The sequence below is a fragment of the Nerophis ophidion genome, linkage group LG12 (assembly GCF_033978795.1).
Source record: "Nerophis ophidion isolate RoL-2023_Sa linkage group LG12, RoL_Noph_v1.0, whole genome shotgun sequence".
Lineage (NCBI taxonomy): Eukaryota > Metazoa > Chordata > Actinopteri > Syngnathiformes > Syngnathidae > Nerophis > Nerophis ophidion.
The window spans coordinates 24,752,286-24,896,464 of NC_084622.1; the positions used below are offsets into that span (position 1 = coordinate 24,752,286).

The 144,179-nt window shown below is 42.1% G+C and overlaps 1 protein-coding gene and 1 non-coding gene across 2 annotated transcripts in view; one reads left to right on the plus strand and one right to left on the minus strand.

The window, feature by feature from the left end:
• snapc5 (small nuclear RNA activating complex, polypeptide 5) overlaps positions 1–2,947 on the minus strand; it is an 11,008-nt gene extending 8,061 nt beyond the window's left edge. The window contains exons 1-3 of the mRNA XM_061917143.1: positions 2,803–2,947; positions 2,439–2,551; positions 2,256–2,336 (exon numbers count right to left, since the gene is read on the minus strand). Coding sequence (XP_061773127.1) covers positions 2,256–2,336; positions 2,439–2,528 — 171 coding nt within the window. The 5' untranslated portion in view covers positions 2,529–2,551; positions 2,803–2,947. The remainder of the gene's footprint in view (positions 1–2,255; positions 2,337–2,438; positions 2,552–2,802) is intronic.
• Positions 1,652–1,722, plus strand: trnag-ccc (transfer RNA glycine (anticodon CCC)). Its single transcript has one exon. It is a non-coding gene; the product is annotated as a tRNA-Gly (tRNA).
• Positions 2,948–144,179: the final 141,232 nt, after the last annotated feature.

Below are 144,179 nucleotides of genomic sequence, written 5' to 3' on the forward strand. Positions count from 1 at the left end.
TTTCAATTTAGCGCGCCTTTAAATCTGGTGCGCATTATGGTCTGGAAAGTACGCTATATATGTAATGTAGTAACAGGCACATTTATAATAAGATGTAATATTGAAGTATTTTGCTTATATTAATCATTCACGGCACATTCATTTAAAAACATATCACCACTTTTGCTTTTTTCTTCAACAACATTGCCGATTACTACTCACTCTAGACTTTATGAGAGCCAACAAACACAACAAAACATCACTTACTGTGTAAGGTCTGCTGTTATTAGGATGCCGACTGCTACAATGTTAATCTATTCCAGTTTAGATGAAGATGAAGAATGACTCATCCTCGCAAAAAAAGGGGGCTGGGGGCACTAAACTTTGTTTCGTGTCTTTCTTCCCATTTCCGGTTCTAAACTGGCTGTCAAAGTGTACCAACTTGTCTGAATATGTCCTCATCTTTCTGCTATCAAGGTGTGAGGCATGATTTTTGATCTGCAATAAACTTTTGCCCTACTTCAAGGTACTCAAAGCGCTTTGACACTATTTCCACATTCACCCATTCACACACACATTCACACACTGATGGCGGGAGCTGCTATGCAAGGCGCTAACCACGACCCATCAGGAGCAACGGTGATGTGTCTTGCTCAAGGACACAACAGACGTGAGAAGGTTCGTAGAAGGTGTGGATTGAACCAGGAACCCTCAGGTTGCTGGCACGGCCACTCTCCCAACCGCGCCACGCTGCTTTCTGACCATTTTTTCATTGTCTTATTTACGTATGCCTCCACTTCGACAGCGTCTTCTCCCTGTCTTTGTTTTTGGCGCTTCCATAGTGAGTATATTAACAGATTTAAGTTAGAACTATACATCAATTTGTATTAGAAATAGCAACAGTGGAGGATGCAGTGTGAGGAGAGTAAAAAGAAGGAGTTTATTGACTACAGTGGCGGACTGTCACAAAGCTTTTCGGGTAAAACTGAACTCGCTGACGTCGCCAATGGGAAAAACGTCACTAATGGGGAAAATTCCAAACAAATTGTTTTGTGGAAGCATGAAGGAATGCAAGATTGTTTTAATAATATCTCAGCAATGCCTCCACAGTTTGATTTAAAATTTTCGGGACTTATGCAAATTCCATGCAAACAACAGCAGGTACCAATAGGTAAGAAAAGTTAGTTTTGCATAATATCAAAGTTTATCAATCCAAGTTTATTTATATAGCCCTAAATCACAAGTGTCCCAAAGGGCTGAATAAGCCACAGCAGCATCCGCAGCTCAGGTTCCACATCAGGGCAGAAAAAAAACTCAACCCAATGGGATGACAATGAGAAACCTTGGAGGGGACCCTAGATGTGGGGACCCCCCTGGGCGACCAGTGAAGTGGATGTCGGGTGGATCTAGCATAATATTGTGAGAGTCTAGTCCATAATGTAATAGTGGCCCCTTTAAAGAAAAAAATAGTAACCTTATAATACTGTAAAATATGAAGTCCTTGAAAAGATATTTCTCAGGTCTGGCGCCCCTGTAAGCCTAACAAAAACTTTCTGGGAGCCTAACTAACCTCCGTTTGGTTCTGTAAACTTGCAATATTTCTCTTCATGCACCAGTTTTGGGGCTTTTGTGTTTTGGGCATATTTTTGTTGATATATTTGCTGTGTAACAGGCATTGGTGGTTCAGTGGTAGAATTCTCGCCTCCCACGCGGGAGACCAGGGTCCGATTCCCGGCTAATGCAATCTGTTGGGCTTCACGGTGGCAGAGGGGTTAGTGCGTCTGCCTCACAATATGAAGGTCCTGAGTAGTCCTGGGTTCAATCCAGGGCTCGGGATCTTTCTGTGTGGAGTTTGCATGTTCTCCCCGTGAATGCGTGGGTTCCCTCCGGGTACTCCGGCTTCCTCTCACTTCCAAAGACATGCACCTGGGGATAGGTTGATTGGCAACACTAAATGGTCCCTAGTGTGTGAATGTTGTCTGTCTATATCTGTGTTGGCCCTGTGATGAGGTGGCGACTTGTCCAGGGTGTACGGCGCCTTCCGCCAGATTGTAGCTGAGATAGGCACCAGCGACCCCAAAGGGAATAAGCGGTTGAAAAAGGATGGATAATTGCTGTGTATTTAATTTGCAGAGTCTCCTGTTGCATGTGTTTAACAGTTATTGCGTGTTTTTTGGTCATTTTTGTGCTCGGAGGTTGCTGCACATTTGTCCATGCATGCCAACGTAATGTCAGCCATATTTTAAACTCTTGATGCACACTTTCTGGTACGGTACCTCAATTTCTGGAGACGGGCATTCAGATACTCCTTCCTCAGTCTGAGCTTTAATTATTGATTTCAAGGCCCCTTCTTCAAACTGAAACCCAAATGACATAAATATTACTGAACATACATCATTTGAGATGGATGTAACACACTGTCTATACATAGACAGATTATTAACAAATGTAATGCTCACCTTTAACCTGTTCAGCTGGTCTTGTAACATGACTTTGATTTTGAGGAGGGTCTCCTCTTCCTTCTTCAACTCCTGCAAGCGGCTGTGCATCTTTACCGGTTATACACCAGCAGCTAAATGGAATACATAAAGTATTCATTTGTTTCATTCACACCACGCCAACGTTTTGATATACATAATATGGAATTATACCACGTTTGGTTTGTTTAGCAAATCGTCATTCAAGAAAGACATGTGGATGTTACATGGATTAATATTACACTTAAGGCTAAACAAACAGTTAACGGTTCAACATTCAGTATAAACGCATTGTCAAAACTACAGGTTATTTCCCAAAACGTTCAGTTGACAATATTAACATTACCTCAGTGCAACACAGAGTTTACAGCTGCATATTATGATCGATATCCTTCCGAGTACACATTAACAACCTGTGGCAGCGCGCTTTAACTGGCAGACAACGAAAACCTAATATCAAACGTACACACTCTTAGCTTCCGGCTTACTTCCTGCTGCCGTACGTCATTTCCGGCCCCCCAAAAAATGCTTTTTATTATTTTGTTATTTGTTTATTGGGGTGTTTTAGTTTTAGCATGTATGGAAACATCACTTTATGAGACAAAAAGTCACATCCATTGTATTTATTAAAAAGTTTGGTTATTTTAGTGACGTAATTCCAAAAGCTCTTTGGCAGTTCAATGTACGACACAGGCTTTGCACTTTAACTCTCTCTCTCTCTCTCTCTCTCTCTCTCTCTCTCTCTCTCTCTCTCCTCTCTCTCTCTCTCTCTGTCTCTCTATCCATCCATTTTATCCCGCTAATTCCCTTTTGGGGTCGCTGGCGCCTATCTCACAATACAAAGGTCCTGCAGTCCTGGGTTCAATCCCAGGCTAGGGGTCTTTCTGTGTGGAGTTTGCATGTTCTCCCCGTGATTGCGTGGGTTCCCTCCGGGTACTCCGGCTTCCTCCCACCTCCAAAGACATGCACCTGGGGATAGGTTGATTGGCAACACTAAATTGGCCTTATTGTGTGAATGTGAGTGTGAATGTTGTCTGTCTATCTGTGTTGGCCCTGTGATGAGGTGGCGACTTGTCCAGTGTGTACACCGCCTTCCGCCCGATTGTAGCTGAGATATATATATGTATATATATATTGCATTCTAATTTAGTTAATTTATTGAGTTTACAACCCCCTAGTACTGTTTTTGTACTTATTTCTTTACCATGAATTGATTAACGTGGACCCCGACTTAAACAAGTTGAAAAACTTATCCGGATGTTACCATTTAGTGGTCAATTGTACGGAATATGTACTGTACTGTGCAATCTACTAATAAAAGTATCAATCAATCAAAATGTAGATTATTATTGTTTCTTAATTGTTTGTAAATGTTGCAATTTATAAATAAAGGTTTATAAAAAAAAAAAAAGTACCCATAGCTCCATCCATTCATTTTCTACCGCTTGTACCTTTTGGGGTCGCAGGGGGTGCTGGAGCCTATCTTAGCTGCATTGATTGATTGATTGATTGATTGAAACTTTTATTAGTAGATTGCACAGTACAGTAGATACACCGAACAATTGACCAGTAAATGGTAACACCCGAATAAGTTTTTCAACTTGTTTAAGTCGGGGTCCATGTAAATCAATTCGTGGTATTTGCATTCTGGCGGAAGGCGGAGTACACCTACTCAGTGGCCTCGTGGTTAGAGTGTCCGCCCTGAGATCGGTAGGTTGTGAGTTCAAACCCTGGCTGAGTCATACCAAAGACTATAAAGGGTTTGGATTTGGGGTTAAATCACCAAAAATTATTCCCGGGCGCGGCCGCTGCTGCTGCCCACTGCTCCCCTCACCTCCCATGGGGTGAACAAGGGGATGGGTCACATGCAGAGGAAACATTTCACCACACCTAGTGTGTGTGTGACAATCATTGGTACTTTAAATGACTACTGAAAGCCACTACTACCCACCACGCAGTCTGATAGTTTATATATCAATGAAGAAATCTTAACATTGCAACACATGCCAATTCCGCCAGTTTAGTTTTCTAAATTGCGATTTTGAATTTCCCGCAAAGTGTCCTGTTGAAAACGTCGTGGAATGATGACGCTTATGTTGACGCGTGCTTGTGACGTTATTGGTTGGAGCGGACATTTTATCCCAGCACCACTCACGGCTAAAAGTCGTCTGCTTTAATCGCATAATTACACAGTATTTTGGACATCTGTGTTGCTGAATCTTTTGCAATTTGTTCAATTAATAATGGAGACTATAAAGAAGAATGCTGTTGGTGGAAAGCGGTGGATTGCAGCTTTATTTAGCATCCAAAACACAGCCGGTGTTTCTTTGTTTGTTGTGAAGCTTTAATATGGAACAGAGCGGTCAAGCGAACATGTTTCTCTATAACATGTCAACCGGCAGGTTTCGGTGAGAAAATTGTGGTAATAAGTCGGCGCTTACCGGAGACATGAGCGGAGCTTGCATCCTCCTGCAGCTGTCAAAGAGGCAGCGGCTTTTTTGGCTCCTCCATGGCTTCCATCAGAGACACTGGCGGTCACCACACCCCTCTGACTTTCCGGTATGACTTTATAATCTCACTAAAATACTAGTAACACAATAAGCAGATAAAGGATTTTCCAGAATTATCCTAGTAAATGTTTCTAACAACCTCTGAATCGCTCCCACTGCCGTCGCCTTTTTAAAATTTTTTTATTTTATCGAATTTTTTTCTAGTACTTCACTCTAACTTTCCTCATCCACGAGTCTTTCATCCTCGCTCAAATTAATGGGGAAATTGTCGCTTTCTCGGTCCGAACCGCTCTTGCTGCTGGTGGCTATGATTATAAACAATGTGAGGAAGTGAGGAGCCCTACAACACGTGACGTCACACGCACATCGTCTGCTACTTCCGGTACAGGCAAGACTTTTTTATTAGCGAGCAAAAGTTGCGAACTTTATCGTCGATGTTCTCTACTAAATCCTCTCAGCAAAAATATGGCAATATCGCGAAATGATCAAGTATGACACATAGAATGGACCTGCTATCCCCGTTTAAATAAGAAAATCATTTCAGTAGGCCTTTAACTTTAACCCTGGACAAGTCGCTACCTCATCGCAAGGCCAACACAGATAGACAGACAACATTCACACTCACATTCACACACTAGGGCCAATTTAGTGTTGCCAATCAACCTATCCCCAGGTGCATGTCTTTGGAGGTGGGAGGAAGCCAGATAAAGCTAAAATCTGGTACAACTCCAAGGTTCGAATTAAAACATGGGATACGGCAAAGATGTCCCATCTCTCCATATTTATTTTTGTTAGCCACCCAATTGTTATCGGTTCAAATAAAAACTAGTCGTTTAAAGGGGATCTCTATATTAGACAGAGAAATAATGATCAGCCAACTGGCTGACGACACAACACTCTGTTTGCAGGACTCTTGTCAAATTCTTCTTGCCTTGGATGTAATTCATGTATTCTCTTTGGCTTCTGGCCTACTTGCCAACCCTCCCGGAATTTCTGGGAGACTCCCGAAATTCAGCGCCTCTCCCGAAAACCTCCCGGAAGAAATTTTCTCCCGGATATCTCCCGAAATTCACGCCCCCTCCAGCTCCATGCGGACAGGAGTGGAGACAGCCTGTTTTCACGTCCTCTTTCCTGTTATATAAACAGCTTGCCTGCCCAATCACGTTACAACATCTACGGATTTTTAATAAAAAACTGCGCACACAAGGAGACGAAGCAGAAGAACGAGGAAGTTACAGCCATGGCGACGCCGTCTGTAATAGAGTGATTCTATGTTGTCTGTTGCCATCTCCTGGTGAATGTTGGCTATAGCGTTATGGGGTTGCTTTTTGATTGGCCAACGATTTACGTGGTGTTGTGCACCTGACGGCAAGTGACTCTTGCCAGTACGCAAATGGCAGAACAAAGGTTGCTCAAATAGTGAAAGGTAAGTGTTGTTGTTTTATTAATAACCAGCAAGCACAGTACAGATAGTAGAACAACTGTGTTTGTATTACTGTGTATTTGATAAGTGCTGTGTGAAATTCAACTATTTATTTTATTTATATATATATATATATATATATATATATATATATAATAAAATAAATATATATAGCGAGAATTCATTGAAAGTCAAGTATTTCATACATACATATACATATATATATATATATATATATATATATATATATATATATATATATGAAATACTCGAGTTGGTGAATTATACTCGTCTCCCCTAAACCCCGCCCCCGCCCAGACCACGCCTCCTCCCCACCCCCGACCACGGCCCCCTGAAATCGGAGGTCTCAAGGTTGGCAAGTATGGCTTCTGGTCTCCGTTTAAATGTGAACAAGTGTGAACTAATGAATGTGAAGAGATGTGAAATTCCAAATAAGGAGAGTATTATTAATTACCCAGAAATACTAATTACTAAAAATCAGAGTTCTTGATCGGTCTTGAACTTTACTCCAATTGTAGAAAAAAGTAAGAAAAAATGGCCACAGAGAGATTTATCCTGACAAGGCAGAACCTTGCTTTCAAAGCAGAGGGTATCTCAAGGCTTACGTATGCGGCAATTTTATTAGATGTTAACCAAAAAATATGTAAGACTATTGGCAAAATACTTGTTGACTCTATTTGGAAAAACAAAATTAATTATATTAAGAAATCTGTTATAATGAACAATTACAATCAGGTTGGTCTAAACTTTCTGGATTTCAGTACACTAAACAGGGCAACACGGTGGAATTAAGGTTAGTGCATGTGCCTCACAATACGAAGGTCCTCAGTCCAATCCCAGGCTCGGGATCTTTCTTTGTGGAGTTTGCATGTTCTCCCCGTGACTGCGTGGGTTGTCTCCGGGTACTCCAGCTTCCTCCCACCTCTAAAGACATGCACCTGGGGATAGATTGATTGGTAACACTAAATTGGCCCTAGTGTTTGAATGTGAATGTTCTCTAGCTATGTTGGCCCTGTGATGAGGTGGCGACTTGTCCAGGGTGTATGCCGCCTTCCGCCCGATTGCAGCTGAGATAGGCCCCAGCACCCCCCGCGACCCCGATGGGGACAAGCAGTAGAAAATGGATGGATTGAATAGGACACTATTTGAAAGACCCTACCTCAATTTGGAACTTCATTTCTCATCATGCATTTTCTAACCTTGGAGGCCTAAAATTTTTGTTAGGATTCCTGTTGCTCTTTCAAACTTCCACAAACAAGCCCTTCTAGCATGGTCTCTTATATACAAGCAACATTTCTCACCTACGAAATACTCCTCAACATTTGGTTCAAGAATGATATTTTAGTGAGTCAGCTTTTCAATAAGGAAGGTAAACTTTTTAATTACCAAGAATTTCTCAACCATTTGAAGGTCCCTGTGACTCCCAAACAATTTGCCTTTGGTTTTGATGCCTTTCCAACAGGTGTTATTATATTGTACAGGGCTTACTCATCTCCTTTTTATACTGTAAAAATTGTGAATGATCCACTTGACACTCCTGTGGGAAAGTTTGTTTTGATCAGAAAAATAACAGAAAAATTTGCAGCTTATTCCAAAATGATTGTGTGTCTGCCTCCTATGTAATTGCGCTCTGGAATATTGTTGTGAATGACATATGCTGGGTCAGACCGTGGTTTCTTCCGAACAGGTTTTTACTACCAACAAAGTCAAAGAGATTTCTTTCAAAATCTTTCATCGTTATTACCCTGTAAAGACTGTGATGGTTAGATACAAGAAGTACATTGATGTTACCTGCACCAATGTATTATGTAACATGCATCCAGAGACTGTTTACCAGTTGTTTTGGACTCGATTACTATGGCAGGGCCTCTGTGCTTTCATCCTGGACAATGTTCATGACAAATGTGTACTTTGTTTTGAATTGGTACTATTTGGATATACACAACATGAGAAACATTTTGAAAATGTATTTTACCTCTGCAACCTCATTATACCATTGGCTAAGTTTTATATTCATAAATGTAAGTTTCCCAATACCCTACCTGTTTTTTTTGCCTTTAAAAAAGATTTAGAACTCTATGTTAAAACACTCTTTACCTCTAACAACCAAAAAGCTGTGAAAACGGGGATGTTGTGTTCCAAATTGAAATTATTTATGGAACTTGTGTGGCTTTACACTTTATTCCACATATATATAGCGTTCCATTTTAGTTACTTTGAGTTTACAACCCCCTGGTGCTGTTTTCTCCTGTCTTTGTACGTATTTGATTATTATTATTTCTCAATTGTTTGTAAATGTTGCAATTTACAAAAAAAAGAAAAGAAACAAATTAAAAAAAATAAAAAAATAAATAAAAATAAATATATATACATATATCCATCCATCCCATCCATTTTCTACCGCTTATTCCCTTTTTTTGGGGGGTCGCGGGGGGCGCTGGTGCCTATCTCAGCTACAATCGGGCGGAAGGCGGGGTACACCCTGGACAAGTCGCCACCTCATCGCAGGGCCAACACAGATAGACAGACAACATTCACATTCACACACTAGGGCCAATTTAGTGTTGCCGATCAACCTATCCCCAGGTGCATGTCTTTGGAAGTGGGAGGAAGCCGGAGTACCCGGAGGGAACCCACGCATTCACGGGGAGGACATGCAAACTCCACACAGAAAGATCCCGAGCCTGGATTTGAACCCAGGACTGCAGGACCTTCGTATTGTGAGGCAGACGCACTAACCCCTCTTCCACCGTGAAGCCCTGTATATATATATATATATATATATATATATATATATATATATATATATATATATATATATATATATATATATATATATATTGTGGCACCATGACTCTCATCAAGACACAGGATTGGTTTTGCAGCAAGCCAAAAAAAGGTTATTTATTAGAGAAGTCTTTTTAGGAAGGGTGGGGTGTGGAAGAGTCAAACTTAAAGTGACCAAACATAAATATCTCCCATCCGGGGTTCTCAGTCCTTCACACAGCACACGTCTTTAAAGGTCATAGGTAATTGCCTATAAACAATAGAAACACAACATAAGTAAACATTTCACCAGTAATGTCTTTAGTGGGGAAATAGTGGTTGTCTCACTTACCGCCTGATGCACCTGCCTTGACACTGAGGAGAGCCAGACCTGAATGAGGCAGAGTTAAGAAAGGTTTGTAGCTGTGTCCCACCTGGCCGCATAGCTGGTGGCACTTCAGGCTGATTGAACAGGTAGAGGGGAATGTACCACTTCTCGATGATGTGGCCAAGGGTGGGGCGTTGTCTTTCATGTTTCACTCTGCCTCCATGCCCTGGCTCTTCCCCTGTGAGGTGCTTACCTGTCAGGTGGTGCCGGAGTGAGACACCACTATATATATATATATATATATATATATATATATATATATATATATATATATATATATATATATATATATATATATATATATATAATTTCATTATTCACACACTCTTTGTTGTTCATTGTTCATCCTCAACATGTTCATTATTTTGTTATGCGGGGTGATTCAAACAATTGTTTTCATTCAGGCTGTAGTTTTGAAATATATGCAACATCTTTGAAAAAACAAAAAACAAACAAACAAAACGTGTGTGAGCCTATGGCTTTACATCCTGTTACACACACACACACACACACACACACACACACACACACACACACACACACACACACACACACACACACACACACACACACACACACACACACACACACACACACACACACACACACACACACACACACATATATATATATATATATATATAGCATTATACTTAAGCTGCTTTATTGAGTTTACATCCCTTTGTCGTTGTATTGTACTGTTTTTGTACTTGTTTTGATTATTTTTATTGTTTCTTTCCCTGTTTGTAAATGTTGAACATTACAAATAAAGGTTTATTTAAAAAAACAAGAAAAAAAAGAATGTACGACACTCAAAGGAACCCTTAAATGCAACATTAGCATGGTTTGCTAGTATTTGGCGACATCTCTTGGTAACAAACAGCAACTTGCACCACATTGTCCCATTTATTTTTTAAGGCTTTTTGTCATTTCACACGGTAAGAAACGCCCCAACATTGATATATTATACATGCAACTTTAAACGAAATAAAAAACAGCGTGTTTGACTAAATAAAATCCCCACTCGCTAGCCTAAATCACACTTTAAAACAAACTGTAGTGAGAGTTACAATTGTAACCCCCAAATGTTTTTTTTTTACGGTTGTCACTCAGTGTTCATACTTGTTTTCAAAAAGGTTTAGCGTGTTGTGTGTTAACATGATTTACAACAAGGGCGACTTGTCCAGGGTGTACGCCACATTTCGCGCGAATGCAGCTGGGATAGGCTCCAGCACCCCCGTAACCCCGTAAGGGACAAGCGGTTGAAAATGGACGGATGGGTCATATACGTTGGGGCCTCTTATAAAACATAATGGTGCCAGCAGCCCTCCGATGAGATGCCGATTTGTCCAGGGTGTACCCCGTCTTCCGCCAGAATGCAGCGGGGATAGGCTCCAGTCACCCCCGCCACCCCAAGAGGGACAAGTGGTAGAACATGGATAGGTGAATGGTTGCACTACTGGATGCTACTTAAACCTCAGGAGCGAAAATAGGTATCATTGTCAATTGTAATATAAATACAGTATGATTCTTATTAGAAATCAAACTATCGTAATTTTAAGTTAAAAAGTCAATGATTGTCACACACACACTAGGTGTGGCAAAATTATTCTCTGCATTTGACCCATCACCCTTAAACACCCCCTGGGAAGTGAGGGGAGCAGTGGGCAGCAGCGGTGGCCGCGCCCGGGAATTATTTTTGGTAATTTAAACCCCAACTCCAACCCTTGATGCTGAGTGCCAAGCAGGGAGGTAATGTAAATACAGCAAACCTTTTATTATATCTTTCTGTCTGTCTATCATGTACAGTTGAAAACAGCTAATGCCAATAGTAACATTGAAACCATCCTTCCATCCATCCATCCATCCATCCATCCATCCATCCATCCATCCATCCATCCATCCATCCATCCATCCATTTCCTACCGCTTGTCCCTTCCGGGGGCGCAGGGGGTGCCTATCTCAGCTGCTCTCGGGCGGAAGGTGGGGTACACCCTGGACAAGTCGCCACCTCATCACAGGGCCAACACAGATAGACAGACAACATTCACACACTAGGGCCAAGTTAGTGTTGCCAATCAACCTATCCCCAGGTACATGTCTTTGGAAGTGGGAGGAAGCCGGAGTACCCAGAGGGAACCCACGCAAACCATGGTCAAAATTTTACATACACTTGAAAAGAACATGATGTCATGGCTGTCTTGAGTTTCTAATAATTTCTACAACTCTTGTTTTTTTGTGATAGAGTGATTGGAGCACATACCAGTTGGTCACAAAAACATTCATGGAGTTTGGTTCTTTTATGAATTTATTATGGGTCTACTGAAAATGTGACCAAATGTGCTGGGTCAAAAGTATACCTACAGCAATGTTAATATTTGCTTACATGTCCCTTGGCGAGTTTCATTGCTTTCGGTAGCCATCCACAAGCTTCTGGCGAGCTTCTGGTTGAATTTCTGACCACTCCTATTGACAAAACTGGTGCAGTTCAGCCAAATTTGTTGGTTTTTGACATAGACTTGTTTCTTCAGCATTGTTCACACGTTTAAGTCAGGACTTTGGGAAGGCCATTCTAAAACCTTAATTCTAGCCTGATTTAGCCATTCCTTTACCACTTTTGATGTGTTTTTGGGGGTCATTGTCCTTTTGGAACACCCAAATCCCGCCCAAGACCCAACCTCCGGGCTGATGATTTTAGGTTGTCCTTAAGAATTTGGAGGTAATCCTCCTTTTTCATTGTCCCATTTACTCTCTGTAAAGCACCAGTTCCATTGGCAACAAAACAGGCCCAGAGCATAATACTACCACCACCATGCTTGACGTTAGGAGTGGTGTTCCTGGAATTAAAGGCCTCACCTTTCCTCCTCCAAACATACAGTATTGCTGGGTATTGTGGCCAAACAGCAAATTTTTTGTTTCATCTGACATCACATGGACAAAGATAAGACCTTCTGGAGGAAAGTTCTGTGGTCAGATGAAACAAAAATTTAGCTAAAATTGTTGGTTTTCTGACATGGACTTGTTTCTTAACTATAGAAGCTGCCCATATACAATCCATGACTTTTGTACAAAACTTTGAAAGCATGCAAGTCTCTCTAAACCCCCCACTTCATTACACCAAAGGAGAACAAGTGAAAACATAATAAATCACAGATGGTGCTCATTGATGTGAACAAGAGAAACGGCTCTTTATCAGTCACCGAAAAATGTTAGAAGACCCCATTAGGTTCTTTATAGGATTCCTTGACTAAGTCCATCCAGATGTGAGCATTAATAATCACAGCACACTGGCTCAACTGGAGACTGGCTACAGGACAGTAGAATTGTCTCTGTTCTAACACATGTCACCAGATGTGCTATAGTAGCTTCACTAAACCTTCCAATTATCCAGGCCTATGTACTGTAAGAGGGGACGTCTTGGTAGGAATCATTCTCCTTTTTTTATGTGTCAAGTTTGTAGCTTGGTATAACATTGTCTGCGTTGTACAGCAGTTGGAGCGGTATAGCTCGGTTGGTAGAGTGGCCGTGCCAGCAACTTGAAGGTTCCAGGTTCGATCCCCGCTTCCGCCATCCTAGTCACTGCAGTTGTGTCCCTGTGCAGGACACTTTACCCACCTGCTCCCAGTGCCACCCACACTGGTTTAAATGTAACTTTGATATTGGGTTTCACTATATAAAGCTCTTTGAGTCACTAGAGAAAAAGTGCTATATATATATATATAATTCACTTCACTACAGTGGACATTGTTGTTGGGGGTCAGAAAGTTTAGAATTCAAACAAAATGTTCAGGAAAAACATGCAAAGAATTTGCAAAACCCACACGAACAAGGGCTTTCAAGAAGAAGAATGTTAGAAAATAAACAAAAATATATTGACAAGAAGTCACTCTAATCATGATTTTGCTGGATTTTTTTGGTGATTGTTGCAGTTTTTTCAAAACTTTTCGTAAAAGCTGAGATGGTATAAAGCTTTTTTATTTAAAAAAAATACACAATCTTGAGTTTTCATAAATCTGTGTAGACTTACAAGATTTCAACTAATGTAACACCATATATTTGCACACAAATAAATGGTTTACAAAGGAAGGATTGATGTTTAACTAATTTGTTGTTTTATTTCTTAAGTACCTACTTAAAAACAAACAGAAAGGCTTCCTTTTTGTTCAATGACTGCTTTGTTGTCCCCAAGTTGCAGACTGGCCGAGTCATACCAAAGACTATAAAAATGGGACCCATTACCTCCCTGCTTGACGTTCAGCATTAAGGGTTGGAATTGGGGGTTAAATCACCTCAGTGCTCAGTGCTTCCCTCACCTCCCATGGGGTGATGGGTCAAATGCAGAGAATAATTTCACCACACCTGGTGTGTGTGTGAAAATCATTGGTACTTTAACTTTAATTTAAACTTTCTTTGTGTGTTTATGGTTTAAAAAGTGTTTGTGCATTTTAAGCGTTTCATTTTATTTATATAACACTGCACAAGTTTACTCCCATTTTTGTTGAGAGTATTGGGGAACTGTGTAGCGCAATCTGTACAGTGATTTTTGTTGGTGAAAAAGAGACAAGAGCTTATCATCACACATCCAAATCATTGTCAGTGTGAACAAGAAAGTAAGGACCTGGATATATTGCTAAATGTGTATGAACTACTTTACCCAGAATGCTTAGCACTGTTGACAGTAAGTGGAATGAGGTCAAGCTGTAAGTGTGCATGTAAGTTGTATCTTTAGAGCACTTCAAATTTGAGATTTTGTGACGCGTTGGTAATATTGGTTTGTTTATATTGTATAAGAAACAAACTGTTACAAACAGCGGAGGGAAAGAGACAACCCCACGGTAGAAAGGCGTTCAACAGGTTTATTTAAACCTTTGATGAGTGTGTAGGGTGTGTATGCTACTTATAGTGAATAGTGTAGGACAATGTGCAGAATTAAACAATGTGAATGTTACCAGGCGTTGTTGTCTGTGCGTGTTGGATGAATCTTTTTTCGAACCAAGGGGGCAAGGCGAAAAGGCAGTCCGTGGGAAGGCAAGCAGTCGAGGGCAGGAGAGAAGCAACGATATCCGTGTCCAAGCAGGGGTCGAGGATCGAGAGAGGCAGTCCAAAGTCCAGAGAGGTGTCGAGGCACACAGTTCGATCACAGGGAAGAGGAATGACACTGCGGAGAACACAAAGGACATGAGACACGGAAACAAGGAAGTAACCAGGAGAGCAAGTACGCGGGAGGGAAGCCAGAGACAGGATGCTTTTAACTGAGAGTAAAACTACGTTCCAGCGAAGGGTCATCGGGTCCGCTGGTCTTTATGCAGTCCTCTCTCATTAGAACCAGGTGCGCTGATTAGAGATTTTCTCCAGCTTTGCCGGCCAGTGCGAGCAGGGGCGTGTCCTGGCGCACTACCATTGGAGGTTTACCATGAATTTATTAACGTGGACCCCGACTTAAACAAGTTGAAAAACTTATTCGGATGTTACCATTTAGCGGTCAATCGTACGAAATATGTACTGTACTGTGCAATCTACTAATACAAGTTTCAATCAATCAATCAAAGGTGCTGGCAGACTGAGCTGCCTAAGAAAAGTGGATTGGAGCCCGCACTGTGACAAAAACATACATTTTGATTAAACAGTTGACGTGCACATTTGAGTGCTGCCAAGGAACAAACTTGAATGACAATAAATTGTCTAAAATGTGCGGGAAAATTGCACGGATTAGACAAAGCTGCAAGGCCGCACATAAATCACAGGTGAATGCGTGAATTGGTGCGATAACATTACAAATTCTTGGAGGGTATGGAAAGTATCATCATGCTCATCCTTGGTTGATAAAGTAACAACGTATTTTCACCTTTTACCATTAAAAAGTTTAACTTCTTTTTACACTTGTGTGCGGTATTAGGAAAAATACTTTGAAAAAAGTAATTATGACTCATTACCTTCCCAAAAAAGTAATTAACTTAAGAAACATATTTTTTCTTTAAGAGATGTAAATAATTACTACAGAAGGTAATTTATGAATTACTTAAAAAAAAAAAATCATATATCTGGTTTATGCAATAGAGAGATGTTTCATGAAAGAAGAGCGTGTGAGAGTGTGCCTTTAAAAGGCCGTGCCTGCTTCCAAGTGAAGTGTGATGTCAGCAACGGCACTCTCATTGGCTGTTTTAGCTCAGCATTGGTTGTCTGCGGACTGGAAGGAGATTGTTGATGGCAGCGCCTGTGGAATGTTTTCACTGATAGTTAAGAAAGTTATTGAATGTCCTCAGTGACTGTGTCTCCCCTCCACCACAAACAGGATATAGTACAATTTTTATTGTTGATCATTTTCTCTCTCCTCATTGAATGTTAATTATTCCCCTGTTGTAGATGTAGTAGTAGTAGCGTGTGTGTGTTTGTGTGTGTGCATGTGTGTGTCTGGTGGCGTTAGTAACGTCGTATTATGTCACGCCATGTTTCCGAACACTACTTATGTGACAGTTGATGTTAAAATGGAAAATGAGTGAAGTATATCTGCAACCTACGACTTCTATGTCATTCAACATAGAAGTTGAAACAGAGTATTCTTTTTTTCTGTCTTGTCTTGTTTACTGTACAGTTAATATGTTATGATTGTTTGACCCTGCCGTTGACCTCACAGTCAACACAAACCGATCATTTTTTCCCATTAATTTCTATGGGAACACATTCAAGATTGACCACTGTCAGTCACAGAATGGTTTGAATGGCAAGTAATAGATTCAATGGTCAATGTGTTCTGTGTGGGACTACTATGTACGACTTCACTTGGCCTTGCGAGGTACCCTGAAACTGGAGCAGTGTGTTTGTATGGTAGTGACTTCAAGGATTTTAAGAGGTCAGACGACAAGGTGCTTTGAGAATCGAGTGCTGCCACACCTTTTAGGACCCAAACGAGAGGCCATTCTGTGGTACCCATGTTCGACATGACACTGGGTTGAGCTGCTTGGAAGTTATCATCCCCAGATGCATTTAGCTTTTCCTTGTCATCACATATACTCTGACCATGCTCTTACAGCTCTTTCCCAATCAAAGTTTTGGAGCTGAGACTTAAAGGCCTACTGAAATGAATTTTTCTTATTTAAACGGGGATAGCAGGTCCATTCTATGTGTCATACTTGATCATTTCGCGGTATTGCCATATTTTTGCTGAAAGGATTTAGTAGAGAACATCCTCAATAAAGTTCGCAACTTTCGGTCGCTAACAGAAAAGCCCTGCCTGTACCGGAAGTCGCAGACGATGACGTCACATGTTGATGGATCCTCACATATTCACATTGTTTTTAATGGGAGCCTCCAACAAAAAGAGTTATTCGGACCAAGAAAACGACAATTTCCCCATTAATTTGAGCGAGGATGAAAGATTCGTGTTTGAGGATATTGATAGTGACGGACTAGAAAAAAAAAAAAAAACAAGTTAAAGAAAAAAACGCGATTGCATTGGGACGGATTCAGATGTTTTTAGACACATTTACTAGGATAATTATGGGAAATCCCTTATCTTTCTATTGTGTTGCTAGTGTTTTAGTGAGTTTAACAGTACCTGATAGTCGGAGGTGTGTGTCCACGGGTGTCTTGACACCAATGTCTCAGGGAAGTCGACGGCAGCTTTGTGGACGGGGCAAGCTCAGCAACTTTTTACCACAATTTTCTCACCGAAACCTGCTAGTTGACATTCAGTCGGGATCCATGTTCGCTTGACCGCGCTCTGATCCATGGTAAAGTTTCCCCTCCGTGAATTTTAAACAAAGAATGACCATGTGTTTGTGTGGCTAAAGGCTAAAGCTTCCCAACTCCATCTTCCCACTTTGACTTCTCCAATATTAATTGAACAAATTGCAAACGATTCAGCAACACAGATTTCCAAAATACTGTGTAATTATGCTGTTAAAGCAGACGACTTTTAGCTGTGTGTGTGTGCAGCGCTCATATTTCCTAACAGCCCGTGCCGTCACGCGTACACGTCATCATTTCGCGACGTTTTCAAGAAGAAACTCCCGGGAAATTTAAAATTGCAATTTAGTAAATTAAAAAGGCCGTATTGGCATGTGTTGCAATGTTTATATTTCATCATTGATATATAAACTATCAGACTGTGTGGTGGGTAGTAGTGGGTTTCAGTAGGCCTTTAATAGCAGCTGAGGACGCAGCACATTCGTTTTGCATGTGGTTGCGAGTGGTTGTCTGCTGTGCTTATGGAACTTTTGAAGGTGCTCCCACAGTCTGTGGAATGCCGGCCATGCTGGGCGTATTGGAAGAGGGGCCTCCCAAAAGGGAGAGGAGGAAAAGAGGCTGGGAACATAAAAGAGGAGGGGGTGACCTTTGAACAGTGCAGTCAGGCCCGTAAAACAGAGAGCAAAAGCATTGAAAAAGTGGTAGGATGAAGAGATAATTATCCAGGGTGAAAGATGATCTTTTCAGTATGCATGTATGAGAATAGTAAACGGTTAAATAAGTCAAAAAGTGGTCTCTTTTTGTTGTGTACTGCACAACAAAATAGTTTAACAACCAAAACACCAGCTGTGACTGTATTGTTTTAATAGTTGCTCTTGTTTTGCTAATGTGAACGTGTTATTGATTGCTGTGATGTGCTGTAGGTCAGGTGAAGGGAAACGAGGGGGTGGAAGCTCCAGGATGTTCTCTCTTAAGCGTTCCAGTGATGTGGACGGGCGCCTTGGGTGCCTGTGAAAGGAAAGACTCAAGTGACTCTGGAGCCTTTGTTTCCAAGGAACTACCTCAGCCTTTACATATCCGTTTCCGAACTCCCACACACATACAGTCATGCATATCGGCACGCACACGCTCCTGATGATTGTGTTCACTTTAATCAACATGAACTGAGGCACATAAATATGGATACATACTTTGTGGGTGACTAACTAGATGTGTGAAGGTGCATAATATTTACTACTGTCAATGTCTGATGACTGTCTATATCAATTTAGTGCCTCTGACACATGGCTTTGGTACTACCTTCAAAATCAGAAAATATTCAGTGTTGGGTTTTAAACTTTTCCAGATTAGCGTTGTCAATACAGCGATAATAAAAAGACAGAGGAAATGCTGTCTTCCACAGGCGCTGTGAGAGGGGCTTTTGTTTATAAATCCCTGTTCTCACTGTCATGCAATATACCCGATTGCCCACTCGAAGCTGGTCATAATATCTGTGGTCAGATTTCACTTTAGAAGATGATTTGATAAGTTCTGATAAGATTTGGCGGAGATTATGATGCGATGCATGACACCTTCAAATGCGATCAGATGCGATTTGCGTACTGATTTTTTTAGTACATTAATTTGTGATTGGACGTGATAGGATTGCCGTTTTTGTGCACTCTTGTTTGTTATCATACTTCAATTACCTTCTATTGTGATTAAAAAATATTTTGGGTGCCAATTTGAGACTTTGGACCATAGGCGCAGATCTACATTTCACGTTCAGCGAAGTTAATATCCCATATGACTTGTGGCTTTATTATTTTGTAAAACGGCCAAACCTAGCCACAAAATTAACCACAACAAGATAGATTTTTCCAAAATAATTTTAAAGATTAAAAGTTGCCATCAATCCCACGTGAGTGCTCGGCATTGTTCGTGGGTGGTCGGGCCCCAAAGCACCCACGGGATCGGCGCCTATGCCTGGGACAGCAGGGCTGGGGTGGTAGAGCGGCTGTGCCAGCAACTTGAGGGTTCCAGGTTCGATCGTAGCTTCTGCCATCCTAGTCACGTCTGTTGTGTCCTTGGGCAAGACACTTTAACCTTGCTCTTGATGGGTCGTGGTCATGCCAGTTCCCGCCGTCAGTGTGTGAATGTGTGTGTGAATGTGGAAATAGTGTCAAAGCTCTTTCAGTACCTTGAAGGTAGAAAACTGCTATACAAGTATAATCCACCTGATATATAAAAGAGGCAGATGTATGACTATTTCTCTTCACCTGAGGACTTTAACCATGGCACGAACTCCTGAATAAAGACATAATCACATTTAGCATGATATTGTCGGCTTAAATTGTGGTCCTAATTGTGATTGGATGAACGGGGCATTAGCAGACAGGATATGCAACAAAACACTTGGTTGCTTTTTTTTTTTGTTTACTTTTCTTGTCCAGCCATATGGGCAAATTATATTGTTGATCTAGATGCCTGTATCTGCTGAACATATTTACTTTACAAAAGAGGAGTGTGGAATACTTATGTTGTTGCATTATTTGTGTTTACATTTATTAAAGGTTTGGATATATTTGGTGTTTGGTGCAACCGGACCGGATCAGGAGGGGATAGAAAGAAGAAATAAACCCAGAGAAGCCCGCACCAGACAGCATCATGACAAGGATGCGAAGGTCAGTGGGGTGGAGCGCGGTGGACAGACGACATGGGGCACCCTACAACACACAGCCCCCCGCCAAGGCTCGCACAAAACCCGCGAGTGATGAACCCCCCACATAAGGCCCCGGCGCCATCGCCAGTACCCCCCACGACTTTCACAAATACACACATGCCGCCCAGGCACAGACGCCATCCACCTCAAAACGGAGCCACCCCAACCCGCCCGAAGGGACCAACAACACGCAGGAGTCCAAGGACGGTGCCGCAAGCCCTGCCACCAGCACCAATTACATGCACACTCTAATGTCCCGGCCATTGGACGGTAGGCCAACAATCCGCGACCCAACAACCCACAGCCCATGGAGCCTCCACAGGTTCAGGAACCTCAGCCGATCAGGTAATAGTCACCAGTTTGTCACAGTTATTTGATGTCGAACCCCAAGATGCAGAGATGGAGGCAGGCATGGAGTGAGCAAACATGATTTAATAAAGATACTAAGACAAAATCAAACAAAAGGGTACTAACACAAAGCGCGCACGAGGCGGATAACAAAAAAGGACTAGCGTGGAAGCTAGCGGGGAGCAAACAGGAAAAACTGGAAACAGCTAATTGCTAACAAAAACAGCTTACCGCTACAACGACCAGGACAAAATGTAGCACGACATGTAGTAGCTGTAACAAAACGACACGACACGATAGCAACAACAAAAGCGACATGTGGCAACGACAATACAATACAATGATCCAGCCCTGACCGGAGGAACAAAGCAGGTAAAATAGGAGCTGGCTGATTGACATCAGGTGTGGCCAGATGCCAATCAGCCGCAGCTGAGTGAAAACAGCACACAGGGAGACAAACAGGAAGCTGAACCAAAATAAGAACACTTGACAGAAACTAAAGACAGGAGATACTAAACACAGACGAAACAAAGACAAATGCAGAGGAAAAAACTAAAACATAGACAAACTGTCAGGGGAAAGCCTGACACAATTGTACCTGAATTTGCCAATGAAAATGTGTAAAAATGGCCATTAATTTCACAGTGAAGTGACTTTGATTAATGCATTGATCTTATCGACAGTATAGTTGTGTTCAATTTGTTGTTGACCCACGTTAGGCTTGTTTGGCTTTCACACAGATTTGCACTCCCAAGAGTGTTGTTCTGAGCACCACATTTATAGTCGGATGCATGACCTGCACATTGAAACACATCGCATCCCAGTTTGAATGTTGTCACTCGATCATAAAGAACGATTGATAGTAGAGTTAATCGCAGATGTGTGCGTGTGTTTGTGTGTGTATAATATTTAACTCTATTGCCCTATGGAAGACGAGAATGTTCATGCTTCAGCGGTTTTATTATCTGAAAAGCACAAGCTCTACTAGACACTTCTGTGTACAAGTTGGGAAAATATATGTATCCCATGATCAGATGTAACTTATTTATGTGTGAATTATTAGAGGTATCTATTGACAGATGTGTATTATGCAAAGTTGAAAAGCTTGTTTTGATCCCAAGGAAGTCAGAATGGTGACATTTGGTGTGGTTTGAGAAAAAAACAAATTCCTGCAAAATTGAACAGAGGCTGAAAGGGTTGGCAGGTTCATGATGTAAGGGGATCCAAAGTAACCGCAATAAAAAGATTGAGGCTGGGCTGAAATAGAATAAGCTGCTTTTTTTATGCTTCAGGCAGGGGAATGCCACGGGTCACGGCATAGAACTAGAGCTGCAATGAAATCCTCTATCAAAAGTGAAATTTGTAAACTAATTGACCATTTTGTACAGAGCGTTCTTGTTCCATTGGCCCATCTCCGTGAAGCAGGCAGGAATACCTCCACTGTTGCAGACCCAAAGATGAATACTTTCTCCTCTCTCTCCCTGTACTCACCTACTCTCTCGCTTATTACTGCTGGTTCTTTGACAGGTCCTTCACCTCCCTTGACATAACATTTTGACTTGTGAGGAGCCACAAAGATGCCTGTTTTTGGTGTGTTCTTATACATTGGTCAACCAGAAAAGCAATACATTACTTAGTGGCCTAGTGGTTAGAGCAGGGGTCACCAACCTTTTTGAAACCAAGAGCTACTTCTTGGGTACTGATTAATGCGAAAGGCTACCAGTTTGATACACACTTAAATAAATTGCCAGAAATAGCCAATTTGCTCAATTTACCTTTACCTCTATATAATTATTAATATTTAATGATATTTATCTTTGTGGAAACACTGATCATCTTAATGATTTCTCACAATAAATATATATAGAAAAAGATACATATACAAAAAAAAAAAAAGGGTATTTCTGTCTGTCATTCCGTCGTACATTTTTTTTCCTTCTGCGGAAGGTTTTTTGTAGAGGATAAATAATGAAAAAAACACGAAAAAAATGAAAATTAAATTTTGAAACATAGTTTATCTTCAAATTCGACTTTAAAATTCAAAATTCAACGGAAAAAAGGAGAGAAAAACTAGCTAATTCGAATCTTTTTGAAAAAATTAAAAAAATAATATATGGAACATCATTAGCAATTTTTCCTGATTAAGATTAATTTTAGAATTTTGATGACAAGTTTTAAATGGATTAAAATCCAATCTGCACTTTGTTAGAATATATAACAAATTGGACCAAGCTATATTTCTAACAAAGACTAATCATTATTTCTAATAGATTTTCTGGAACAAAAATTTTAAAAGAAATTCAAAAGACTTTGAAATAAGATTTAAATTTGATTCTACAGATTTTCTAGATTGGCCAGAATATTTTTTCATTTATTTGAATCATAATAAGTTTGAAGAAATATTTCACAAATATTCTTTGTCGAAAAAACAGAAGCTAAAATTAAGAATTTAATTAAAATGGATTTATTGTTCTTTACAATAAGATATAAAAAGATACTTGAACATTGATTTGTATTGTCAGGAAAGAAGAGGAAGGAATTTAAAATGTAAAAAGGTATATGTGTTTAAAAATCCTAAAATCATTTTTAAGATTGTATTTTTTCTCTAAAATTGTCTTTCTGAATCTTATAAGAAGCAAAGTACATAAATTAATGATTTCATTTAAAAAAAAGTGAAGACCAAGTCTTTAAAATATTTTCTTGGATTTTCCAACTCTATTTGAGTTTTGTCTCTCCTAGAATTAAAAATGTCGAGCAAAGCGAAACGAGCTTGCTTGTAAATAAATAGAATTTAAAAAATAAAGGCAGCTCACTGGTAAGTGCTGCTATTTGAGCTATTTTTAGAACAGGCCAGCGGGCGACTGATGTGGTCCTTACGGGTGACCCCTGGGTTAGAGTGTCCGCCCTGAGATCGTTAGGTTGTGAGTTCAAACCCCGGCCGAGTCATACCAAAGACTATAAAAATGGGACCCATTACCTCCCTGCTTGGCACTCAGCATCAAGGGTTGGAATTGGGGCTTAAATCACCAAAAAAGATTCCCGGGCGTGGCACTGCTGCTGCCCACTGCTCCCCTCATCTCCCAGGGGGTGATCAAGGGGATGGGTCAAATGCAGAGGACACACTTTACCACACTTAGTGTGTGTGTGACAATCATTGGTACTTTAACTTTAACTTAACTTAATTAATCTACGCTAGAGTAGAAGATTATAATTATGGCGACTTTCCAATCCTTTTGCAACTTTTTTGGGGGAAAAAGCTACTGGCTAAAATTCGAGTAAATTTTGCCCGTGTTATTGTAGACTTTTTTTTTTTTTTATGTTTTGGTGACTCTGAGGTCAAACCACATAGCAATTACTTTTTTCAAAAATCAGTGACGGGTGTTGCCATAAACCCTCCCCCGTTCCAAAGCACTCACAGGCAGTCAGCTGGTGGTGCTGCTGCGTGAGCAGAGTGGACACCCCCACTGGGTCGCGCAAATCATTTACAGTCTCGACTTTTACGCTGCGTTCCTTTTGTACTGGGCTGGGAAGTCAGAATTTCCGAGTTTTGGAAATTTTGACTGGAACTTTAAATGTAAATGTTTCTTTAGTCACTTAAATAAATCATTGAATTTGACTTGTGAACTGTGTGCAGTCTGTTACTGTACCTACGCACCTTGTTTCTGTGTGTGTCCATCTGTGACAAAAGTTGAACATCTAGCTCCATAGCTTATCATGTCAGTGCAGAGAGGAGATCCACACGCCTCCAGAGTGATAATTAAATGTGCGTGCGTAAAACTGCCACTTTTTACGCCTTGGTTTTCTGTGGAAGATGTATGAATGTTCCTTCACTCTCATGTCAAGCTAATATAAATCATTGCACCATTGCTATTCTATTATTCATGTTAACGAACCAGTTATTAGATTTGGTTCGTTAGTGATTGATTTAAACTTTTATTAGTAGATTGCAGAGCAAAGTACATATTCTATACAATTGACCACTAAATGGTATCACCCGAATACGTTTTTGAACTTGTTTACGTCGGGGTCCACGTTAATCAATACATGGTAATGAATAGTGAATATGGGCAGCACGGTGGAAGAGGGGTTAGTGCGTCTGCCGCGCAATACGAAGGTCCTGAGTAGTCTTGGGTTCAATCCCGTGGGTTCCCTCCGGGTACTCCGGCTTCCTCCCACTTCCAAAGACATGCACCTGGGGATAGGTTGATTGGCAACACTAAATGGTCTCTAGTGTGTGAATGTGAGTGTGAATGTTGTCTGTCTATCTGTGTTGGCCCTGTGATGAGGTGGCGACTTATTCAGGGTGTACCCAGCCTTCCGCCCGATTGCAGCTAAGATAGGCTCCAGCGCCCCCTGCGACCCCGAAGGGAATAAGCGGTAGAAAATGGATAGATGGAATAGTGAATATCACAAACCTCAATTACAATGAAACCACACTGGTTTAATTGTAATTTAGATATTGGGTTTCACTATGGAAATAAAGCACTTTGAGTCACTTGAGGAAAAAGCGCTATATAAGTATAATTCACTTCACTTCACTTTTTTTTTTTTGTTCAAATTTGATACTCTAAAATTTACCAAAGTAGAACAAAATTGCAACTGCAACAGTCTAATTTCCCCATTGTGGATAGATTGTAACGACTGGAAGGCATGGCGCTGCCGGGTTTGTCCCTCCGTGGATGCGTCGAGCAAGAACACAGCGAAAGGTAAGCTATAAGGATTTATTTAACAAAAAAAGGAGCTGTGAACAAAAACACTGGAGGTAAGAAAAAAGGCAAGCAAAGGAAGCTAGCATGTGAGCTAGGAATAATACACGGAAAAACACTAAACTTGGCACAAAGGCACAAAAGAGGGAAAACAAAACATTTAGCATGAGAGCTAAGGAAAACACAAATGCGTAGCGTGTAAGCTCGCGAGAAATAGAGTGCATAGCGTGTAAGCTAGCATGAATAAATATATAAAGAGTAGCAGTCGTGACTTGATCCGTGTAAGCAAATTTACGAACCCAGAAAGAATAATGAAAAGGGACAGGCTTATGTATGGCAGTAATCAAGTAGAAACAGGTGTGTGTAGAAAACGAGGGGCAGGTGAACTAATCGCTACCATGGTGACAAAGCAAACAGGAAATAAGGAGTCATACGGAGAGATATACAAAACAAGAGAACAAAACAACAACCTGTGAAGATCCGAGTAGCGGATCGCAACATAGATAGAAGTCTATCCTATCTTGATTTATTTGTCATCCAGTGACTTCTAGTGACTTTTAGTAAAGCCGACAGCTACTTTCCTTACTGAGGAGTTGGCAACACTGCATAGGCGCTGCCCACTGTACAATAGGCACATGGCGCATGACCAATAGTTGCATTAGAGAGAGTACTTGGACACTGAGACTTAAAATTGGGCGATTATATGATCGTGATCGTTGATCGCGATTAATTTGAGTTCGATCACGATGAACAGCTGTTAACATATTTCCTTGATCAAACATGGCGGAAATGTCTGTTACAATATACTGCAGTGGTAAACAGTAGACATGCAGTACACGGTATAATCCTGCACAAGACCATCTGCTTTAATACAAAAAGAATTGTGATATCAATCGAGATCGGATGATATGGAAAAATTAATCGTGTTCATTTTTTTTGCCATATTGCCCAGCCAGCCCAAGTGTTACATCACATGTAGGTGTGAAAATACCAAAAACCAAACTACTTCAGAAAGCAGACTAATTTAGTGCATGGAAACATAGTCATTGTAAGTCTTATTAAATTTAATGGATGTGCACATCATTTGAACGTGTTCCATTCTTTTGTATTTCTTGCGACTTTGATACATTCTGGTGTCTTATCATTTCATCTACAGCAAATACTGGCTACAGAGGCATAAAGCATTTCTCACATTCCTTTCTGAGACACTTATCTTGCCCCTGTCAACTAAGCTCCTCGGCTTTAAAAGTATATTTAAATGCCTAAAAACAGTCTTGAAAAGAAGATCGATAAACCCAATACAAGAAAATCACCTGCTTCTTTTATTGACCAGTTTGCTCCAGACTTACTTTTTTCAAACCCATCCATCCATCCATTTTCTACCGCTTGTCCCTCTTGGGGTTGCGGGGGGCGCCGGAGCCCATCCCAGCCGGACTCGGGCGGAAGGCGCCTTACACCCTGGACAAGCGGCATGGTTGGAAAAACTAAGTTTTGTATTTTCTAGTGTCAAGCTATTAGCTAATTCTAGCCACTGAGACACTGGATGTTGTACAGATGTTACGCGATTCACTGTGGCATTCGCGACGGCAACTATAGGTAGGGTGGTATCTGAAGCTGGCTCGCAACTTAAAGCCAAGAAATGGCTCATATTGCAGACAAAATCATTCTAGTAAACTGAGGCAAATTTGTTTTAATTTTTTGAGCGCCTTTCAGGGAAACTACTGTGTTTTATTGTACTTGTAAATGTGGATATGCTATTATTTGTATGATACAGGGGACATATTGTACAAAAACAACTTTTCTTACCTATTGGTGACTTTTTTGTGTATTTGTGATCTGCATGAGTTCCAAAATCTTGAAATCAAACCATGGAGACATTGGGGAGAGATTTATAAAACAATTTAGCTTTCTTTCGTACTTCCTCCAAACAAGCCATTGGGAATCTGTGACATTCTTCCAATAGGTGACGTCAGTGGATATCTCTATCTGTGGCAAAGTTTTACCCAAACAGCTTTGCACGAGTCCGCTATTGTCTATAAGTTCCTTCGTTTTCTTTATCCTCTTGTTGTGGGGCAGACAAACTCGTACCTGCAGATGTCGCCATTCCTAACACAAAGTAGAGTGTAGATCTAACTTCTATCTTTCAGTAGACTCCCTAAAGAAGTGCTAAAAACTACAATAGAGCTGGGGTGGAGAAGACGCAGTCGTAGTGGAGTCACGTAAAAAAGGCCGCCCATAAAAAGATGCATCCTGAAGAAAAGGTCAAAAATAAATGATTATGGCCTGTAAAACATAATATATGCAACATTTTGACCATTATACCACCATTACATGTTATGTAGACCACAAGGAAGTGTTTTATATGTAGAAAAAAATCATAATATAATTATTTTATGATAACTATTTTGGTTACCGTCAGCATTGTAGTTCGTGTTTCGAGATCCAAGTGTCGGCCTCATCGAGTGTAAAGTATCTCATTTTGCACTACAATTTGTCAAGACAGGGGGTCGCAGCTTGCGCGCGGTTTGTTCTCCCGAAATGCAGACGGACCTCTCTGGACATAGTATGCAGGTTGGAATATTATTTATTCCATGAAATATCAAAGTAGTACAAAAAACAGAAAACAAGTCGCACTGGAAGCTAATGCTACTATTAGCATGGACTATGGAAAAGAAATAAACACATAACTTTGGCATGAAACAAACAACTTACATAGCAGGGTTGCATGAAGCAAATAAACCTCACGTGGACACGGCATGAAGCGAACAATTAGCATAAACTATGGCATTGCATGAAACAAAGTGAGCGGCCGAACACTAATCAGAGACAGGTGAACATAATTAGCAACCATGGCAACCAAAGTAAACTCAGGGTGCACAAACACTAACTAAAGGAGTCCAAAACTAAAGGAACATAACTAAACAAAACATGATCTCGACCACAGATCATGACACAATAGTACACAGACTCTTTGAAATGTGCTGCTGCAACACGTGACCAATCTAAAAGGCCAAAAAAAAGCTATTGTAGTGGATTTAAACAAAAAGCAGAAACAGTATTGCATATTATGGGTCATGTTGTGGGTCATTTCATTTCTACCATCGGGGAGCAAATTTTGTTGTTTATGTGTTTGAACATGGTGTTTTTACAAAACATACAAAACTATTCCTACTACAAGATAGGAAAAAAGAGTCAGGTTGGTGTTGGCAGATATACAACATTGCAGTATCGGAAAAAGTGGTAATGGGCCACCTATAGTTTGTGGTTTCTGTGTTTCTATGCAAAGCCGTAGTGCCAACTACCGCCATGAATGTTACAACATTTTTAGCAGAATTTTGTTTGACAATCTTATAAACCTACTCCAGACATTTGAACTTTTTGTAAAAACAAATATCTATTACAAAACGTGGCTTTGCAAATCATATAGCATATATTGACCTCATCCAAACAACAGTATTTTCTGGACCATAAGGCGCACTTAAAATCCTTTTGTTTTCTCAAAACTCAACAGAGCGCCTTATAACCCAGTGCACCTCATGTACGGAATAATTCACGTTTTGCTTACTGACCTCAAAGCAATTTTATGTGGTACATGATGTAATGATAAGTGTGACCAGTAGATGGCAGTTAAACATAAGAGATACTTATAGCCTGCAATATAATGGCAATATGACTCAAGTAAACAACACCAACACTTTATATGTTCCATTGAAAATATAGAACATTACACGGGGCGCTCAAAAATCTATCAAAATGTTTTAGTAGGACTTTGGTAAATAAACCGCTTGATGGATTGTACTGTGCGTGTATAAGGTAAGACATTATCTGGCGATTTGTTTTGCAATATTATGCGAAAGCAACTTTTCTTACCTTCTGATAACTGTTGATGTGTATTTGGGATCTGCATAAGTCCTGAAAATGTGCACCTTTGTAGTCTTTACAGACGTCGTAGTCGATAAGCTTCTTCTTTAGCTTCTTTAAGCTATGAAGCCGCAACACTTGATAGATTGTCGGCGCATTAAACATACGAGTATTATTATGGTGTGTGTGTGTAAGGTAAGATATTATCTGGCGTTTTGTTTCGCAATATTATGCAAAACCAACACCTTCTGGTACCTGCTGATCTGTATCTGTGATCTGCATAAATCCTGAAAAATTGTGCGCGTTTGCCTTCCATCCATCCATCCATCATCTTCCGCTTATCCGAGGTCGGGTCGCGGGGGCAACAGCCTAAGCAGGGAAACCCAGACTTCCCTCTCCCCAGCCACTTCGTCTAGCTCTTCCCGGGGGATCCCAAGGCATTCCCAGGCCAGCCGGGAGACATAGTCTTCCCAACGTGTCCTGGGTCTTTGTAGTCCGTATCTATTTTCTTGTTTTGGGGACATTCATCCTCCGCTGTTGCCATTTCCAATATAAAGTCGTGTAAAGTTCTTACTTATATCAGTAAAATCACCATACTTATGTCAGTAAAATCGCCATAAAAGCCCTTGGGTGTTAAATTCACCCAAGGAACTTTACTTATTAGAGAGTTCCGGTCGGATGGGTTTCACGGGACACATTTCCGGCCTTGTTGTTGTTTCTGGATGAGGAAATGCTGCTCTGTCATTAATTGAAGTAAAGTCTGAATGTCATTAAAACAGTTAGCTCCATCTTTCGACACTTCTTCCACTCCCGTCCTTGCACGCTACACCACTACAACAAAGATGACGGGGAGAAGACGCTGCCGAAGGTGAGGCACGTAAATAAGACCATCCACAAATTGCCGCATCCGGAAGCGACTGTCAGAAAGTGACTTGAAGATGATCTGTAAAACATAATCAACTTTTTGACCAAAGAACCACCATTACGTGTTATGTAGACCACAAGGAAGGAAGGAAGAAAAAAATAATCCGGTGCGCCTCATATATGAAAAAAGATCGAAAATAAACCATTCATCGGCAGTGCGCCTTATAATCCGGTGCGCAATATGGTCAGGAAAATACGGTATTGGCTTTTAGTATGTCTGTGAATTCCAGTAGCGTAAATAGTTTGATTTCAACAGACAACTGTGAGGATGCCATCCTAGTCTAAGGCGGTGCAAGGCTGAGAGGGCTCATTCCTTATAGGAATGTGGGAACACGGTGACAAAACCATTTATTTACAGGCACTTCCACTGTGCGGTTTCGCACCATCTGCCCAAGTGCAAACCCAGAAGACACACAGCTGTGTGTGAACACAGAAGTGCTAGTGCTGCTGACTTTGATCGTCCCAACGTCGAGAGTGGTCCTGATCTCCTCGAACACCACCCGACTTGTCCGATATTCTGAGTATACAAAGTGAGACATTCCAGACATGCAAGATGGCCGTGACGAATGACAACCCATTGAAGTTTTGACTTTCCACTGCCGTGAGCCTCTTGGTATGATGAATTGAGTTTGACTCTTGTAGTACACCTTCAATAGCCAGGTCAGTACAACGGAACGTAAACAAGTCCTGGTTTGGATTATTATCCTAGTAGCGGCGATGATTTAGTTCATCTTGCGCACGAAGCATCGACATGACTGTTGGGTATATGTCTCATCAGTTTATTGCTGATTGGATTAAATTATTTTAATTACATAGATACAGCGAACCAACATAATAAAACATTGGTATTGTTTCAAAAAATAATCTCATAGTATAAATATAATAAATTGCTGCCAGATTAGTGAGGGATATTGGATGATTATCTTGCTTTTGATGGTAATCCAGTTTGTCGTATTTTATGGGGTTGGATAAACTATGAACCCCTCGTATCAGATTGTTTTGTTGTAACATTAGATCAGATCTGGGCAAATTAAGGCTCGGGGGCCACATGCAGCCCTTTAAGCTTTTCAATATGGCCCGCCGGACATTCCAAAATAATTTATTTATATCTTTAAGATGGAAACTGTAGCTGCCATTATGATATGCAGGGATGTTTTTAAATGACCGTAAGTCTTGAACTATACAAAGTATTTCAATGGTTGGAATCTGCGCTTTTTTTTGCATGATATACTAGTTACTATAGTAATCTAATTAGGTTCTATAGTAATCTAAGCTACAGCAGCTCAGGCGAGGCACCAAGCAGTGTGGGTGTGGAGTGTTTCCACTGAGTGTTTCTAGAGCGGCCAGCCTGAAATGCAGGTGTCAGGGACAGACGTGGAAGGAGATTTTTAAAACAAAGTTCTAAAGCTTAGTGATATATCAGATTGAAGGTGGGTTTATTTTTTACCCTTCGCGTCCGTATTTCACCGTGTTCCTTGCATTTTTGTTGCGTTTTGCTTGATTGTAAAATATGTCGATCGAGAGGGGGTGTGACCTTCATATGTTGTCAATATTCAGAGTTTTATCGTTCATAGTTAATATTGTAAATCCCACATTCTTTATTTTCTTGTAGATTCTGGGTGTCTCACTCAGTAAAACAATTTAAAATTCCATTCCGTTTTTTTTTAAAGCGGTCTGTTATACAATTTTCAGCATTCAATCAGACATTATTGTGAGGTTTTGTATTATTGTCCCTAAAAATAGATATACCAGCCCCTAGACAAATTTATTTCTAGAAATTTGGGGCCCTGAGTCAAAATATTTGCCCAGGCCTGCATTAGAACATAGTTTTGTGCAAAGTAAAAACAAAAGTGGTGCCAAATTATACATTTGAAAACAAATTATGATTCTTTAATCAGAGTAATCACACATTTACATTTTGATTAATCATGATTAATCATAGGCAAATACTCACTTGCATAAATTAAATTAACTAGAAAAAGACACAAAATATATTTTTTTGTCAGAATTTCATGCAGGAATGTTTTTTCCATTGTTTTACTCTAATGCATTTAATTTATTTGCTGAAAACTTGCTTACAGTTTTATCTGAAGTCCAGTCTAATATTATCTCTGCACTGACATGAGCATTGACCTGATCACTGATCATATAACAACCATGCTACCCTTCAAGTAACCATCCATGGTAAAGGTAAAGGAAGATGCACGGTTAAAATAAATTGGGTTATTAAACTGCATGTGTACATGATTAATGCAATATTTACTTTGTGGTTAATCACATGAGTTCCATCCATTCATTTTCTACCGCTTGTCCCTTTTGGGGTTGCGGGGGGCGCTGGTGCCTATCTCAGCTACAATCGGGCGGAAGGCGTTGTACACCCTGGACAAGTCGCTAGTAATCACATGAGTTAACCCGCAATTTTTGACAGCCCTAAAAATCTATTATTAATAAATTAATATTATTTTCATTTGAAAAATGTAAACAATCATTCAATGTTATGCTATGATGTGTGTGTCTAAAACCTATACATTATGGATTTTATTCAAAATAATGCAGAATTATAAATCCAATAGCATTTTTTCACCTAATCATTCTATAATAAATTAGTCCGCCTTGCATCTTGTTGTCTTAACTAAGGGACACATAACAGAAACCCCAAAATCAGTGAAGTTGGCACGTTCTGTAAATGGTAAATAAAAACAGAATACAATGATTTTCAAATCCTTTTCAGCCTATTTTCAATTGGATGGACTGCAAAGGCAAGATGTTTAATATTTGAACCAGAAAACTTTGTTATTTTTTGCAAATGTTAGCTCATTTGGAATTTGATGACTGCAACACGTTTCAAAAAAGCTGGCACAAGTGGCAAAAAAGACTGACAAAGTTGAGCAATTCTCATCAAACACTTATTTGGAAAATCACATAGGTGAACAGGCTAATTGGGAACAGGGGGGTGCCATGATTGGGTATAAAAGCAGCTTCCATGAATTGCTCAGTTATTCACAAACAAGGATGGGGCGAGGGTCACCACTTTGTGAACAAATGTGTGAGCAAGTTGTCCAACAGTTTAAGAACAACATTTCTCAACGAGCTATTGCAAGGAATTTAGGGATTTCAACATTTACGGTCCGTAATATCATCCAAAAGTTCAGAGAATTTGGAGAAATCCCTGCATGTAAGTAATGATATTACAGACCTTCGATCCCTCAGGGGGTACTGCATCAAAAAGCAACATCAGTGTGTAAAAGATATCACTACATGTGCTCAGGAACACTTCAGAAAACCACTGTCAGTAACTACAAGTTAAAACTCTACTATGCAAAGCAGAAGCCATTTATCAACAACACCCAAAAATGGCGCCGGCTTTGCCAGGCCCAAGCTCATCTGAGATGGACTGATGCAAAGTGGAAAAGTTTTCTAAAGTCTGACAAGTCCACATTTCAAATATTTTTGGGAAACTGTGGTTGTTGTGTCCTCTGGAACAAAGAGAAGAAGAACCATCCAAATTGTTCTAGATGCAAAGTTCAAAAGCCAGCATCTATGATGGTATGGGGGTGTATTAGTGCCCAAGGCATGGGTAACTTACACATCTGTGAAGGAACCAGTAATGCTGAAAGGTACATACGGGTTTTGGTGCAACATATGTTGCCATCCAAGCAATGTTATGATGGACGCCCCTGCTTATTTAGACTTAGATTTCCTTTTTATTGTCATTCAAATTTGAACTTTACAGTACAAATAAGAAAATGTTTTTGTTGCATTAGCTCTTGGTTGCGCAGGATAAAAAAAAGCAATAAGGTGCAGATATAAATAAATAGATTACTGTACAGATAAATACATTGAATTTTTTCACATAAGTCCATGGTTATGGATGTATGTTGTATTGTCTTTTTTATTCCAGCGAGTTAATCCTTTTTTTGTGGGGGAATGGGGGGTTGAGGAGATAATTTAATTATGATGCGTTCAAGAGTCTTATGGCCTCAGGGAAGAAGCTTTTACAGAACCTGGAGAGTCCAGCAGTGAAAACAGTCCTTGGTGGGGGTGGAAGGAGTCTTTGCAGATTTTCTGAGCCCTGGTCAGGCAGCGGCTTTTTGCGATTTCCTGGATAGGAGCAAGAGGAGTCCAGATAATCTTTTCCGCCGTCCTCACCACTCTGGAGAGACTTCCAGTCTGAGGCATTGCAGGCTCCAGTCCAGACAGAGATGCAGTTGGTCAGTAGGCTCTCTATAGTGCCTCTGTAGAATGTGGTCAGAATGGGGGGAGGGAGCTGTGCTCTTTTCATCTGAGGCAAAAAGTGCATGCGCTGTTGAGGTCTTTTTACAAGAGCTCCGGTGTGTACGGACCAGATTATATGGTCAGTGATCTGCACCCCCAGGAACTTGGTGCTGCTTACCATCTCCACTGCGTGCCGTTGATGAAGAGTGGAGCGTGGCTGGACTGGTGCTTCCTGAAGTCAACAATGATCTCTTTGGTCTTGTCGACGTTCAGGACCAGATTGTTGGTTCTGCACCAGTCAACCAGATGTTTCACCTCCTCCGTGTAGTCCATGTCGTTATTGTCACGGATGAGGCCACTACTGTATTGTTAAAAGGAAAGGCCATGTAACACAGTGGTAAAAATGCCCCTGTGCAAACTTTTTTGCAATTTGTTGCCGACATTAATTTCTAAGTTATAAATGATAAATGATAAATGGGTTGTACTTGTATAGCGCTTTTTTACCTTCAAGGTACTCAAAGCGCTTTGACACTACTTCCACATTTACCCATTCACACACACATTCACACACTGATGGAGGGAGCAGCCATGCAAGGCGCCAACCAGCAACCATCAGGAGCAAGGGTGAAGTGTCTTGCTCAGGACACAACGGACGTGACGAGGTTGGTTCTAGGTGGGATTTGAACCAGTGACCCTCGGGTTGCGCACGGCCACTCTCCCCACTGCGCCACGCCGTCCCTAATTAATGACTATTTGCAAAAAAAACCCCCAAAAAAACATTAATTATCTTGTGTTTGTAGTTTATTCATATGAATATAAGTTGAAAAGGATTTGCAAATCATTATATCCTGTTTTAATTTACGATTTACACAATGTGCCAATAGGTTTTGGGTTTTGTACCTCATTTTAATGTACAACTTGCTGTGTTGGAACAGGTATTGACAGAAGTGTCAAACTCTCCTATCTCCCATTACTAGACAAAGTTGACTATGTCTCTGACGACCGAGGCTTACATTGTTGGCCCCGGCAGGAAGTGTTATGGAAGGGGTGAGGGGGCGTTGCTAAGCAACACGGCAGGCAACTTGGCGTAATGAGCGCAGGGCTCAGGAACTGTCTGCTCAGTGTTCCAGACCCTGACATGAACAGACAGGCCGGCTTGGGACGGCCTGCATGGAGCTGCCACCACGGCCACCTGCTCACAGCAATCATCACCAGCGCTCCGGCCAGCTCGCGATACAGCATACAGCCCCAATTAAGAGCTCTGTATGTCCTCCTGCAGCCAGCCATCACAAACACTACAGCCAGGCTGACAAGGCTGCCTTTTCCCCCTGAACAAATCTCTAATTAACAACATTGGTAGTGGCGAAGAAGGGCTGCACAGAGCTGCCACAGAGGCCAGGCCTGCGCTCGGGTAATCAGCTTAAATACAAGTTTATTTCCTGCCCCCTGTGCCTCGCTGCTTCCAACAGCGACTGCATTTTTTCCCCCCTCCCCTGTTTATATCCAATTTCCTCTTGCTGCTAATGTGTCTTGCAGACACACTGTCACTTCCACTCGAGGCCGGGTCGGCTGATCTTGTGATCGGATGTCTTCAGTGCGGTGACGAAAGTTTGGGGTGGTGGACACGTCTCCCAATGATCTCCTTTCTGCAGCTGGCTAAGTAAATAAGTCCTGTACAGTATTATGAACACTTGGATTAAGAACATACATGAGAATGAAATCGATGACTTTTAGTTCATTCACGATGAAAACTCGAGGTGGGGGTGAAATGTACCTTGCGAGGTGACCTCATTACCAGAGCAGGATTAAGTGTGTTTAAGCCGAGGGCAGAGAAGGCGGTGGAATTTCTTTTCATCGGGAAGGTGTTATTGTTGGAGAGAAGAATGGAGAGCAAGCCGCGAGATGAAATGTCTTCAGACCAAGGATTGCCACTGCAGATTATAGAGTATTGTGTATAATCATGTGTCTCAACTCATTCAAACCAGCATTATGTTGGCGGTTTGACCAGACGTGACAAATATCTGGCTCTGATATTAAGGTTATAGAATCGTTTGCCTCTGCGTGTTATTCATCACACTGTCTGGTCTGATTTACAGAGTGAAAAATTGGCTTGAAAGCACCCGTCGTTAACTTTTCCATGGTTTTGTATGATTATTATGAAATGTCCATACCACACTTGTGGTGTACTTTTTGGGGATTTTTACTTATTATTTTTTTTTATACATATCTAGTTCTTAAGTTTTAAAAACATTTACATTTTTAACTCTGTTAGGTGATTTTTGTCGGTGTATTAGTTTTAATTTGATAGGCCTTTTTTTCTTCTCGATAAACAGTTCTAACGAATTGATGACAAGGGTAATGATTCACAAACTGACCAGCAGAGGACGCTGTTAATCAGAAGTGTATGACACCCTTAGTTCAGTGGTTCTCAATCTTTTTTCAGTGGCGTACCCCCTGTGAACATTTTTTTTAATTCAAGTACCCCTATTATCAGAGCAAAGTATTTTTGGTTGAAAAAAAGAGATAAAGAAGTAAAATACAGCACTATGTCATCAGCTTCTGATTTATTAAATTGTATAACAGTGCAAAATGTTGCTCATTTGTAGTGGTCTTTCTTGAACTATTTAGAAAAAAAAGATATACAAATAACTAAAAACTTGTTGAAAAATAAACAAGTGATTCAATTATAAATAAAGATTTCTACACATAGAAGTAATCATCAACTTAAACATTTCTTCACAAAAAAAGAAATCTTTAACATCAATATTTATGGAACATGTCCACAAAAAATCTGGCTGTCAACACTGAATATTGCATTGTTGCATTTCTTTTCATATTTTGTTGAAGTATTATTCAATAAATATATTTATTTTTGAATTGTTGCTATTTTTAGAATATTTTTAAAAAATCTCACGTACCCCTTGGCATACCTTCAAGTACCCCCAGGGGTACGGGTACCCCCATTTGAGAACCACTGCCTTAGATTAGTCACACAAGTTGTGATGTTTACGGAACAGAACTAAAATATCATATATTAGACTATATATTCTTACATTCTGCATCATTGTCATCCAAAATAAATATGAGAGGAATTACACTTCTCCCAGCCAATGTAATTGTTCAATAAATGGAAGTTGCTTGTGTTGGACACACTTCAGCAGCGCCCAGCACCATTTCTACATACATCAACAAAAGTAAAACACAACAATAACTCCTCCAAAAATGAGCAATGAAAAAATACATTTTGCACAAAAAGCAGACCTAACGAAGCAAGCATGAGAGCCGACTCCATCCTAGGATGCTCACTGGCTCCTCACTAACGTCTGGTCTATAATGTATAAGCCCCTCATGATATTTTTATACAATTTCCTATGCATTTGATTCTTAAGTACAAATTGATTGATAACATATTGGCTGTGAAATTATAAGTCAAGGGGACAAGCATTTTATTCTGACACATTTTTAAACATTTTCACTAAGGGCTGCATGCTAAAAAGTCAAAGTATGGGGCGGGCTACTGTGATATATTTCTCGTTTGTAAGAAAAATGCTAAAAATGGACATTCCATTAGTATTCAAAGACAACACTTGGTGTCAGGTTTGTGATGTAGGTGAAAACATTTATCAGTATTGACTATTATAGGGGTAAAATAACACCCAACAATAAAAATGAAAATAAAAAAATGACGCAATGTAATGAGAAGAAGCTGAAAATTTGATGTTAGTAATTAAATACACTTAAAACACAAAGCTGCCTAAATTGTTATTTATATTTACAGTATATATATATATATATAATGTCTCTTTTTTTTCATGAAATAATAAATAATGATAAATGGGTTGTACTTTTATAGCGCTTTTCTACCTTCAAGGTACTCAAAGCGCTTTGACACTACTTCCACATTTACCCATTCACACACACATTCACACACTGATGGAGGGAGCTGCCATGCAAGGCGCCAACCAGCACCCATCAGGAGCAAGGGTGAAGTGTCTTGCTCAGGGCACAACGGACGTGACGAGGTTGGTACTAGGTGGGAATTGAACCAGGGACGCTCGGGTTGCGCACGGCCACTCTCCACTGCGCCACGCCGTCCCTATATAATATAAATAAAAAAAATAAATCTAAATGGACAGTTTGGACACCCCTGAGTTATTAGTATCCATTTTTTTTTAGCTTGCATCACAATTTATTCCTTTTATTTCTACATGTTTACTCTTAATTTGTATCCAATAATTCCCAACAAAACTGGAATCTGCGGGCCACATTTTGGACAGCCCTGTGTTATTATTTTGCACGGCCAGATAGTTTTTACGTTTCAAAAGACGTGCAATTGTGTGTAAGACCCAGAAGTTGTCTGTCAAAAGGGAAAGAAGAAATATTTCTAGTGAGAAAGACATAGTGTTTATTATGGCACTTTATTTCCAGGCTTTTGTGGGCCACTTAAAACGATGTGACACTTGTGCTCTAGATATTCGAGTTTGATCATGTTCTTGGTGCTCTGCCATAGTTGAAGCCGGATAAAATCCAAAGATCTCACTAAACAGTCCAATCTCTACCGTGTTTGTTTACCTGAGTGTTTTACTCAGTTGCAAATGAGATCTAATTATTTGTGGGGATGCCCATTAGCTGTGCCATACTTCAAATACTTCAAAGCTTCTTTATTGTCAATTTTTTGAGATGCCGTTTCTCTCTCACCCTGAAATCTGGAGCAAATTTCCAAGCTCAGAAGGAATTAACAGAATGTAAAAAATGTCTCTGTCAATGACGTCAACAAAAGTGGACGGGGAATCTTCCTCAGCGGGCGCGTCATCAGGAGGCGCGGCAACAGGGCGCATCAACGGAGTGACGTCATCCGCGCCGTTCTTCAGCTGACGGACAGCCCATTCGGTGAAATGTTTGGCAAACATTGGCGGGGAGGAAGACTGGGCTGCTTTATGGTGGCTGTGTACTGGAGTGGAGGTTAGCAGGATGGGAACGTCTCTGTCGCTGAGCGAAGTCCTTTTTCGCGACTTCTGCCCTTGCGGATGCGAGCGAGCTAGCTGGGAGGAGGCCATACAGAACAGAGCGGGACCAGAACACATCAGGGCCCCAGATCATCTTTACGTCCGGCGAACTTCAGAGTGACTCATCCTCCAATGCTCGGAGCACAGCCCAAGTACCATCATCGGTGTCGACCTCTATGATGACCGCAGCGAAAATGCGGTTGTCTGCGCTCCTCGTACTGTGAGGTCTTCGAGGCGTCGTTATTCGGGTGGAGCTTTTTCAGGATGCAGATCTGGCACGTACACAGCGTAAAAGTAAGAAGTATGTTTTTAAAAAAAACTAAAAACAGACTAAGAACAGAAACAACTTGCACTTGGCACTAAAAGGCAAAACAAAACGCTAGCATGGGAGCTAGGAAACACAAGAGGCTAAGCTAGCGAATCCAGAAAACAGGTAGCCGAGTCTTCACTAGTGAAACACAAACTGTATGCACACTAAACTATGAGAAGAGAACGAGTGAACGGAAAAGGCAGGCTTAAATAGAGTACCTGATCAAAAGCAGGTGTGCGATCAAGACAGGTGAAAAATCAAGTTACCATGGTGATGAAACAAACAAGGAAGTGCACCAACTAAGGATCAAAAGAGTCCAAGAACAAACAAGATACACAAAATGACTCAAAAACCAAATAATGTATGATATGGGCGGTGGATCATAACAGTAACAAGGGTTTGAAGTTGAAGATTCGATTATAAGTTATTCCAAGCCTTTGGTGCTGAAAACCTAAATGCTTTCTTGCCCAGTTCGGTTCTTACTTTGGGGACGACAAATTTTGGGAGAACATCCGCACCATAACACAACATAAACACAATAAAAACAAATACAGCAGCGCTAACTTTTCCGGGACGCTACAATATACACCCCCGCTACGCTCCCCCCCAGTACACCCAACCCCCCCACCCCGCCCACCTCAACCTCTGCATGCTCTCTCAGCGAGAGCATGTCCCAAATTCCAAGCTGCTGTTTTGAGGCATGGTAAAAAAAAAATAATGCACTTTGTGACTTCAATAATAAATATGGCAGTAACATGTTGGCATTTTTTTCCATAACTTTGTTACCTTGTTTAATGCATCCAGCGGGGCATCACAACAAAATTAGGCATACAAATGTTTTAGTTCCACGACTGTATAAATCGATATCGGTTGATATCAGAATCGGTAATTAAGAGTTGAACAATATCGGGATATCGGCAAAAAAGCCATTATCAGACATCTCTAGTTGCAATTTAATCAAAAGGTGGAAATACAAGCCATGTGCTGAGACATTTGAACTCACAGCATGTTATAACAATAAATTAATGTCACGTTTTTGAACCGCTCCGATCGCATCCCAGCAGAAGCAACGCTAGCACGTCATCTGCCATAAATACTACAGGTATTAACCAATATCATGTTAGTGCCATTTACCTAATTGTCAAAGCTGCTGTTATTTGTTGAATTGAAATGAATGACTTCTCATTTAGATAAGCATGACAAGATACAGATCCTGACTGGCTGGGGAGCAGGCAGTACTCGCTCCAGTTCACGTTTACCTTTATCTTCTCCTTTCATCATGGCAGTGAAGAGCACAACAACTCAAGTCAGGATAAACACGTCACACATTCCACCGAGCAGTGACTACTGTACATTGGCTTGCACACATTTGCCACAGGAGATGCTCCTGATTTACGGTAGGCGAATGTTAATTGTAGTCAGAAAAAAGTTGCATGTGTTCCTCTAACTAGATTTTTACTGAGTCATTCCCTTTACACAGGTGAAATATAATAGTTTCACTTTGTAAATGTAATTGCTGGAATGGTAAAATTATTTTGAATTTCACCAGTGTATGTTCTAGGTGTCAGGCTTGGACAAAGGAATGAACTCAGGTGCAGAGTACGGATACTTAGTAGGGCTTTTATTTTGACGGCTATCTCACTTCCAGAGTCAGAGAAATACAATATCTACAAATAACAAAAACAGTCGGCAAAAAAGGTTCCAAATAAGGGAATAACCGAGAATCAGTCCTAAAAGGAGGAAAATACAAAAACAAAGACAAACTATAATTTGCGCCGTATTTTGCTATGAAACGTATTAACATAAAACGCTCCGACAGGAGGAAGAAAACTATGACTATGAACATTTCTACAACTACCGGGTAATCTTAATCTAATAATGGTAAACAAAAAATCACTCAAAAAATTTGAGGAAAGAAAGATTAGTACGAAAATAAATAATACCTCACCACTTTGGTTGAAAAAAAACTAAATAACAAAATTCACTCTACTGAGGAGGAGAAAAAGTTAAAGTTAAAGTTAAGTTAAAGTACCAATGATTGTCACACACACACTAGGTGTGGCGAAATTATTCTCTGCATTTGACCCATCACCCTTGATCACCCCCTGGGAGGTGAGGGGAGCAGTGGGCAGCAGTGGTGCCGCGCCCGGGAATCATTTATGGCAGGGGTGCCCATTACGTCGACCGCGATCGACTGGTCGATCTCGGAGGGTGTGTCAGTCGATCTCAAGCCAGGCATTAAAAAATAGACATAAAAATGAGCAATCATCAATCATACCAAGACTTCACTTTCGTCAGTTGTTTGACATTCTCGGCACCCGAGGATCTTGTGAGATGACGCTGGCTGCTGTAAGCTCATATTTAAGAAAAAAATCACTAACAGGGCGGACGCAGAGAAACACATTTTATTTCTAGAGACTCCGTACCTACTGTCAAAACTCTAACGACCGACTGCACAGTTCCTGTCTTCACCATAAAAGACCTGTTTCATCCTGCCTGTGCTAACAAAATAAGAGTCTCAGAAAGCTAGCGTGCACAAGCTAGCAAGCTACGGAGTTTGATGCCAATGTATTTCTCCCCCGCCCTCAGCGACCGCTTTCTCACTTGCTTGCCCACACACTCACTGACGTCACTCACCTGCTGCCAGACATTAAAGGGCCACACACATATGCTACTCTCATAACAAAGTGTTTAAAAACGAGTATGCAAGTTGGACAAATGAGATGCCAAATCCAACCACTTTCATGTGGTATTGGACAGAAAGGAGGACTTTTTTTTTCCTCCATTTGAAAATGCGGACGTTATCAGCACCACTGTCTAATTCCAATCAATGCAAGTCATCAGAATCAAATACACCAACTTATATTCTTGTCTTCATGAAAGAAAGGAATCTATGTGTGTTAAACATGCTTGTATTATCATTAAACACCATTAACTTGTTAACAAAAATGTATCTTTCATAAATAAATAAATATAAATTTATATTTAAATAATTTAAATTTAAATAAATAAATATACATTTATTTATATAAATTTATAAATTTATATAAATAAATAAATATAAATTATAAATTATAAATCTTGGATTCCAAGATGGCGGCGCCCGTACGGGCTGCAACATTGCGGAGCTGCGGCTAAAGATGGAACATTTGGCAGAAATACCGGACAATTCTACAAACTTTATGGCTGGCTCACATTGTGGTCACTCCGTGATCACGTACGACCGCCAGACGCTTCTGGATGTGGACATATCGGGCCGTTTTGGACTGATAGACGCTTGCGTGCTAGACTTGCTAACTAGCATGGGAATACGCCGGCGGCTACATCCAGCGGCCTGTGAAGCAGGGGAGTCTAGTAGCAGCGGGGGCCGTCTACGGAGCAGAAGCCAGCGGTGTGATCGGAAACGCGGATGTCGAGCGGGGCTAAAAACAAAGCAGAAGGCTAATCCCCACAGAACACCACTTCCCTCCATCCTGAAGACAGATTTAAATGAAAGATGCGAGAGTACTGGTCTGGGTAAGGAGTCAGTTAAATTAGAACACGTTTTTTCTGCTTTGATTGTTTCAGAGTTGGACATGTGTTTTACCGAGGTGGCTAACTATGATGCGTGCAGTTTATCAAAGCAACAAACAAACAATCGGAAAATCCCCGTTACTGAGGTGGCTAACCATGATGCGTGCAGTTTATCAAAACAACAATCAAACAATCGGAAAATTCCTGTCGTATCAATTCCTAGATATGGTCGTAATTATACTAAATGCACTGGGCATAATAAACACAACATTATTAATATTGCTACTACGGATAATTTGATCAAAAATTCCCTGAAACAGCCCACTACCTATAATATAGGTTTTTTAAACATAAGATCATTGTCTCCCAAAACGTTGTTAGTTAATGATATTATCAGAGACAACAATCTTAACGTCATCGGTCTCAGCGAAACCTGGCTTAAACCAAACGACTTTTTTGCGCTAAATGAGGCATGTCCTCCTAACTTTACACATGCGCATTTGCCCGTCCGCTTAAAAGGGGTGGGGGGGTCGCACTAATATACAACGAAAACTTTAACCTTAGTCCTAACATAAATAATAAATATAAATCGTTTGAGGTGCTTACTATGAGGTCTGTCACACCGCTGCCTCTACACCTGGCTGTTATCTACCGCCCCCCAGGGCCCTATTCAGACTTTATCAATTAATTCTCAGAGTTCGTTGCTGATCTAGGGACACACGCCGATAATATAATCATAATGGGGGACTTTAATATCCATATGAATACCCCATCGGACCCACCGTGCGTAGCGCTCCAGACTGTAATTGATAGCTGTGGTCTCACACAAATAATAAATGAACCCACGCATCGCAACGGTAATACGATAGACCTAGTGCTTGTCAGGGGTATCACCGTTTCCAAAGTTACGATACTCCCGTATACTAAAGTATTGTCCGATCATTACCTTATAAAATTCGAGGTTCAGACGCATGTTCGTCAAACTAATAATAATAATAGCTGCTATAGCAGCCGTAACATTAATACAGCCACAACGACAACTCTTGCTGACCTACTGCCCTCGGCAATGGCACCATTCCCAAAGTATGTGGGCTCTATTGATAACCTCACTAACAACTTTAACGACGCCCTGCGCGAAACCATTGCTAACATAGCACCGCTAAAGTTAAAAAAGGGTCCAAAAAAGCGCACCCCGTGGTTTACAGAAGAAACTAGAGCTCAGAAATTATTATGTAGAAAGCTGGAACGCAAATGGCGCACGACTAAACTTGAGGTGCACCATCAAGCATGGAGTGATGGTTTAATAACTTATAAACGCATGCTTACCTTAGCTAAAGCTAAATATTACTCAAATCTCATCCACCGTAATAAAAACGATCCTAAATTTTTGTTTAGTACGGTAGCATCGCTAACCCAACAAGGGACCCCTTCCAGTAGCTCAACCCACTCAGCTGATGACTTTATGCAATTCTTTAGTAAGAAAATTGAAGTCATTAGAAAGGAGATTAAAGACAATGCGTCCCAACTACAACGGGGTTCTATTAACACTGATACGATGGTATATACGGCGGAAACTGCCCTCCAAAATAGTTTCTCTCGTTTTGAGGAAATAACATTAGAGGAATTGTTACAACGTGTAAATGGAATAAAACAGACAACATGTTTACTTGACCCTTTTCCTGGGAAACTGATCAAGGAGCTCTTTGTATTATTAGGTCCATCAGTGCTAAATATTATAAACTTATCACTCTCCTCGGGCACTGTTCCCCTAGCATTCAAAAAAACGGTTATTCATCCTCTTCTTAAAAGACCTAACCTCGATCCTGACCTCATGGTAAACTACCGACCGGTGTCTCACCTTCCCTTTATTTCAAAAATCCTTGAAAAAATTGTTGCGGAGCAGTTAAATGAACACTTAGCGTCTAACAATCTATGTGAAACCTTTCAATCCGGTTTCAGGGCGAATCACTCCACGGAGACAGCCCTCGCAAAAATGACTAATGATCTATTGCTAACGATGGATTTTGATGCGTCATCTATGTTGCTGCTCCTCGATCTTAGCGCTGCTTTCGATACCGTCGATCATAATATTTTATTAGAACGTATCAAAACACGAATTGGTATGTCAGATTTAGCCCTGTCTTGGTTTAACTCTTATCTTACTGATAGGATGCAGTGTGTCTCCCATAACAATGTGACCTCGGACTACGTTAACGTGTGGAGTTCCCCAGGGTTCGGTCCTTGGCCCTGCACTCTTCAGCATCTACATGCTGCCGCTAGGTGACATCATACGCAAATACGGTATTAGCTTTCACTGTTATGCTGATGACACCCAACTCTACATGCCCCTAAAGCCGACCAACACGCCGGATTGTAGTCAGCTGGAGGCGTGTCTTAATGAAATTAAACAATGGATGTCTGCTAACTTTTCGCAACTCAACGCCAAAAAAACGGAAATGCTGATTATCGGTCCTGCTAGACACCGAACTCTATTTAATAATACAACTCTAACATTTGACAACCAAACAATTAAACAAGGCGACACGGTAAAGAATCTGGGTATTATCTTCGACCCAACTCTCTCCTTTGAGGCACACATTAAAAGCGTTACTAAAACGGCCTTCTTTCATCTCCGTAATATCGCTAAAATTCGCTCCATTCTGTCCACTAAAGACGCTGAGATCATTATCCATTCGTTTGTTACGTCTCGCCTCGACTACTGTAACGTATTATTTTTGGGTCTCCCCATGTCTAGCATTAAAAGATTACAGTTGGTACAAAATGCGGCTGCTAGACTTTTGACAAGAACAAGAAAGTTTGATCACATTACGCCTGTACTGGCTCACCTGCACTGGCTTCCTGTGCACTTAAGATGTGACTTTAAGGTTTTACTACTTACGTATAAAATACTACACGGTCTAGCTCCATCCTATCTTGCCGATTGTATTGCACCATATGTCCCGGCAAGATATCTGCCTTCAAAGGACTCCGGCTTGTTAGTGATTCCCAAAGCCCAAAAAAAGTCTGCGGGCTATAGAGCGTTTTCCGTTCGGGCTCCAGTACTCTGGAATGCCCTCTCGGTAACAGTTTGAGATGCCACCTCAGTAGAAGCATTTAAGTCTCACCTTAAAACTCATTTGTATACTCTAGCCTTTAAATAGACTCCCTTTTTAGACCAGTTGATCTGCCGTTTCTTTTCTTTTTCTCCTATGTCCCACTCTCCCTTGTGGAGGGGGTCCGGTCCGATCCGGTGGCCATGTACTGCTTGCCTGTGTATCGGCTGGGGACATCCCTGCGATGCTGATCCGCCTCCGCTTGGGATGGTTTCCTGCTGGCTCCGCTGTGAACGGGACTCTCGCTGCTGTGTTGGATCCGCCTTGGACTGGACTCTCGCGACTGTGTTGGATCCATTGTGGATTGAACTTTCACAGTATCATGTTAGACCCGCTCGACATCCATTGCTTTCCTCCTCTCTAAGGTTCTCATAGTCATCATTGTCACCGACGTCCCACTGGGTCATTATTGTCACCGATGTCCCACTGGGTGTGAGTTTTCCTTGCCCTTATGTGGGCCTACCGAGGATGTCGTGGTGGTTTGTGCAGCCCTTTGAGACACTAGTGATTTAGGGCTATATAAGTAAACATTGATTGATTGATTGATTGAAATAGGAATGAGGTAGATCTCCTCGACTTGGTCAATTGAAAAGTAGCTCGCCTGCAGAAAAAGTGTGAGCGCCCCTGATTTATGGTGATTTATGGTCAAACTCAAAATAGCAGCGTGGGAATTCAGGATTCAGGAAAATAAGCGTGGGACGAGGCAAGGTATGGACACAGACATGGAAGCGAGACAGGCACGAAAACTCGAGACAATCTTGCACAGAACAAGGGGAGGCGTGGGCTTATGTGACAAATGAGGTTAATGGGAAACAGGTGGAAACAATCAGGGATGGCGTCGGACTGATGACACAAGAGGAGAGCAAGTGATCTGAAACAAGAGGAGTTGCTTTTCAAAATAAAACATGCAATTCACAAGACAAAAAAAAAAAACAAGACAAGACATCCCTCACAGGAAGATGACAGAGATTCTTGAAAGTTTTGAAAATATTACTAAATGTTACATTCTTGTGTAATTTCCACATATGATTTGTTCTCCAGAAGAATATTTATGTTACACCGAGGTCGCATTTTACTGCGTGGGGTCGTTCCTCAAGAATGCAGAGGGAAACCCCGGAGGCAAGGTGCAGGTGAGACAATGATTTATTCTCATAAATCGTACAGAATACAAAACAAACAAAACAACCGTGCCATTAGCACGCAAAGCTAATAGAACAGCTATCTAGAAAAGCTTTACATGGCAAACAAAAGGCAAAGCTAAGCTCAGGAATCAAGAAGTAAGACGCGTAACTGTTGCAGGAAGCAAAAAGCAGAAATAAGTAGCTCTCTGATTAGTACCCAGGAGCAGGTGAGCGTCCCGAACACTAATCAGAGAAAGGTGAGACTAATTTGCACCCATGGCAACTAAAACACAAACTTAGGGGTGCTCAAAACAGAAACTGACGAAGTTAAAAACTAAACAAAGCATCAAACTGATTATGACAATGTATTTCTTATATTCATTAAAAACAAAAAGTAATGTATTTCTATACAGCAGGGGTCACCAACGCGGTGCCCGCGGGCACCAGGTAGCCCGTAAGGACCAGATGAGTAGCCCGCTGGCCTGTTCTAAAAATAGCTCAAATAGCAGCACTTAACAGTGAGCTGCCTCTATTTTTTAAATTGTATTTATTTACTAGCAAGCTGGTCTCGCTTTGCTCGACTTTTAAATTCTAAGAGAGACAAAACTCAAATAGAATTTGCAAATCCCCAAAAATATTTTAAAGACTTGGTCTTCACTTGTTTAAATAAATTCATTTATTTTTTTTACTAAGCTTCTTATAACTTACAGAAAGACAATTTTAGAGAAAAAATATAACCTTAAAAATGATCTTAGGATTTTTAAACACATATACCTTTTTACCTTTTAAATTCCGTCCTCTTCTTTCCTGACAATTTAAATCAATGTTCAAGTATTTTTTTTTTTATTGTAAAGAATAACGAATACATTTTGATTCAATTCTTCATTTTAGCTTCTGTTTTTTCGACGAAGAAACTTGTGAAATATTTCTTCAAACTTATGATTAAAATAAAAAAAAAAATATTCTGGCAAATCTAGAAAATCTGTAAAATCAAAACTAAATCTTTTTTCAAAGCCTTTTGAATTTCTTTTAAAATGTTTGTTCTGGAAAATCTAAAAGAAATAATGATTCCTCTTTGTTAGAAATATAGCTTGGTCCAATTTGTTATATATTCTAACTAAATGCAGATGGGATTTTAACCTATTTAAAACATGTCATCAAAATTCTAAAATTAATCTTAATCAGGAAAAATTACTAATGATGTTCCATAAATATTTTTTAATTTTTTTCGAATTAGCTAGTTTTTCTCCTCATTTTTTTCGGTTGAATTTTGAATTTTAAAGAGTCGAAATTGAAGATACCGTAAACTATGTTTCAAAATTTTATTTTCATTTTTTTCGTGTTTTTTCCTCTTTCAAACCGTTCAATTAAGTGTTTTTTTCATCATTTATTCTCTACAAAAAACCTTCCGTAAGAAGAAAAAAAATCCACCACAGTATGACATACAGAAATACCCTTTTTTTTTAATATATATATAGATGTATTTATTAAAAGGTAAATTGAGCAAATTGGCTATTTCTGGAAATGTATTTAAGTGTGTTTCAAACTGGTAGCCCTTTGCATTAATCAGTACCCAAGAAGTAGCTCTTGGTTTCAAAAAGGTTGGTGACCCCTGCTATAGAGCCTCTTAAGTCCTCACTGTTGGCTTATTAAGGTCAACTAACCTATAAACTAAACTATGGCTGCAGCTAACGACTATTTTGATAGTTGACTAGTCATTGGCTATCTTAACAATTAGTTGACAAGTCGGATTATAAAGTCTACACATATTTAGTGGCTCTAATTCAGCTTTTAAATTCAGCTTGAAATATTTTTAGACATGCACATTACTAACTCCAAGGTTGACTAATTCGTTCATAAATATGTATTTATACTGTAAGTATGCTTCTCATCAGACTTAACATTTTTTAATAATTATTATTTTTTTGTCAATTTAAAAGTAAAGACAGGAAAAGTATTGAAGTGTATTTGTGGTTTTGTCACCCCCTCCTGGACAGGAGGGCAACACGGCAGTGCGGCTGCATCAAAAGAGACGTTGACGACGCTTTGCTAAACAAAAAGTTGCTTTATTACGAGCGAGCGTCATTAAAAAGGTCTGCAGTGACTTGAGGATCATAGGTCAAAAAAATGAAGGACTCCTAACCTAGGAAAGGCCAAACGACAGTCTTATACCCCTTCTTCCTGCATCTGGGTGTGTGTTGTTATTTCAGAAGAACACAACCTGACCATGTAAGGAGATGTTCATGTGAAAGTGTCTTTAAAAAAACTAATTTAAGTCACAACTTAAATTAGTAGACTAGCCTACTCAGTGGCCTAGTGGTTAGAGTGTCCGCCCTGAAATCGCTAGGTTGTGAGTTCGAACCCCGGCCAAGTCATACCAAAGACAATAAAAATGGGACCCATTACCTCCTTGCTTGGCGCTCATCATCAAGGGTTGGAATTGGTGGTGCTGCCCACTGCTCCCCTCACCTCCCAGGGGGTGAAAAAGGGGATGGCTCAAATGCAGAGGACAAATTTCACCACACTAAGTGTGTGTGACTATCATTGGTACTTTAACTTAAACGTTGGCTTTGAGCTAGACAGGCAGTCTTTTCTCAAGGATAGGGCTATCACTTTTGCATTCCGAAGTCCCAAATAGAGCCTTTTTTCCAACGAGAAGTGATCCAATCCACCTGCGAATATCAAACTAAGGGCCCTTATATTATTATGTGCTCAAACTGAAATACCACTATTTAGTTTACCTTGGTGGTTTGCTTTCTCCAATGTGAATATAAACATTCACCACATGTAGAACATATAAAGAGTTAATTCAGTCACTTCAGTGCAAAATAAAACAAATGTATTTTTATGTAAAAAAAAACGATTGTTTAAAACTTTTATTAGTAGATTGCACAGTACAGCACACATTTCGAACAATTGACCAGTAAATGGTAACACCCGAATAAGTTTTTCAACTTGTTTAAGTCGGGGTCTACGTAAATCAATTCATGGTAAATGGTGATGTGTTTAAAAAGTGGCACACTGATGTATTTTTGATTATTGATTAACTTAGGGCATTTTTAGCATTCTAACAGGCTCAATGCATATAAAGGCATCATTGCTTAATTCCTAAAATTTAAGCTACCTAATAAATTGTATCTTTAATTTTGTGATATCAGCGCATTAGTACCCAATGTTTAGTGTGTGTGTGTGCGTGAATGCAATTGAGTTTTTTATTGTGCCTTTCTTCATTGCATTGCAAATTGACGCTGCTTTAAAATGTACTCAAATTTATTTAAAAAAAGTTTAGCTGGCGCATTTTGGTTAAAATGATAGTAAAATACATTTTTCAAACAACTTCGTCTCACACTGATTACCAAGCCAGCAAGGTCAAGGTAAGGTACAAACTAGTAATCTTACTGCAATCGGCATGCGGTGCTGCTACGGTTGGGGGTTGGGTGGGTCCGAGTCGCATGGATATGCACAGATCGATTCCCCAAGATGCAGCCTGAAACCCAGAAGCAGCGTGCAGGTAGGAAAAAATTATTACATTTAAAAAATCAGACAAGAAAACAAGAACAGAAAAGCGTGCTGATTGCATATAAGCTGCGGTAGAGCTAAGCACAGGAACAGGAACAAGAAGCTAGGATTACCAACATAACATCTCGCAAGAGCAAACAAAAAAAAGCAGGAATAAATAACTCTCTGATTAGTGCCTGGGAGCAAGTGAGTGTCCCGAAGACTAATCAGAGGCAGGTGAATATAATCAGGCCCTATGGCAACTAAAACACAAACCCAGGGGTGCTGAAAACAGAACTAATGGAGTCAAAGTAAAATAAAACATGATCCGGGCAATGGATCACAACAAAAATGTTGTGGAAGGAGTTTTGCCTTCCCTGGCCGGCGCTAGGGTTAGTGTGAGGCATTCGAGCCCATAGTAGCCACGAGTGGTGCAGCTTGGCCTGGCAAACAGAAGCAGCACCAATCTCAAGACCCCAACCGAGGGCCACTCCCAACCGCTGACAGAACGCGCATTAAAGCGAACACGGAAGCACCTCACCGCACATCAAACACAGATGACCCGAATGAATAATGACGGCGTCCTCCACAAACCAAAATAGCACCACAAGGCGAAACGCGGCAAAATCCACAAGATGCAGCTGTATTTTCCACAGCCAATCAGATGTACGTGTGGGCCACTCAAGCACCGCAGGAAGCGACAGTGGCGGTTACGCACAGTACACACAGTCCAATACGGCTTTGATCACGGCCACGGGCACAATAATCACAGGCACAAGTACCACGTATGCAACACATGGGGGAGACAAGAGAAAATCCGAGCCACCACATGTATTTAACTCCACCCTGCAATCAGCGTTCAACAGCCAGGTGCCAGGCGGTGCACTTCAAGAACAGGCGGGGAGAGGGCAGGCGCTCCTCACACAGCCACACATGACTATAGCTTGTTGGAGCCTTAAAATGTCAAGAATGGAGGATGGACATTTCTGAAAACAGTGATAGGTTCGGTCAATATTAACGCTGCAAGTTAATATTGAAAGTTGGTTTGTTGTGTGTTAAGTGCTCTTCACAACCAAAACAATTGACGATACATACATTGTGTCGAGGCGCCGAGAAAAGATGGCCGTGCATGGAGAAAAAGATGAGAATAGTGGTGCTCCGATTGAACTGCCACAGATTATTATTGGCCAATACATACCATCCATCCATCCATCTTCTCCAGCTTATCTGAGGTCAGGTCGTTGGGACAGCACCCTAAGGAGAGAAGCCCAGACTTCCCTATTTGTGTATGTCCATACATTGCATCTATGCAATATCATTTCCATTGCGGAAAATCAGCTATCGTATTTTTCGGACTATAAGGCGCACCTAAAATCCTTTCACTTTCTTAAAAATTGATAGTGCGCCTAATGTACCGAATAATTCTAGTTGTGCTTACTGACCTTGAAGCAATTTTATTCGGTACATGGTGTAATGATAAGTGTGACCAGCAGATGGTAATCACACATACGAGATACGTGTAGACTGCAATATGACGCCAGTGAATAACACCAAAACTTTAAAATGTTCCATTGAAAATAAAGAACATTACACACGGCACTCAAAAATCTGTCAAAATGTTTAAGTATGACTTTGAAGCCGCACTGCTTGATGGATTGTCGGCCCATTATGGCTACTATAGTCAGAGATATAAGTATTAAACTGGCTGCGTGACTTCCTCACAGAAAGACCCTGGTCTGTGAGTGGGTGACAACACCTCCAGTGTCATCTCCCTGAGCACCGGCTCCCCCCAGGGCTGCGTCCTGAGTCCGCTACAGTTCACATTGATGACACATGACTGCTGCGCCAGGTCCACTACTAACCACATTGTGAAGCATGCGGACAACACGACAGTAGTGGGCCTCATCCGTGACAACAATGACATGGACTACAGGGAGGAGGTGAAACATCTGGTTGACTGGTACAGAACCAACAACCTGTTTCTGAACGTCAACAAGACCAAGGAGATCATTGTCGACTTCAGAAGTCATCAGTCCAGTCACACTCCACTCTTCATCAACGGCACAGCAGTGGAGTTGGTAAGCAGCACCAAGTTCCTGGAGTTGCATATAACTGACAATATGTCCTGGTAAAAAGAGCTCAGCAGCGCATGCACTTTTTGCGTCGGATGAAAAGAGCACAGCTCCCTCCCTCCATTCTCACCACATTCTACAGAGGCACTATAGAGAGCCTACTGACCAACAGCATCTCTGTCTGGACTGGAGCCTGCAATGCCTCAGACTGGAAGTCTCTGCAGAGCGTGGTGAGGACGGCGGAGAAGATCATCAGGACTCCTCTTCCTCCTATCCAGGAGATCGCAAAAAGCTGCTGCCTGACCAGGGCTCAGAAAATCTGCAGAGACTCCTCCCAACTAAGATGAGGCAGGCTGGGGCAGATTTCTTTGGAACAGGAACAATGGTGGATTTTTTCAGACAGGTGGGGATGACGGACTGTTCAAGGACAGATATGTCTGTGTATACCGGTGCCAGTTGGTCAGCACAGACTTTTAGGACCCAACCGGGGATGCTGTCTGGCCCTGGGGCTTTCCTGTTATTCACCCTCTTAAAGGTTCTCCTCACGTCATGTTCTGTTATTTTGAATGCTGAGATCACCATTGCCAGAGGCCATACTCTCTTTTAAGATGCCATTATGGCTGCTGTTTGAATTTGCAGCCTCAAACTGTGCATACAAGGTATTTTAGGTATCATTTAGAAAAAAATCATATTATGACCTCTTTAATGCACCCTACAATCCGGTGCGCCTTTTGTATAAAAAACACCTGACTAGATCCGCTCATTGGCAGTGCGCCTTATAATCTGGTGTGCCCTATGGTCTAGAAAATACGGTACATACAGATTGTGGCTTCACAGAGAAACACAAGGATATAGAAAGCGTAAATGTGAAGACTCTTCTTCGGCATGGTAATGCCGGTGTAGTTTTCCCGTGGATGCGTCGAAGCAGAACACAGCAAAGGTAAGATATAAGGTATTTATTTAATAACAAAAGTCTATGAACAAAAATACTGGTGTAAAGAGAAAAAGTAAACAAAAGACGCTAGCGTGAAAGCTAGGATAAAACAAGGAAAACTAAAACTTGGTACGAGGACACAAAAGAGTAAACAAAACATTTAGCATGAAAGCTAGACAATAAAGTGGCTTGGCGTGAGAGCTAGCGAGAAAATACATACGAATGATGAGAGTCGTCACTGATGCGCGTGGGCAAATTAGGATCCGAGAATGAGTGAACAGAAAAGGTGAGCTTAAATAGGAGGGTGATAATTATTAGCAGGTGTGCGGGGCGAGACTAGCAGGTGGACTGATGTGTAACCATAGTGATGGATAAAAACAGGAAATAAACGGGTCAGACAGAATGAAAAAACAAACACGTGAAGATCTGAGCCACAGATCGCAACAGTATTCCCCCCCAACAAAAGACAGATACCAGATGTCTTAAAAAACAAACAAAAACTTGAACCCCCTCCCCAAAACCAGAAAGTTCACAAACGAAGGGAGGGCGGAGGGAGGCCACGGTGGAGGGTCGCCAGATCGCATGTCCCCGAATCCACCGAGGACACATCATGTGGCGGCGGCGGGTGGAACGCTGCTGCCGAAAAAGTTTTGGCGGGCGACCTCGAAAAGGCCACATTAGTGGCCGCCTCGCAGGATGAGGTGCCCGGCGAGGCGGACGACCCGGGCACGGCCACATCCGTGGCCGACATGGAGGAGGGAGTATCTGGCGAGGAGGATGACCTCGCAGAGGCCACGCCCGTGGTCGACGTGGTGGACGACGCCTCAGCACCGAAATCCCAGCAGGCGAGGGTACGGGGACTGCAGCCAAAGCAGGCCCGAGTGCAGCTGGCGAGGATGATGCGGGTGCTGCAGCCGAAGAAGGCGTCGGAGGCGGCCTGGGAGCCGCAGGAGTCGTCGGAGGCGGCCTGGGAGCCGCAGGAGTCGTCGGAGGCGGCCTGGGAGCCGCAGGAGTCGTCGGAGGCGGCCTGGGAGCCGCAGGAGTCGTCGGAGGCGGCCTGGGAGCCGCAGGAGTCGTCGGTGGTGCTGGTGTGGGTTCCAGCCCCGTCGTCGACGCTGGTGTGGGCTCCAGCCCCGTCGTCGACGCTGGTGTGGGCTCCAGCCCCGCCGTCGGCGCTGGTGTGGGCTCCAGCCCCGTCGTCGGCGCTGGTGTGGGCTCCAGCCCCGTCGTCGGCGGTGCTTGGCGGCGCGGAGCTGGCACCGGTGCTTGGCGGCACGGAGCTGGCACCGGTACCTGTCGTGGTGCTGGTACCGGAGTGGGCTCCAGCTTAGGAACTGGTGCTGGCGTGAGAACCAGTTTAGAGTCTGAAACTGGCGTGAGAACAAGGCTAGAAACATTTTCTGGTGTGAAAACCAGGTCAGAGTCATGTGCTGGTGTGAGAACCAGACTGGGAGCAGGTGTCGGCTTCAGCCGAGGAGCAGGTGTCGGCTTCAGCCGAGGAGCAGGTGTCGGCTTCAGCCGAGGAGCAGGTGTCGGCTTCAGCCGAGGAGCAGGTGTCGGCTTCAGCCGAGGAGCAGGCACAGGGGTCTGCCGAGGAGAACTAGGGGACTGGCTGTGAGCAGGACTAGGACTATGATGAGTGATAAGACAAACACTAGGACTCGGGCAAGGACTTGAGAGAGGACCAGGACTTACAATCACACTAGTGCTTTGAGAAGGGCTTGGGCAACGACCAGGACTTACAGTCATACCAGGGCTTGGGCAAGAACTAGGACAAACGGTCAAACTAGGGCTTGGGCAAGGACTGGGACTAACAATCAAACTGGTGCTCGGGCAAGGACTAGGACAAAGACTAGGACTTACAGTAACACTGGGGCTCGGACAAGAACTTGGGTAAGGACTAGGGTTCGGACTAAGACCACGAGGGGAATCAGTACTAATATTACAAAGGCAAGAAACAAGACTCGGGACCGGACTCGAAACAGGACTCGGACTACGGATCAGTCTACGAGTGGAACTAGGACTACGACGACTACGAGAAAGACTAGGACTACAACTAGAATCAGAACGGAAACTCGGACCAGGACTTGGACTACGACTCAGTCTACAAGTCGGTCTACGAGTAGGACTAGAGCATGGGCTACGAAGAAGGCTGGGACTCGAACTCTGAGAGAGACTGTGACTAAAACTAGAACTAGGGCACGGACGGAACACAGGTGGAGGAGGTCTAAGAGGGCGTGACTTGACCGGGGAGAACACCGGTGGAGGAGGTCTAGGAGGCCGTAGTGGCTTAACAGGTTTAACAGGGGTGAACACCGGTGGTGGAGGTCTAGGAGGCTTAGTAGTAATACTGGCCCTCCCCTCGAGACCCGGATTCCAGACGGGGTCCCGTTGGATAGAGGCTGACCGTAAGGGCGGGCGGTGGGAGGTTTGGAGGAGGGCAGACTCCACCCCATTAGTCTGTATGAGGAGAGGATTGTTCTGAGCAGCAAGAAATTTCTCCTCCAGCTCCAGTTCAATCAAAACTCTCCTGTACCACTCGTCCATCCAGGCAGGACTATATTTTTCTAGGTCAGTTTCAAAATCAGGTGACGTAGGGGTAGGACGTGAAATAGGCTGAGATGTGGGCGGGGCCAAAGTAATGGGAGGCTGATCTTGACAATTAACAATATACTGAGGGTGACTAGAATCAATATAAATGTCCTGATACTGTGTGAAAGTATTATTACTGTCCAAGTTTTTGGAAAATGGCTGAGATATATCGTCCACAATAAAAAAATCTTCTGAAAAAATGTCATCAACAGAGGCCGGTGTTGCGTCACCGGTGGGCGTTCCCCAAATGACGTCATCGCTTGTGTCAGAAAAAGTGTCATGGCAGCTTAAGGAATGATTTGAAAAAAAACAAGCAGGATTACCGGTAATGACGGGTGAATCCTGGACGGGGTGAAACTTGCTGTGTCCATGGGGAGGAATAAGTGGTGCTGGAACATTACTGCCGCGCGGGGGACCTCTCCACTGGACCCCCCGCTTCTTCGGGGCAGCGCGAACGGCTTCGGAGGAGACTTCAGGCCCACAGTCGAGTCTTTCCTGCTCCCAAGCCACGAGCTCCAACCACAACCCTAAGTCGAAGGGTTCCTCCCGTGGTTTCGACGCGGAAAAACAACTTGATGCTCGGATCCTACTGTGAAGACTCTTCTTCGGCATGGTAATGCCGGTGTAGTTTTCCCGTGGATGCGTCGAAGCAGAACACAGCAAAGGTAAGATATAAGGTATTTATTTAATAACAAAAGTCTATGAACAAAAATACTGGTGTAAAGAGAAAAAGTAAACAAAAGACGCTAGCGTGAAAGCTAGGATAAAACAAGGAAAACTAAAACTTGGTACGAGGACACAAAAGAGTAAACAAAACATTTAGCATGAAAGCTAGACAATAAAGTGGCTTGGCGTGAGAGCTAGCGAGAAAATACATACGAATGATGAGAGTCGTCACTGATGCGCGTGGGCAAATTAGGATCCGAGAATGAGTGAACAGAAAAGGTGAGCTTAAATAGGAGGGTGATAATTATTAGCAGGTGTGCGGGGCGAGACTAGCAGGTGGACTGATGTGTAACCATAGTGATGGATAAAAACAGGAAATAAACGGGTCAGACAGAATGAAAAAACAAACACGTGAAGATCTGAGCCACAGATCGCAACAGTAAAGCCATGTTTAGTTTAGCCCAGTTTCCTCAACAACGCAGGAAATATGTCCCGTGAAAATTTTTTCCGACCACCGGAACTCTCTAATAACTAAAGTTCCTTGGGTGAATTATGTAAACTCACTGCATCGGTATGTTTAAGCGCTTTCATGGAGAGTTTACTGACAGATACAAGCAAGAACTTCACACTACTTTATATTACAAATGGCAAAAGCAGAGGGTGAATGTTCCTTATACACGCACCATAGTAATACCATAGTGTATCTCTGACTACGGTAGCCGACAATCTATCAAGCGGTGTGGCTTCAAAGTCATTCTAAAACATTTTTACAGATTTTTGAGTGCCTTGATTAATGTTCTTTATTTTCAATGGAACAATTAAAGTTCTGGTGTGGTTTACTGGCGTCATTGTGCAGTCTATATATGTGACTTCCATCTACTGGTCACACTTATCATTTCACCATGTACCAAATGAAGTAGCTTCAAGGTCAGTAAGCGCAACCAAAATTATTCCGTACATTACGCTCACCGGGTTATAAGGCGCACTGTCGACTTTTGAGAAAATGAAAGGATTTTAAGTACGCCTTATAGCAGGGGTCGGGAACCTTTTTGACTGAGAGAGCCATGAAAGCCAAATATTTAAAAATGTATTTCCGTGAGAGCCATAAAATATTTTTTAGCACTGAATACAACTAAATGCGTGCATTTTGAAGTATGACTAACATTTTTAGAGTATAATACGTGTCTTATTCTTTTTAATAACATTGTTATGCTAAAGTTAACCAATAATAAATATAATACTTCTTACCATTAATGCGACATTTTGAACAGGTGCGATAGAAAATGGATGGTTGGATTAAAATCCATGAGAATAATTTGAACGTTATTTTTAACACTGTGATTCCAGCGGAATTATTAATTACTTATCGTGTTAAGCATTGTCAGCTAAGGTTTATCTGAGAGCCAGGTGCAGTCATCAAAAGAGCCACATCTGGCTCTAGAGCCATAGGTTCACTACCCCTGCCTTACAGTCTGAAAAATACGATAATTCCATCCAGCGCATCATGGAACAGTTCACTGAGTTCAGTGCCATCTTCTCCACCAGCAAAATAAATTAAACAAATTCTTTAATTTGTGTGAGTTTGATGATTAGATATCGCTGGCCTTCAGGACAAAAGCATCACTTCATTTTTTTTCTGCAAAGTCCCTGTGTCTTAAGATTTTTACTTTTATTTTTTTCGTGAGAAATGTTTGGTAGCATGTGCTTTGCCTCTGAACCGTCTTTTTTTCCATGAAGTCAAAGTAAAGCGTTTGACATTTTAAGCTAAGCCTGGCTACTGATCTCTCCTCCTCAGAAATCCCTGCCCCCCGGCTGGGACCTGCGTGTGAATTGTAAAATAAATGAGTGGCTTAAACATGGCTCAGCCTCTCTACCCCTCCAGTCCTCGCTGCTCTCCTCCCTCTGTGGTTTAGTATGTGCATATTTCCACTTGCAAGTTTCATTGCAGAAGCAAAATGTTCAGCGTAAATGTGCTTGTTCTGTTCCTAGTCTTCTGTCCCACCAGTTGGCTGCAAAACCTCAGAGAATATATTTTATTGACCCAATTATAAGATCCATCCATTTTCTACCGCTTATTCCCTTTTTTGGAGTCGCGGGGGGCGCTGGCGCCTATCTCAGCTAGAATCGGGCGGATGGCGGGGTATACCCTGGACAAGTCGCCACCTCATCGCAGGGCCACCCAATTATAAGATGATCCTGATAATTACGACCCTTCTTTTTCAAAACCCCTTTTTTCTTGGGGTAATGTTGTGTTTTAAATTTGAACGTCAAAACCACCAGTGTCATAAAAACTGGAATCAAGAATATCATACTTCTTAGCTACTTGACAGTTTTATGACAGGGCTCAATTGATCAGCATTATCTTATATTCTGCATCATAACTCCTCTTCTGTTTGCCTCATTTCCCAACCTGTAAGACACTTTTTTGTAGCCATGTTGTGGATGCATCTCTCCGGGCCACTTGAGCGTGAGAGGCAGGAAGAAAACCTCTGACTCACTGAAGGAGAAGTGGTTTGGCCGTGGTTTGTTTGCATGTATACATTTCCCGGCGCCAGATATTACATGACCCGTCTTTTTCGACATTTATATTTAGGTTAGTACAGTATATATATGTGCTTTAAGGAAGTCTGCAATTTTTGGGAATTTTGCCTATCCTCAAAAATTCCGATGTAAGACAAGAACATTTATATATTTTATAAATCTCAAAAAACTGCAAGTATGAGGCGGCTAACAATGCTCCTATAAAGCTTTCTAGAAAACAAATGTGACAGACTCGTGCCGTCTTGCGGGTTCCATGGACCACCAAGCACAGACATTTGCTCGCAGGTGTAGACTTATTCATACAAATAAGACAAGTCTTTTGCTGGTTGCTTTTCAGCCGTCTGCGCTCTCACTGCTCGCGCCTCCGTGTAGCTTTTCAGCCGTCTTTGTTCCCCTCTTCGTTGTCATCTTCATCACCTTCGGGGGGCAATATGGTGCCCCCCCGTCTGGTCTGCCAATACCTGCAGGAGCCGGCATTGTTGTCGGCTGCTTGCCGGCCAGCGCGCCAACGAGAGCCCACAGGGGATCGTCCTCCCCCGCCTCCTGGTGGTCCAGCCAGGTTGGGTGCCAAATGTGACAGACTCATGCCGTATTCTGCTCTTGCTTTTTGCTGGTTAGCTTAGCAGATAGCTAACATGATATAATTCTTGATGAAAAAAGAGTCCCAAGCGTTTGTAGTGTAGTTTAGGCCTTTTTAGTGAAGTATCAATCGTATATTTTGTAAAACTGTGAACAAAAACACATAAACACATAAACAAACATTTTACATTTAGCATATGTCTATATACAACATACATGTGTATATAGCTACATAAACCAATATAAAAGTCTGCTATGTAGCCTATTTAACATCCAAACCAACAAATACTGCCAGTAATTAGCTTTCAACAATGGGCACAAATATCTTACTAAAGCAGTCTTGAACTGAAAATGCACAAATAATGTGTCACAATATTGCATTCATATAAACTTACAGGTTTGGACCTTCAAAGTCTTCAAAGTAGAAAAGAAAGCTTAAAGTTTTCAGTGAGTGCTGTTTGTTTGACATCTGCTCTCAATTGCTCTCTGAAACACACCCACACTAAGCTGGCTACGGCAAGACAGGAGGGTCAAAATAGAACACAAATTGCAAAACTGATTTCCACCAATAGGTGTTTTAGAAAATAACATTGTGGGGCATAACATGCTGTCTTGCGGGTTCAATGGACCACCAAGCACAGGCATTTGCTCGCAGGTGTAGACTTCTTTATTTATGCAAATAAGACAAGTATGGTTGCTTTTCAGTCGTCCGCGCTCTCACTGGTCACTCCTCTGTGTAGCTTTTCAGCCGTCCACGTCGTTTCTGTCTGCCTCTTGCTCTCGTTCTCTTCCTCGTTGCATGCGCTGTTGTTTGTTCTCTCGTCTCTCCCTCTCGTTCCTTCCTTGTTTGTCCACCTCTCTCCTTGACATTCACGGCTACCGCCCTTTCTAACAGTGCGAGAGGATTCATTAATATTATCGCGTTTGTGGCGATACAATTAATCCGTCCCCGCCTCTTTGCCGCCATCTTCAATCAATCAATCAATGTTTACTTATATAGCCCTAAATCACTAGTGTCTCAAAGGGCTGCACAAACCACCACGACATCCTCGGTAGGCCCACATAAGGGCAAGGAAAACTCACACCCAGTGGGACATCGGTGACAATGATGAGCCAGTGGGACGTCGGTGACAATAATGACTATGAGAACCTTAGAGAGGAGGAAAGCAATGGATGTCGAGCGGGTCTAACATGATACTGTGAAAGTTCAATCCAAAATGGATCCAACACAGTCGCGAGAGTGCAGTCCAAAGCGGATCCAACACAGCAGCGAGAGTCCCGTTCACAGCGGAGCCAGCAGGAAACCATCCCAAGCGGAGGCGGATCAGCAGCGCAGAGATGTCCCCAGCCGATACACAGGCAAGCAGTACATGGCCACCGGATCGGACCGGACCCCCTCCACAAGGGAGAGTGGGACATAGAAGAAAAAGAAAAGAAACGGCAGATCAACTGGTCTAAAAAGGAGTCTATTTAAAGGCTAGAGTATACAAATGAGTTTTAAGGTGAGACTTAAATGCTTCTACTGAGGTGGCATCTCGAACTGTTACCGGGAGGGCATTCCAGAGTACTGGAGCCCGAACGGAAAACGCTCTATAGCCCGCAGACTTTTTTTGGGCTTTGGGAATCACTAACAAGCCGGAGTCCTTTGAACGCAGATTTCTTGCCGGGACATATGGTACAATACAATCGGCAAGATAGGATGGAGCTAGACCGTGTAGTATTTTATACGTAAGTAGTAAAACCTTAAAGTCACATCTTAAGTGCACAGGAAGCCAGTGCAGGTGAGCCAGTACAGGCGTAATGTGATCAAACTTTCTTGTTCTTGTCAAAAGTCTAGCAGCCGCATTTTGTACCAACTGTAATCTTTTAATGCTAGACATGGGGAGACCCAAAAATAATACGTTACAGTAGTCGAGGCGAGACGTAACAAACGCATGGATAATGATCTCAGCGTCTTTAGTGGACAGAATGGAGCGAAATTTAGCGATATTACGGAGATGAAAGAAGGCCGTTTTAGTAACGCTTTTAATGTGTGCCTCAAAGGAGAGAGTTGGGTCGAAGATAATACCCAGATTCTTTACCGTGTCGCCTTGTTTAATTGTTTAGTTGTCAAATGTTAGAGTTGTATTATTAAATAGAGTTTGGTGTCTGGCAGGACCGATAATCAGCATTTCCGTTTTTTTGGCGTTGAGTTGCAAAAAGTTAGCGGACATCCATTGTTTAATTTCATTAAGACACGCCTCCAGCTGACTACAATCCGGCGTGTTGGTCAGCTTTAGGGGCATGTAGAGTTGGGTGTCATCAGCATAACAGTGAAAGCTAACACCGTATTTGCGTATGATGTCACCTAGCGGCAGCATGTAGATGCTGAAGAGTGCAGGGCCAAGGACCGAACCCTGGGGAACTCCACACGTTACCTTAACGTAGTCCGAGGTCACATTGTTATGGGAGACACACTGCATCCTATCAGTAAGATAAGAGTTAAACCAAGACAGGGCTAAGTCTGACATACCAATTCGTGTTTTGATACGTTCTAATAAAATATTATGATCGACGGTATCGAAAGCAGCGCTAAGATCGAGGAGCAGCAACATAGATGACGCATCAGAATCCATCGTTGGCAATAGATCATTAGTCATTTTTGCGAGGGCTGTCTCCGTGGAGTGATTTGCCCTGAAACCGGATTGAAAGGTTTCACATAGATTGTTAGACGCTAAGTGTTCATTTAACTGCTCCGCAACAATTTTTTCAAGGATTTTTGAAATAAAGGGAAGGTGAGACACCGGTCGGTAGTTTACCATGAGGTCAGGATCGAGGTTAGGTCTTTTAAGAAGAGGATGAATAACCGCTTTTTTGAATGCTAGGGGAACAGTGCCCGAGGAAAGTGATAAGTTTGTAATATTCAGCACTGATGGACCTAATTATACAAAGAGCTCCTTGATCAGTTTCCCAGGAAGAGGGTCAAGTAAGCATGTTGTCTGTTTTATTCCATTTACACGTTGTAACAATTCCTCTAATGTTATTTCCTCAAAACGAGAGAAACTATTTTGAAGGGCAGTATCCGCCGTATATACCATCGTATCAGTGTTAATAGAACCCCGTTGTGGCTGGGACGCATTGTCTTTAATCTCCTTTCTAATGACTTCAATTTTCTTACTAAAGAATTGCATAAAGTCATCAGCTGAGTGGGTTGAGCTACTGGAGGGGGTCCCTTGTTGGGTTAGCAATGCTACCGTACTAAACAAAAATTTAGGATCGTTTTTATTACGGTGGATGAGATTTGAGTAATATTTAGCTTTAGCTAAGGTAAGCATGCGTTTATAAGTTATTAAACCATCACTCCATGCTTGATGGTGCACCTCAAGTTTAGTCGTGCGCCATTTGCGTTCCAGCTTTCTACATAATAATTTCTGAGCCCTAGTTTCTTCTGTAAACCCCGGGGTGCGCTTTTTTGGAGCCTTTTTTAACTTTAGCGGTGCTATGTTATCAATGGTTTCGCGCAGGGTGTCGTTAAAGTTGTTAGTGAGGTTATCAATAGAGCCCACATACTTTGGGAATGGTGCCATTACCGAGGGCAGTAGGTCAGTAAGAGTTGTCGTTGTGGCTGTATTAATGTTGCGGCTGCTATAGCAGTTATTATTATTATTAGTTTGACGAACATGCGTCTGAACCTCGAATTTTATAAGGTAATGATCGGACAATACTTTAGTATACGGGAGTATCGTAACTTTGGAGACGGTGATACCCCTGACAAGCACTAGGTCTATCGTATTACCGTTTCGATGCGTGGGTTCATTTATTATTTGTGTGAGACCACAGCTATCAATTACAGTCGGGGGCGCTACGCACGGTGGGTCCGATGGGGTATTCATATGGATATTAAAGTCCCCCATTATGATTATATTATCGGCGTGTGTCACTAGATCAGCAACGAACTCTGAGAATTCATTGATAAAGTCCGAATAGGGCCCTGGGGGGCGGTAGATAACAGCCAGGTGTAGAGGCAGCGGTGTGACAGACTTCATAGTAAGCACCTCAAACGATTTATATTTATTATTTATGTTAGGACTAAGGTTAAAGTTTTCGTTGTATATTAGTGCGACCCCCCCACCCCTTTTAAGCGGACGGGCAATATGCGCATGTATAAAGTTAGGAGGACATGCCTCATTTAGCGCAAAAAAGTCGTTTGGTTTAAGCCAGGTTTCGCTGAGACCGATGACGTTAAGATTGTTGTCTCTGATAATATCATTAACTAATAACGTTTTGGGAGACAATGATCTTATGTTTAAAAAACCTATATTATAGGTAGTGGGCTGTTTTAGGGAGTTTTTGATCAAATTATCCGTAGTAGCAATATTAATAATGCTGTGTTTATTATGCCCAGTGCATTTAGTATAGTTACGACCATATGTAGGAATTGATACGACAGGAATTTTCCGATTGTTTGATTGTTGCTTTGATAAACTGCACGCATCATGGTTAGCCACCTCAGTAACGGGGATTTTCCGATTGTTTGTTTGTTGCTTTGATAAACTGCACGCATCATGGTTGGCCACCTCAGTAATGGGGATTTTCCGATTGTTTGTTTGTTGCTTTGATAAACTGCACGCATCATAGTTAGCCACCTCAGTAACGGGGATTTTCCGATTGTTTGTTTGTTGCTTTGATAAACTGCACGCATCATAGTTAGCCACCTCAGTAACGGGGATTTTCCGATTGTTTGTTTGTTGCTTTGATAAACTGCACGCATCATGGTTAGCCACCTCAGTAACGGGGATTTTCCGATTGTTTGTTTGTTGCTTTGATAAACTGCACGCATCATAGTTAGCCACCTCGGTAAAACACATGTCCAACTCTGAAACACTCAAAGCAGAAAAAACGTGTTCTAATTTAACTGACTCCTTACCCAGACCAGTAGTCTCGCATTTTCCATTTAAATCCGTCTTCAGGATGGAGGGAAGTGGTGTTCTGTGGGGATTAGCCTTCTGCTTTGTTTTTAGCCCCGCTCGACATCCGCGTTTCCGATCACACCGCTGGCGTCTGCTCCGTAGACGGCCCCCGCTGCTACTAGACTCCCCTGCTTCACAGGCCGCTGGATGTAGCCGCCGACGTATTCCCATGCTAGTTAGCATGTTTAGCACGCACGCGTCTATCAGTCCAAAGCGGCCCGATATGTCCACATCCAGAAGTGTTTGGCGGTCGTACGTGATCACGGAGTGACCACGATGTGAGCCAGCCATAAAGTTTGTAGAATTGTCTGGTATTTCTGCCAAATGTTTCATCTTTAGCAGGAGCTCCGCGAGTATGCAGCCCGTCCGGGCGCCGCCGTCTTGGAAAAAAATTTGGAAACAAATCTTGGGCCCTGCCTCTCTGTTTGACCGTCGGCTCCGCCTCGACACACAACCAAAACCTGCCAACAACGCTCTATTTACAGGCCGTGATCTGCATATTAACTAATCAACATTGTTATTGTGAGAGCTAACACTGAGCTGCAGCTGCTGTTGTTAAGTACTGTATTTTCCGGACTATAAGGCGCACGTAAAATCTTTTTTTTCCCTCAAAACTCGACAGTGCGCCTTATAACCCGGTGCTCCTAATGTACAGCCATGCTTACCGACCTCAAAGCAATTTTATTTGGTACTCAGTGTAATGATAAGTGTGACCAGTAGATGGCAGTTAATTATCAGACATACATGTAGACTGAATTATCACTCAAGTAAACAACACCAACATGTTATATGTTCCATTGGAAATATAGAACATTACACACGGCACTCAAAAATGTATCAAAATGTTTTAGTACGACTTTGGTAAGCTATGAACCGGCAACGCTTGATGGATTGTACTGTGCTTCGACATACGAGTATTATTATGGTGTGTGTATAAGGTAAGATATATTACCTGGTGTTTTGTTTTGCAATATTATGCAAAAGCAACTTTTCTTAACTTCTGGTACCTGCTGATCTGTATTTGGTATCTGCATAAATCCTGAAAAATTGCACACGTCCGCCTTTGTAGTCGGTGACGACTCTGTAGTCGACAAGCTTCTTCCTTTTCTCTATCTTCTTGTTATGGGACATACATCCTCTGTTGTTGCCATTTCTAATATAAAGTAGTGTAAAGTTCTTACTTACACTTGTATATATCTGTCAGTAAACTCGTCATGAAAGCCCCAAAACATACCGGTGTACTGAGTTTACATTATTCACCCAAGGAACTTTAGTTATTAGAGAATTCCGGTCGGATAGTTTTTAATGGGACACATTTTCGGCGTTGTTGTTTCCAGATGAGGAGGTGCTCCTCCCTTATTGATTTAAGTAAAGTCTGAATGTCCATCCATCCATCCATTTTCTACCGCTCATTCCCTTTTGGGGTCGCGGGGGGCGCTGGCGCCTATCTCAGCTACAATCGGGCGGAAGGCGGGGTACACCCTGGACAAGTCGCCACCTCATCGCAGGGCCAACACAGATAGACAGACAACATTCACACTCACATTCACACACTAGGGCCAATTTAGTGTTGCCAATCAACCTATCCCCAGGTGCATGTTTTTGGAAGTGGGAGGAAGCCGGAGTACCCGGAGGGAACCCACGCATTCACGGGGAGAACATGCAAACTCCACACAGAAAGATCCCCAGCCTGGATTTGAATCCAGGACTGCAGGACCTTCGTATTGTGAGGCAGACGCACTAACCCCTCTGCCACCGTGAAGCCAGTCTGAATGTCATTAAAACAATTATCTCCATCTTTTGACACTTCTTCCACTCCCGTCCTTGCATGCTACACCGCTACAACAAAGATGACGGGGAGAAGACGCTGTCAAAGATGAGCCACGTAAGTAAGACCGCCCACAAAACGGAGCATCCTGAAGCGACGGTCAGAAAGCGGGTTGAAGATTATCTGTATAACATAATCTATGCAACATTTTGACTAAAGACCCACTATTACATGTTATGTAGACCACAAGGATGTGTTTTCAATTTAGAAAAACCCCTTTAATGTGCCTTATAATTGCGCCTTATATATGACAAAAGATCGGAAATAGACCATTCATCGGCAGTGCTCCATATAATCCAGTGCACTCTATGGTCCGGAAAATACGGTAATTCGGACCTCTGAACAGGACTTGCAAAAAATTACTTTTTGCTTGAAGTCCTCCTCGTGGACCCTAACAATTCATAATACCTGTGAGAGTGCCGGTCTACCCCTGACACCGAGAGCACCAGTAGCTGCATACGACGCTGGGAGAGGGTTGCGCCCATTACAAGCAAAGGAATGGCAGTTACACAAGCGCGGAAGCAACATTGTTATCCTCAAAATGACCTGAAGGTTGACGTCTGGTGCGTCTATATTGTCTTTGAATTAGGACAGATTATAAATCATGCATCTCACCTGGATAGTAGAAGGCTGTGGTACCAAATGTTCAACTTGATACTATAATGCTCTCACAGATGGAATGCAATATAAAACCACCACAACTTTGCTGGGAACTACTACCAGCTCAAGGAGATCACAGGTCTTGTGCTGAAAGATCCAACCATCCCTTCAGTCGGCATCCCAGTGACAGCAGGCATTGTAAGTCACTGTTTCATCTTCTTTGTTTTTTTAAACATTTAGCAATACTGCTACATGAAAACGATACCAGGCTCTCACAAAGTCTGTTATTAGTGGTAGCAAACACAGAAAATGCACTTTACATTGCATCCAAAGTACTGAAATTCATATAAATTTTTGTCCTCAAAATTGTACAAACAAATACCCCTTATTAACAATGTGGAAATTATATTTACAGCCTTAACTAGAATGACAGGCGGCAAGTAAAAATCTCAGTTAAATCAAGCTCTCTCTATCAGTGTAAAATAAACATGTCTAACATTTTTATAGATACAATTAAGTACTGCACTCTCCTTTGAATTAATGCCAAAATATGATACAACAAAAAAAGAGGCTAACCAAACTTAGTTAAAGATACCATATGTAATAATTTCATGTCAAGTCATCATTAAATGGCCCCGATATGTCAATATAAGTCATATTCTTTTCGAATACCTCTATAACTGATAACAGTAGTTCAGCCCGGATAAGCTCATTTTAAAATTAGATTTACAGCCCCGAAACCTTGTTATTGTGTTCATTTCAATGTCCCCCCCTCCACTGTTTGACCAATTAGAAAGTCAGTGAGTGTGTCACCGCCATCTTCGTCTGGCTACTGCCACTGGTAAAGTTACTAAACATGTCAGACCTTTGTAAAACTAACATGCGTCATTACGAGTCTGAACTTATTCATGGCAAAGCCAGAAACAAAACAAGGATTTGTATCAGGGGCGCCTTTTAAAAAAGGAGACGAGTGAAAGCGGTGAAGCTTTTTTTCGTCTGATGCCAAACTTGCTAATTTCCTCCCTGATAGGTAAGTAAGGCATTTACGTTTTCTTATTACTTGTAATAAGTGGAAATGGACATTTGGTATTTAAACTATATTGTCCAAATCAGTCTATGATCTTGTCTAACAAAGCTAGTATGTTCGTGCAACGAATGCTTAGTAGGCGAGCCCGGTCAATGACACATCGGCTAATGGGGGAAATATATGCCTGTTAGCCTGTATGTCGATGTGTCATCCAACTGACAGGGAAAATGATGTTTTCGACAAATAAAACCGGTGTGGATATGGGTAGTGTCAGTAGCTATTTCGTTCTGAATATGCTGAGGAAAGGGGGTTCCAACATTAGCAAGGCTAATTGGGGTTTTTGGTACTGTATGTGCATCAGGCACATTCGGGGTGGGATTTTTGCTTGGCACAATATAATGCTATACATGTAATGATTTTCTACTTTGTGTATTGACATGGTAGTCGACTATATGATTTATGCCTAACGTGGTTTTTGCATATCGTGGATTGGCTCATAGAAGCACTCTGCACTGAAAGTGTTACGGTACATGGGGGAAGAAGGAGACGGCAAAGACGCAGGGATGTCGTTTTAGCTCTATTTATTAAATACAATTGTGGAAGACTTGCTCTTCCGGGTTCTTCGGACCACCTATGAGCGACATGCCAGGCTCCTCCAGGGTTTCAACAATGTTTTGTTTTGTAATAAATTATCTTTCTGCTTTTCAGCAATTGTCTTTTTTCCCTCAGTCTCGCTCTGGCTGGGGCTCCCCCATCCACCTCCTTTTCCTTCTTGGCTGCTGCTTTTAACATAGTGACAGGTGATTAGATAAGCACGCCCAGGTGGGCTGTCTACGCACCTCTCGCTGATCTCGAAGCCGGTCCTGGCACACCCCGCTTTGCTGCAGGTCCACAGGCCACCCCCCACATTGTGAACTTAATCCAAATATGTGTATGGTGTGACTATGTGTAGCGATTAACTGAGTGTTACCATGAGTGTTGAGCGAGAGGCGAAAGTCCAAGCGGGCAAGGCAAGCTCGGAGATCCAGGGACAGGCAGGGGCCAGAGCAAGGCGTCAAAAGTCTGTATCCAGGCGGGAGGTCGAGGTCCAAAAGGCCAGCCAGGGAACCAGAAGAGATTTATGGGGTGACGGGACACACATCTCTTGATCAGGGAACGGCGGAATGCTGTGTACAGAAAGAAGTCACTATTTTCTGGCCCGGAACGCAGGTTTGCTCTGGCTTAAAACGCCCTGCGTCTGATCAGTTTCAGGTGTGCAGATTGCAGACTGATTGCACCTATGCACCGGTGCGCCCAGATGAATGCGCCTTGGAGTGTGCCCGGGCCGTGACAGAAATATGGTGATTGATCGAGTTCAGTTTATTCCGATCATGAAAACACTTACAGTATAATACATCACACATAATTTCATATAATTTCTCTTTACATCATGTCCGAGAAGGAGTTCGAAGAAGCAAAGCTTATATAATCCTGCCCCTTTCCCACTTCAGAGTGTTTACACATACATATGTTCATCTACTGTCTTCTTTTTGTCACACAATTACGTCAGTGAAAGATTGATACAGCAGTCCTTGCAACATATAATTAAGTCAGTGTCGCGATTTAACAAACTGGTGGACCCAAAGGCAGACAAGAGGAAAGATCCAAAGTTCAACGGTTTTAATTTAAACAAATGAGGGATGAAGGAGAGGAGTCGTCAGCTAGAGTGGAGGTGTTTGGCAGGCTTGTAATTGGTAGGCACTAAAAAGGCAGAGGAAAACAGCGGTAAGTTGAGGAACAAAAACACTTGGAGCAAAAAAACACAAAAACAGCAGATCAGCGAGATCATCAAAAATGCTAGGATGCTAGGAAAACTGTCTAGAAGTGGCCAACTGTGAAATGATCTGGCAGCGCCGTGTGAGAAGACCAGGGCTTTTATAGAGTGCAGGTGATGAGAAGATGGCGAACAGGTGAGTGAAATGATCAGCGACAGGTGTGCCGAACCGGGAAGCCAGGAACCAAAACCCCGCCCACACCTAACCACACCCAGACGGTCAACACATAGAAACAAGACACTGCAGGGACTGTGACAGTCAGTCAGGAAAAACATACCGAGATGAAAAATATCCTGTTTTCATTAAGGTTGAAGGTATTCTCATAATTCTTCATCCGTGTACTCTGTAAGCACTATTAATTTCAAAAACCTCTTAAGCTGGATCACATCAGTCCATTGTTTAACTTCTTTGTTCATAGTTTAATTCCACATACTGATATGCCAAAGGTTTTGAATGTTTTACGTGCATACAAAATGTTTTAAGTTAGTTTTTCCTCTAAGTTTATATTTCTCTTTAGTTGACAAGAATTATTGTACATTTTTGGGTATCAGGTTATAGTTTGCTTTCGTACATACTTTTAGCCGTGGATGCAGATGGAAACACAGGAAGCAAAGTGCGGGTGAGACAATGATTTATTTGCATAAATCATTCAGGGTATGAAACACTGCAAAAACTAAATTCTAAGTAAGATTAAATCTCTCAAATAAGGGTGATATTTGCTTATTTTTTGTCTCATAAGATAATTCTTCTCACTAAGAAGATTTTATGTTAATCTATGCTCTTGTTTTATTTGCAGATGATTTTGCTTTGTTAAAAAAAAATACCCCTCATTTTTTTTTTTCTTGTTTTTGAACACTGACTTTTTGCAGTGAATACAACTAGCGTACCGATCACACAGGAAGCAAAGCTAAGGATGCACACAAAAAGGAACTGAGGGAGTCGAAAAACTAAACAAAATGTTTCGGGCAACGGATCGTGACAAGCTGTTTGCAATCTTACTAAATCGGTGATCATTTCAATATTTTTGATTCAATAAATAAAGTACTAACAGTGTCAGAGCTTGGTCCGCATTGCCGGCAGTAAGTCTGAACGGTTTCCAGTGAGGGTTGGACTCCACCAAGGCTGCCCTTTGTCACAGATTCAGTTCATAACTTTTATGGACAGCATTTCTAGGCGCAGTCAGGGCGTTGAAGGGATCCGGTTTGGTGGCTGCATGATTAGGTCTCTGCTTTTAGCAGGTGATGTGGTCCTGATGGCCTCATCTGGCAAGGATCTTCAGCTCTCACTGGATCGGTTCGCAGCAGAGTGTGAAGCGACTGGGATGATAATTAGCACCTCAAAGACTGAGTCCATAGTTCTCGCCCGTAAAAGGGTGGAGTACCATCTCCGGGTTGGGGAGGAAACCCTGCCCCAAGTGGAGGACCTCAAGTACTAGGAGTCTTGTTCACGAGTGAGGGAAGAGTGGATCGTGAGATCAACAGGCGGTGTTTTCAGTAATGCCGACGCTGTTTCGATCCGTTGTGGTGAAGAAGGAGCTGAGCCGGAAGGCAAAGTTCTCAATTTACCGGTCGATCTACGTTCCTTTCCTCACATATGGTCATGAGCTTTGGGTTATGACCGAAAGGACAAGATCACGGGTACAAGCGGCAAAATAAGTTTCCTCCGCCGGGTAGCGGGTCTCTCCTTTAGAGATAGGGTGAGAAGCTCTGTTATCCTGGGGGAGGTCAAAGTAAAATGAAGCTCCTCCAGATCGAGAGGAGCCAGATGAGGTTGTTCGGGCATCTGGTCAGGATACCAACCGAACGCCTCCATAGGGAGGTGTTCAGGGCACGTCCAACTGGTAGGAGGCCACGGGGAAGACCCAGGACACGTTGGGAAGACTATGTCTCCCGGCTGGCCAGGGAACACCTCGGGATCCCCTGGGAAGAGCTGGACGAAGTGGCTGCGGAGAGGGAAGTCTGGGCTTCCCTACTTAGGCTGCTGCCCCCGCGACCCGACCTCGGATAAGCGGAAGAAGATGGATGGATGGATGGATAAATAAAGTGTTTTTATGTTATTTGTATCCAACATTATGTATCAGTCTAACTGATCTTTTTTGTAACACAGTTAGTGAATGATGGCCCTGCGATGAGGTGGCGACTCGTCCAGGGTGTACCTTGCCTTCCGCCCGATTGTAGCTGAGATAGGTGGCAGCGACCCCAAAAAGGGAATAAGCGGTTGAAAATGGATGGGGATGGAGTTAGTGAATGAAGCGCACATTAGTAGTTGTTTTCCCATATTTCTGCACAATAACTCAGATATGGTTACACTAGCGAGCAGTAGAGAATATGGATTGATTTTTGGTCCAAAACATATTTTGGTTTGTTCATTATTGAAATATTTATTGCCACCTTATGTTGCAAATTTATTATATAAGATTTCCAGTTAATTTGATCATTATTATTACACCCAAAAATCTACCGTATTTTTCGGACTATAAGGTGCAGTGCGACATATACTCCGGAGAGACTTATGTGTGAAATTATTAACACATTACCGTAAAATATCAAATAATATTATTTATCTCATTTGCGGAAGAGACGAAGAAAATGTCAGCGATCGTCACACACACGACAACCAATAAGAATTCGGCGGGGTAGGGTCATGGCAGAAGTGAATTGTTGGTCATGGAATGCTAACTGCTATATGCTATATGCTACTGCCGTAGCTATTAAAGTGTATAATTTCATCGTTGGCGGTAACTTATAAAAACTGAGAAAGGGCTGAACAAAAATTGCACCAAAAAGGAAATCATGTACTGCAGATTACAAGCTGGACATAGTGAAATATGCAGCAGAAAACGACAAGAGGAAGCGGCGCATACCTTTGGAGTTGGCAGAGTTGTTTAGAAGTGACATCGAGGAAGAAGATTTCATCATATTTATCAATTAGGAGTGACAGATTGTTTGGTAAACATATAGCATGTTCTATATGTTATAGTTATTTGAATGACTCTTACCATAATATGTTACGTTAACATACCAGGCACCTTCTCAGTTGGTTATTTATGCCTCATATAACGTACACTTATTCAGCCTGTTGTTCACTATTTTTATTTATTTTAAATTGCCTTTCAAATGACTATTCTTGGTGTTGGGTTTTATCAAATAAATTTCCCCCCAAAATGCTACTTATAGTCCAGTAGGACGTATATATGTTTTTTCATGCTTTATTCAACATTTTCGGCCGGTGCAACGTATACTCCGGAGCGACTCACAATCCAAAAAGTACGGTACTTTATATTACCCTTTCAATGTCTACTCCGTCTATTTGTATTTGTGTATGATGCTCTTTTGACATGCGCAAATGGAAGAGAATGCAATGCACAGATTGGGCGCAATATGGAAATGTGGCAATAATTTTACTGTTGGCCTTGGCTTACCATATAAGCCTATTCAGCATATAATATGGTATATAATTATTTCGATAGTCGTCCGTGCAGTCAAACAAGACATTTTAGCAAGGTAATGCCAACAACCTGTCCCGACTCCCGACTAAAATATTGCTTACTTAACTTTACAAATATATTTGGCTAATCAACATCAGTAAAATGTGGCATAATTACTTAAAAGCATCTTGCAAGAAGCATAAACAAGAGAAACCTACAGCGTAGAACTCGTCGATTGCCATTTGAAGTTTTGGATTGGGCTGCACATCTGGTAACCTCAGTCATGGAGAGTGGGAGGGTACTACCAGAATTTTGACCGTGATTGCAGTGCCATTTCTTCCCACATTACTACGCATGGCTCCTTTAACTATCACTGGAACAGACTGTGCCCCACACAGGCAAGGAAGCTGTTTCTAAAACTGTGTCAAGGCCAGAAGCCAATTTTCTGTGCTCCTCAAGGGGAGAGTGATTTACTTAATGATGTTGCAAATATTTTTTTCCCCCACACAAAAGGAACAATAGTGGTTTCATCCCTCAACCTGTTCATTGTATTGCTGTAGTAAGTCCCTGGATGGTTTTAGGAACTATTTGGTTTGTGGAAGTAACTCCCATGCATTGTAGTCATTTATTGCTGCATCTAAGGAATGCAATGTGGTTGTTACGCAGATTAAAGGGGAAAATTATCACAATTTCAGACGGGTTAAAACCAATAAAAATCAGTTCCCAGTGGCAAACATTTTTTTCCCCCACACAAAAGGAACAATAGTGGTTTCATCCCTCAACCTGTTCATTGTATTGCTGTAGTAAGTCCCTGAATGGTTTTAGGAACTATTTGGTTTGTGGAAGTAACTCCCATGCATTGTAGTCATTTATTGCTGCATCTAAGGAATGCAATGTGGTTGTTACCCAGATTAAAGGGGAAAATTATCACAATTTCAGACGGGTTAAAACCAATAAAAATCAGTTCCCAGTGGCTTATTTTATTTTTCGAAGTTTTTTGGAAAATTTTACCCATCATGTAATATCCCGAAAAAAGGCTTTAAAGTGCCGGATTTTTGCTATCTGTAAATCCACCGCCCATTTTCCTGTGACGTCACATAGTGATGCCAATACAAACAAACGAATAGCTATTGAAGCTATTCGGCGATCGCCTTCTAACCAACGATTGCATCTTTTGACCAGACCACTGGAGCAACTTAAATCCGTTGATTGGTAAGTGTTTGTTTGGCATTAAATGTGGGTGAAGGGAAAGGCTGGATGCAAATATAGCTACAAATGTACATACTGCTAGCCTAAATAGCACGTTAGCTTTGATTAGCTGGCAGTCATGCCGCGACTAAATATGTCTGATTAACACATAAGTCAATAACATCAACAAAACTCACCTTTGTGATTTCGTTGACTTTATCGTCGGAAATGCATCTGCTTTGAGTGTCGCAGAATATCCACACATCTCTGTGCTATCTGTCGTAGCATCGCCGCTAAAATGTGCAGGCCAAACAAGGAACTTTTGCATCTTTTGACACTGGTGCAACTTAAATCCGTCGATTGGTATGTGTTTGTTTGGCATTAAATGTGGGTGGAGGGAGGCTGGATGCAAATATAGCTACAAATGAGGCATAACGATGCAATATGTACATACAGCTAGCACGGCATGCTAATCGATGCACATTCCACGTCAATCAACTTCAATCCGTCCCTGATCGTGTTGTTACAGCCTCCGACAACACACTGACGAGGCATGATGTCTCCAAGGTACGGAAAACAGTCGAAAAAACGGAAAATAACAGAGCTAATTTGACTTGTGTGTGTAATGTGTTTGAGAAAATGGTAGATTGCTTCCCATTGTGACGTCACGGGTGAAAGGTCATCGCTCCGACAGCGAACAATTGAAATGCGTTTAGATCGCCAAATTCACCCTTTTAGAGTTCGGAAATCGGTTAAAAAAGCATATGGTCTTTTTTCTGCAACATCAAAGTATATATTGACGCTTACATAGGTCTGGTGATAATTTTCCCCTTTAAGGCTCAACTAAAACCTGTCATGATCCGTCACCCGGGTCATGGCATGATTTATGTTTGGGAGTTTTTCCTGTCTTCGTCTGTTTCCTGGGTGCACCTACTTTCCCTGTTTACTGTTGGTTTCCATGGGCACCGATTCTCCTCACCTGTCTTTGTTTAGCAATTAGTGTTCCCACAAGGTGTTTTGGTTAATCACTGTCACCCAGCATTAGTTGCTGGGTCAATGTTTGCTACAGGCAACAATGACATTCTCCTGGTTTTTTGCCTTGTGCTAACTGATTTGGGTCGGCACAATGATGAGACTTTTTCCACTGTTCTCAGCTTTATTTCTTTTCCTTCCAATCTGCGGGCAACAATCAGACAATGTCGGTATCCTGTCTTTCTTTGGCTCACGCCAGGGGTGTCAAACTCAAAAAACAGAGTGGGCCAACATTTTAAAAATGGATACATGGATGATACAGCAGAGGATTGGGAGAATGTCATGTGGTCAGATGAAACCAAAATAGAACTTTTTGGTATAAACTCAACTTGTCGTATTTGGAGGAAGAAGAATACTGAGTTGCATCCCAAAAACACCATACCTACTGTGAAGCATGGGGGTGGAAACATCATGCTTTGGGGCTGTTTTTCTGCTAAGGGGACATGACGATTGATCCGTGTTAAGGAAAGAATGAATGGGGCCATGTATCGTGAGATTTTGAGCCAAAACCTCCTTCCATCAGTGAGAGTTTTGAATGGCTGACCAAATACTTATTTTCCACCATAACTTACAAAAAAAATCCTTTAAATTTCCTACAATGTGAATTCCTGGATTTTTTTTGTCACATTCTGTCTCTCACAGTTGAAGTGTACCTATGATGAAAATTACAGACCTCTGTCATCATTTTAAGTGGGAGAACTTGCACAATCGGTGGCTGACTAAATACTTTTTTGCCCCTCTGTATCCATCTATTTTCTAGCGCTTATTCCCTTTGGGATAGCGGGGGGCGCTGGTGCCTATCTCAGCTAAAATTAGGTGGAAGGCGGGGTCCACCCTGGACAAGTCGCCACCTCATCGCAGGGCCAACACAGATAGATGGACAACATTCACACACAAGGATCATTTTAGTGTTGCCAATCAACTTATTCCAGGTGCATATCTTTGGCATATTAAATTAAAAAAAAAAAAAAAAAATGAATGCCTCTTTTCTATTTGCAGTTTTCTGAGGTAAATATCAACATTACATTTTTCCACAGGCAAATAAATGTGGAAATGAAATAATTAATACATCAACCATTCAGGCCTTTTTATTGCTCAGTTTGCGACACACTGATCTAATCTGATGTTGTTCCCAAGCCTAACCTGGAATCTTTTCTCAGATGCTAGTTCATTGAAGTGGGTGGGGAAGGGGTTTGGGGGTGGTTTGGTGGTAGCGGGGTTGTATATTGTAGCGTCCCGGAATAGTTAGTGCTGCAAGGGGTTCTGGGTATTTTTTCTATTGTGTTACATTGCGGATGTTCTCCCGAAATGTGTTTTTCATTCTTGTTTGGTGTGGGTTCACAGTGTGGGGCATATTTGTAACAGTCTTAAAGTTGTTTACATGGCGTTGCATTCATTTATGTTTGTGTAAAAGCCTCATATATTATGTGACCGGGCAGGCCCTTTGTTTGTTTGGATAAAAAGCGGGAGTGACGACAGGTTTTAGAGAATTCTAAAGGCATTGCCCTTAAGGCACGCCCCCAATATAGTTGTCTGGGTGGAAATTCAGAAGAATGGTTACCCCGGGAGATTTTCGGGATGGGCACTGAACTTTGGGAGTCTCTCAGGAAAATCGGGAGGGTTGGCAAGTATGAGTATTAGCGGTGAATGCGGTGTTACAGCGGCACCGCCACTGTATAATACCGGTGGGCCAGCTCTAATGTCAATTTGATATTGCCTCAAGGGCCAAAGGAAATTCCACGGCGGGCCAAAGTTTGACACCCATGGCTTACGCCCTCAGCCATGTAAAACTTTTCTGTGCACATGTACATCTTTAACAATTTACAATGAAAAAGACAGATAGAAACAGTCTGTAATATATTGAAATGTACATTCTAAGCGCCATTCCGCGGCAGACTAAAACATGCAACATTTGCTATAGTCAACACCTTAGAAAATAAAATAAAACCACAAACCTGCGGGCGACAATCAGACAATGTCCATATCCCGTCTTTTCTTGGCTTACGCCTAAACACACAGAATAGCACTCGTTACCTACGCACGTAAGTAAGCACGCATACACACACTGAACAAGTCTCATACAACAAAGAGCGGCCGGTTGGCGCCAATGTTAGCGATGTAATGTTACCTGGAATCTGAACTTAAAACTAGAGGACAACACAGGTAAACATATTCACATTCTTGGTACTAGGACTGGGCGATATGGCCTTTTTGTAATATCTTGATATTTTTAGGCCATGTCACGATACACGAAATATATCGATATTTTGCCTTAGCCTTGAATGAACACTTGATGCATATAATCACAGCAGTATGATGATTCTATGTGTCTACATTAAAACATTCTTCGTCATACTGCATTAATACATGCTACTTTTAAACTTTCATGCTGAGAGGGAAATGACATTCCCATCAATTTACCAAAACTGTATTTATTAAAAAGTTATTAAGCAGTGGCACAAACATTCAGGTCATTTCCAAAATAGAAAGTGCAAGATTGTCAGAGACATTTTAAAACAAGCTATTAGTGCACTTCTGTGCATGATGTCACTAAGATGACATATCAAAACAACACTATATTAAAGTGCACTTTTTGTAGAGAACGCCACTACAATAGTTTAAAACAAATAAAGTGCACTTTTGTGCATGATGTCACACAAGATATTTCAATAACTGTCAAAAAAAATTTGCTGCATAGCAGGAAATCAAATCGATATGTGATAGGTTACTGCAGACGTTATCTCCTTTTGTTGTTCACTATTTTTTTCATCCGGTGTTGATGTGGAAATGGTTTCCTCGGCATTTTGTCGGCGTGGCACCGAACGGAGATGTTGAAATGCGGAGTAAGCACTCTTCATTCTCCAGCGGGTGACTTTTCAAATGATGCTACATATTAGCAGTAGTGCTACTTTTTGTAGTAACGCTTTTGCCCCACACTGACAAATTACGGTTGTCTGTTCGACATATTCCCACTTGAAGCCAAAACACCGCCAGACGATGGACCCCCTGCTGTTTTTCTTGGGAATAAATTTTTCCTACATTTGTTACCAGATTGGCACCTTCTTTCTCTCGTATTACCACTCGCACCACAGCTAACGTTACCCATGCTGCTACCTCTGCTCCGCGAGGGCGTATACGTATGTGACGTATAACGTGACAGTATGTGACGTATGTAAGAAGGTGCGCTTGTTGTCTGTGAGAAGGAGGGACAAGACAGAGAGGGAATAGCCTTTAGTGTAATGCCAGCATCTAATAGGAACTGCGTGAGAACGTATTCTCGAATATCACGATATAGGGATTTTCTATATCGCACACAAACAAACCCGCGATATAACGAGTATATCGACATATCGCCCTGCACAACTTGGGACACGCATTTATTAATTAAAGACCTAATTTCTACCGAAAAACAAAGAAAATGTCGGTAGGATCGCCCGACCGAGACTCACCCTCAGCCGTGTAAAACTTTTCTGTGAGGGGAGGGAGGGGCTACACAACCCTGGAGGACTACTGGAGCTCAGGAGAGACAAAAAGATATCAAACCGCCCTCTCACAGGCGAGCAGAAAAGATAATTATTTTGAAGATAAAATCAACAAACAAAATATAAAAAATAAGAAAGGTGTATTTTAACTCCGTTACACCCACTCTAGTGACTTTTTTCTACACACTAGCATTCCTCGCTTTTCACCCATACTTGCCAACCTTGAGACCTCTGAATTCGGGAGATGGGGCGTTGAGGTGGGCAGGGTCAGCGGGGCGGACCGGGGGGCGAGGCTAAGGAAGAGTTTATTTAGAGCTAAAATTCACTGGAATTCCAGTATTATATATATATATATATATATATATATATATATATATATATATATATATATATATATATATATATATATATATGTATGTATGTATGTATATATATATATATATATATATATATATATATATATATATATATATATATATGTATGTATGTATATATATATATATATATATATATATATATATATATATATATATATATATATATATATATATGTATGTATATATATATATATATATATATGTGAATATGTGACCGACTCCAGCCGTTGTCGTGTGAGTTGCGTGGACCGTCCATGAAGGACATCGTGTTGAGCAGGTGTGACTCTTTTATTTTTTTCAAATAAGAAAGCTTCGATGTCGATCAGGTCGCTTTTCAGCTCCTTCTCCGCTGCGCGTTCCGGTTGGCTTTTCAGCTGCCATTGTCATCGTCCTCGTCTGGGCTCATTTTCTGATTGTTCGTTGCTTGTTCTCCTGCAGTGCTGCGGACACTCTACCTCTTCTCCCTTGATCTTTCCTCCTTCTCCCCTTTTATACACTGCGAAGAGATAGGCAGATTGTGAGCTGGCGTGTGAGCCACGCACCTGATCTCGATCGCTGCGGCGTCGCTCCCGGCACGCCCCGTCTCTTCGTTCCGCCGCATTCTCCGCCTCCTGGCCGCCATCTTGAGCAGGACCAAAGCGTGTCCTGCCTCAACAGTCCTCCATCGCCAGACACAAGCGGGGATTCCACTAGGCTGAGCATACTTCCCCCTCCCTTTTTCGAAGGGGCGGGGAAAAAAAACTGCCACGGCCACCTGTCTTCTCTTCTTCGTCCTCTTTGACCTTTTCTTTGTCTTCTTTGTCCTCTTTGACCTTTTCTTTGTCTTCTTTTTCTTTGTCTTATTTGACTTCTTCTTCTTTGTCCTCCTTGACTTCTTCGTCCTCTTTGACTTCTTCCTCCTCTTCTTCTTGTTTTTCTTCCAGCACCACCACTTTTTACCCTTCTTCCTCCTCTTTATCTTCATAATTTTCTGGAATTTCTTCAACTAATTCTTCTTCTTCTTCTTCTTTATTATTTTCTTGAATTTCTTCCACTATTTCTTCTTCATCATTTTCTTGAATTTCTTCAACTATTTTTTCTTCATCATTTTCTTGAATTTCTTTAACTATTTCTTCTTCTTTATCATTTTCTTGAACTTCAACTTCTTCTTCAACTTTTTCATCTTCATTTTCTTCTTCATCTTCTTCTTTATCATTAATTTCATCATCATCGTAATCTTCATCATCATCGTACTCTTCATCATCATCAACGTAAACTTCCTTATCACCGTAAACTTCCTCATCAACGTAAACTTCATCATCAATGTATACTTCTTCAATGTAAACTTCTTCATTTTAAACTTCTTCTTCATCTTCTTCTTTACCATAAACTTCATTCTCATCAATGTAAACTTCTTCTTCAATGTACATTTCTTCAATGTAAACTTCTTCCTCATAATCTGCACGTTCCACCGGCTGTGCATCTGTCTCCTCAGCAAGGGGCGCCTCCTCTGCACCGCAGTCTGCCTTCTTGTCTGTGGGGGGCCATTCAACCCCCCCCCCCCCCCCCCCCCCCTTCCCACCCTGTTTGGTCCGCCAGTGCTTTCAACAGCCGCCAATTCTGCTGGCTGCTTTCCGCCAGCTCTGTGAACGCCCAGACGAGCGCCCAGAGGAAATCGTCCTCCCTTGCCTCCGATGGTTCATCCGCGTTGGGCGCCATTTGTGACCGACTCCAGCCGTCGTCGTGGGAGTTGCAAGGACCACCCATGAAGGACATCGTGTTGAGCAGGTTTGACTCTTTTATTTTTTCAAATAAGAACGCTTCGATGTCGATCGGGTTGCTTTTCAGCTCCTTCTCCGCTGCTCGTTCCGGTCGGCTTTTCAGCTGCCGTTGTCGTCATCCTCGTCTGGGGCTCATCCTCTGATCGTTTGTTGCTCGTTCTCCTGCAGTGCTGCAGACACTCCACCTCTTCTCCCTTGATCTTTCCTCCTTCTCCTCTTTTATACACTGCGAGGAGATAGGCAGATTGTGAGCCGGTGTGTGAGGCACACACCTGATCTCGATTGCTGCTGCGTCGCTCCTGGCACGCCTCGCCTCTTCGTTCCGCCGCATTCTCCGCCTCCTGGCCGCCATCTTGAGCAGGGCCAAAGCGTGTCCTACCCCGCCGTCGGCCCGTCGGCTCCGCCTCTCCACAATATATATAAGAAATACTTGAATTTATATGTTCATTTATTTACACATATACACACATAAAACTTCTCTACTCAATGTTGTATTTGAAGTGCAATGCTTTGCAGCCAGTAGCACGGCCTTTGAAGGAGCATAGGTATGGGCAGCATCTGTGAAATTCAATTTGCAGGAAAGCAGTGAGTTTGGGGTTGAATTTTCTATCCTCGCTCTATTTTCTGTCACTATCTTTCTAACCATGCTAAACACACTCTCTGATGCATTGTGCCTTCATCAAATGCACCAGAGTCTGGAATCTTCCATCTCTTCCGAGCATACCCCTTCCCCTTTGAGCTGTCCTGGATGACCTGAAATTTTTGTTTCCAATCCTTTTGGAACTTGTATGGAACTGCTATGTTTTTGGACATTTCTACTTTCCGTAGTTTTGAAGCAATGCATGATGGGAATCCGGATGTTGTGTGTCAGTGTATTAACGTGCCGGCTGGAATAAACACACGCTGAGAAATAGCTCCGTGCCTGCCAACTTTATGGATTATAGATAAACCTATGGATAACGGAGACATATATAATAGTCTCTTTCTTGTTGTGTGTGCAGTTGTGCACTGCAAAAACTGAAATCTCAGTAAGATTAAATGTCTCAAATAGGGGTGATATTTGCTTATTTTCTGTCTGATAAGATACTTTTTCTCACTAAGCAGATTTTATGTTAGAGTGTTTTACTTGTTTTAAGGGTTTTGGTCCTAAATTATCTTGGTAAGAGATACTATGAATTGATTGACGTGGACCCCGACTTAAACAAGTTGAAAAACTTATTCGGGTGTTACCATTTAGTGGTCAACTGTACGGAATATGTACTGAACTGTGCAATCTACTATTAAAAGTATCAATCAATCAATCAATCAATCAATCAATCAATCAATCAAATATATTACAGCTGGTTGCTGAGATGTTATGACCTATATTGAGTAAAAAATGCTTGAAACTAGGATATCAACTGTTGCAAAGCTGTGTCATCAACACTCAGAAGTATAAAACTACTTTTTAAAAGTAATAATTTCTTATTTCAAGCATGAAAAAAAAAATCATGACTTTTCACAATTGTGTCTCACATTAAAACAGATGACAGCCAAATGGACTTTGCTGTTTTATTTTCAATTATACAATAGAACATTCATACTCTTATAGCAGTACACTTGTTATTAGTGAGAATATACTTATTTTAAGGTATTTTGGGGTTCATTGAGTTTAGCTAATTTTACTTATTTTGGAAAGTCTTGACAAGCCAAATGTTCCTGTTCTATTGGCAGATAATTTTGCTTAGTTCAAATAAAATACCCCTCATTTTTTATTTATTTTTTCTTGTTTATGAACACTGACTTTTTGCTGTGTGCACACTCCAAAAGCTGTAGATGTTATAACGTGACTAGACCGGCACGCTGTTTATAAGGAGGAAAAGCGGACGTGACGACAGGCTTTCCTCACGCAGGGCCGGCTGGAAATTGGGAGAAATTCGGGAGAATTTTTGACCTGGGAGATTTTCGGGAGAAGCACTGAAATTCGGGAGTCTCCTGAAAAATTTGGGAGGGTTGGCAAGTATGTTGATTGATTGATTGATTTAAACTTTTATTAGTAGATTGCACAGTACAGTACATATTCCGCACAATTGACCACTAACACCCGAATACGTTTTTCAACTTGTTTAAGGTCCAGGTTAATCACATTATGGTGTTTTCCCCCTTGGTGGCATTTTGTTTTTTTTTAGCTCCACGCTTTGTATTTTTTTGTCCTGCGTTTAATTTATTAAAAGGTTTAAAGACCTACTGAAATGAGATTTTCTTATTCAAACGGGGATAGCAGGTCCATTCTATGTGTCATATTTGATCATTTCGCGATATTGCCATATTTTTGCTGAAAGGATTTAGTAGAGAACATCCATGATAAAGTTCCCAACTTTCGGTGCTTGGACAAAAGCCCTGCCTCTACCGGAAGTCGCAGACGATGACGTCGCAAGTGTGGGGGCTCCTCACATATTCACATTGTTTATAATGGGAACCTCTAACAAAACGTGCTATTCGGACCGAGAAGACGACAATTTCCCCATTATTTTGAGCGAGGATGAAAGATTCGTGTTTGAGGATATTGATAGCGACGGATTAGAATGTAAAAAAAAAAAAAAGCGATTGCATTGGGACGGATTCCGATGTTTTTAGAGACATTTAGTAGGATAATTCTGGGAAATCCCTTATCTTTCTATTGTGTTGCTAGTGTTTTAGTGTGTTAAATAGTACCTGATAGTCGGAGGTGTACGTCCACAAGTGTCTTGACGCGCAGTGTGTCAGGGGAGTCGACGGCAGCAATGGACAGGGCAAGCTCAGCTTTTCTCCGGTAAGAAGCGACTTTTTAACCACAATTTTCTCACCGAAACCTGCAGGTTGACATTCCGTCGTGTTTCATGTTCTCTTGACCGCGCTCTGATCTATAGTAAAGTTTTACCTCCAGGAATTTTAAACGAGAAACCACCGTGTGTTTGTGTGGCTAAAGGCTAAAGCTTCCCAACTCCATCTTTCTACTGTGACTTCTTCATTATTTATTGAACAAATTGCAAAAGATTCAGCAAAACAGTTCTCCAAAATACTGTGTAATTATGCCGTTAAAGCAGACGACTTTTAGCTGTGTGTGTGTGCAGCACTCATACTTCCTAAAAACCCGTGACGTCATCATTACACGACGTTTTCATGACGAAACTCCCGGGAAATTTAAAATCGCAATTTAGTAAACTAAAAAGGCCGTATTGGCATGTGTTGCAATGTTAATATTTCATCATTGATATATAAACTCTCAGACTGCGTGGTGGGTAATAGTGGGTTTCAGTAGGCCTTTAATCTTACCTGCACACTGCTCCAGCTTGTTTTCTGCCTTGGAAGGACCACAACCAACGTAACAAAACCTCTGCATGCAAAGCTAAGGACAGTGGGTCGGTGGTGTCAGTTTGTTATTGTACTGCATGCCTCCTGGCTGCAGCGAGTCACTTTCCATCACTTTCCCAGGTTAGCCCCTGAGAGGCTTAGAGACTGTTTACAATACCTCCCATTCAGCCCACTGCTCCTCAATGAAATGTCTATTTATAGAGGCCAGTGGCGTGCACAGAGTCATCAGTTTGTTCTGAAGGAGGTCTGGTGGTTTTGACGAGGTTAGCCGGATTAAAGCGTTGGCGTTGGGGAGGCTGAAGGACAGGTCAGAGGGGTGAGAAGGCCAACCCTGACTTTATTTGATGGTCAGGCTCGGCCCACTATTAAGCTAAATGCTGAGCAGGTGATGGATCTGTTCGCCAAATATTTACTCAACACCCACACTCCCCTTTAATGTGGCTTCCATGTCTGCACTCGGCCAACACTGACGCCAAAATATGCACAGATTTCTCCTCTAATGACGGGAAGTCCACGCGAAGTGAAACGTCTTAAAACCATCAAGTCTTGTACGTTGATCTAACTGCCGCTCTTACAACGCCACTCTTATGACCCCACCCAGTCGTTCAGCCAATGGCTGACGGAAAAAAAAAAAGGCATATCCTCCTTGACTGTATGTTATCACAGACTCATGTTTGCAAGGAAAATATTTTGGACTCAACACAGAATGTTTTCGACTCCCGTGTTGAATGTTTTTGTAGCAATTACAATTAGTTCAAGTAAAACAAATACCCTGACCCTCTGGCTAATATCCCCGCTGTGGAGCAAAAATGTTTTTGTCGGAGTTCAATTTAGTGAAATAGAGCAACGGGGCGGATAGGTAATTTCCTTATTCTTAGCAGTCTATATCTTTGTCCCGTATCCTTGCTGTGTTTGTCACAGCAGTGCTCGGGCCAACTTGTATAGCTCTATTGTGCTGCTGGCCTTTCTTTGAACCTGCGCTGCTGTAAACATGGCTAAGTGCTCTCCTGCAGGAGCAGGCTCGCAAAGGAGGAGAATACTGTGACAGGAATTTGCTCTACAGTGTCGCCGGCCACACGCTTAATTAAACTTGTGCAGCACAGGGAGATGGGTCTCAAAGGAGCACAAAGCTCACTTAAATACGAATTTGCAACAAAACTCTTGCACGGATTAAGCAAAGTTGCCTTAATGGGAAACTGCACTTTTTTTTTTTATTTGCCTATCATTCACAATCCTTTTGTAGGACAAAAACACATGTTTTCCTTTTTTTATGCATTATACATAGTAAATAATTGCAATCAAAAGTCTGCTTACAACGGAGCCTATGGGAGTCTCTCTATTCTGCCGATAAAGCCCTAAAAGGGGTACATTATCACCAGACCAATGTAAGTGTCAATATATACCTTGATGTTGGAAAAAAAGGACCATATATTTTTTTAACCGATTTCCCAACTCTAAATGGGTGAATTTTGGCGAATTAAACGCCTTTCTATTTATCGCTCTCGGAGCGTTGATGTCAGAACGTGACGTCACCTAGGTAATGAAGCCGCCATTTTGATCGGAAACGCGGATGCCGAGCGGGGCTAAAAACAAAGCAGAAGGCTAATCCCCACAGAACACCACTTCCCTCCATCCTGAAGACGGATTTAAATGGAAGATGCGAGACTACTGGTCTGGGTAAGGAGTCAGTTAAATTAGAACAAGTTTTTTCTGCTTTGAGTGTTTCAGAATTGGACATGTGTTTTACTGAGGTGGCTAACTATGATGCGTGCAGTTTATCAAAGCAACAAACAAACAATCAGAAAATTCCCGTCGTATCAATTCCTAGATATGGTCGTAATTATACTAAATGCACTGGGCATAATAAACACAACATTATTAATATTGCTACTACGGATAATTTGATCAAAAATTCCCTAAAACAGCCCACTACCTATAATATAGGTTTTTTAAACATAAGATCATTCTCTCCCAAAACGTTGTTAGTTAATGATATCATCAGAGACAACAATCTTAACGTCATCGGTCTCAGCGAAACCTGGCTTAAACCAAACGACTTTTTTGCGCTAAACGAGGCATGTCCTCCTAACTTTACACATGCGCATATTGCCCGTCCTCTTAAAAGGGGTGGGGGGGGGTGGGGGGTCGCCCTAATATACAACGAAAACTTTAACCTTAGTCCTAACATAAATAATAAATATAAATCGTTTGAGGTGCTTACTATGAGGTCTGTCACACCGCTGCCTCTACACCTGGCTGTTATCTACCACCCCCCAGGGCCCTATTCGGACTTTATCAATGAATTCTCAGAGTTCGTTGCTGATCTAGTGACACACGCCGATAATATAATCATAATGGGGGACTTTAATATCCATATGAATACCCCATCGGACCCACCGTGCGTGGCGCTCTGGACTATAATTGATAGCTGTGGTCTCACACAAATAATAAATGAACCCACGCATCGCAACGGTAATACGATAGACCTAGTGCTTGTCAGGGGTATCACCGTTTCCAAAGTTACGATACTCCCGTATACTAAAGTATTGTCCGATCATTACCTTATAAAATTCGAGGTTCAGACGCATGTTCGGCAAACTAATAATAATAATAACTGCTATAGCAGCCTCAACATTGATACGGCCACAACGACAACTCTTGCTGACCTACTGCCCTCGGTAATGGCACCATTCCCAAAGTATGTTGGCTCTATTGATAACCTCACTAACAACTTTAACGACGCCCTGCGCGAAACCATTGATAACATAGCACCGCTAAAGTTAAAAAAGGCTCCAAAAAAGCGTACCCCGTGGTTTACAGAAGAAACTAGAGCTCAGAAATTATTATGTAGAAAGCTGGAACGCAAATGGCGCACGACTAAACTTGAGGTGCACCATCAAGCATGGAGTGATGGTTTAATAACTTATAAACACATGCTTACCTTAGCTAAAGCTAAATATTACTCAAATCTCATCCACCGTGATAAAAACGATCCTAAATTTTTGTTTAGTACGGTAGCATCGCTAACCCAACAAGGGACCCCTTCCAGTAGCTCCACCCACTCAGCTGATGACTTTATGCAATTCTTTAGTAAGAAAATTGAAGTCATTAGAAAGGAGATTAAAGACAATGCGTCCCAGCTACAACTGGGTTCTATTAACACAGATACGACTGTATATACGGCGGATACTGCCCTCCAAAATAGTTTCTCTCGTTTTGAGGAAATAAAATTAGAGGAATTGTTACAACGTGTAAATGGAATGAAACAAACAACATGTTTACTTGACCCTCTTCCTGGGAATCTGATCAGGGAGCTCTTTGTAGTATTAGGTCCATCAGTGCTAAATATTATAAACTTATCACTTTCCTCGGGCACTGTTCCCCTAGCATTAAAAAAAGCGGTTATTCATCCTCTTCTTAAAAGACCTAACCTCGATCCTGACCTCATGGTAAACTACCGACCGGTGTCTCACCTTCCCTTTATTTAAAAAATCCTCGAAAAAATTGTTGCGGAGCAGTTAAATGAACACTTAGCGTCTAACAATCTATGTGAAACCTTTCAATCCGGTTTCAGGGCAAATCACTCTACGGAGACAGCCCTCGCAAAAATGACTAATGATCTATTGCTAACGATGGATTCTGATGCGTCATCTATGTTGGTGCTCCTCGATCTTAGCGCTGCTTTCGATACCGTCGATCATAATATTTTATTAGAACGTATCAAAACACGAATTGGTATGTCAGACTTAGCCCTGTCTTGGTTTAACTCTTATCTTACTGATAGGATGCAGTGCGTCTCCCATAACAATGTGACCTCGGACTACATTAAGGTAACGTGTGGAGTTCCCCAGGGTTCGGCCCTTGGCCCTGCACTCTTCAGAATCTACATGCTGCCGCTAGGTGACATCATACGCAAATACGGTATTAGCTTTCACTGTTATGCTGATGACACCCAACTCTACATGCTCCTAAAGCTGACCAACACGCCAGATTGTAGTCAGCTGGAGGCGTGTCTTAATGAAATTAAACAATAGATGTCCGCTAACTTTTTTCAACTCAACGCCAAAAAAACGGAAATGCTGATTATCGGTCCTGCTAGACACCGACCTCTATTTAATGATACAACTCTAACATTTGACAACCAAACAATTTAACAAGGCGACACGGTAAAGAATCTGGGTGTTATCTTTGACCCAACTCTCTCCTTTGAGTCACACATTAAAAGCCTTACTAAAACGGCCTTCTTTCATCTCCGTAATATCGCTAAAATTCGCTCCATTCTGTCCACTAAAGACGCTGAGATCATTATCCATGCGTTTGTTACTATCTCGTCTCGATTACTGTAACGTATTATTTTCGGGTCTCCCCATTTCTAGCATTAAAAGATTACAGTTGGTACAAAACACGGCTGCTAGACTTTTGACAAGAACAAGAAAGTTTGATCACATTACGCCTGTACTGGCTCACCTGTACTGGCTTCCTGTGTACTTAAGATGTGACTTTAAGGTTTTACTACTTACGTATAAAATACTACACGGTCTAGCTCCATCCTATCTTGCCGAAATCTGCGTTCAAAAGACTCCGGCTTATTAGTGATTCCCAAAGCCCAAAAAAAGTCTGTGGGCTATAGAGCGTTTTCATTTCGGGCTCCAGTACTCTGGAATGCCCTCCCGGTAAAAGTTCGAGATGCCACCTCAGTAGAAGCATTTAACTCTCACTTTAAAACTCATTTGTATACTCTAGCCTTTAAATAGACTCCCTTTTTAGACCAGTTGATCTGCCGTTTCTTTTCTTTTTCTCCTATGTCCCACTCTCCCTTGTGGAGGGTGTCCGGTCCGATCCAGTGGCCATGTACTGCTCGCCTGTATATCGGCTGGGGACATCTCTGCGCTGCTGATCCGCCTCCGCTTGGGATGTTTTCCTGCTGGCTCCGCTGTGAACGGGACTCTCGCTGCTGTGTTGGATCCGCTTTGGACTGGACTCTTGCGACTGTGTTGGATCCATTATGGATTGAACTTTCACAGTATCATGTTAGACCCGCTCGACATCCATTGCTTTCCTCCTCTCCAAGGTTCTCATAGTCATCATTGTCACCGACGTCCCACTGGGTGTGAGTTTTCCTTGCCCTTATGTGGGCCTACCGAGGTTGCGTAGTGGTTTGTGCAGCCCTTTGAGACACTAGTGATTTAGGGCTATATAAGTAAACATTGATTGATTGATTGATTGATTTTCTCAAACACATTACAAACACCGCATCTCAACTCTGTTATTTTCCGTTTTTTTGACTATTTTCTGGAACCTTGGAGACATCTTGCCTTGTCGGTGTGTTGTCGGAGGGTGTAACAACACTAACAGGGAGGGATTCAAGTTGCACCACTGATGCGAAAGTGGCAAGAAATTGGACGAAATTCGTTCAAAATACAAGGGTGTGGGGAAAGCCGACGAAATGGTCAGTCGTTTGTTCCGCACACTTTACCAACGAAAGCTATGCTACTACAAAGATGGCAAGATTGTGTGGATATCCTGCGTCACTCAAAGCAGATGCATTTCCAACGATAAAGTCAAAGAAATCTTCCGCCAAACCCCCATTGAATGTGCCGGAGTGTCTGCACATTTTACCGGCGGTGCTAAGGCAGACATGGCACAGAGATGTATGGATAACCTGCAGATGCATTTCCAACGATAAAGTCAACTGAATCACATAGGTGAGTTTTGTTGATGTTGTTGACTTATGTGCTAATCAGACATATTTGGTCGCGGCATGACTGCCAGCTAATCGATGCTAACATGCTATTTAGGCTAGCTGTATGTACATTTGAAACATCCAGCGTTTCCCTCCACCCACATTTAATGCCAAACAAACACTTACCAATCGATGGATTTAAGTTGATCCAGTGTCACAAGATGCGAAACTTCCGATCGTTGGTCTGCACATTTTGCCGGCGACGCTAAGGCAAACATGGCCGAGTAGCGTCACTAGCTATTCGCTCAATAGCTTCAGTTTCTTATTCAATTTCGTTTTCGCTATCCGTTTCAATACATGCGTAATCTGTTGAATCGCTTAAGACGCTGAAATCCGAGTCTGAATCCGAGCTAATGTCACTATATCTTGCTGTGCTATCTGTATTGGCATCACTGGATGACGTCACAGTAAAATGGACGATGGCTTCACAGATAACGAAAATCAGGCACTTTAAAGCTTTTTTAGGGATATTCCGGGATGGGTAAAATTTAAAAAAAAAACTTCAAAAAATAAAACAAGCCACTGGGAACTGATTTTTATTGGTTTTAACCCTTCTGAAATTGTGATAATGTTCCCCTTTAAAACATCTAAACACCACCATTATCGTTTTATATACATGCTGTAAGTATATATGTAATGTAGTAACAGGCACGTCTAAGATGTAATCCATCCATCTATCCATTCTCTACCACTTGTCCCTTTCGTGGTCACAGGGGGACGCTGGAGTCCATCTCAGCTGCATTCGGGCGGTAGGCGGGGTACACCCTGGACAAGTCGCCACCTCATCACAGGGCCAACACGGATAGACAGACAACATTCACACTCACATTCACACACTAGGGCCAATTTAGTGTTGCCAATCAACCAGGCACATGCACACATAGGGCCCTATGGGTGCTTGAGCCCCTGCCCTTTTTTGCCTCATCTTAAAAAGGGCCCTCTGCCTGTGTGTGTGTTTTTTTCTTTTTCTTTTTTTTTTTCTTTAAACAACATTAATAAATTCCTGTCAGGGATGTAAAAAAAACAAAAAACAAAACAAAAAAACAGCGGTACAAAAACTCCACGTTTTCTTGTAATGCCGCTTCCGCCAGAGAGAGAGAGAGAGAGAGGGCGAGTGAGTGAGTAAGTGAAAGGAAAGAGAGCCAATTGCGCCCCTTAAGAGACGTGACAGTGGAGCAACTTGAACCTGTGAGTTAAGGTTTAGTCGCCGTCCACTTATTCAGCATCTAATACGGGTAATATTTCAGAAAAACGCTGTATTATTCTATTATTCAATGTGTCAGCTTCTGTGTTTGCTGGACGTCGGAGCATGGCGCATCAATTGAGCACGGCACATCAATTCCGCACAGAGCAGAGCGGATCGTGCGGGACAGGAAGTAGTGTACAAAATACAAAATAGAACACCGGGTTAATTTTCAAAATAAAATGCACTGTGTTTACGGTGGATCACATTGCTCTCACAGTAGAGGTTTAGATATAACGTTTATTGTGACTTTGCTATTACTGTGTGGGTTAACAAAATAATAATGATAATAATAACAACAATAATAATAATAATTATAATGATAATAATAATAATAATAATTATTATTTTTCATAAAAATAATAATAATAATTTCAGCATTCTGGCAATATAAGATGTAGGTTATCAGTTAGGAATATTACCATCTGTATTTAAACTTGATTCATGTTGATTATGCCTGCAGCACAATGCCAAAAAAAGAAAGGATACAGAAAAGGAAGAAGGAGCGCCAGGAAGCAGCTAAGGGTAGCAGACCTCTAAATGCATGGCTAAAACCAAGTGCTAGCGCCAGAATTCAAGAAGGACCAAGAACCTCAGAAAGCGTCACACCTGAGAGAGAGCCATAGACCTTAGAAGCAACACCTGAGAGAGAGGAGGAGGAGAGTGTAGAACAGTGGTTCTTAACCTTGTTGGAGGTGCCGAACCCCACCAGTTTCATATGCCCATTCACCGAACCTTTCTTTAAAAATATTTTTTTCTCAATTTAATCTTGATTTATAAATATTAATCATGGAATGATGTTATTATATAAAGAAATACAACTAAAGATCTATAATACCAACAGAAAGTTACAGGAATGTACACATGATCCCATGTTTACATCTCATTGTGCAACATGTGAATGTTTTAGTGGCAACTAAATGCAAAATCGAAAGGGGTACAAATTCTTTCCAAAGCAGGAACCTCACCTCATGGAAATGACTGCTGTCATTTGATTATAATAATAAAACATTTCACTTGTTATTTAGTCAGGTTTGAAACAGGTGTGCTGCTGGTGTGGCCACAGTGCATGTGCACGTCTGACGTCGCTCACATGTGCTCCACTGAATGCTCAAGGAGTTTTTACCTTTGCTCACGCGTATGGAAAATTAGAGGGAACATTGTTTGGGGGTATCCATAATGCGTCGATAGGGAGAAGTTTTTATTTACACGATGGCTGAGGCTCCGCCGAACCCCTGAGGCCGACTCACCGAACCCCTAGAGCAGGGATAGGGAACCTATGGCTCTCGAGCCAGATGTGGCTCTTTTGATGACTGTTATCTGGCTCTCAGATAAATCTTAGCTGACATTGCTTAACACTGCTGGTAATCGCAGTGTTAAAAATTACATTCAAAATATAAAACATTCTCATAATCCATCCATCTGTTTTCTACCGCACCTGTTCAAGAAGTCGCATTAATGGTAAGAAGGATTTTATCTATCATCGGTGAGCTTCCGGATAAAAATGTTATTCAAAATAATAGGAGACTTACTATGTGAAGATCTGTCACTTCATTTCTGTTTTTGCTTCATTGTTTCGTATTTACTTCCCATCAGTGCTTTTATTTTGTTTCCATTTCCTGTTTGTCCCACTGAGCGCTGTGTTTTTTTCCCCTCAACTGCTGCCAATCAGCATGTTTGTATTTATGCTTATCTTGCGCGTTCCTCAGGGCTCAAAGATTGACTATTGTTTAGAACTGTACATATAAGACTGCTTCATTCTCCTCTGTTGGTGATATTAAAAGCATCTTACCTGCGCTTCGCCCTCCTGGTTCCTGCATCTAGGGGTCGCTACTACTGCTGCCATGCGAGTTTGTGACATATCATACTCTATAAATGTTGGTCTTACTTAAAAATGCAGACATTTAGTTGTATTCAGTGTTAAAAAATATTATATGGCTCTCTCAGCCAAAAAGGTTCCCGACCACTGCCCTAGGGTTCGATCGAACCCAAGTTAAGAACCACTGGTGTAGAAGCAACACCTGAGAGAAAAGAGGCTTTAGATGCAACTCCTGACACAGAGGAAGCCATAGAAATCCCGGTAAATGTTGGGGAGGAAGAATCCACAGGAAGGGAGGCAGATGATACTACTGCAGAGGAAGCCATTGATGAGGGGGAAGTTGAAGGAGCGCCAAGCCTATAATAATGCGTATTAACTCATTATGACAATAATTTGTTGACACAAAAGAAATGGCAACAATTTTACCTACAAAGGACACACAGCTAAGTAGTTAGCTTCCTATTAGCAAATTTAATTTTACATTAATTTCCATATTGTGTAAAGGACCAAAAAAAAATGTCCTGCCCTTTTCTGACTTTGAGGCCCTGCCCCTCTATAATCATGTGCACGTCCCTGCAATCAACCTATCCCCAGGTGCATGTCTTTGGAGGTGGGAGGAAGCCGGAGTACCCGGAGGGAACCCACGCAGTCACGGGGAGAACATGCAAACCCCACACAGAAAGATCCCGAGCCCAGGATTAAACCCAGGACCTTTGTATTGTGAGGCACATGCACTAAACCCTGTTTCCACCGTGCTGCCCTAATAAAAAATGTAATATTTACGTATTTTGCCCATTAATTTAAAAAACCCATCACTACGTTCGCAGACATCCTCAGAGCCAAAAAACGTCACCTACTATACAATGTACAAACCCTAAAACCAGTGAAGTTGGCACATTGATACAATGATTTGTAAATCCTTTTCAACCTATATTCAGTTGAATATACTGCAAAGACAAGATACTTAATGCATGCAAATATTAGCTCATTTGGAATTTCATGCATGCAACATGTTTCAAAAAAGCTGGCACGAGTGGCAAAAAAGACTGACAAAGTTGAGGAATGCTCACCAAACACTTATTTGGAACATCCCACAGGTGACCAGGCTCATTGGGAACAGGTGGGTGCAATGATTGGGAATAAAAGCAGCTTCCATGAAATGCTCAGTCATTCACAAACAAGGATGGGGTGAGGGTCACCCCTTTGTGAAGAAATGCGTGAGCAAATTGTCCAACAGTTTAAGAACAACATTTCTCAACGAGCTATTGCAAGGATTTTAGGGATTTCACCATCTACGGTTCGTAATATCATCAAGAGGTTCAGAGAATGCGAAAAAAATCACTGCATGTAAGTGATGATATTACGGACCTTCGATCTCTCAGGTGGTACTGCATCAAAAAGCGACATCAGTGTGTAAAGGATATCATTACATGGGCTCAGGAACACTTCAGAAAACCACTGTCAGTAACTACAGTTTGTCGCTACATCTGTAATTGCAAGTTAAAACTCTACTATGCAAACCAGAAACGCTGCCAGCTTCGCTGGGCCCGAGCTCATCTACTTTGTAAGATGGACTGATGCAAACTGGAAAAGTGTTCTGTGATCTGACAAGTCCACATTTCCAATTGTCTTTGGAAACTGTGGACATCGTGTCCTCCGGACCAAAGAGGAAAATAACCGATTGTTGGAGGCGCAAAGTTGAAAAGCCAGTATCTGTGATGGTATGGGGGTGTATTAGTGCCCAAGGCATGGCTAACTCACACATCTGTGAAGGCACCATTAATGCTGAAAGGTACATACAGGTTTTGGAGCAACATATGTTGTCATCCAAGCAATCATGGACACCCCTGCTTATATCAGCAAGACAATCCCAAGCCACGCATTACAACAGCTTGGCTTCATAGTAAAAGAGCGCGGGTACTAGACTGGCCTGCCTTTAGTCCAGACCTGTCTCTCATTAAAAATGTGTGGTGCAATATGAAGCCTCAAGTACAACAACGGAGACCCCGGACTGTTGAACAATTTAAGCTGTACATCAAGCAAGAATGGGAAATAATTCCATCTTCAAAAGTCTTTTCAGTACCCAAACGTTTACTGAGTGTTTTTAAAAGGAAAAGCCATGTAACACAGTGGTAGAAATGCCCCTGTGTCAACTTTTTGCAATGTGTTGCTGCCATTAATTTCTGAGTTAATAATTATTTGCAAAAGAAAACATAGTTTCTCAGTTCGAACATGGAATATATTGTCTTTGCAGTCTATTCAATTGAATATAAGTTGAAAAGGATTTGCGAATCATTTTACACAACGTGCCAACTTTACTCGTTTTGGGTTTTGTACAATAAGAGGTAATATTTACGTATTTTGCTCTATAATTTCAAAAACCCATGACAACGTTCGCTTTTTTGGGTGGTTATTTCCAATGTATTTATTTTATTATTGTATGGACGGAATTGAAGAGCTCATTGGCCCCATTGTAAACAGACTTTTATTTATGAATTGGAATGCATAATGCAGGTATTATCAAATTTTCATGTGTTTTATACACACAAACCATCCATTGATCAGGCCCATAATCAAATAATCATTGTAGATGTAATTGGTTTAGTTTAATTTTAAACATGCCTAACAAAGTTGCATTAAAGTAGATATACTGTATACACTTACAATCCAAAATTCCATAAAGGGGCAGGAAGAAGCAACATTTTAATAATCCCTACCTTTTCCGTGTCCCTCTAATTACTGAATGTTTGTTCACTTCAGGTGTTTAGCATGTTACTATCTTCTTATTGAAAAAAACATGCTTTGTAAGTGATATAGTAAAGTTATCATATTTTTCAGACTATAAGGCACACTTAAAATCATTTCATTTTCCCAAAAATCGATAGCGCACCTTATAACCCGGTGCGCCGAATGTACGGAATAATTGTGGTTGTGCTTACCGACCTCGAAGCAATTTTATTTGGTACATGGCGTAATGATGAATGTGACCAGTAGATGGCAGTCACACATAAGAGATACATGTAGGCTGCAAAATGACGCCAGTAAACAACACCAAAACTTTAAATATACCATTGAAAATAAAGAACATTACACACGACACTCAAACATCTGTCAAAATGTTTTAGTATGACTTTGAAGCCGCATCGCTTGATGGATTGTTGGCCCATTACGGCTACTGTAGTCAAAGATACAAGTATTACTATGGTGTGTGTATGAGGACTGCAAAATGGCACCCATTGGCAAACATATTATCTGGCGTTTTGTTTCACAATATTATGCAAAACCAACTTTTCTTACCTTCTGGTACCTGCTGATGTGTATGTGAAATCTGTCCTGAAAATTTGCGCATGCCCGCCACTGTAGTCCATACCGATCTCTTGGTTGATAAGCTGTTTCTTTTTTACTATCTTCTTGTTATGTGGCATTTATTCTCTGCTGTTGCCATTTTTAATATAATGTAGCGCTAAGTTCTAACTTATATCTCACTATGGAAGCGCTAAAAACTACCAGTGTAGTGGGTTTACATAATTCACCCACGGAACTTTAGTTATCAGAGAGTTCCGATTTGACTGTTTTTCACAGGACATATTTCCGGCGTTGTTGCACTAGTGAGCCACGGATGAGGAGATGATGCTCCATTGTGGATTTAAGTCAGGTGTGAATGTCATTAAAACAGTTAGCTCCGTCTTTTGACCCTTCTTCCACTCCCGTCCTTGCACGCTACACCGCTACAACAAAGATGACGGGGTGAAGATGCTGTCGAAGGTGAGCCACGTAAATAAGACCGCCCACAAAACGGCACATCGTAAAGCGACTTGAAGACGATCTGTAAAACATAATTTGCGCACGATTTTGACCATTACATGTTATGTAGACCACAAGGAAATTACTCCTTTAATGCGCTTTATAATCTGGTGCCCTTTTTGTATGAATAAAGACCTGAATAGATTCGCTCATTGGCAGTGCGCCTTATAATCCGGTGCGTCCTATGGTCCAGAAAATATGGTAATAGTTTGTAGATAGCTTGTTAGGTAATAAACTAATGAATATTGATTCGGAAGTTGTCAGAGTTGCCACTGACAGTTTTTTTTGTGTTTTAGTTTCTCTTCTGTGTGTTAAGTATTTCCTGTCCTTATGTCCTGTCTAGTGCTCTTATTTTGGTTCAGCTTTCCTGTTTGTCTCCCTGTGTCCTGTTTTCACTCAGCTGCGGCTGATTGGTATCTGGTCACACCTGATGTCAATCAGCCAGCTCCTATTTTACCTGCTTTGTTCCTCCAGTCAGTGCTGGATCATTGTATTCTCGTTGCCACATGTCGCTCTTGTCGTTGCTATCGTGTCATGTCGTTTTGTAACAGCTACTACCTGTCGTGCTACATTTTGTCCTGGTCGCGTAGCAGTAAGTTGTTTCTGTTAGCATTAGCTATTTCCAGTTTTTCTGTTTGTTTTCCACTAGCTTCCATGCTAAAGTTCCTTTTTGTTTTTCTTGCTCCCAGTGCCAACTCCCTTAGTTTGTTATTCCGCCTACGTGCGTGCTTTTTGTTTGTTCTTGTTCTATTATTTATATTGAATCATGTCTTCATATCCTGCCTCCATCTCTGCATCTTGGGGTTCAACAACAAATAACTCTGACAGAAGTAAAGCATTGTCAGCTTTAACTGGCTGTGTAAAAAGTTTAAATATGAAGCAGAGTGGTGTATTTAAGATTCTAGGAAACATAATAATCATTATCTGCCTCTGAACGTTCTTCCGACCTGAGGCTAGTCTCTTCTCAGAGCCTTGTTCAGATGAAACTCTCAGATCCTTGTTCAGCTGAAACTTAAAACTGTGGAGTGAGATTTCTCTCCTTTCTAATATCAAAATGTAGCCTCTGGTTGTTCTGTGTAATCTGTTGATTCAGTTTCAAAGATTTTTGCCAGCTATCTCCTTAGTATCTCCAAGAGAAAAAACATTGTCACTGTGTGGTCAGGATACACTAAGTTGGGATGGAGTGCAAATGAATGCCAGTGTGGTCATGTTTGGACAATTTAAAAAAGGCTATAGAGGAAAACCCTCAAAGTCATCCAAACATAGGAACTCCTAAACCTTCCAGTCTCTCACGGTCTTGACTGAGTTGCAAGATGACCGACAGTCCTTGCCATAACTAAAGAGGGGTGCTATTCCTTGTGGAGTTCAAGTTTGTTTTTTGGTTTCTTAAGAGTCTTGTTTGTCCCTTATGTTTTTTTTTGCAATGCCCATTCTCCGTGGCGCTTCCTGAACAGAAGAATTACCACCCACAAAGCTGTCGGATACCGTTTCTTGAATAAACATGGCTAAAAGAAATCCCTTTGAGCACATCAGTTCATATAAATACGAACTTGTGCATTTACAATAGATGCTTCTAGATATTTAAACACCGTATATCATCAAGTCATTTTGTTTACCACGCCTTGGGTCCTGAATACAACATTCTGTCCCGCAACATCTACTGTAAATAGACGTTCTGTTCCCGAGTCGGACGAGCCTGTACTTTTTTAGTCTGAGGCTGGGATTTTCCCAGTCTAAGCATCCCCGACTCTGATCAGAGACAGCTTCGTTCATGTCTTCAATTAATGCTTGCAAAAAGCCGAAAGCCATTTTCCACTCTCTGATTCATGTAATGGCCGGGATGGGAGGCTCTGGGTGGCACAGCCAGCTATGCACTGCTCATTAGCTCCAGCACCATGGCCTGTGCGGTATTTACCTTAATAATCAGACCAAATTAACAACGCTGGCCTTTTTCCAGGTTCAATGTAGGGGAAGACTTGGATGAGTGGAGGAGAGTGGAGGACGCCTGGACAGCTAAGGAAAAAAAGACCCTTCAGATGACAGAGGTGTCACATTTATTGTATGCATCGCACATGTGGACTAAAACTTCGTATTTTTTAAACGTTTGTTTATTAGATTTTTGACATACAATCTAGAAGTAGTTCTAAGATGGCGGCGCCCGGACGGGCTGCGTCCTCGCGGAGCTCCTGCTAAAGATGAAACATTTGGCAGAAATACCGGACAATTCCACAGACTTTATGGCTGGCTCACATCGTGGTCACTCCGTGATCACGTACGACCGCCAGACACTTCTGGATGTGGACATATCGGGCCGTTTTGGACTGATAGACGCGTGCGTGCTAAACATGCTAACTAGCATGGGAATACGTCGGCGGCTACATCCAGCGGCCTGTGAAGCAGGGGAGTCTAGTAGCAGCGGGGGCCGTCTACGGAGCAGACGCCAGCGGTGTGATCGGAAACGCGGATGTCGAGCGGGGCTAAAAACAAAGCAGAAGGCTAATCCCCACAGAACACCACTTCCCTCCATCCTGCAGCCAGATTTAAATGGAAAATGCGAGACTACTGGTCTGGGTAAGGAGTCAGTTAAATTAGAACACGTTTTTTCTGCTTTGAGTGTTTCAGAGTTGGACATGTGTGTTACTGAGGTGGCTAACTATGATGCGTGCAGTTTATCAAAGCAACAAACAAACAATCGGAAAATCCCCGTTACTGAGGTGGCTAACCATGATGCGTGCAGTTTATCAAAGCAACAAACAAACAATCGGAAAATTCCTGTCGTATCAATTCCTAGATATGGTCGTAACTATACTAAATGCACTGGGCATAATAAACACAACATTATTAATATTGCTATTACGGATAATTTGATCAAAAACTCCCTAAAACAGCCCACTACCTATAATATAGGTTTTTTAAACATAAGATCATTGTCTCCCAAAACGTTATTAGTTAATGATATTATCAGAGACAACAATCTTAACGTCATCGGTCTCAGCAAAACCTGGCTTAAACCAAACGACTTTTTTGCGCTAAACGAGGCATGTCCTCCTAACTTTACACATGCGCATGTTGCCCGTCCGCTTAAAAGGGGTGGGGGGGTCGCACTAATATACAACGAAAACTTTAACCTTAGTCCTAACATAAATAGTAAATATAAATCATTTGAGGTGCTTACTATGAAGTCTGTCACACCGCTGCCTCTACACCTGGCTGTTATCTACCGCCCCCCAGGGCCCTATTCGGACTTTATCAATGAATTCTCAGAGTTCATTGCTGATCTAGTGACACACGCCGATAATATAATCATAATGGGGGACTTTAATATCCATATGAATACCCCATCGGACCCACCGTGCGTAGCGCTCCAGACTGTAATTGATAGCTGTGGTCTCACACAAATAATAAATGAACCCACGCATCGCAACGGTAATACGATAGACCTAGTGCTTGTCAGGGGTATCACCGTCTCCAAAGTTACGATACTCCCGTATACTAAAGTATTGTCCGATCATTACCTTATAAAATTCGAGGTTCAGACGCATGTTCGTCAAACTAATAATAATAATAACTGCTATAGCAGCCGCAACATTAATACGGCCACAACGACAACTCTTGCTGACCTACTGCCCTCGGTTATGGCACCATTCCCAAAGTATGTGGGCTCTATTGATAACCTCACTAACAACTTTAACGACACCCTGCGCGAAACCATTGATAACATAGCACCGCTAAAGTTAAAAAAGGCTCCAAAAAAGCGCACCCCGTGGTTTACAGAAGAAACTGGAGCTCAGAAATTATTATGTAGAAAGCTGGAACGCAAATGGCGCACGACTAAACTTGAGGTGCACCATCAAGCATGGAGTGATGGTTTAATAACTTATAAACGCATGCTTAACTTAGCTAAAGCTAAATATTACTCAAATCTCATCCACCGTAATAAAAACGATCCTAAATTTTTGTTTAGTACGGTAGCATCGCTAACCCAACAAGGGACCCCCTTCCAGTAGCTCAACCCACTCAGCTGATGACTTTATGCAATTCTTTAGTAAGAAAATTGAAGTCATTAGAAAGGAGATTAAAGACAATGCGTCCCAGCTACAACGGGGTTCTATTAACACTGATACGATGGTATTTACGGCGGATACTGCCCTCCAAAATAGTTTCTCTCGTTTTGAGGAAATAACATTAGAGGAATTGTTACAACGTGTAAATGGAATAAAACAGACAACATGCTTACTTGACCCTCTTCCTGGGAAACTGATCAAGGAGCTCTTTGTATTATTAGGTCCATCAGTGCTAAATATTATAAACTTATCACTCTCCTCGGGCACTGTTCCCCTAGCATTCAAAAAAGCGGTTATTCATCCTCTTCTTAAAAGACCTAACCTCGATCCTGACCTCATGGTAAACTACCGACCGGTGTCTCACCTTCCCTTTATTTCAAAAATCCTTGAAAAAATTGTTGCGGAGCAGTTAAATGAACACTTAGCGTCTAACAATCTATGTGAAACCTTTCAATCCGGTTTCAGAGCAAATCACTCCACGGAGACAGCCCTCGCAAAAATGACTAATGATCTATTGCTAACGATGGATTCTGATGCGTCATCTATGTTGCTGCTCCTCGATCTTAGCGCTGCTTTCGATACCGTCGATCATAATATTTTATTAGAACGTATCAAAACACGAATTGGTATGTCAGACTTAGCCCTGTCTTGGTTTAACTCTTATCTTACTGATAGGATGCAGTGTGTCTCCCATAACAATGTGACCTCGGACTACGTTAAGCTAACGTGTGGAGTTCCCCAGGGTTCGGTCCTTGGCCCTGCACTCTTCAGCATCTACATGCTGCCGCTAGGTGACATTATACGCAAATACGGTGTTAGCTTTCACTGTTATGCTGATGACACCCAACTCTACATGCCCCTAAAGCTGACCAACACGCCGGATTGTAGTCAGGTGGAGGCGTGTCTTAATGAAATTAAACAATGGATGTCCGCTAACTTTTTGCAACTTAATGCCAAAAAAACGGAAATGCTGATTATCGGTCCTGCTAGACACCGAACTCTATTTAATAATACAACTCTAACATTTGACAACCAAACAATTAAACAAGGCGACACGGTAAAGAATCTGGGTATTATCTTCGACCCAACTCTCTCCTTTGAGGCACACATTAAAAGCGTTACTAAAACGGCCTTCTTTCATCTCCGTAATATCGCTAAAATTCGCTCCATTCTGTCCACTAAAGACGCTGAGATCATTATCCATGCGTTTGTTACGTCTCGCCTCGACTACTGTAACGTATTATTTTCGGGTTTCCCCATGTCTAGCATTAAAAGATTACAGTTGGTACAAAATGCGGCTGCTAGACTTTTGACAAGAACAAGAAAGTTTGATCACATTACACCTGCACTGGCTTCCTGTGCACTTAAGATGTGACTTTACGGTTTTACTACTTACGTATAAAATACTACACGGTCTAGCTCCATCCTATCTTGCCGATTGTATTGTACCATATGTCCCGGCAAGAAATCTGCGTTCAAAGGACTCCGGCTTGTTAGTGATTCCCAAAGCCCAAAGAAAGTCTGCGGGCTATAGAGCGTTTTCCGTTCGGGCTCCAGTACTCTGGAATGCCCTCCCGGTAACAGTTCGAGATGCCACCTCAGTAGAAGCATTTAAGTCTCACCTTAAAACTCATTTGTATACTCTAGCCTTTAAATAGACTCCCTTTTTAGACCAGTTGATCTGCTGTTTCTTTTCTTTTTCTTCTATGTCCCACTCTCCCCTGTGGAGGGGGTCCGGTCCGATCCGATGGCCATGTACTGCTTGCCTGTGTATCGGCTGGGGACATCTCTGCGCTGCTGATCCGCCTCCGCTTGGGATGGTTTCCTGCTGGCTCCGCTGTGAACGGGACTCTCGCTGCTGTGTTGGATCCGCTTTGGACTGGACTCTCGCGACTGTGTTGGATCCATTGTGGATTGAACTTTCACAGTACCATGTTAGACCCGCTCGACATCCATTGCTTTCCTCCTCTCTAAGGTTCTCATAGTCATTATTGTCACCGACGTCCCACTGGGTCATTATTGTCACCGATGTCCCACTGGGTGTGAGTTTTCCTTGCCCTTATGTGGGCCTACCGAGGATGTCGTAGTGGTTTGTGCAGCCCTTTGAGACACTAGTGATTTAGGGCTATATAAGTAAACATTGATTGATTGATTGATAGAAGTACAAACCCCGTTTCCATATGAGTTGGGAAATTGTGTTAGATGTAAATATAAACGGAACACGATGATTTGCAAACCATTTTCAACCCATATTCAGTTGAATATGCTACAAAGACAACATATTTGATGTTAAAACTGATAAACATTTTTTTTTTTTTGTAAATAATCATTAACTTCAGAATGTGATGCCAGAACACGTGACAAATAAGTTGGGAAAGGTGGCAATAAATACTGATAAAGCTGAGAAATTCTCATCAAACACTTATTTGAAACATCCCACAGGTGTGCAGGCTAATTGGGAACAGGTGGGCGCTGCATAGACAAGACAAGATACGACACGACAGGTAGCAACGACAAAAGCGACATAGGCATGACAATAATCCAGCACTTGACGGGAGGACAAAACAGGTTCAAATAGGAGCGGGCTGATTGACACCAGGTGTGGCCAGGTGCCAATCAGCCGCACCTGAGGGACAACAGCGCACAGGGAAAAAAACAGGAAACAGACAAAATAAGAGCGCTGACAGGAACTAAAAACAGGAAATACCAAACACACAGAGGAAAAAGCTAAAACACAAAGAAACTGTCAGTGGCAAGCCTGAAACATCCATGCAACGTTATCATGGACACCCCTGCTTATTTCAGCAAGACATTGCCAAGTTGTGAATGTTAATTATATTTATATAGTGCTTTTTCTCTAGTGACTCAAAGCGCTTTACATAGTGAAACCCAATATCTAAGTTACATTTAAACCAGTGTGGGTGGCACTGGGAGCAGGTGGGTAAAGTGTCTTGCCCAAGGACACAACGGCAGTGACTAGGATGGCGGAAGCGGGAATTGAACCTGCAACCCTCAAGTTGCTGGCAAGGCCACTCTACCAACTGAGTTAAACCGCCCTAATGTGGCTTTATAGTAAAAGAGAGCGGCCTGCCTGAGTCCAGACCTGGCGGAAAGTTGAAAAGCCAACATCTGTGAGGTTATGGGTTGCCCATTCCATTGAAAATATGTTGAAAAGGATTTGCAAATCATTATATTCTGTTTTTTATTTATGAATAACACAACCTGCCAACTTCACTGGTTTTGGGTTTTTTTGTATATAAAGAAATGTTAAAAGGCATAAATGTGACCGGAGGGTGGCTGATGGCAGCATTGTCCCAACTGTAGTTACTGCAGAAGGGGGAAAAAATTAAGACCAAAGAAAACTTTTGGTCCAAAAAAACACAAGCCCTCTTTTTGCTCCAATTGAACAAGACAGCACTGTTTTCACCGCATAGTGCTGTTTGGCTTCCTCCAGAAATACATACCCCGGTATAGGCACATTTTTTATTAACTAGCAGAGCTCCTGGTATTTTGAAAGTGAGGTAAGCTCAATTACCAACAAAGAGCTCCTCTCAGAGGTCTGTCATCGCAGCGGGGTGAGAGGGCGGGAGAAAAACCCCTGGATGGGCTTTGATACTGCGAAGCTATGTGCGTGGTGGCAGGAGAGTCCAGACTTACAGACATGATCACAGTAAAGCCATGTTCTCACGACTAAAAACTCTGAAAAGTCAACATTTTTCGGATATAGTACCGTATTAGCGTCGCTTATATAAGGAAATCCCCAAACACTTTAAATTTGTATGAACTAAAATGTTATGAACATATAATTTGTACTGAATTTCTGTTCTGCTCTGCCCCTTTTTGGCTTTAATTTCTTCATAGCTGCGGCACTGGTGGAAGATTACCAATGGAAACTCCAACTGGGATGAAAGATTTTCTTCAGATTTACTGCCTCTGGCACTGGTGGAAGTGTCGTGTAACAGTCTGAGCAATGCAGCAGTAGCTCCCGTTTTCAGCCTATACGGTGAAAAAGTCATGTTCTAAGACTTTACGCTATAATTAAACATCCATGTCATATATTGAGATTGCCGTCCTGTTACACTCTTTGCTTGTGTTGCGATCAGTGCCAATAAATGATCACACACTGCGTGCTTGGTGCATGTGATGCTTCTCTGTATGCCAGAGAATTGTCAGTGAAGCATCCACTCAATAATGTTGCTATGGTAACTACATCAAAGTTTTTAAACAATACCATGTCGTCATGTCTTCTATAGTTTGAACACTTAGAGCAGGGGTCGGACTCGGGAACCTTTTTGGCTGAGAGAGCCATGAAGGCCAAATATTTAAAAAATGTATTTCGTGAGAGCCGTATAATATTTTTAACACTGAATACAACTGTCAAGTTCAAACACTGATGACATCTATTAAACAAGACAAGAAACAAGGAATTAAACAGAGACTGGATTCAATTTAGCTCAATGAGGAGAAAGACGTAGACCTGTACCTTTGTACAGTGTCGTGCCACACTCTGACAAGAGGATTCTACGCCTCCTCATTTATTTGGACTTTCCCTGATTACAACAACTAAATGTGTGCATCTCTTATTTTTTTTAGTAACATTGTTATTCTGAAGGTAACCAATAATAAAAAAAATACTTTTGACCATTAATACGACTTCTTGAACAGGTGCGATAGAAACGGATGGCTAGATTAAAAAAATGCATGAGAATGTTTTATATTTTGAACATTATATTTAACACTGTGCTTACCAGCGGAATTATTAAATACTTATCGTGTTAAGCAATGTCAGCTAAGATTTATCTGAGAGCCAGATGCAGTCATGAAAAGAGCCACATCTGGCTCGAGAACCGTAGGTTCACAACCCCTGACTTAGAGGTTTCACTACTTCTCTATCATTCTTTTATATTTAGGGTCACAAATACATACCACGGACATGGTTGGAGGGGCAAAAATACAAAAAAATACATTCACAAAATACAACAAAATGTAAAAAAAATAAATTCACACACGCATGCACTGTAGAAATATACGTATACACATACTGTACATGTACAAGCACATATACATACACACACTTGTGCATATAACCATGTTTCATTTATCGTTTAACGTTGTAGTACACTTGTTATTAATGAGAATATACTTATTTTAAAGTTGTTTTGGGTACATTGAGGTTAGCTAATTTTACTTGTTTTGGAAAGTCTTGACGAGCCCAATTTTCTTGTTCTATTAGCGGATAATTTTGCTTGGTTCAAATACAATACCCCTTATTTTTGTATTTTTTTCCTTGTTTTTGAACACTGACTTTTTGCAGTCCAAGCATGCATCAGTATAGCTCTTGTCTCAAAGTAGGTGTACTGTCACCACCTGTCACATCACACCATGACTTATTTGGAGTTTTCTGCTTTTTTCCTGTGTGTAGTTCTTTTAGTTCTTGTCTTGCACTCCTACTTTGGTGGCTTTTTGTCTTTTTTTTGGGTATTTTCCTGTAGGAGTTTCATGTCTTCCTTTGAGCGATATTCCCCGCATCTACTTTGTTTTAGCACTCAAGGCTATTTCAATAGTTTTTATCCTTCTTTGTGGGGACATTGATGATCGTCATGTCATGTTTGGATGTACATTGTGGACGTTGTTGGTGAGAGAGGACGCTAAAGGCACGCCCCCGATGAGCATATAGTGCTGCTATCATCATCAGCCATTGTCAGTCCACTGCTGGACAAAAGCCTCAGCATGTTTCTGCCATTTGGCGTACTTTTCATGCTGGTTATTAGCCTACACCTTCCACGCTGGCTTGGTGCGGGTTGGAAGGGGTATTTTATAACAGAGATCCTTCTCCTAGACTAATTGCCTTACTGGGCCGTTGAACTTAGTCTGTCCTGTTGGTTGTCCGCGCCCCATTTACCCAGGGACCCCGCTCAGCTTTATGGCGCTGACCCCCCGCCAGTCACAAGAGAAGGTCCAAACGGTTCTTTGTGTGCATTTTATAGACGTTAGTTGGGACTCACTAACCCCACACACAACCTCCCATCTCATGCCTGGATAACGTCATACCCAGGACACACGTCATACCCAGGACAATGTGCTGCTATATGCGTTGTTAAAAAAAAAAAAATGGCCGACAAACACATCACCAACATGGACGCTCACTTTCGACATCTCTGTGAAGCAATATGTGGAGAAGAAGGGGACCAGCACTTTAGCGAATCAATACGCAGAACGGGGCAAGTGAAGTCGGCATTTATTGTTGTGCTAGCTTGCTATGCTAATGGACAACGAGACTGACTTTGAAAATGAGGAGAGGGAATCTGGCCTGTTTGATGGAGAACTTGCCCGGCTGTTCATTTCGGACACAGAAGATGAGGACTTTGATGGACTTGTGGATGAAAATTGTTTCAAAAATAATGTGAGTACATTGATAAATACTTCAATAAAGTACAACCCAACTCAACTTTAAAAACAGCGTCCATGCAAGCTAGCGTATGTTCAACCATGCCTGAGCACAAAAATACGCTGCGCCTTATTTATGCGTTAGATACAGAAATAGCACCCGTAACTGACACGGCACCTTTTAATACGGTGCGTCTTATGGTCGCGAAAATACGGTGTAGATTGATTGAAACTTTTATTAGTAGATTGCACAGCACAGTACATATTCCGTACAATTGATCACTAAATGATAACACCCGAATAAGTTTTTCAGTTTTTAAGTCGGGGTCCACGTTAATCAATTTATGGTACAAATATATACTATCAGCATCAGTGACGTGCTGTAAAGGGAGGCAGGTGGCTTAACCATGAGATGTTCCAAAATAAAGTAATAAAATAAAATAAGTTTTAATATTTCTCTTTTGGTTTATGCTTTCTATGTGATTTTGGTGTGGTTATTTTGGTAATTTTCATGGTCAAAATCGCAGAAATTTGGTGTTTCCTGATCAAAACAACACAGTAGACGAGAAGTGAGGCAGACACAGGCGGTGCCTCCACGGCTACACACAGTGTGTATTGGGCGTGTGCGTGCGAGGGGGCGCAGGCTTGTTGCCACGGGGAAAAGGCAGGCCATGAGGCAGCAAGTACCTCTGCCTCAAGGTAGGGGGCGAAATATTGTCAACTTGCAGTTCAATGCCTCAGCAGTACTCTGACTCGCCACACTGGGAGAAGTGGGGGCGCTCAAGCTAGCAAACACAGGTCTTTCCAGCAGAAGCCAGCCTTTTTTTTTTGTTTAACTGTAATTATAACAAACATGGCATTTTTTATTAGAGTAATTCAGAGTTTGTGGTGCAAAAATATTGTTTAATTTTTTGGAATTAAATTGAATTAATAGCTGAGATAGGCACCAGCTCCCCCTGGAACCCCAAAGGGAATAAGCGGTAGTAAATGGATGGATGGGTGGATGTTTCTGCCAATATGGAGGATTATATACTGTATCCAAGATGAAATACTTCTCTAAACTGGACTTTAAGAAAAAATGAATGCCGTCATACAAAGTACATTTTTATGGAGGATAGCTATTGCTGCTTCAGGTACAAATACAGAAAGGTAAGATACAGTCACAATACTTGATTTATTTTGTTAAAAGCAAATGGGACCAAAAAGTATTTAATAACAACTTTATTAAATTCTTTAAGGACCCATTTATCATATCATAATATCATTATGATAACGTTTTTATGAAAGCAAAACACTCCCTTTTTTTTTCTTCCTGTAACTCTAATGTACAACCTAAATCAACAATGACTAGAGCTGCACATATGAATTTATGTAAAAAAATTAAAAAAAGAAGAAAAACAAAAGAATGCATGCCTCACCTGGTGTTTAGTTCACCGCATGTCACTGATCAGCATAATACAGTAATCACACAAGTTAATCATCAGAGTATATACATTTAATTATTTACATTATTTACAATCTGCCAGCCCACTTTGGAGAAGTGGGTAGGAGTGAGGTGTGATCTGGGGTGGGGGTCTAGAACAGTGGTTCTCAAATGGGGGTACACGTACCCTTGGGGGTACTTGAAGGTATGCCAAGGGGTACGTGAGATTTTTCAAAAATATTCTAAAAATAGCAACAATTCAGAAATCCTGTATAAATATATTTATTGAATAATACTTCAACAAAATGTGAATGTAAGTTCATAAACTGTGAAAAAGAAATGCGACAATGCAATATTCAGTGTTGACAGCTAGATTTTTTTGTGGACATGTTCCATAAATATTGATGTTAAAGATTTATTTTTTTGTGAAGAAATGTTTAGAATGAAGTTCATGAATCCAGATAGATCTAGATTACAATCCCCAAAGAGGGCACTTTAAGTTGATGATTACTTCTATGTGTAGAAATGTTTATTTATAATTGAATCACTTGTTTATTATTTAACAAGTTTTTAGTTTTTTGTATATCTTTTTTTCTAATAGTTCAAGAAAGACCACTACAAATGAGCAATATTTTGCACTGTTATACACTTTAATAAATCATAAACTGATGACATAGTGCTGTATTTTACTTCTTTATCTCTTTTTTTTCAACCAAAAATGCTTTGCTCTGATTAGAGGGTACTTGAGTTAAAAACATGTTCCCAGGGGGTACATCACTGAAAAAAGGTTGAGAACCATTGGTCTAGAAGTAACCTGACTAGCTTGTTCTGGGATGTTTGGAGTCTAGATTTGAGGGTTTTGAAAGTGCTGGGTTACCAGGTGGTGCATGCGTAATCGAAAAAGGGTTGAATAAGACTTCCCGCTAGAATCTTCATGGTGCTTTTGTTGACCAGAGAGGAGATTCTGTAGAGAAATCTCGTTTGTTGGTTTACCTAGTGGCTTTGATAACGGGAACCGGTTCTCAAAAAGGGATTCAGATCTATGGAATCGGTTCTTCTCTTATCGAACAATCGGGAGAACCAGTTTCGAACATCATCCCTACGAAAAGGACCAAAATACTTTTGATACTGGTACCGGTACCAAAATATTGGTATCGGGACAACACTAACACACACAAACACTGAGCACCCATTGGCAGAAATGTAGATCACCACCTATGCCGGAGGCCATAGATAATTCATACGCGGGCCGGATCTGGCCCGTGGTCCTTGACTTTGACAGCACTGTTGTAGATGTTATATTTACATGATTCGTGTAAAGTTGAAGAAATGTGCTGCCTCAGCATAGTGACACAGAAATGTTAGGCTTCCAGTCTTTCCAAGGAGCCGCCTGCCATCTCCTTTCCCCTCCCCCCCTTATCTTAATGGCCATTAACTGCTTCTGCTTTGTGTCATTTGGAAGAGAGGGGGCCAGAAAAGCGGGGAAAAACCCACAAGGAGTCAGAAGAGCCCAGAAGATAGTGAGGAAAGAGAGTGAGAGATAGAAAGAGGCGCTGTGATAGAAAATTCCTCAAAGCTGATAAGCCAGAGAAGGAGATCCAGTTTACTGCACAGATAGGGTTGGAATGTGTGACCAGATGATGATGACTGGGTCCATGACTAGTTTGCCCCTATGTTGGCCTGCCAGGACACATCGCCGCTGACTGCCTGCATGCTCGTCTGAGCTGCTGACTTCCCAGAAGAAGAACACTGCATTTGTTGTGATGTTTCATGACCGGGCTATTCCAGCTTCTGCACTATAATATCATGCACCCCTAATTACTACCACAGTGTGGTGAAATCCAGCCAAAAGCACTATATCTACAGTTTGGACTGCAGACTTGGTATGCACAAGTAGTACATATCGTGGTGTATATATAATATTCATATGTGCGGCTCGTCTAATTTTAGTGTGATGAATATGCACCGCAAACTCCTTCCCCTTGAAAACCCACCATTTCATGTGAATTATTGGTCAGCTGCAACACCGACATCATTGGACATGGAAGGAAATGGAATCCAGCCCAGACAGTATGGAGCACGGCCAGGTAGTCAGAGAGGGCATTTAAGCCGTGCATCCGAGCTCCCAGCGTTTTAATTTATAATAAATCACAGTGCATAGATGGCTCCTAAAAAGGCCGACGCAGACACTGTCTGTAGGTCAGAGACGGAGAGAAAGAGCAGATTGGGTTAGTGGGAGCCAGGGCCGAATGAGGATCAGACTCCCACTCAGCAGTCTCCAGAGGAAATCAAACAAGCCTGTGCGGTTCATTATTTCGTCAGTCGAGTCAGCAGCAGAGAGCTCTGGCGACACAACCATTTATTAGGAGTCTCCACTGACCTCATTTAGCGGGGCTACAATCTGAGGAGCCGCTTGGCTGCTGGGTTTTAAGTATGCACTGATGACATCGTTACTTCCAAAGTCAAGGTGCCTGTTATTTGAATCCAGAAAAGCTCTCGACCATCTCGGACGGGGGGTCAGCCTTATGCGGCTCGTAAGCACCGCCCTAGTGGCTCCCTGGAGCTTTTTCCGCAATGGAAAAAGATGAGGGGGGAAATATATTTGTTGTTTTAAAACCTTCCTAATTGTTAGAAAGCCCAATGTTTAATATGTTTGTGTTTATGCTTCACTGATGAGAGTATTTGGCCTTCGCCGTTTTCTCCTACTAATTTTGGTGGTCCATGAACTCACCGTAGTTGGTTTACGTGTAAAACTTTCTCCGTTGCTGCCTCAGAAAGACGTGTTTTATGCCACTCCTTTTTTGTCTCATTTTGTCCACCACACGTTTTATGCTGTGCGTGAATTCACAAAGGTCAGCTATGTTGATGTTATTGATTTGCGTGCTAACCTGCTTTTTAGGCTAGCTGTGTGTACATATTGCATCATGATGCCTCGTTTGTAGTGAATTGTTGAAGTGAATTATATTTATATAGCGCTTTTCTCTAGTGACTCAAAGCGCTTTTACATAGTGAAACCCAATATCTAGGTCACATTTAAACAAGTGTGGGTGGCACTGGCAGCAGGTCTCCAAAGTGTCTTGCCCAAGGACACAACGACAGTGACTAGGATGGCGGAAGTGGGGATCGAACCTGGAACCCTCAAGTTGCTGACATGGCCCCTCTACCAACTGAGCTATACCGCCCCAAGTAAGTATATTGTAGGTATATTTGAGTACATTTAATTTATGTTACTTATGACCTCTGTGTATCCATCCATCCATTTTCTACTGATTGTCCCTTTCAGGGTTGCTGGGGGTGCTGGAGCCTATCTCGGCTGCATTCGGGCGGTAGGCGGGGTACGCCCTGGACAAGTCTCCACCTCATCACAGGGCCAACATAGATAGACAGACAACATCACACTCACATTCACACACTAGGGCCAATTTACTGTTGCCAATTAACCTATCCCCAGGTGCATGTCTGTGTATTTAATTTATATTTGCATGTCTAATGACACATTATCTGTATGTAATATTGGCTATATATCTGTTTGTGTGCCATGTTGTTCCAGACTACAGCAAACGTCACCATGTTGTTCCAGACCACAGCAAACGTTACCCAGCTTGCAAAGATTTCAATAAATCCATTAGAAGAAGAAAGCCTGTCCTTTTCTGTAACTTGGACACACATATCTTTACCTTTTGGCAGCTTTAAGCCAGTAATTTCCAGGAGTTATCTCACCCACTGAGACACCAACTTAATATGCTGTCTTCATTATAACACTTACATGAGGTTTTTAAGTTTTTGTGGCTTCAGACAGATTAGTTTTTTGTATTTTTGGTCCAATATGGCTATTTCAACATGTTGGGTTGCCGACCTTCTGTGTGGAGTTTGCATGTTCTCCCCGTGAATGCGTGGGTTCCCTCCGGGTACTCCGGCTTCCTCCCACTTCCAAAGACATGCACCTGGGGATAGGTTGATTGGCAACACTAAATTGGCCCTAGTGTGTGAATGTGAGTGTGAATGTTGTCTGTCTATCTGTGTTGGCCCTGCGATGAGGTGGCGACTTGTCCAGGGTGTACCCTGCCTTCCGCCCGATTGTAGCTGAGATAGGCGCCAGCGCCCCCCGCGATCCCAAAAGGGAATAAGCGGTAGGAAATGGATGGATGGATGGGTTGCCGACCCCTGATGTAGGATGTACACCCAGTGAACGCGTGTATTGTGGGTAGAAAACATACCCCGGACTCTCAAAACTTAATTTACAATCCACAGGAAGCAGCAGAACACTTGCAACAACCACAACTTACATTGAACTTCACTTACACTATGTTGCCAAAATTATTTGGCCACCTGCCTTTAGTCATATATGAACTTGAAGGGTCATCCAATGGAATTGTCCAGAATGTTTTGGTATCCTGGAGAATTCATAGTTCCTTTCAGTGGAACTAAGGGGCCAAGCCCAAGTCCTGAAAAAACAACCACACACCATAATTCCGCCTCCACCAAATGTCACACTCTGCACAATGCAGTCCAAAAAGTACCGTTCTCCTGGCAACCTCCCAACCCAGACTGGTCCATCAGATTGCCAAATGTAAAAGCATGACTGATCAGTCCAGAGAAGGCGTCTTCACTGCTCTAGAGTCCAGTGGCAACGTGTTTTACACCACTCCATCCCATGCGGTGCATTGGACTTGGTGATGTATTGTGGCTCTCTGCGTACTGTACGTGGGTTAATTGGAAGGTCACTTGAAGTTTGGAGCTCTGTATCAACTGACTGTGCAGAAAGTCTTTGCACTATGCGCTTCAGCATCCGCTGACTGTCAGTTTATGTGGCCTACCACTTGGTGACTGAGTTGCTGTTGTTCCCAAACTCTTGACTTTTCTTATAATAACGTTGTCTTTGGAATATTTGGAATACAGGAATTTTCACGACTGGATTTGTTGCACAGGTGGCATTTCATGACAACTCCACGCTGGAAATCACTGAGAGCGGCCCATTCTTTCACAAATGTTTGTAGAAATAGTCTCTATGCCTAAGTGCTTGATTTTATACACCGGGCCAAGATATTAGGACACCTGATTCTCATAATTTGGCTGGGTGGCCAAATACTTTTGGCAATACAGTGTATCTCACCTTTCACCTAAGACGCATTGAATATTTGCAAATGTTGATAAAATAATACTAACTCTGCATGACTGACCTTCGGACACGCGACTAAATACTTGTTTCAGACGTGAGACAACTTAGAATGCTTTAAATGTTGTCACTGATCCCGATAATGCTACAGATTAGGGCTGTCTCCATCAGACTAATATCAGCACAACAAATCGACTTGCAGCTAAACTTGCATGATATTAAAGACCTACTAAAATGAGATTTTCTTATTTAAACGGGGATAGCAGGTCCATTCTATGTGTCATACTTGATCATTTTGCGATATTGCCATATTTTTGCTGAAAGGATTTAGTAGAGAACATCCACGATAAAGTTCGCAACTGGAGAAAAGTCCTGCCTCTACCGGAAGTCGCAGACGATGACGTCACATATTGATGGCTCCTCACATATTCACATTGATTTTAATGGGAGCCTCCAACAAAAACAGCTGTTCGGACCGAGAAAACGACAATTTCCCAATTAATTTGAGCGAGGATGAAAGATTTGTGTTTGAGGATATTGATAGCGATGGACTAGAAAAAAAACAAAAAACGCGATTGCATTGGGACGGATTCTGATGTTTTTAGACACATTTGCTAGGATAATTCTGGAAATCCCTTATCTTTCTATTGTGTTGCTAGTGTTTTAGTGAGTTTAACAGTACCTGATAGTCGGAGGTGTACGTCCACGGGTGTGTTGACGCGCAGTGTCTCAGGGAAGTCGACGGCAGCTGTATGGGCGGCACAAGCTCAGCTGATATCCGGTAAGAAGCGACTGTTTACCACAATTTTCTCACCGAAACTTGCTGGTTGACATTCGATTGGGATCCATGTTCGCTGTGATCCATAGTAAAGTTTCACCTCCGTGAATTTTAAACAAGGAATCACCGTGTGTTTGTGTGGCTAAAGGCTAAAGCTTCCCAACTCCATCTTTCTACTTTGACTTCTCCAATATTAATTGAACAAATTGCAAAGGATTCAGCAACATAGATGTCCAGAATACTGTGTAATTATGCGGTTAAAGCAGACGACTTATAGTTGTGTGTGTGCGCAGCGCTCATATTCCCTAACAGCATGTGACGTCGCGCTTACACGTCATCATTCCGCGACGTTTTCAAGAAAAAACGCCCGGGAAATTTAAAATTGCAATTTAGTATTGGCATGTGTTGCAATGTTAATATTTCATCATTGATATATAAACTAGTAGTGGGTTTCAGTAGGCCTTTAAGGCTAGGTAAAAGGCCCCGATATAAACAGTCCTGCACCACATTTACATTTTCAATGCTCAACATCTAAATGTCTTCCAATAAGAACACAGGGTTAGTCATTTCATGTGTTTTAGTGAGATAAATGACAAAAGGTGGGCTACATTTTTCAATACAAGCAATAACCCAATACCGTATTTTTCAGACTATAAGGCGCACTTAAAATCCTCTAGTTTTCTCAAACATCTACATTGTGCCTTATAACCCGGTGCGCCTACTGTACGGAATAATTCTGGTTGTGCTCAGGAGAAGTAATTTTATTTGGTACATGGTGTAATGAGAAGTGTGACCAGACAATGGCAGTCAAACATAAGAGATACGTGTGTGAGGACTCTTCTTCAGCATGGTAATGCCGGTGTGGTTTTCCCGTGGATGTGTCGAAGCAGAACACAGCATAGGTAAGATAAAGGGTATTTATTTAATAACAAAAGGCTATGAACAAAACACTGATGTAAAGGGATAAGGCAAGCAAAAGACTCTAGCGTGAAAGCTAGGATAAACACAAGGAAAACTAAAACTTGGCACGAGGACACAAAAGAGTAAACAAAAACATTCAGCATGAAAGCTGGAAAATAAAGTGGCTTAGCGTGAGAGCTAGCGAGAAAATACATACATAGAATGATGAGAGTCGTCACTGTTGTGTGTGGGCAAATTAGGATCCGAGAATGAGTGAACAGAAAAGGTGAGCTTAAATAGGAGGGTGATAATTATTAGCAGGTGTGCGGGGCGAGTCTAGCAGGTGGACTGATGAGTGACCATGGTGACAAAGCAAACAGGAAATAAGGAGTCGGAGAAATATACAAAATAGAAAAATAAATAGTGTAGATCTGAGCAGCAGATCGCAACAACGTGTAGACTGCAATATAACGCTAGTAAACAATACCAACACTTTAAATGTTCCTTTAAGAATATAACACATTACACAAGGCCATTAAAACATCTGTCAAAATGTTTTAGTACAACATTGGTAAGCTATAAAGCTGCGTCGCTTGATGGATTGTCTTTATTTTGAAAAGTACCGAAAAGTATCGAAATAATTTGGGTACTGGCATGCACTAGTATGCATGATGACTATCGGTATCTATCAGCCAATACTGAAAGCTTCAATATTGATATTATTATATTGATCGTATTGGAACTGAAAAAGTCTTCAGGACACCCCTAGTGTAGATTAAGTATTTTTTGATATGGTGCTGTTTAAATCATTATTGTGAGTCTATCTTAATCCAGGAAGTGCTTACCAATGATTCAAACAAAGCATATTTCACCACCAAGTGTTTGTGCAACCCTGCAAACAAGATCACAATCCCTGGCCTATTAATTCCTGCACATTGCTAATCATGCACAAATAGTATTTGACGTAATGGAGCAGCTCAGACAGCAGTCTCCTCGCTATCATCAGACTCCGATGGAGCCGATACCACTGGCAGCCCTCACTGCTTCACAGTCTGCAGTCGGGTGTGACGACATGGGTGTAGTTGAGGCTTGCTGGCGTGCGTGCGTGCGTGCGTGGAGGGTGTGTATGCAAGGATGGCGAGACAGCTCGCAATCTGTTGTGGGAAACAGACAAGAAATATTCAATCAGCTGTTGCATAGAAGACAAAATGGCACCAGCGGGGCACCACCCAGGCAGCGAGCTGACCAGAGACGCACTGGAGGTCATAAATGTTATCGCCCAGCTTCTAGTGACATGCTAACTTTATCTTAATCATTAAGGTCGGGGCATTGTTTTCTTTGTCTGAGCTGAATCATAGTCTGCATGTTCAGCATTGTTCAGGAACTTTACAATTAAAGACAAAAAACACAGACAGGTTTATGGTTTTTGTGGTGGGGGCTGTGGTTCTGTGCACTTGAAGTACAGATGGTGTAATGTTTCAGCGTACAACCACACCAGTATCGTGCTAAAGCCCACTTGCCCCCCAAAATCTGGATTGTTTGACTACAGTGTGAGTGATCCATGCCCATACACATTCGATTGGAAAAGGCGCGTTTGGTTGTTGTGCCGTTGGTCATGCAGGAATAAAAGCACAAGTACGTAACCGTGTCACAATATGCCCAAAAGTCAGGAAAGTTGTCACAACACTCGGTGTGTTTATCTCTGTATCATGACGACTTACGTAAAAATGCCTCAGCCTGCTTGCACGGTGTGAGTGCAGGTCATCTGGAGACTTGATCAACTGTTCCTCAACACTGTCAGGACTTTCAACTGATCACAACTGGACTGTTCAGTTGGTCTTGGAAGACAATTTGCTTCTCATTCAAGCAGGCATTAACAAGTCGTACCAATAGATTGGTCGTATCCGACCAAAGTGCATGCTTATAGACTTAGATTGGTCACATTTGACCAGTCTAAGTCTGTGAGCACGAACAGGTTCAGTTTAGTTCAGTTTATTTGGAACATGCATACAATACGATCACACAGTTCCAGTCGTTTCAATACAGCACGTTTCATTACAGCTTATTCAATCCTACCCCTTTTCATACCATAGCAATTTTATCCAATTTACTTGTTCTCTGTAACGGAAAAGTGAACGGATAAATACAAAATGAATAATGTACCATAGTATATATACAAATATTAAATACATAAATAGTCTTTGTCTTTATAAAAAAAGTGAAATGGTAGATTTTGTATTTGAAATTGTGGTTGTATTGCTTCTCAAAGAATACGTATATGATTTGATTACATTTTTTATTCTTTAACAAATTGTACATAAAACAAATCAGTAAAATGGGCAAGTTGTGTAATTTGTACATAAAAACAGAATACAGTGATTTGCAAATCCTTTTCAACTTATATTCAATTGAATAGACTGCAAAGAAAAGATATTTAATGTTTGAAGTGAGAAACACATTTTTTTGTTGCAAATAATCATTAACTTAGAATTTAATGGCAGCAAGATATTGCAAAAAAATTATCACAGGGTTATTTTTACCACTGTGTTGCATGGCCTTTCCTTTTAACAACACTCAGTAAACATTTGGGAACTGAAGAGACCAATTTTCGAAGCTTTTCAGGTGAAATTCTTTCCCATTCTTGCTTGATGTACAACTTAGGTTGCTCAACAGTCCGGGGTCTCCGTTGTCGTATTTTAGGCTTCAAATGCACCACACATTTTTTTTTTGTCCTGTCCAGCTTCTCAGGCAAATCATATAGTTGATGTCGATGCCCATATCGGCTGTTCAGATTTACTTTACAAAAGAGAAGTGTAAGATACTTCTCTTGTTGTCTTATTTGAATGTGACTTTATTAAATGTATTTATATTATCATTTGGTGCAGCCCGGCCAGAGCAGGAGGGGATGGAAAGAGAAAAAAAGGAAGACAGAGGAGGAAATTGTGGGGATAAGAGGGGGATTAGACAGAGAGACAAAAACAACAACAGCAAATACAACAATAACAACAACAACAATAGAACAACACCAGCACATACAATATGTACAAATATGATCGTAAAAGTGATAGCAAATAAGCAGTTAGTGAAATAAATAATATAGTAATGACAATGAGCATTTTTACACTAAAACTGGAGCAATACAAATACCAATAGAAAAAGCGCTATTGATCATGAACAAAACCAATAGATTACCTCTATTATCAACAATAAAGTTGTTCAAATGCAACGATACGTATACATAATGATAGCTAGAAAGATAATTAAAAAAAAATAAAAAATAAAAAAAATAAAATAAAAAAGAAAAAAAAGGAAAAAAGAAGAAGGAATACCGAAAGATGACAGGGAAGAGAGAGAGGCAACCTATATTAATCTTGTAGATTGTTATAGTAACAATGGTATAAGCTCTGTCAATATGCTTTGTGTTACCCAGTTTACCCTAGGGCAACAGCATTGATATATGTTTGATGAAACATGATTATGTGCATGAGTGTATGTATGTATATGTACTTGTATATGAACAGAATGTGTATATGAATGTTTGTACAGTATATGTATGTATATTTGTACAGTGAATGTATATGTACAGTATATGTATGTTTGTTTGTACAGTGAATGTATATGTACAGTATATGTATGTTCGTACCGTGAATGTGGGCGTGGATGGACGGACTTGGAGTATGTAGATATGTAATGTATTTGTGTATGTATGTGGGAGCCTAGGTACCAATGTATGGACGTTTGTATGTATGAGTAACGGTGTGTGTTGTGTTAGTATATGTGTGTTTGTATGTACAATATATTTGACCACTAGTGTGCGTGGGAGCCAGAGTGCGGACCCAGCCGCCCAGAGAGCCCAACCCAAACAGCAGGTGTGGCGCCCAGAGAACCAGGGATCACCCGCCCCACGCAGCCAGGCCGGCCAGCGGCGGGAACCCCAGAGCCCGGCCCACCGCGCCGCCCGGAAGAGCCGGCAGCAGGCCGCAGACAGACGCGCCCGGCAGAGGACAGGGCACGAGAGAATCAGCGGACGGCCAGACCCCAAGCCAGCGAGAGAGAACCCCCCACACGGGCAGAAAGACGGAACGCCCCGCCCGGGGGAACCCAGAGACTCCCCGCAGCCGGACGGGAAGACCGCCCCCGCCCCACCAGCACCCGGGCCCCCCCGACCCCACCCCGCGGGGACCACCCACCCCACCCGCAGGGACCCCAACGATGAAGATGGAACAACCAGCAACCGCCCTGCACCACACATTTTCAATGGGAGACAGGTCTGGACTACAGTCAGGCCAGTCTAGTAACCACACTCTTATACTATGAAACCACGTTGTTGTAACACACGGCTAGCCATTGGCTTGCTGAAATAAGCAGGGACGTCCATGATAACGTTGCTTGGATGGCAACTTATGTTGCTCCAAAACTTGTATGTACCTTTCAGCATTAATGGTGCCTTCACAGATGTGTAAGTTACCTTGGGCACTAATACACACCCATACCCTCAGAGATGTTGGCTTTTGAATTTTGCCCCTAGAATAATCCGGATGGTTCTTTTCCTCTTTGTTCCGGAGGACACGATGTCCACAGTTTCCAAAAACAATTGGAAATTTGGACTCGTCAGACCACAGAACACTTTTCCACTCTGCATTACTCCTTCTTGATAAGCTCAGGACCAGCGAAGCTGGCTGCGTTTTTGGGTGTTGTTGATAAATGGCTTTCGCTTTGCATAGTAGAGTTTTAGCTTGCACTTACAGATGCAGCGACAAATTGTAGTTACTAACAGCGGTTTTCTTAAGTGTTCCTGAGCCCTTGTGGTGATATCTTTTACACGCTGATGTCGCTTTTTGATGCAGTACAGCCTGAGAGATTGAAGAGAACGGGCATTCAATGTTGGTTTTCAGCCTTGCTGCTTTTGTGTAGTGATCTCTCTAGATTCTCTGAACCTTTTGATGATATTGGTGAAATCCCTAAATTCCTTGCAATAGCTGGTTGAGAAATGTTGTTCTTAAACAATTTGCTCATGCATTTCTTCACAAAGTAGAGACCCTCGCCCCATCCTTGTTTATGAGTGAGCATTTCATGGAAGCTGCTTTTATACCCAATCATGGCACCCACCTGTTCCCAATTGGCCTGTTCACCTCTGGGATGTTCAAAATAGAATAGAATAGAATTTGTGTCTGATGAGCATTCCTCAACTTTCTCAGTCTTTTTTGCTATATGTGCTAGCTTTTTTGAAACATGTTGCAGGCATCAAATTCCCAATGAGCTAATAATTGCAAAAAATAAAAAGGTTTCAGTTAGGACATTAAATATCTTGTCATTGCAGTCTATTCAATTGAATATAGGTTGAAAGGAATTAGCAAATCATTGTATACTGTTTTTTTTTGTGTTTTACACAACATGCCGACATACTATACAGCTATGTGGCCTCCTGTGTATCATATTGTTGTGGTGGCAGGTTTAAGGGAACTCTCTATTAACTTGCTGGGCTTGTAATTAAGGATGGGTACCTTTTCACATTTCAATCCATATGGTACTAGCTCCCGGTAGCTGGGAATCAATGCCAATACTTAACGATAGACATTTTCTTTAATTGTGTGTTGATAAATAATAATTTGCTTGATAAAAAAATATTTGTTTTATGCAACAGTAAGCTGATTGTGCAAGTTGATTTTTTACACTTCATTTGCAAGTATAATACAGTTTGTATTAGGGTTGTACGGTGTACCGGTAAAATAGTACCGCGATACTAATGAATTACATTCAGTATTATACCGCCTCTAAAAAGTACTGTATACCATGGCTGGATTTACACCTGACATCCACTGTGATGATACTAAGTAGAGGAGCGTATCTAGTCAATACTACTAGGATTACATTGAGATTTTTTTAGTGTCACAAAATCTTTATCCGTTTTTTTTTCTCATTTATATTATGTTTATAAACTCAGGAAATATGTCCATGGACACATGAGGACTTTGAATATGACTAATGTATGATCTTGGAGCTATGTGATATCGGATCGATACCTAAATTAGTGGAATCATCCAAAACTAATGTAAATTAACAAACAACAGAATAATAAGTGATAACATGTTAAAGAAAAAGTAAGCAGATGTTAACAGTACATGAACAAGTAGATTAATCAAACATTTTTTTTTTACCACTTGTCCTTAATAATGTTGACAAAATAATAGAATGGAAATTTTCAATGGCTTACTTACTACTAAAAGGCAAGTTGTCTTGTCTGTTCACAATTTTATTCAAGGACAAACTTGCAATAATAAACATATGTTTAATGTACCCAAATTTTTTGTGTTAAAATAAAGCCAATTACAAAAAAATGTTGTGGTCCCCTTTATTTAGAAAAGGATTGAAAAGTACCAAAAAGTATCAAAATACATTTGGTACCGGTACTGGGACCAAAATATTGGTATCGGGACAACACTGGCTTGTATGACAAACTTTGCATGCAGTTACAAATGCAAGACGTTAGATGAGACTACACAATGATCCACAAGTGTTGAATAATAGATGCAAAACAACATGCTTTCTTAATTACACTCTGATGAGGTTGTGCTTGAGGGCGTAGTTCAAAGTGTCTTTTGTGATCCCACTGCGACTGCAGCATTGTGTTAGTTGTATTATTCAATCTCCAATAATGCCCAGACAAATGCACTAAACACCACACTATTAATCACATCCTCCAAGGCCAGGGATCAAAGTGACATATGGTTTGTCATTCCGTAGTGGGGCAATAACAGGCTGTTGGTATTGGCGCGAACTCTTCGTCTGTATTTGTGATATTTGTGTTTCTTTTGTACACTTGATCATGATTGTGTAACTCTGCGGCACAGAGGCAGGGATATTGGAAACAGATGTGTGGCCTCTCCAGAATATGGGTGGGGTGGTCATGGAAGTGGTGGTGGGAGTGCTGGAGTTTTCATGGGGTTTGGGCAAAACATTCCTGCATTATTGATTGCTGATACTCGGGTTTGTTTGGACCATCAGAGGGCCTCCATGAGTCAGGATGACAAATTGTAATGGGGGGGGATGTTGTCGACATCCAAAAATGTGTAAACGTTGTTTTTCTTTATATAATACAACTGATTTATTGGTTTTGTTAGGCAATTTTGGTAAAATGAGTAACAAGCCCGTCTTAACACTGGCCTGCATTTCAACTTTACAAAATGTGTTTTTTATAAAGATTGAACCAAAATTGTTCGATCTTTATATAAATGACATTTGTAAAGTTACAAAGGACTTAAAGTTAGTATTATTTGCAGATGATACAACTGTGTTTTGTTCAGGAGAGAACACACAGAAGCTAATACAAATAAACAACAGAAGAAATGAACAAATTCAAAAGATGGTTTGACAAAAACAGACTATCTTTGAATCTCAGTAAATCTAAAATGATGCTATTGGGTAACAGTAGAAGAGAATGTCAAACACAAATACAAGTAGACGGAGTTAAGGGAACATTATCACAATTTCTGAAGGGTTAAAACCAATAAAATCAGTTCCCAGTGGCTTATTTTGTTTTTCAAAGTTTTTTTCAAAATTTTACCCATCACGAAATATCTTGAAAAACTGCTTCAAAGTGCCTGATTTTCGCCACCGCTATATCCACTCGTCCATTTTCCTATAACGTCACTGCGTGATGCCAATACAAACAATCATGGCGGATAGAACAGAAAGATATAGTGACATTAGCTCGGATTCAGACTCGGATTTCAGCGGCTTAAGCGATTTAACAGATTACGCATGTATTGAAACGGATGGTTGGAGTGTGGAGGCAGATAGCGAAAACGAAAATGAAGAAGAAACTGAAGCTATTGAGCCATATTGCGACAGTCAGCGGAAACGAGGACGAATTTGGGGATCACTTTCTAACCAACGATTGCATCTTTTGACCACTGGTGCATCTTGAATCCGTCGATTGGTATGTGTTTGTTTGGCATTAAATGTGGGTTGGAGGGAAAGGCTGGATGCAAATATAGCTACAAATGAGGCATAATGATGCAATATGTACATACAGCTAGCCTAAATACCATGTTAGCATCGATTAGCATGCCGTGACCATTGATATGTCTGATTAGCACACTCCACGGAAGTCAACTTGAAATCATCCCTGTTCGTGTTGTTACAGCCTCCGACAACACACCGACGAGGCATAATGTCTCCAAGGTACGGAAAACAGTCAAAAAAATTGAGAATAACAGAGCTGATTTGACTTGTGTGTGTAATGTGTTTGAGAAAATGGAGGATTGCTTCCTGTTGTGACGTCACGGGTGAAAGGTCATTGCTCCGACAGCGAACAATTTAAAGGCGTTTCAATCGCCAAATTCACCCCTTTAGAGTTCGGAAATCTGTTTAAAAAACATATGGTCTTTTTTCTGCCACATCAAGGTATAGATTGACGCTTACATAGGTCTGCTGATAATGTTCCCCTTTAAAAGGGTAAAAGAAAACACATTTTTGGGTGTAATAATAAATGATGAAATTAACTGGAAACCTCATGTAAAAATATAGAATCAGAATCAAAAGAGTTTTATTGCCATTGTTTAAGAACGGGTTCACAAACTAGGAATTTTACTTGGCGCAATCGTGCAACATAAAACACATATAACAGAAATATATACACAGATACAACATAAAGTAGCAAGAACAGTGTTTGATTTAAGAACACCTTCATTCCGCACTCCATCCAGCTGTATAACCACTCGCCATACAGCAATAGATGATATCTGTCCATTACCTGACACCTTCTATGTTTGTTACATCTATTTCTTTATAATGCCTATTTTCTGCTGGATTTACTCTCTATTTTATGCTGCAGCTGTTACTTATACTGTAATATTGTACATGGTAATTGTTATATATTGTATATATGATATAAACACATTGTGACGTTTTGGTGGCAACTTGGTGCCAATGGTGCTCTTCCAGGATGCAGTCGGGCAACGGACACAGCGTGGAGGTTAGAGATAATGATTTATTTCACTAACAAACAGACTAACAACAAAAACACTGGGTACCAAAAGACAAAAACAAAATGCTAGTTAGCACAAGAGCTAGGGGAACAAAAGGCAGCTAAGCACGGTAACATTAGCGAATATACGACATGAAACAAAGAGGCTAAGCGCGGAGGCTATCGAGTCCCAACATCAAAATACAAATGTCACTGGTTGCGTGAAAGCAAACACTACGAGGCCAGGCCAAGAAAACGAAAAGGGCAGGTTATATAGAGTATCTGATGAAAACAGTTGTGCGAATAAGAAGGTGAACAAATCAAGTCGCCATGGTGACAAAAAACAAATCAGGAAGTACACCAACAGACTCAAGACTCTAAATGACAAGCAATCCGTGCCAGTCCAAAAGTGAAGGGAGGGCGGAGGGGGGACATGGCGGAGGGCCACCAAGTCCTGTATCCCCGAATCCACCGAGGATATAATAAATGGCGATGGCGGGTGGAATGTCGCTGCCACCACAGTCTAGGCGGGCGGACCCGCAGAGGCCACCTTAGTGGCTGATGAGGACCCGGGCGCGTCCTACGGGAAGGACGCCCGGGGTAGGGCCACAGCCGTGGCCGTCGTGGAGGTGGACGCGCCTGTTGAGGGGGACGCCCGGGGTATGGCCACACCCGTGGCCGGAGTGGAGGTGGACGCGCCCGTTGAGGAGGACGCCCGTGGCCGAGGTGGAGGAGAGCTAGGCTTGGCAGCAGCAGACGAAAGTGCAGGGGCTGCAGCCAAAGCAGGCACCTGCTCTTCTGGATGCCGGCAGAAGAGCAGGTGTGGATGCCGGCAGAAGAGCAGGTGCTGATGACGGCAGAGGATCAGGTGCTGACGCCGCCAGAGGATCAGGTGCTGATGCCGGCAGAGGATCAGGTGCTGACGCCGGCAGAGGATCATGTGCTGACACCAGCAGAGGATCAGGTGCTGACGCCGGCAGAGGATCAGGTGCTGACGCCGGCAGAGGAGCAGGTGCTGACGCCGGCAGAGGAGCAGGTGCTGAAGCCGGCAGATGAGCAGGTGCAGAAGTCGGCAGAGGATCCGGAGCTGGTCTCCGCCGTGGAGCAGGTATTGGAATCCGTCGCGGAGCAGGTACTGGTCTCCGTCGCGGAGCAGGTACTGGTGTGGGCTCCAGATTTGGAGCAGGTGCTAGTGTGTGATCCAGCTTAGGGCCCGGTGCTGTAGTGGGATCCAGACCGGGGTCAAGGACTGGTGTATGAACCAGCTTAGGCACAGGACTAGGACGACAACTACGAATAGGACTACTACTAGGACTACGACAGGGACTGTGACTACGACAAGGACTAGGACAGGGACTAAGACAAGTACTCAGAGTATCACAATTAACAGAACGGGACTACGACTGGGAACGTCACCAGGAGTCAGCCTAGGACTTGGGCAAGGACTTGGGCAAGGACTAGGACTAGCAGTCGAACTAGGGCTTGGGCAAGAACTTGGGCAAGGACTAAGGCAAGGACTAGGACTCGGACTACGACTCAGTCTACAAGTCGAGCTAGCACTGGGACTATGACGAGGGTTAGGACTTGAACTACGACTACGAATAGGCAACAGACAAAGACTTGGACTCTCACTAAAAACAGGACTGGGACTAGAACTAAGACTACAACTGCGACCTGGGCCAAACACCGGTGGAGGCGGCCAAGGTGGAGCTAACCGGACTACAGGTGGAAAAGGACGCACATGAGGCTGGGGTTTCGCGGGAAGCAGCTGTGCTACCTCCGTAGCACAGCCACCAGCCCTAGCCCCTCCTTCAAGGCGTGAATTCCAGGCACGCTCCCTGTGGTCAAAGACTGCCTCACAGGGTGGGCGGAGGGAGGCCAGGAGGAGGGCAGACTCCTCCCCTACGGATTGTTCCAGAGGCGACTTATGCTCAGAAATCCAATCCAATCCAATCCACTTTATTTATATAGCACATTTAAACAACAATAAAGTTTCCAAAGTGCTGCACAGCCATGTTAAAAACAATATTATGCTCCACCAATGACTGAATAAAACAAAAAATGAATAAAAATAAAACCAATAAAAACAATATAAAAACAAATATGATTAAAAACTATTTTATAATCGCCGGGAGAGTGTTCTGTGCCGCTAAGAATTGCTCCTCTAGCTTAAGTTCAATTTGCACTCTCCGGTACCACTCATCTACCCACGCAGGACTATACTTTTCCAGGTCAGTCTCAAAATCGGGTGACGTGGGGGCAGGACGTGAAATAGGCTGAGGAGTAGGCTGGGTTTGAGCCATAGGGAGTGGGGCTAAATTAATGGGAGGCTGAGCTTGAAAGACAGCAGGTGACCGGGACTGATTAGATTTAAAGTTACATAAATTGTCCTGATAGTGTCCGCTTTTAGAATTAAAGTCATTATTTAGTGGCTGACCGTTAGAATTAACAGAGTGAAAAAAAATGTCCTTGTCGATGACGTCAACAATAGTGGACGGGGTAATGTTCTCTGGGCGCGTGTCATTAGGTGGCGCGGCCACAGGGGGCGTCAACGTAGTGACGTCATCCGTGCTGGTCTCCAGGCGACAGACAGCCCATTGGGCAAAATGTTTTGCGAATTGTGAAATGGGATTACCTGCCGAATGAGGGGAATATTGGAATGACTGCCGCATGCTGTGTCCTGGGAGAAGAGGTCTTGAAGCGTGAACATCACGGTGACACGGCGATGCCCTTTTATGAGGTTTCCGCTTACGTGGACGCGAGCGCGCAAGCTGGGCGTCCTCCTCACCGGGCCGGATGGAGTGAAGCGGCACCAGAATCCCACCTGGCCCCCAGATCATGTCCGCGTCCGGCGAACAGCGGAGCGACTCCGCTTCCATGGCTCGGAGGATGGCCCATGTCTCTTCGTCGTCGACCTCCATTTTGCCCGCAGCGAAAGAGCCTTGTGCTGGCCTCGTGTTGTGACGTTTCGGTGGCATCTCAGTGCCAATGGTGCTCTTCCAGGATGCAGTCGGGCAACGGACACAGCGTGGAGGTAAGAGATAATGATTTATTTGACTAAATAACAGACTAATAACAAAAACACTGGGTACCAAAAGACAAAAACAAAAAGCTAGTTAGCATAAGAGCTAGGGGAACAAAAGGCGGCTAAGCACGGTAACATTAGCGAATATACGACATGAAACAAAGAGGCTAAGCGCGGAGGCTATCGAGTCCAAACATCAAAATACAAACGTCACTGGTTGCGTGAAAGCAAACACTACGAGGCCAGGCCAAGAAAACGAAAAGGGCAGGTTATATAGAGTCTCTGATGAAAACAGGTGCGCGAATAAGAAGGTGAACAAATCAAGTCGCCATGGTGACAAAAAACAAATCATGAAGTACACAAACAAACTCAAGACTCTAAATGACAAGCGATCCGTGCCGCAGATCGCAACACACAAAATATATCAGTATATATCTTGTACTGCACAAATATTATGTAAATATTACATATATATGTTATTTTATATTGCTTTTAGTCTATTTTATAATTGCATTGTCCTTTCCATCTTTTTCATCATTTGTAACTGAGCTACTGTGTGGAACAATTTCCCTTGTGGTTCATTAAAGTTTGTCTAAATCTAAGTCTAAGTCGAAGAAACACGTCAATAATGAATAAAGCAAAACATGTTCTGCACCAAAAAATCAATTCATATTCTTTACTGCTCGCTGGTGTTACCATATCGGCGTTACTGTGTAGAAATATGCTTAAAAAACAATAAATACAATGAAATACAATAAAATAAATAACATACTACAAATGTGCACTTCATTCACCAACTGTGTTACAAAAAAGATCAATTAGAATAATACATAATGTTGGATATAGAGAACATAAAAACACTATTTATTGAATAAAAATATTGAAAATCAACGAGTTGGTGCATTTGCAAACAGCTAAAATGATGTACAAAGCAAACTATAACCTGCTACCCAAGAATGTACAAGAATTCTTCTCAACAAAAGAGGAGAAATATAACCTTAGATGAAAATCCAATTCAAAACATTTGTGTGCACATACAACACATAAAACCTTTAGCATATCAGTATGTGGAATTAAATTATGGAATGGATTAAACCAGGGGTCTCAAACTCAATTTACCTGGGGGCCACTGGATGCAGAAACTGGGTGAGGCTGGGCCGCAAGAAAAGATTTCTTAAAAAATCTAACAAAAATCGAGCGCCTGGTGGCCGGGCCTGTCCCCATGGGGCCCGGCCGGGCACAGCCCGAAGAGGCAACGTGGGTCATCCCTCCAATGGGCTCACCACTCATAGGAGGGGCCATAGAGGTTGGGTGCATTGTGAGCTGGGCGGCAGCCGAAGGCAGGGCACTTGGCGGTCCGATCCTCGGCTACAGAAGCTAGCTCTTGGGACGTGGAATGTCACCTCACTGGGGGGGAAGGAGCCTGAGCTAGTCCGCGAGGTAGAGAAGTTCCGGCTGGATATAGTCGGACTCACCTCGACGCACAGCAAGGGCTCTGGAACCAGTTCTCTCGAGAGGGACTGGACCCTCTTCCACTCTGGCGTTGCCGGCAGTGAGAGGCGACGGGCTGGGGTGGCAATTCTCATTGCCCCCTGGCTCAAAGCCTGCACGTTTGAGTTCAACCCAGTGGACGAGAGGGTAGCTTCCCTTCGCCTTCGGGTGGGGAGACGGGTCCTGACTGTTGTTTGTGCTTACGCACCAAACAGCAGTTCAGAATACCCACCCTTTTTGGGCACACTCGAGGGAGTACTGGAAAGTGCTCCCCCAGGTGATTCCCTTGTCCTACTGGGGGACTTCGACGCTCATGTTGGCAACGACAGTGAAACCTGGAGAGGCGTGATTGGGAAGAATGGTCGCCCGGATCTAAACCCGAGTGGTGTTTTGTTATTGGACTTTTGTGCTCGCCATAACAAACACCATGTTCAAACATAAGGGTGTCCATATGTGCACTTGGCACCAGGACACCCTAGGCCGCGGTTCCATGATCGACTTTGTAGTTGTGTCATCGGATTTGCGGCCTTATGTTTTGGACACTCGGGTGAAGAGAGGGGCGGAGCTTTCTACCGATCACCACCTGGTGGTGAGTTGGCTGCGATGGTGGGGGAGGATGCCGGACAGACCTGGCAGGCCCAAACGCATTGCGAGGGTCTGCTGGGAACGTCTGGCAGAGGCTCCTGTCAGAGAGAGTTTCAATTCACACCTCCGGGAGAACTTTGAACATGTCACGAGGGAGGTGCGGGACATTGAGTCCGAGTGGACCATGTTCCGAACCTATATTGTCGAGGCGGCTGATTGGAGCTGTGGCCGCAAGGTTGTTGGTGCCTGTCGTGGCGGTAATCCCAGAACCCGTTGGTGGACACCAGCAGTGAGGGATGCCGTCAAGCTGAAGAAGGAGTCCTATCGGGTTCTTTTGGCTCAAAGGACTCCGGAGGCAGTGGACGGGTACCGACGGGCCAAGCGGTGTGCAGCTTTAGCGGTCGCGGAGGCAAAAACTCGGACATGGGAAGAGTTCGGGGAAGCCATGGAAAACGACTTCCGGACGGCTTCGAAGCGATTCTGGACCACCATACGCCGCCTCAGGAAGGGGAAGCAGTGCACTATCAACACCGTGTATGGTGCGGATGGTGTTCTGCTGACTTTGACTGTGGATGTTGTGGATCGGTGGAGGGAATACTTCGAAGACCTCCTCAATCCCACCAACACGTCTTCCTTTGAGGAAGCGGTGCCTGGGGAAGATGCAGTGGACTCTCCTATTTCTGGGGCTGAGGTCGCTGAGGTAGTTAAAAAGCTCCTCGGCGGCAAGGCCCCGGGGGTGGATGAGATCCGCCCGGAGTTCCTTAAGGCTCTGGATGCTGTGGGGCTGTCTTGGTTGACAAGACTCTGCAGCATCGCTTGGACATCGGGGGCGGTACCTCTGGATGGTCCCTCTCTTTAAGAAGGGGGACCGGAGGGTGTGTTCCAACTATCGTGGGATCACACTCCTCAGCCTTCCCGGTAAGGTTTATTCAGGTGTACTGGAGAGGAGGCTTCGCCGGATAGTCGAACCTCGGATTCAGGAGGAACAGTGTGGTTTTCGTCCTGGTCGTGGAACTGTGGACCAGCTCTATACTCTCGGCAGGGTTCTTGAGGGTGCATGGGTGTTTGCCCTACCAGTCTACATGTGCTTTGTGGACTTGGAGAAGGTATTCGACCGTCTCCCTCGGGGAGTCCTGTGGGGAGTGCTCAGAGAGTATGGGGTACCGGACTGTCTTATTGTGGCAGTCCGCTCCCTGTACGATCAGTGTCAGAGCTTGGTCCGCATTGCTGGCAGTAAGTCGGACACGTTTCCAGTGAGGGTTGGACTCCGCCAAGGCTGTCCTTTGTCACCGATTCTGTTCATAACTTTTATGGACAGAATTTCTAGGCGCAGCCAAGGCGTTGAGGGGATCCGGTTTGGTGGCCACGGGATTAGGTCTCTGCTTTTTGCAGATGATGTAGTCCTGATGGCTTCATCTGACCGGGATCTTCAGCTCTCACTGGATCGGTTCGCAGCCGAGTGTGAAGCGACCGGAATGAGAATCAGCACCTCCAAGTCCGAGTCCTTGGTTCTCGCCCGGAAAAGGGTGGAGTGCCATCTCCGGGTTGGGGAGGAGACCCTGCCCCAAGTGGAGGAGTTCAAGTACCTAGGAGTCTTGTTCACGAGTGGGGGAAAAGTGGATCGTGAGATCGACAGGCGGATCGGTGCGGCGTCTTCAGTAATGCGGACGTTGTATCGATCCGTTGTGGTGAAGAAGGAGCTGAGCCGGAAGGCAAAGCTCTCAATTTACCGCTCGATCTACGTTCCCATCCTCACCTATGGTCATGAGCTTTGGGTCATGACCGAAAGGATAAGATCACGGGTACATGCGGCCGAAATGAGTTTCCTCCGCCGGGTGGCGGGGCTCTCCCTTAGAGATAGGGTGAGAAGCTCTGCCATTCGGGAGGAACTCAAAGTAAAGCCGCTGCTCCTCCACATCGAGAGGAGCCAGATGAGGTGGTTCGGGCATCTGGTCAGGATGCCACCCGAACGCCTCCCTAGGGAGGTGTTTAGGGCACGTCCAGCTGGTAGGAGGCCACGGGGAAGACCCAGGACACGTTGGGAAGACTATGTCTCCCGGCTGGCCTGGGAAAGCCACGGGATCCCCCGGGAAGACCTAGACGAAGTGGCTGGAGATAGGGAAGTCTGGGCTTCCCTGCTTAGGCTGCTGCCCCCGCGACCCGACCTCGGATAAGCGGAAGATGATGGATGGATGGATGGAAAAAATCTAACATGCACTTTTTATGTGAAAATGTGAACTGTGAACATGTTTTTAATTCAAGTACCGCATTAGTAGAGCAAAGCTTTTTTGGTTGAAAAAAACAGATAAAGAAGTAAAATACAGCACTATCTCATCAGTTTCTGATTTATTAAATTATATAAGAGTGCAAAATATTGCTCATTTGTAGTGGTCTTTCTTGAACTATTTGGAAAAAAAGATATAAAAGTAACTAAAAAATTTGTTGAAAAATGAACAATTGATTCAATTTCAAATAAAGATTTCTACACATAGAAGTAATCATCAACTTAAAGTGCCCTCTTTGGGGATTGTTATAGAGATCCATCTGGATTCATTAACTTAATTCTAAACATTTCTTTACAAAAAAGAAATTTTTAACATCAATATTTATGGAACATGTCCATAAAAAGTCTAGCTGTCAACACTGAATGTTGGATTGTTGTATTATTTTTTCACAGTTTATGAACTTACATTCATATTTCATTGAAGTATTATTCAATAAATATATTTATAAGGGATTCATGAATTGCTGCTATTTTTTAGAATGTTTTTGATAAATCTCACTTGTCGCTTTGCATACCTTCAAGTACCTCCAAGGGTTCCATGTCATCGCGCACGGTTTTACATTTCACAACCAATGTACCGGCTCCATAACATGTTGTATGAGACTTGTGCAGAACAACATACATGGCTGCAAGATGTACTTTATCAACAGCCATACAGGTCACACTGATGGTGGCCGTATAAACAACTTTAACACTGTTACAAATATGCGCCACACTTTGAACCCACACCAAACAAGAATGACAAATCCTTTTTTGGGAGAATTTCCGTACCTTAACACAACTTAAACACAAGAGAACAAATACCCATAACACCTTGCAGCAGTAAGTCTCCCGGGCTACAACATACAACACCTCAACCGAAGCAAGTAGAGAGGGTGGGGGGTTGGTGGTAGCAGGGGGGTGTATATTGTAGACAGGAAGAGTCAGGGCTGTATGGGATTCTGGGTAATTGTTCTGTTGTGTTTATGTTGTGTTACAATGCGGATGTCCTCCCGATATGTGTTTGTCATTCTTGTTTGGTGTGGGTTCACAGTCTGGCACATATTTGTAACAGTGTTAAAGTGTTTTTTTACAGCCACCCTTAGTGTAACGTGTGTAGCTGTTGATCAAATATATTTTGCAATATCACACGTGGGTCTTGCATGGCCAAATGTAACATACAAATGGGCTTGCACGCTGTCAGTTCAGGATGTAGGGCAGTAAAGGCAGTGCCCTTATGGCACTCCCTGAATATTGTTGATCTGGTAAATATCGACAGGGGCTTTGATAGAATTGGTGCCCTGAAATTCAGGGAGAAAATTCAGGGGTCTCCCGGGAAAATTGGGGACGTTGGCAAGTATGACGCTGTCAAGCCAAGCGCCTTTCATATTAAACTCGTGGGCCGCACCAACATTAAATTGTCATATCAAAGTGCGGGCCGCATAATAACGTCTCGTGGGCCACATGTTTGAGACCCTGGATTAAACAAATAAATGGTAAATGGTAAACGGGTTGTACTTGTATAGCGCTTTTCTTACCCCTTTTTAAGGAGCCCAAAGCGCTTTGACAGTATTTCCACAGTCACCCATTCACATACACATTCACACACTGACGGCGGGAGCTAAATAAATCAAACAAAGCACCAATTTGATTCATTACATTACAATAATTAATTTTGACAAGCTTCACAGTGTATTGGCTGAATAAGCAGGTATTGGACACTTCGGTGTCAGGCGGATCCTCCCTCATCCATGCAGACTGGACACTGGCCGAGAGTTAATGGGAGCCGAGGGGGGAGTCGTCTCTCTTGATTGCTTTGTTGGGTCTGCTCCTGTCTCTGGCCATGCTCTCCCACCCCAGCAGACGATGGCGTGGAACACCGCAGAGGCCGACACAGAGTATATGTTTTTTGTTTTTTTTCGTTGTTTTACTTTTGTGGCTGTGTGTACTGTAGAAGTGGTTGATTGAATCAGCTCTGCTCTTTTAATGTATTAAAGGCCTACTGAAACCCACTACTACCGACCACGCAGTCTGATAGTTTATAAATCAATGATGAAATATTAACATTGCAACACATGCCAATACAGCCTTTTTAGTTTACTAAATTGCAATTTTTAATTTCCCGGGAGTTTCTTCTTGAAAACGTCGCGTAATGATGACGTGTACGCGCGACGTCACGGACTGTTAGGAAATATTAGCGCTGCACACACACACAGCTAAAAGTCGTCTGCTTTAACGGCATAATTACACGGTATTTTGGAGATCTGTGTTGCTGAATCTTTTGCAATTTGTTCAATTAATTTTGGAGAAATCAAAGTACAAAGATGGAGTTGGGAAGCTTTAGCCTTTAGCCACACAAACACACGGTGATTCCATGTTTAAAATTCCCGGAGGTGAAACTTTAATCTGGATAAGAGCGGTCAAGCGAACATGGATCCCAACCGAATGTCAACCAGCAGGTTTCGGTGAGAAAATTGTGGTTAAAAGTCGCTTCTTACCGGAGATCAGCTGAGCTTGCCCTGTCCATAAAGCTGCCGTCGACTTCCCTGAGACACTGCGCGTCAAGACACCCGTGGACACACACCTCCGACTATCAGGTACTGTTAAACTCACTAAAACACTAGCAACACAATAGAAAGACAAGGGATTTCCCAGAATGATCCTAATAAATGTGTCTAAAAACATCTGAATCCGTCCCAAGGCAATCGCGTTTTTTTAACTTGTTTTTTTTAACTTGTTTTCTTTCTTTTTTTTTTCTTTCTAGTTCGTCGCTATCAATATCCTCAAACACAAATCTTTCATCCTCGCTCATATTAATGGGGAAATTGTCGTTTTCTCGGTCCGAATAGCTGTTTTTGTTGGAGGCTCCCATTAAAAACAAAGTGAATATGTGAGGAGCCATCAACATGTGACGTCATCATCTGCGACTTTCAGTAAAGGCAGGGCTTTTCTGTTAGCGACTAAAAGTTGTGAACTTTATCGTGGATGTTCTCGACTAAATCCTTTCAGAAAAAATATGTCAATATCGCGAAATGATCAAGTATGACACATAGAATGGACCTGTTATCCCCGTTTAAATAAGAAAATCTCATTTCATTAGGCCTTTAATGTCCTTTGTGATCTTTGATATTTCCCTCATACACACATACTTATTTGTGCTATGGCTATGCTTTTTCTTCATTCCTTGGCCTCAGTCAGGACCCTATCTCAAGGGCCCAGGCTTAGACCCCCCCCCCCCCCAGTGTTTACCTGTTCCCTACCTTTTTGTAAGGTAAGTTGGCAGACCTGTCATCGATCTTGTTCTGTCTCCCTGTAATGTTTGTCTGCTCTTGCATGGGTTTGTGCTGAAAATTTTGATTTCTCCTCGGGGATTATTAAACTATTTCTAAAACTGATTAAGTTTAGGAGACTGTTCAACATTCACAAAGTACAACGATGAACAAATATAATGAACATCTTGAACCTTTTATTTTTAGATAATGATTAATTATGTATTTAATATTTGTTTTCTTACTATGGTATATTATTTATTTATTTACTGTTCTGTTACAAAGAACAAGGAAATGGGATAAAATTGTGATGGCATGAAAAGGGGTAGGATTAAATAAGCTCAGCTTCTTCCTACTCCTTTTTGGACGTGCTGTAATGAAACAACTGGAAATATGTAATGCATTACATTGTATCATATGCATGTCAAAATAAACTGAACTCAACTGAAAATCTGGAAAATTCAAGTCATCTTGCCCTGTGTTGGTGCTTGGGAAAAGGTGGAAAATGCCCTTCTTTAATAGATTGTGGGGAAAGGGTTCTTCATGAACACCTAACCTAGATATTTTAGAAGAAAAAATTGAATAAAATGGACTACATTGTCATTATATTTGCAATTTATGAGATTAAGGACTCTAACTTCAGGTGCTGTAGTGGAAACAAATATGGAATAAAAATTCTCATGGAAACAATGATCTTTGAGACTTTTGTTGCTGGTGTGAGGGAGGGAAATGAAGAAAAAACATCCTTGCGAAAGACGGAAATGCCAAATATTCCCCACAATGCCGCACTACTGCAATTATTCCAGCGCGTGGTGCAGGGCCAAGACATACAGTACAGACGACAGCTTGTGGTGTTGTTGAGAAGGAGAGCAGTTCAACTCGCATCTTTCTTCTGCTTGCTTGTATGTAGTAAAACTAAATGTACATTAAATGGAGACCTTATAAGCCATAATAAATAGACTGCAAATTGTACATTTAATTGTTTGAAAAGTGTAACCCTTACAGCATATACTGTGTCGCCTCAACTTACAAGTATTTTGAGGTACAAGCGGTCTCTTTTTGTCACGCTTTAAAGTACCAGCAGAGTGGAAAAACAAGATGCCTCTATTTTGAAGTTTTTATCATATTTATGTGATGTATGACACCGAAAGACGTAAAAGTTTGCGAGTCAATATATATGATCAAAATAGTATCACTCTCATGGAGATTACTGAGCCATTTTGTGAGATAATGAGGAAGCGAGTGACGTGGTCGCATGACATAGAGGTAGGAACGAGAGATGTCCAATATTATTGGCCGATAAATGCTTTAGAATGGAATATCCGAAAATGTCGGTATCGGTTTAAAAAAGTCAAATTTATGACTTTTTAAAACACCGCTGTGTACACGGACGTGGGGGGAAGTACAGAGCGCCAATACACCTTAAAGGCAGGGGCGGTTCTAGGCATGCTTTTATGAGGGGGCTGTCAGAAATGTGAAGGGAGCATCATGTGTACAAATCATGCTCCAGCACTTTTTTTTCTGTGCTTATAGTAACGATGCTTTCTTCTTTGAAATGGGTCTTTAGCTATGTGTCAAACCCCAACCTGGAGTAGTGGATTACACTTTGTCAGGCCTCTACCTTCAGACCTGTCCAACTTGGGTGTCCCACCTGAAAACTAAGCTCCTGCTGGTATAGCTCTTACGGTCACTGAGGCACGCAAACCCCCTGACCACAATAAGGTGGCAATCCCTCAGGGGGGGAAACTGAAAAATGAAAATAAAAATAAATGAATAAAATAAAATAAAACATCCTTCATCCAGATTTTATCAACCAACAACATAACATTTATCCTAACTGGATGGCCTAACTCTCAAATACATTTTGACCCAAAGAAGGACTTCACACACTACAGTCAATATTTACAAAACTGAAAGGTAGTCTGATGAATAATGATAAAAAAAGAATCTCAAACTAATTTATAAAACAGAACATGGGCACTCATCTGGGCACAAAATTCATTCACTCCAATGTATGTGTGTTGCCCACTTGCTTGTAAATTGATGAAAACAGCAGTGTTTTTGTTTTTAGGTGTCTTGGTCATATCAAATGAAACTTATAATTTGTTTATTACAAAATGTAGATTGAAAGATTAAAGGTTAACTATGTAGACTTACAAGAAAAACAACAGAAAAAGAATTCCAGCAGTCGATTGCCAGACCGTTGCTAAGTAAAACGGGCCGTTGCTAGGGACCCCGCTCTGAACAGAGGACAACAGTGGAGAACTGCTAAGCAGGATATATACCTTACGTTTCATTTTTACCATCATTAACAGCATCATAAATGACTTGTAGCTTGTTACAGGGACAGTGGAGGCTCTCTGCCTTCCAATCCACTGCTGCTCAGAGCCTCCGCTGTCACTGCTCTCGTCAAGTTGTAAAAAAAAAAAAAAAAAAAAAAAGGAACTCCGTAGCACCGAAAGTCCGCGACGATAAACGTGTTTATGACAAATACACCCATCCTAACAAGTATATGATAAATGTAGACAACTTTTCCTTTTCTTTTACTTTCATACTGCAACAGTGATTGGATGTTTACTGATGGCTAAGGGGTGTGTGCGGGTGTGTGTCTGCTGCGCAGTCTGTAGAATGTGGAATGGTGAATACACGCACAGCGGAGGAAGGGATGAGAGAGAAGCCGACACTACTATATCGTGTGTGTCCCTTTTTCGGCGGATTTTCCCGATAGTGTAGATAATTTTGTCAACTTGTAATGTAGTAATTTTGTGAGTTTATTAAAATTTGCTTCCTCAAATTTTGATTTGAGGGGGCAAGACATTTATTTAAGGGGGCTCTGCCCCCTCTTGCCCCATGCTTAAAGGCCTACTGAAACCCACTACTACCCACCACGCAGTCTGATAGTTTATATATCAATGACAATTAACATTGCAACACATGCCAATACGGCCTTTTTAGTTTACTAAATTACAATTTAAAATTTCCTGTTGAAAACGTCGCGTAATGATGACGTGTATGATGACTCGTGTTTGTGACGTTATTGGTCTGAGGGGACACATTAGCCCAGCACCACTTACGGCTAAAAGTTGTCTCTTTTCATTGCGCAATTACACAGTATTTTGCACATCTTTGTTGCTGAATCTTTTGCAATTTGTTCAATTAATAATGGAGACGTCAAAAAGGAATGCTGTTGGTGGAAAGCGGTGGATTGCAGCTGCCTTCAGCACCGAAACACAGCCGGTGTTTGTTTGTCGTGAAGCTTTAACACAGAGCGGTCAAGCGAACATGTTTCTCTACGTCAACCAGCAAGTTTTTGGATGGGAAAATTGTGATAATATGTCGACTCTTACCGGAGACTTGAGTGGATTACGCGACCTCATCCTGCAGCTCAAAAAGGCAGCTGTGATCTTGGCTCCTCGGCTTTTCTCAGAGACACTGGCGTTCACCGCAGCCATCCGAATTTCAGGTATGACTATAATCTCACTAAAATACTATTCTAAGCAGATAAGGGATTTTCCAGAATTATTTTAGTAAATGTGTCTAATTACATCTGAAACTCTCGCACTGCCGCCGCCTGGAGCCATCGCCTTTTTTTTCCCTTTTTTTTTTGTGAAGTGAAGTGAAATGAATTATATTTATATAGCGCTTTTCTCTAGTGACTCAAAGCGCTTTACATAGTGAAACCCAATATCTAAGTTACATTTAAACCAGTGTGGGTGGCACTGGGAGCAGGTGGGTAAAGTGTCTTGCCCAAAGACACAACGGCAGTGACTAGGATGGCGGAGGTGGGAATCGAACTCGCAACCCCCAAGTTGCTGGCACGGCCACTCTACCAACCGAGCTATACCGGTGCTTCACACTAACTTCCCTCATCCACAAATCTTTCATCCTCGCTCAAATTAATGGGGAAATCAGCACTAACTCTTCCGGGAGTTAGTGCCCCCAACCCCGCCTACCTCAACCTCCTCATGCTCTCCCAGGGAGAGCATGTCCCAAATTCCAAGCTGCTGTTTTGAGGCATGTTTAAAAAAAGAATGCACTTTGTGACTTCACTAATAAATATATGCCAGTTTTTCCATAACTTGAATTGATTTATTTTGGAAAACCTTGTTACATTGTTTAATGCATACAGCCAGGCATCACTAAAAAATTAGGCATAATAATGTGTTAATTTCATGACTGTATATATTGGTATCGGTTGATATCAGAATCAGTAATTAAGAGTTGGACAATATCGCAATATCAGAAATAGGCAAAAAAGTCATTATTGGACATCTCTAGTAGGAACCGCATATCCCTCCCCCACCAGCAACAATGCAAATCATGCAGACTTTGTGAGAGCCAACAATGATTACTTTGGGAAAAAATTATGATCCAGAAACTCATTTTGTTAGTCGCGGATATCAGGATGATGATCTACAAGTTTTAGAAGCTCTGCTAAACAGATCTAGCTTTAGTGAAACACTGAGTTCATGTTATCCTGTTTAGTGCTAAAAAAGAATTACAAACTACACACATAATTAAACGATAGCTTAGTCTGCTCTTACTTCGATGACGACTGATAGGAAGTCCATATCTTCCAGTTTCCAGTTTAGATGAAGAATTAATCTTGATGCACATGAAGAGTTAAAAAGGAAAAGTCTCCCTGCAGACACTGTCTTCGGTTGTGTGTGTTTGTCTCCATCTCCATAAATGTAATGCACAGACCAACAACTTCTAGATTCTACAAATCCTTCTAATATCCAGATGAAAGGCTTGAATTAGGGCTTTGCGGTGACAGAGGGGTTTGTGCGTCTGCCTCACAATACGAAGGTCATGAGTAGTCAGAATTCAATCCCGGGCTCCGGATCTTTCTGTGTGGAGTTTGCATGTCCTCCCCGTGAATGCGTGGGTTCCCTCCAGGTATTCCGGTTTCCTTCCACTTCCAAAGACATGTACCTGGGGATAGGTTGATTGGAAACAGTAAATTTGCCCTAGTGTGTGAATGTGAGTGTGAATATTGTTGGCCCGGCGATGAGGTGGCGACCTTTCCAGGATGTATGCCGCCTTTCGCCCGATTGTAGCTGAGATAGGCACCAGCATCCCCCGCGACCCCATAGGGAATAAGTGGTAGAAAATGGATGGAGGCTTGAATTAATAATCTCGAATTTGCTTTGAAGAGCCGAGATGCGATGATGTGGGAGCAGCAGGACATCTTTGCCAGCTGACAGTAAAGGCAGCAAAACTTAAATGTAGTTATCAATCCGCCGCTGGAAAAAAATTGTCTGCGTTAGCGCTTATAATAACAATATTGCTAATATTGGGTTAAAAACTCAGGTCACGATATACATAAAAAGTATTGTTTGCTGGTTCCGGATGAGTTTTTAAAGGTTATTGCGGGCAGAATAGAGAGCCATCATTGACTACATTGTTAGCTGACTTTTTATTTATTTATTTACGACTTAAAATGCATAAAAAAAAGAAAAACATACGTGTGGATGTTTTATATAGAGACTGTGAATGATAGACAGCACATCTCTATCCAATTTTTACATATTCCTGATACTATGGTCAGAGTGCAGAAGCGTTTTTCCAGTGACGTCCCTCTTTGGAAATAGCCGAAGATATTCGGAGCGTAATATTCAGAATGGCTGACTGAATTTGTGACACTTTGCGATTTTTAAACTGTGTTTTTACATACTTTGCGGATTGTAAATACAATTGCACTGTCACGCCCATGGGATCATGTTTTGCTTTGGTCATGTTTGTTTTTGTTTTTTGGACATTCAGTTCTTGTTCCTGCACTTCCTTGTTTTTCTTATTTCCATAGCAACTCATTAGTTTTCACCTTGCCCTCATGTCACGCCCCTGTCCTCATGTCTCACACCTGTTTGTAATTATAATGTCTATTATTTAAACCGGAAGTTGCCAGAAAGTCAGCCTGGCAGATTTTCATTTTCCTCAACTGCCTTCATGCCATGCCATTGCTGTATTATCATTCTGTCCATGCCACGTAAGTTTTTGGTTTTTTAGGTCACAGTTATTGAGTTTTGTGTTTCATGCCTTTGTTCTGGTTTTTGTTGTCAGTAGTCAAGTTTGTTCTCTGCTATTGTGCGCGCCATTTGTTTGCCTTTTTGTTAGTTATAGTGTTTAGAAATAAACATGTACTTACATTCACGTCTGGCTCGTGCCAATTTTCCTTTGCGTCAGGAAAACAATCCAAGTCATAGTAATAGTCCTGACAAAAGTCGCCAGCAGAAAAGTTTTTTCGCAAGCAAGTTGGACGAAGCTTCTTGGGCGGTCCTGCGCGCCATGGCGGAAGAGACGTAGTGTTATTCCTCCTTGGAGCGCAGAGACTTGATGTGGGGGCCAGATGGAAGACTGGTGCCATTAAGTTCCATTCGGTCCGAGGACGGCGCCATGTTACCGCAGTCCCGGAAGCACCGCTCCCGACGAAGGACGTCAGGGAGGACTTCCGCGAGCGGACAGGATTCGTCGTCACCAAAAGCTCCTCCTCCTCCGGGTGGAAAGAGGCTGATGACATCACATCTCAGGAAAACATTTTTTCTTTCAAAACTTTTTCTCTTAATCGCCCACCCCCCGCAGAAGATTCTTCTAACCCAATAACCCTGATAAAAAATGATCAAAACATAATTTTGAAAATCAGGTCAAATCAGTCACAGCCATCCAAGTTTCATGCCCCACCCTCAAGGACTCAAGCCCCGCCCACATCACAAAGAAAAAAAAAAAATTCACACACTCAATCCAAGGCAGAAGAAAATAGACTTTTTGGACAATATAAAGGGGAGGATTTACCTCCCTCCTTACCTCCTTCCACCCACCCCAAAAAAACGTTCCAGACTGCAGGGAGCGCGTTAGGTATCCGCCCCTAGCCAAGCCACAGCCGCCAGCTCGGCCGCCTTCACCGGTCTTTCGGCCTGCCAAGCCACAGCCGCCAGCCCGCCCCCCGCCACCAGTCTTTCGGCCTGCCAAGCCGCAACCCCCAGCTAGGCCACCTTCACCAGCACCACGGCTAGCTGCTCTATGGCTAGCACCTGTCGCTACTCCAAGGCTAGCACAACGACCTGTTCCAAGTCCAAGTCCACGGCTACCATCAAGTCCACGTCCATGGCTAGCACCAAGTCCACGTCCACGGCTAGCACTAAGTCCACGACTAGCACCAAGTCCAAGTCCACGGCTAGCACCAAGTCCAAGTCCACGGCTAGCACCAAGTCTAAGTCCTACGGCTAGCACCAAGTCCACGGCTAGCACCAAGTCTAAGTCCACGGCTAGCATCAAGTCCAAGTCCACGGCTAGCACCAAGTCCACGCCAAGCTCCAGTGTCTGCACCATGGCTAACTCGAGTGCCTGCACCACGGCTAGCTCCAGTGCCTGCACCGCAACAGGTACCAGTGCCTGCACCGCAACAGGTACCAGTGCCTGCACCACGCCAAGCTCCAGTGCCTGCACCACTCCAAGCTCCAGTGCCTGCACCACGCCGGGCCCCAGTGCCTGCACCACAACAAGTACCATTGCCTGCACTATGACAAGCTCCAGTGCCGCCAATAGCTGCACCACGCCGCCAAGCTCCAGCGCCGCCAGTAGAAGCTCCACGCCAAGACCTGCTGCCTGACGCACCACTCCAAGCTTTTACGCCTGCCACGATGACGGCTCGTCCGCCTCTTCGTCGGCCACGGATGTGGCCGCTACGTGGTCGTCCGCCAGGCCAGGTGTGACAAACTTTTTGTCGGCCACGGATGTGGCCCTTCCTGGGTCACCCACCTCGTCAGGTGCAACGGGCCTCTACGCGTCGCCACCACCTAACTCTGCCCCAGTGAATTCGGGGACACGTGGTCTGGCAAACCCACTGCCATGTCTCCCTCCCGCCCTCCCATGACTCTTGATCATAGATTCTTTTTTTGGACATCTGGGATCTGTCCTTGACGGGGGGGCTCTGTCACGCCCATGGGATCATGTTTTGTTTTGGTCATGTTTGTTTTTGTTTTTTGGACATTCAGTTCTTGTTCCTGCACTTCTTTGTTTTTCTTATTTCCATAGCAACTCATTAGTTTTCACCTTGCCCTCATGTCACGCCCCTGTCTTCATGTCTCACACCTGTTTGTAATTATCATGTCTATTATTTAAACCAGAAGTTGCCAGGAAGTCAGCCTGGCGACTTTTCATATTCCTCAACTGCCTTCATGCAATGCCATTGCTGTGTTATCATTCTGTCCATGGTACGTAAGTTTAGAGAACCAATTCCAGCTGGGCAATCCACTCAACTGTCGCCATACACTCTATTCCTGCAGGAGGCGCGCCGACCACGCCATCCCCCACAAAGTCATTCACCAATGTTCTCATGATTATAAAACATCTGATAGGGCTGCTCAAAATAAAGACTTTACACCCAAATAGCTGTTTATTTATTCCAATTCTAAATAGATTGCTAAATAAATATATTTTTTAGTTTTGTTGCACATTTGTTTTAAAAAGCAATTTGTTGAATAAAAACATTAACACAATATTATTGACATTTTTACTAACATTGTTGATGCTGT